This window comes from Anabrus simplex, chromosome 6 (genome assembly GCF_040414725.1).
Source record: "Anabrus simplex isolate iqAnaSimp1 chromosome 6, ASM4041472v1, whole genome shotgun sequence".
NCBI lineage: Eukaryota > Metazoa > Arthropoda > Insecta > Orthoptera > Tettigoniidae > Anabrus > Anabrus simplex.
In genome coordinates this window covers 304,510,380-304,654,558 of record NC_090270.1, presented here as the reverse complement: position 1 = coordinate 304,654,558, position 144,179 = coordinate 304,510,380, and the positions used below count along the sequence as shown (strand labels likewise).

General features: G+C 39.9%; 2 protein-coding genes and 1 long non-coding RNA gene across 5 annotated transcripts; 2 read left to right on the top strand and 1 right to left on the bottom strand.

The window, feature by feature from the left end:
• Positions 1 to 44,215: 44,215 nt before the first annotated feature.
• LOC136876507 (uncharacterized) lies at positions 44,216 to 65,476 on the top strand. Of its 3 annotated transcripts, XR_010860601.2 has the most exons (4): positions 44,216 to 44,343; positions 54,163 to 54,352; positions 56,075 to 56,157; positions 64,186 to 65,476. It is a non-coding gene; the product is annotated as an uncharacterized lncRNA (long non-coding RNA). The 3 variants fall into 3 exon arrangements; XR_010860600.2 differs by lacking the exon at positions 44,216 to 44,343 and having other exon boundaries at positions 53,619 to 54,352; XR_010860602.2 differs by lacking the exons at positions 44,216 to 44,343; positions 64,186 to 65,476 and adding an exon at positions 60,450 to 60,484 and having other exon boundaries at positions 53,619 to 54,352.
• On the top strand, positions 44,631 to 47,754 carry LOC136876504 (uncharacterized). Its single transcript, XM_067150516.2, has 2 exons — positions 44,631 to 45,374; positions 46,690 to 47,754. The coding sequence occupies exons 1-2, from the start codon at positions 44,983 to 44,985 to the stop codon at positions 47,597 to 47,599; spliced, it is 1,302 nt and encodes a 433-aa protein (XP_067006617.2). The 5' UTR covers positions 44,631 to 44,982; the 3' UTR covers positions 47,600 to 47,754.
• A 2,725-nt stretch (positions 65,477 to 68,201) lies between the features above and the next one.
• LOC136876505 (uncharacterized oxidoreductase YrbE) lies at positions 68,202 to 135,750 on the bottom strand. The gene is made up of 8 exons (XM_067150517.2): positions 135,594 to 135,750; positions 111,386 to 111,471; positions 105,167 to 105,329; positions 96,015 to 96,194; positions 90,885 to 91,012; positions 90,578 to 90,801; positions 86,188 to 86,359; positions 68,202 to 69,229 (listed from the first exon to the last, which is right to left on the bottom strand). Exons 1-8 carry the CDS (start codon positions 135,674 to 135,676, stop codon positions 69,093 to 69,095), a joined length of 1,173 nt encoding a protein of 390 aa, XP_067006618.2. The 5' UTR covers positions 135,677 to 135,750; the 3' UTR covers positions 68,202 to 69,092.
• Positions 135,751 to 144,179: the final 8,429 nt, after the last annotated feature.

The following is a 144,179-nucleotide window of genomic DNA, read 5'->3' as shown; positions in this document are numbered from 1 at the left end:
TCATCTCCTCCATCATTTGTCTCTGCTTCTCTTCCTGTTTACCAACGATTTCTTCCATGAGTCTCTTATATCTCTCTTCTTGCTTCCTCTCCTTTTCTTCCTGTTCTTCCTTCTGTTTTCTCTCCTTCTCTTCCTGTTCTTCCTTCTGTTTTCTCTCCTTCTCTTCCTGTTCTTCCTTCTGTTTTCTCTCCTTCTCTTCCTGCCTCTTCTCCTTTTCTTCCTGTTCTTCCTTATCACGCTTTCGGTTTTCTTCCATCATTTGCTGTTGCTTTTCCAAAATTCCTCTTAAGATTTCGAACATTCCCTGTTGTTCTTCTTTCTGTCTCCTCTCCTTCTCTTCCTGTCTCTTCTCCTTTTCTTCCTGTTCCTCCTTTTGTATTCTCTGGTATTCTTCAAATTGTGCTTTTAATTGACTCAATGTTGACATCTTTACTTTTACGTATTATCTCCGAATTCTCTATTATTTCAGAAAATACTCTAATTCTGCCCTACTTTCTCTATAGTTCAATATTCACAAATATTCTTATCCTTACTCACTCAACTGTACTGATACAATGCTTAAATATAGGCTTAACTACTCTGAGTAGGCTTTGCTTACGAGGATGACCCAATTACTCCACAAAATATGAAACATTTACCTTAATGACTAAGATTCCAAATCCCAATTCTGGCCTAAATAATTAAAAAAAGGTTCAAATAACTCAACTTATCATCTACTTCCTATATCTAAGTTATTTCATAATAAATGGTGACCAACATGTTAGTAACATCCCTTACATTCACTTACAATGTTTTATATTTACAAATATAAAGTCCTCATATTCTACTTTAGCTTCCTCTGGACAGAAATTCGATTTTTTTCTAGCCATCCTGAAATATTTTCTTCCTCTCATCCATCCGTTTCTCTCCCCTTTTACTTCTGATTATTATTATTATTGGGCATCTATTCGATTTCACAGTCCACTGTTCTGCTGTGCTTCCTTCGATCCCAATATAATATCTGGTCAAACGACAATTTTTTTTATCAGATATGACTAAATTTTGCATGATACCTCCATTTTCACTCCATTATCTGGTCCATACATTCAAAATCCTCTGTGAATCAACTCCTAAAATATACCTTTCCTTCTTATCAAGGCTCTCTCAGTAAAATTTGAAATTGCCACATGTTTGTGTAATTCTACAATACTCAACAACTCCACTTCTTGACCTTAATATCTTTCTCTTCATTCTGAATATGACGTAGCTTCATATGAATATGGTTTGATAACCAACATCTCTCTCCCACGCTGTTTTTCTCTTGAATTATTCCACTATTGCGGCATCAATTACTACATGTTTTAGCCACATTTTGCCCCACAGTGTCCTCCTATATTTGCTACAGATTACTCCCACGGTGTCTTTCTCTTGAATTGCTACACGTATGGACGACAATTTATCTACAATTGGCGACCATTCGTGTACACCTTTTCCTCATTTCGCATGGCACCAATTTAACTACAAGTTTTGGCGACCCTTTACTGCCACGGTGTCTTTCTCTTGAATTGCCCCGCAGTTGGGCAGCCAATTAACTACATGCACCATCCCGCGTCCAGGTTGACTACACGAGTTTCCAGACTAGCTCTTGATAATACTTTCATCTGCCGAATATTCTTGGGTTGTGAGTTCCGCGTGAGAAAGAAACACCGACGGCCTACGGTAAATACCAACCTACGTAAATGAACGTCTTCAACACGCTATTAGTCGGTTACCGTATATTTTTGATACCAAAATTTATCGCAAAAATCAGATTATCGTGGTTTGCCAAGAACACCCTACATGATATCATCATGATCGCAATGAAAATTAATCATTCCAAGCCTATATCTAGTACTTACTCTAAGCAGACATTGAAAGAATCCAATATTACTCTACTCAACTTTTATTCATAAATTGATTTATGGATGAATTGGAATAAACGTTGATTACCTTGAAAATCATTTATACAGTATAGCAGGTTTCCTATTCAATCAGTTTCTCAATAAATATATTGATGTTGTCTTGAAGAAATAGGTTTGGGAAAACCTCTGATAAATAAATAAATAAATGAACTTAGGCCTTATTCATCTGACTCATAATCTTAGCCTATCGAAAAATTGTATTATAACTAAGTAGCTTCCAAGGAATTCAAATGAAAGGAAAAATAATTAAATTACATAATAAGTAAAATTACTCAACATAATTGAAAAAGTTGGATAATTGCAATAATTATAATTATTATAATGTTTGTAATGAATGAATTATTTGGATGCATCCGAAAGTTCTAAGTAAAATAAACTATATTCCTACTATATACAATTCAAATTAAAGTTCAATTGGAAAATGAGGAAAACGCAAAGAAAATGGCCAATAATTAATGACTCAATTAATTAATTAATTAATTAATTAATTAAGATCTGGAATCTCTGAAAATTAAGTTAAGTTGCTTCTCGAAACCATCAAGATTCAATTGCCTGAATTAAATTCGCATACAATTACAGAAATGTATATCTCTCGGTTGAAAACAGTTCATCTCAATGTCCACGCACAGTAGAAAAATCGTGTGAAAAGATTACTGTCTGATTCTTAGGTATCTACTCTATTCGAAGTTTCAATTTGTTCAATGTTTCATATTTTGTACCAATTAGCCTCCATATAAGCAAAACTAAGTCCACTTTAAGTCGTAAGCATTTTCAAATTATTTCCATCGTAAGGATTACATTGCTAAATTATTCAATTATTCCTTTAATTCATGGTTAAATTTCAGCTAAAGTGCGTATATGACTTACCATAACATTTCCAAGTATATCACGATTAATAATCCAATGAAATACCATGTATGGAAAAACTGACACATAGGAAGACTCCTCATCTAAAATCCACATATAAAAGTCTAAGTTACCAGTGATGACTAGTATTGCTCCAAGAGAAAATAAATAAATCGTAAGCTGACTTGCCGTAAGTGAGAATATATGAAAACAGTCGTAGTTATGTCAGTGAAGGTCTAAATGTTTATGTAAGTGATCTCTCGGCTCTTCGAAGATCCTACTTATTCAATTAATTCTTTAGTGATGGCATTAAGATCGTATTCTAAACTGTATTATATATATATTAGGGAATAAAATAGCAATCAGAAACAGTACGTTTCACCTCCGACACCTTAGCATGTGCAACCCACACATACTACCATTTCTCGAAGAAATACTATGACCGACACCTTAAATAACAGTAACTATCACCATCAAAATACACTAGCAATTCATATTCTAACTATATTCATTATTTAACACTCCCATTATCGCGTAGCATTTATAATTGAAGCACTCATTCCATCAAAACACAACATATGTACTATCACCTGCACATATATATATTCATTACCATTACTGTCATAGTATCAAATAAATAGTACACTGTAACCTTAAAATTGTGCCATCAAATTTCCTTGTAATACTCCCTAAATACGATCTTTACGCTTGCTATTAGTCAAAACCATCATGCATATAAATATTAGGTTCCTCATAATACTCTAATATTTCACTGACAACAAATTATGAAAAAAAAATATCAATCACTTCTCCACTCTCATATTGACAGATTTACGAACGGCATTTCACTGGTACTTTAACGCCTATGTTTGGAATTTACTGTAACTTTGGATGAATACCTATTTCCTTGTGAACACACACACGTATATTAATTATGCACACAAAATGTTACTACATATATTATACATTAACCCAAAGAATAAGGTTTTCTACTTACGATACGACTTAAATGGGGACTTATCTTTGCTTATTGGATCTGGCTTCCATCTCGCTGTTGATCGTCATGGGATGGTAGGTCTTGCTCCCTGGTTCGGCTTAAGTAACAAGGAATCATCTCGTCATCACAGCTGACTACTATCCTCCTGGATCATCCATCTCGTCAAGCGTTACCATAGCCAGAGTAGTCCTCGCCTCAGCTTCTTAGAACATCATGACGGCCTCCATTGCATCAAGGACAGAATAATACAAGGCATTAGTGGATTTATACATGGTAATCTGCTTAGTAATGCTAATGTGGTCAGTATATTTGTTTTCTGTTCCGCTTAATTTGCCTATAAGACTCTAAATATCGTCTTGTTTCAAACTGCCTTGCTCGCCGAAACGTTATGAATTTTATGTGCTTTAAGGATTGCACTCTGTCCCGTCTACTTCAGTTCTCTTGATGTTATGCAGTATCGGGCAAATAAAATGTTCCGAGCCCAACCGTGACGTAGTGAAGCTCCAACTTGACGTTTCTTATCAGCTGGTCTTTTATCTCACGTATATGTCAAATACAGCTGGTGTTCGGCGGGTTATCGTTGACTTGATCTTATCTCTAACAGTAGAATAAACTCTCCAATTATTACTGGGTTTCTTTACGCGATTCCGTCTTTCTTGGTGTAGTGCTCAATTAAGAATCCTTTCTCTAATGGAAGATTTTTTTTTCAATAATGGATTTAAATAATCCGCTCTCGTCATTCTTTCGCACTGCCTTCTAAAAAAAAATTCCTTCTGTGATTGCCGGTTGAATTTATCATCCCTTTAGTTCATACAGCTGTTAATTGTTTTTACTCTGACCCGCTAATAGCCGAAGCGCCATTTTTGTTCCAAATATAGTAACTATAGAACGGTGAAATGGCACATAAGTGCGATATAAAATGATTGTTAGTTGATGTTTAAATCTGAAGCTTAATAAGGTGAGTAGGTTTGATATATGAAATGTGGTGCGGTAGGTGGAGAAGACTGAGTGAACTAATGGACTTCGAATGAAAAAAGTTTGTCTGTGTAAAAAAAAAAGTGTTAATTGTTTTAGGTACGTTGATGAGGGATTTTAAATGGTTGTTAGCTGATGTTTAAGTCTTAAGTTTCATAAGGTGAGATGTAGATAGCGGAAGTAGTGCGTGAGAGGTGAGGGTGACGTATCAAGGGAAGAGGGAAGGGTGGGGGACTTGACCCCACTCCAAAGAAGTTAGATTTGAGCATGTCTGCACGGAAATGAAAAGGATGGGGAAGGTAGTGTGCTGACAATGGACAAGAGTATGTGTGACGTACATAGCGGAAGTGTGTTGCAGGCCACCTGTTGGGTCTGGTTTCAGCCAGGGTGGCTTGTAACACATAAGGAAAGGAACACAGTGTTTGTCAGCGAGGGTCGGTGAGATACGATACCAGTTCTCACGTGGCAAGGCTGGTGGCTGCTGTAGACGGGTTGGTGAGCGTGTGTGCCATGCCAGGGCAGTTGCAGCGACCAGTCTAATTAACTTTCTTTAAATTATTTTTTTAGGTGGTAGTCAGGGGTTGGGCTTTGGGTAGTTAGTAGTGCGGTATCGTCCTGCATGTGTGCTGGCTATCCGCGTACGTGTGGGATGATACTGAGTAGATGTAGAGGTAGTAAATGTAGTTAAGTAGTTTTAAGAGAGATGTAGTTGCTATTATTGCTTGTTTTCCTATGTTTCGCTCTGTCTGTCTTTATTGCCTGTAAGCCGATGGTGTACACTAGGGTGGGCAATAAAGATATTTATGTATGTATGTATGTATGTATGTATGTATGTATGTAACAATTTTACTCCTACCTGTAGCATAATATCTTAACAACCGGGCGAGTTGTCCGTGCGGTTGGAGCGCGCAGTTGTGAGCTTGCATCCGAGAGATAGTGGGTTCGAACCCCACTGTCGGCAGGCCTGAAGATGGTTTTCCGTGGTTTCCCATTTTTATACCAGGCAAATGATCGGACTGTACCTTAATTATGGCCACGGCCGTCTCTTTCCCATTTCTTGGTCTTTCCTATCCCATCGTCGCCATAAGACCTATCTATGTCGATGTGACGTAAAGCAAATAGCAAAAAAAAAGATCTTACCGAAATTAGCAACTGTATTATTGGAGGTATGAGTGATCCTCGATTATTAATATATTTCTGTAATTCGTCTTCAAACATTGTTAGTGCATCCAATACTGCACGTTTGTCGAATCAATGTGTCGTTTTCTGAAATCATTTTCTGTATAAAATGCAATTGGGTTCCGTGCATCTCTTATAATACGCCGAGGATTAGCCATAACGTACTGAATAATTTCCTGGATCTCTTTAATTTGATCTAAAAAATGAAGTACACCAGCAATATCTGCCATTTTATTATTTTTCTGATCTCAGAGTCTACTTAAGTACGGAACATCGGCGACTTGGAAGTAAAGTCGCCATCTAAGTTTACTTACCACCAAGTAGCGATTATGAAATGGAAATGGCGACTTACCGCCTTCTTAAGTCTAAGTCTAAGTCAAAGTCTCCTTCATGAATGCGACCCTTAGTGTGAGCTAATGCGATATATGGTTTTACGATTGCTACGGCAAGAAGTGTAGAGATTTGGTTAAGGTTAAATCAGTAAGTATGAGTTAAATAATACCTTAACATGCTGTAATCGTGTGGTAGATGAAATTTGGTTAGTATGAGTGAAAACATTATAGATTCCTCTTGCCCCAGATTAAATTGTCCCTGGGGTAAGTGCAACCCATAGCTTGCACTTACCCCATCAAGTTAGTAATCAAACCACTTGTTACATTTGTTCCTGAAATAGTTCGTACATACTGTATGTTCGTAAAACTCAACCTCCATCATACTCCAAGGACGAATTGAAGATTGCTGTGAACTTAGTTAAAAGTGGACAATTAACATTATACAGGGCTGCAAAAACATGCAAAATACATAAACCAGCATTATTTAAACATTTCAAAGGACAAAGGTGTGTTAAAAGTGTGACTACGGGTAGACCTACGGCTATCCCTTACGAAAAAGAGAAGATAATTGCTGATGGTATCAAAACAATGGAGAAGTGGTGTTTTGGTCTCTCAAAAAGAGAAGTTTTACACACCATAGTGTACCGTACCCAGGGGAAAATACCCTCTAGGACGATGCCTCCATTCCTGTTTGAACATCCGACTAACTCAGGGTTGGGCAGAGTGTGGGTTGGTTGTCGATTGGGTCAGGATAAAAGTCGAAGTTCTACACTATAATAGCAATCAATGACAGGAAATGGAGGTATAACACGAATGAGAAACAATCATAGGAGGTAAGATGGATTTATTAACAAATATCCCCGATCAAATCACACAAAAATAATTAAATAAAAAAATAATAACTTGTAAAAAAATGAACTCAAAGTAATGACATAAATCGAAATTAAAAACGTTAATGGAATGATTGTACAAATCTGACATTAAAAAGAACAAGTTCAACAAAGAACATGTATATAAATCAAGACTGAGTTTCTTCTTATAGTTCAATGTTTATGTTATATGGCAACAAGTGTACGCAAACACTGCCACGTGGTATTTCGATATGGAGTTTCACACTATCGCATCCCAACGATACGGTTTCAAAATTAAGTTACTCCCGAGAGTCATCAAACTATTTCCTTAAAATCAAAGTTACATCATATGAAAAATTACGACGGAAAGAAAAAAATACTTAAGACGCACCGGACGCTATGTAAGTAATGCAAAATACTAGGGGCAAATCCTACACTATATTTACAATAATTCAAATAATCAAACTAAACATATATATACATCAGATACCGAGTAAAGTCTTAAATGCTACACTGCTTCTAATGTGAATCCCGGTCCACTACAAAAGATCTAGACAGAACTAGATAAACCAACGATACATCAGCACTCGGGCTGTTCCCTTTAAAAACAACGAGACAAGGTATGCAATCACAAAATAATAAGGTAAAAACCATCCTGTAAGAGAAAAACATATAAATAATCCGTGATGTCATGAAGAAAGCAATGGGCAACATTGCCTCCTTCTGCTGCGTTTGAGCGCTCAATAACGCGGTCATCCGTCATGTACTTCCGGGTAGATTACGAGCTGTAAAGAAATATAGAACTCCACTACGCTAAAGATTGAATTTTGCCTCCCGAGGCCGCCACAAGGAAATACTGTCTCTTTCACACATGCCGATAACATAGGCCAGGACTCAACTTGCCATAAGATAACGCCCATCATCAACTACACGGAAACTCCCGTATATTAATCGCTTCTTAGCATGCTTAGGCCATTTAACAACATCAGACTCAATAGTCTGGAATTAACACTGTCCATTCTGATCACAATATACTCAGAAGACGCTAGGCAGGCGCACACATCTGCACAATTTCTCTCTATCTTGTCAGGCATACAATCGGCCTGCACCAATACATTATAATTAAGCATGCAATTATTATCTCATCATTCCTCATGAATCCTACTGGCCTTTCCACATAACGAGACGCTGTTCGAGTCCTTGGCAGACCATCAGGCAAACAGAATCCAACTTAACTTCAAAGATCTTAATTTAACAACGATGTTCTGCAGCTCCTTCTGGCAGCTTCTGTAAAACCATGCATCATGCAAAATAGCTATACCTGTCTCTCTGAATAACAGAAATAAAATGAATTGATACGTGTTTGACGTAATATAAAAATGAACCTGTCGATCTAGCCCTTCTAGCATATATTTAAGGAAAACTCGGAATATCCTACTCTAAGTACTATATTTACAACAATAACTGATCCTATCAATCCCTCATTTTCCCAAACATCTAATCATAAAGCAAAATGAAAATAAAATAAACATGCATTAATCTCGTATCCGAATCTACCATAGTAACCAAATTAAACAAATACATGCCGTCAGGCTTACTTTAAATGAAAATAAAAATTCTATCTACACTGCCCTAGTACCTTAACATAACTTACATATCATGCCATATATAATACGTGCGTCTTACTTTAGATAACTCTCGGGGAACCAGGATAGCAGCTTACATCCCCACTAATTTTGGGATCTACACCATGTTGATCACAGCATTAACATGTGGGAATGCACTTCCTTCCTCTGCAGGCGTATCCATCATCTTGCTGGAAAACAATTCACTGGAACACAGAAGACTATAGTTGATAATCTCTTCGCTGCTTAATGCTGCGAGCCGAAATACCCTTTCTTTTACCAGATCAGCTAACACACTGATTCACATATATATAACACACTTCACTTAAAGGGTAAAATTACAGTTTTTAAAGCAGCCCACGGTTCGGTACGGAAGTTCCACGCGAATACGCGCCCGTCGCGAAATAGTGAAACACTAGCACGTTTCCACAACACTTGTTACTCAGCGGTCACTACACCGTCTTTATCGATTAAAAGTAAACTCTGTCAAAGCACAGTAAATATTACGACTGCACAATTTGAAGTATCAATGAGAACCAGTTACTATTTCTGGAATAACGCCACGTTAATTACAACCACCAGTCACAGAGTTGGTACATCCGCACTGTTCAAACTTTTCCTACAGAGTGCCGAGTTAGTACATCCGTACTGCTCAAATTTCAACTACAGAGTGACGCTCTCCAGAGCTTGGGTTACTGAGGAGGCTTCGGTGACGCTAATAATGTTGGGGTTCCCGGGTATCTGAACCAACCACCAATCAGAGAGTTCGTCATGTATGATGACACAATACTTATTGTGATATATTTATAAAACACAGCTCAAACACTAGCAAATCTCTTCCACCAATTTCTATAATATATTTCCAAATATATCTAACTTCAGAAACTGTGGAAAACCGATTGTCTACAGAAACTGACTTTATCCACAGAGCATGTTGGTCATCCTGGAATTAATATATGACGCGGTGTAGCCTCCAGGTTTGCCAAATCCTTAAGTTCCCATTGGCTGAAATATCTTGCTTGGTCAGCATGTAATACACGTGTCGATCCTTGCCATCGCGTGGGTACGCTTACTTTCTCACGGTCATACGGAAATATGAAGCAATATCCAGCGACTTACAGTCTTACTCAACATCCGGTATTAACTATCTTGGGATACGATACTTTAACATATTGGACTGTAACCTTTTATGAATAAAATTCACATATTTGGTCAAATAATATTCCAATTATTATTATGGGTCGGTCGGATACGGCTCATCCTTCTCTTACCCAGGGAAAAAAATGAATATGGAGTATTTATTTTTTTCAAATGTATTATTTGACTATTTATTATCATCTGAATGTATACAATCTCTTTCCTTTAGTACTATTTGCCATCTCGCAGATTTGTATTCTCTTCCCACAATCTATCATTATCTTGGCGGATGTTGTAGTAGATGTCAAGTAACGCATGAAAACGTCTCTGCACACCACCACACTCTTCACAATCTTCTTCTTCTGAATAATTGTCTCTTTCCATCTGCGCGAAGTTGACATTCTCCGTGTCTTCTTCCGGGTCATCTGCATCCACCATCACAGGTTCATTATTTGGGTTTTCCTCTTCTTCTCCATCATCTTCACTCTCATCTTCTGCCATCTCTCCTTCTTCTTCTTCTCCTTCTGGGATGTCGTCTATTCTAATTTGACCTCTGGGATAATAAAGCTTGAGGTTTGAGGCATTGAAAACCTTCTCCGTAGATCCGTCTAAGCTACAAACTTTGTAGGAATTATTTCCATATACCTGAGTTCCTTTATATGGACCTATATACAATTCAGCAAACTTCTGACAGAAGCGCGCTGACACATCTGAGCTCTGAGGACGTTTTACCAGTACAAGCTCATCAACCCGCAGTTGTCTATGAAATCGTTTATTCCTTCTTCTGCGTAGCCTCTTGTCTGCCTGAGCCTTTAAATTTTCTGCAGTCTCTCGTATGCATAATTCTGCAGACGGCCTTGGGTCATTTGGACATTGAATTTTCTCGTGCCATGGACGCTGTGGGTATTCGTTGAGATGAATAATACTGGGAATCTGTCCGGTACTTTCATGCTTGGTAGAATTAATGCTTTCCATGATAATTGGAACTACATCTGGCCATTTCCAGTGCTCTCTTGGTATGAAGATCCGACAGTACTTCGCTATCTCTCTCATAACACGTTCGCTCGGGTTAGACTCCGGATGTCTCACTGAACTCAACACATGTCTTATCTCCATCCTATCGAGCTCCCTCTTGAAAGCAGGCGAGGTGAACTGTGGACCGTGATCACTTAGTATGCTTTCTGGTTTACCCATTCTCGGAATGATCTTATTTTTAATCTGATGTAGTGCGGATTTCGTGTTGGCCTTTTGTACGGGACACAGAGTTACATACTTAGAAAATACATCCATGCATACTAGAATATATTTCACACCACGACGTCCTGCAGGTAACGCTCCAAAATAGTCAATTGCGAACAGTTTCCTGGGCATTGTGGGCAATACAGCTCTTGGTTGCTGTTTTAATAGGAAAGTGTTAGGTTTGATACGCTGACATGTGTCACAGGTTCGCAAGACTTGTTGAATCATGCGCCTCATTCTTGGCCAAATAAATGTTTCCTGTAACGTAGCTGTAACTTTCTCAATACCCGCGTGTCCAGTGGTATGATGCCCTAACCATATCAAGTCCATCTGGAACACTGGTAGAACAACAATACGAAATTTAGTGTGTTCTTCGTCAATAAATTTATGCAAAAGGTTATTGAAGTAGTGATATTGGGATGCCTTCTTTTGTGCCTCGATGAAACCTGGGGTGCCGGGTTCGAGTCCTTGTTAAAATAATCAATCAGTAATTTGGTTGGTCCATAATTTTTCTGCTCTTGGCCTAAACTTGGTAATTTGTCTAAAATGTTTTGGTCCTCTTCGCCCAACATTGCCAAATTTACAGTAGCCTCAACTTCATCCAGGTTTCGACTGAGTGCGTCTGCCACGGTATTCAATTTGCCTGGGCAGTGTTCTAGTGTCAGATCGAACTGTTGTACAAATAACGACCATCTGTACACCCTGTCGCTACCTACATTGGATTTTAGGATGAAAGTTAATGCCTTAAGGTCCGTTCTAATGATAATCGGAAATCCATAAATATACTTCTTCCACTGACCTAGGGCAACTACTATAGACAGCATTTCTAGTTCCGTTGTAGTCGACTTTAACTCATGGTTACGTAACTTCCTGCTCGTGAATGCCAAATAAGTGATCCTGGGTTCGTTCTCTGGATTTTCCTGATACAGAACCGCTCCTATGCCCACATTTGAAGCGTCTGTTTGAATTATGAAAGGACGGTCATATGCAGGATAGCCTAGCTTCACTGCCTTCGCCAGCATTTCCTTGGTCTTTCTAAAAGCCACATCTTGATCCTCTCCCCATTTCCATCTGTTGTTCATCTTCAAAAGCTCCTGTAATGGTGCTACAGTGTCTGTATATGATTTACAGTGGTCCGAAAAGAATTGACAAAGTCCTAAAAACTGTCTAATATGCTTAATTTTGGCAGGTTTCGGAAAATTTTGTAATGCTGATATCTTCGCCGGATTAGGCTTGATTCCTTTTCCATCGATGACATGGCCCAAAAATAAGGTACTCCTGCTACAAAAATGAGATTTCTCCAGATTTACCTTGAAATTGCAGCGATTAAGATCTGCCAAAAGTCGGTCAATTTTGTCCAAATGTTCCTCGATTGTTTTTGAACAGAAAATTATGTCATCGATGTAGATGATAGTAAATGATTTTATGTCTGGACTTAAATTGTCTTCCAATGCACGGATAAGAACGGAACTTGAGTTCTTCAAGCCAAAGGGCAAACGAAAGAAGTGATAGGTCTGGTTGTTGAACATGAAACCAGTTAGCATACTAGATTCTGGATGTAATTCAATGTGATGAAATGATGAAGTTAAATCAACGGTGCCGAAGTACTCCATGCCTCCGAACCTCTTTAAGATGTCCTTAATTGCTGGTGCCTGCGTATACTCGGGGACTAGGCGCTTGTTAACCTCACGTGCGTCCAAACATACCCTCACAGAACCATTTGCTTTTGGAACAGCCAAGATCGGACTCAAAAATGGTGTGGGGGATTTGGTAATGACTCCATTCTTCTCCATATCATCTACCAATTCCTTCACCTGAGGGAATATCTTCTCGGGAATGGGATATGGTCTCTGTTTAAACGGCTCCCAGTTATTCACGATAATTTTGTACTTGTAGTTAGTTATTTTTCCTGGTTTTGGTCCGAATACATTCTTATGTTGTTCTAAAATTTCTTTCATTTTCCCACGGGCTTCTTCGTTCACTGGTGCTTCTGCTAACTTCTCTGGTAACAATTTTGAAAATTTTTCATCCTCCTCGGCTTCTAAGTTTAACGTCATAGCCTCAAAATATTCTGCGAGCTCATTACAAGTTTCCACAAAATTTACTGGAAACTCAAAAGGTTCTTCTTTTCCCTCGGTTACAGTTGCTGTCCAAATTCTTTCATCTCCAACATTCTCTTCAACCTGGTCTAATCTCAACTCTTCACTAGAATCTTGTGTTCGGAAAATAATGTTATTGTTTCCCATATCTATCAAGGCATTGTATTCTCCAAGAAAATCTGCACCAAGAATTAAATTAAATTCCATCTTTGGTAGAATTACGCAGGGATGTGACATAGTTAAATTTCCAATTTGAATATCCAAAAGAGCCTGCTCCTTACACACAGCTGTCTTGTCCGGTACAATTCCCCTGACTTTCAATTTTGATATAGGAATAGTGAGTACCTTCATGCGTGATCTCAATTCGTTAATCAATGCCTGAGATACCACACTAATCGACGCTCCAGTGTCCACCAAAGTTTTTACTCGTAAATGACCAGCTCTAGTATATATTACGGGTAAGCGCTTTACAGAATTATAATTTTGCGATACTTCCTCTTCCAATAAATCCTCGGGTCTTACAATCCAACTGTCTACAGAGACTACGGTCCAACCATTATTGTTCCCATTGATCAAATTTAGGCTATCTTCTTCATCATCTATTGTGCTTTTTTGTTGTTGTCCGTCCCTCGGCTCTCATAATTAGGAGCATTGGGATTCAACCTATTTTCCTGTTGCCTTACACGGTATTACCTGTACGCAACACTTTCAGCTCCATGACATTCTTCGTTACCATTAGCTTGTATGGCTCCTCTCCACCGGTCTTCCTCCTGCCTTTTTCCTCTCAACTCTTCAACGTATTGTCTTGATTCTTCTCTTCTTTGGTCACGGTTCTCCTGGTAATTGCCTCTTCCTCCTCTAGGGTTTCGCTCCTTCTCGTCCCAACGATAATATGGTCTTCTGGGTCCACCATAATTTCTATACTTGTATCTATAGGTCCTCCCATTATTTCCATTTGGATAGCTATATCCTCGCTGATTTAGGCTGTTACCTTGATAATTATTTCTTCGAAACTGGTCTCTTCTATCTCTCCGCTGCCAGTTACCATCCTGATGTACAGCACTCCTGTTGGCTTGCTCATGTGTCGCTGTTTGAGTCCCTAAGATTTGATAATCATTTCTCTTCCTTACTTTCGGTGGATTACTTCCTTCTTCCACCCCTACCGTATGGATAGCCTCAACATGCCTCAACCTTGGCTGGTTTTGACTAGATGTTAAGTCTAACTGTCTTAAAGTCAATTCCGCCTCTGCTGCAGTTTTGGCATTAGCTGCAATTAATGTTCTCTGCACTTCAAGAGGTAGTTGTCGAGAGATTGCCGCTATAATTTCGCTCTCGCTTGGGGGCATGTCTAAATCACGAAATTTTAGCATCTGAGAAATGAAAAAAGGAGAATACTTCGTTGGCGTAGTAGCCGGATATCTACGTGAATACAATTCCATCCTCAGTGATTGCTGCGTAGATACGTCCCAAAATTTTTTAAGAAATGCCTCCTTAAACTCCTCATATGTAGTAAATGTATAACGGAAAGCATTCGCCCATTCAGCCACGGTATCGCCTAGAAATCTTTCTACTGTCCTCAATTTACGCTCTGGTGGTACCTTGTAATCTGCCAAGAAGTCATCAATTTCCCGCAAGAAAGCTTTAGGTGTTCTCTCATCATTTCCTGTAAACTTCCGTGGTTTTTCTTCATTGCTCCTCATGATATTGTAAATAGGAACATTATGTGTTTCATTCGGAGTTGAACAGTGGACCTCCTGACGCGGTAACTGTAGAAGATCGCTCAGCGCAACGTTATCGCTAACTTGACTTGGTGCCTTCTCTATAACGGTTTGTTGCACTGTACATTTTAATTTACTGAGTTCTTTGTCCGTTCGTAAATCCAACAATTCTAACTTATCCTTCATGTAGGCGATTTCCTTCTCAACAACCTCTATCTTCACTTGATTTTTCTGTGAAACCTCTGTCCACGTCTCCAGACTCGAACCAAGTACCTGTAGATCTTCCTTGTTCCTTTCCCTATCAGCCATTATCATGTCTTTGACTTCCTTGCCTGTCTCCGCGATGTCCTCCTTCATTTCCAATTGAATCTGAGTTTCTATTTCCTTCATTCTTTCCTCAGTCTCCATTTGTTTCATCTTAAGTTTCAAATCAATTTTGTCTTCCGTTTTCTGCTGAGCTTCAGTAATTTGTTTACTGATATCCACGGTGAACTCTTCCAACCTCGTCTCCGTGTCAATTCGTAACTTGTCAATCGCGCCTCGCTGGAGTGTAATCTCTGCTGTAGCTTCTTCTACTGTATGCGATAAGTCTCCCAGCCGCTTATCTGTGCTAGTCATGTGTTCTGTAACCCGATCGGCGATTTCCTCAACAGAATCTCTAATCTTTTCAATTTGCGTCTGTGTTTTAAGTTCTACTGTCTCTAGCTGTTTCTCTAATTTTCCCATGCCTTCTAAACAGCATGTACGAACGAAGTCAATTTTCCCCTGTAACTCATTGGTCGCCACGTTAAGTTGCTCCTCAGTTTTCTCCGCCGCCTGTGTTAATTGTTCCTCAGTCCTATCTGCAGCCTGCTTAAGTAACTGTCTAGTCTCTCTGGACTGTTCTTCGCTTTTTTCCGCAGCCTGTTTTAACTGTTCGTCAGTCCTATCTGCAGCTTGTTTAAATTGTTCCTCCAACTTACTCGAAAGTTCATTCATACGCTCCTGCTCCCTTCTGTCCATCTCCGCCAACAACTCCTCTATCGTCATCGCCATACCAAATACGTATTCGAGAAAACGCAGGGATGCTCGCCACTACCTAGTATCCTATACCGTATCTTGTGTACTCCATACGAAAACCATTTATTTTACTGAAAAGCTTCTATGATTTACATTAATCAAATATAAAAAAAAAACATGGCCTCAAAATTCGCCATATAGAAGCTTCCTATAATTTGGGATATTTATTTTCTACCGCGCATAACAAACAAACGCGTTATCATAACTTTAAAAAGAAATTACTAATATTGTAGCCCCAAATTCTTTAAATCCAAACATTATTAATTTTCCTGTCTTTTGGGCTCTAATCTAAGTACTAGACAACAGTACTGGACCATATTTACGATAAATACCTCCGACTCCAGACTAATATTCCAGCATAGGTTTACCAGTCCTGAATCATCAGCATTCATTGCAAATATCACCACCATTTTCTTAAGACTGAGGCGATCTTAAGTTCCTAGCCTTACTCTAAATCAAATAAAATTATCGTTACTGGCAATTGAAATTTGATCTACACACAAATTCCAGGCTATATCAAGATCAACACATGTCTGAAGGACACGACATCGACCACTTTACCTCATTAGAGAAATCTTTTTATAGTTCTCTGACTCAAATAGAGTTCCTTTATTACTACGACACGCCTTACTTATCGGCCATATGTTTCTCATTCTTCCTAACATAATTTAAATCAAACTTTTTGCCGATGTTCCTAACGTAATGCATTTAGATTTTACTCTGATTTTCTAAACACACGATTTCCGATGAAATCTTGCCCTTTCATGTCCGCCTACTATCATTCGTAGTACTGAACATGGGACTCTAGACTCAAATTGTCTGAACGTTAGGTTGCCAGATTCCTAAGTTGCGCCTATGGTTCGAAATTACCTATCTACTTTTCTTAAATTCAATAATTATCTGGATACCAATTATTGGTCTCTTCCAGCTTTCGAACCATGATCCTAATCCTATCTAGCCTTCGGAATAGTTTGTCAAATCACATTCACTCTCGTAAATCTCAATTTGACCTGCCCAAGTTTGTAAGAACAACCTAGACATCTTTGGGTAACACAAAAATACTCCCAGTGGGATACGAACATACGCCAAAGTGTCTATTTGCCCTTAGTTGCGGCGCCACATATATATGTACCGTACCCAGGGGAAAATACCCTCTAGGACGATGCCTCCATTCCTGTTTGAACATCCGACTAACTCAGGGTTGGGCAGAGTGTGGGTTGGTTGTCGATTGGGTCAGGATAAAAGTCGAAGTTCTACACTATAATAGCAATCAATGACAGGAAATGGAGGTATAACACGAATGAGAAACAATCATAGGAGGTAAGATGGATTTATTAACAAATATCCCCGATCAAATCACACAAAAATAATTAAATAAAAAAATAATAACTTGTAAAAAAAATGAACTCAAAGTAATGAAATAAATCGAAATTAAAAACGTTAATGGAATGATTGTACAAATCTGACATTAAAAAGAACAAGTTCAACAAAGAACATGCATATAAATCAAGACTGAGTTTCTTCTTATAGTTCAATGTTTATGTTATATGGCAACAAGTGTACGCAAACACTGCCACGTGGTATTTCGATATGGAGTTTCACACTATCGCATCCCAACGATACGGTTTCAAAATTAAGTTACTCCCGAGAGTCATCAAACTATTTCCTTAAAATCAAAGTTACATCATATGAAAAATTACGACGGAAAGAAAAAAATACTTAAGACGCACCGGACGCTATGTAAGTAATGCAAAATACTAGGGGCAAATCCTACACTATATTTACAATAATTCAAATAATCAAACTAAACATATATATACATCAGATACCGAGTAAAGTCTTAAATGCTACACTGCTTCTAATGTGAATCCCGGTCCACTACAAAAGATCTAGACAGAACTAGATAAACCAACGATACATCAGCACTCGGGCTGTTCCCTTTAAAAACAACGAGACAAGGTATGCAATCACAAAATAATAAGGTAAAAACCATCCTGTAAGAGAAAAACATATAAATAATCCGTGATATCATGAAGAAAGCAATGGGCAACATTGCCTCCTTCTGCTGCGTTTGAGCGCTCAATAACGCGGTCATCCGTCATGTACTTCCGGGTAGATTACGAGCTGTAAAGAAATATAGAACTCCACTACGCTAAAGATTGAATTTTGCCTCCCGAGGCCGCCACAAGGAAATACTGTCTCTTTCACACATGCCGATAACATAGGCCAGGACTCAACTTGCCATAAGATAACGCCCATCATCAACTACACGGAAACTCCCGTATATTAATCGCTTCTTAGCATGCTTGGGCCATTTAACAACATCAGACTCAATAGTCTGGAATTAACACTGTCCATTCTGATCACAATATACTCAGAAGACGCTAGGCAGGCGCACACATCTGCACAATTTCTCTCTATCTTGTCAGGCATACAATCGGCCTGCACCAATACATTATAATTAAGCATGCAATTATTATCTCATCATTCCTCATGAATCCTACTGGCCTTTCCACATAACGAGACGCTGTTCGAGTCCTTGGCAGACCATCAGGCAAACAGAATCCAACTTAACTTCAAAGATCTTAATTTAACAACGATGTTCTGCAGCTCCTTCTGGCAGCTTCTGTAAAACCATGCATCATGCAAAATAGCTATACCTGTCTCTCTGAATAACAGAAATAAAATGAATTGATACGTGTTTGACGTAATATAAAAATGAACCTGTCGATCTAGCCCTTCTAGCATATATTTAAGGAAAACTCGGAATATCCTACTCTAAGTACTATATTTACAACAATAACTGATCCTATCAATCCCTCATTTTCCCAAACATCTAATCATAAAGCAAAATGAAAATAAAATAAACATGCATTAATCTCGTATCCGAATCTACCATAGTAACCAAATTAAACAAATACATGCCGTCAGGCTTACTTTAAATGAAAATAAAAATTCTATCTACACTGCCCTAGTACCTTAACATAACTTACATATCATGCCATATATAATACGTGCGTCTTACTTTAGATAACTCTCGGGGAACCAGGATAGCAGCTTACATCCCCACTAATTTTGGGATCTACACCATGTTGATCACAGCATTAACATGTGGGAATGCACTTCCTTCCTCTGCAGGCGTATCCATCATCTTGCTGGAAAACAATTCACTGGAACACAGAAGACTATAGTTGATAATCTCTTCGCTGCTTAATGCTGCGAGCCGAAATACCCTTTCTTTTACCAGATCAGCTAACACACTGATTCACATATATATAACACACTTCACTTAAAGGGTAAAATTACAGTTTTTAAAGCAGCCCACGGTTCGGTACGGAAGTTCCACGCGAATACGCGCCCGTCGCGAAATAGTGAAACACTAGCACGTTTCCACAACACTTGTTACTCAGCGGTCACTACACCGTCTTTATCGATTAAAAGTAAACTCTGTCAAAGCACAGTAAATATTACGACTGCACAATTTGAAGTATCAATGAGAACCAGTTACTATTTCTGGAATAACGCCACGTTAATTACAACCACCAGTCACAGAGTTGGTACATCCGCACTGTTCAAACTTTTCCTACAGAGTGCCGAGTTAGTACATCCGTACTGCTCAAATTTCAACTACAGAGTGACGCTCTCCAGAGCTTGGGTTACTGAGGAGGCTTCGGTGACGCTAATAATGTTGGGGTTCCCGGGTATCTGAACCAACCACCAATCAGAGAGTTCGTCATGTATGATGACACAATACTTATTGTGATATATTTATAAAACACAGCTCAAACACTAGCAAATCTCTTCCACCAATTTCTATAATATATTTCCAAATATATCTAACTTCAGAAACTGTGGAAAACCGATTGTCTACAGAAACTGACTTTATCCACAGAGCATGTTGGTCATCCTGGAATTAATATATGACGCGGTGTAGCCTCCAGGTTTGCCAAATCCTTAAGTTCCCATTGGCTGAAATATCTTGCTTGGTCAGCATGTAATACACGTGTCGATCCTTGCCATCGCGTGGGTACGCTTACTTTCTCACGGTCATACGGAAATATGAAGCAATATCCAGCGACTTACAGTCTTACTCAACATCCGGTATTAACTATCTTGGGATACGATACTTTAACATATGAATAAAATTCACATATTTGGTCAAATATATGGGCCGGTCGGATACGGCTCAATAGGACGTTATGTAAATGAAAATAATATTGTGACACCGTTCAAGAATGGAGTACCAGGTGACGATTATTTCAACAGATTCAAGAAGACGTTTAATCTGTGCAGAAGAAACCTCAATGCGTAGAAATAGCTAGAAAAAGAAATATGGACCCTTTTGTCATTTTAACCTATTTTAAACTCCTGAAAGAAGTCACCTGTGGCGTTTATCCGTCGCAGATTTATAATACTGATGAGTCCCGTTTTTGTTTGGACCCAAATAGAATCAAGGTCGTAGGAAAAAAAGGGAGCTGCTGCCCATAGAGTAACAAGTGGTTCCGGGAAAGACACTTTAATATCACAGTGTTAATGGGAGGAAACGCTGTGGAGGGAAACTGCCACCATTAATTGTATTCAAGGGGAAGAATGTATGGGACTCATGGATTGCAAAAGAAGGAGAAGAACATCCTGGCATGACTTTTGCAACTACGAACTAACACATTCAAGAACTTCTTTGAGAACAATTTCTTAACGAATATTCCCTCTGAAAGACCAGTAATTTTGATCTATGATGGGCATATTTCACACCTTAGTATCTCTCTTGTTCAAAGGGATAAATAAGAGAATGTAGTGATATAGAAGTTACCACCACACACAAGCCATGTTCTCCAGCCAATGGACCTAAGTGTATTCAGGCCCTTGAAATTAAAGTGGGACAAAGAACTCATAAAATGGCAACGGAAAATTATGGTTATAAGTTACCAAAATCAACATTTGCATCCATCATATCAAGAATTTGGTAAGAACTAGATCCTACTATTCTACGGAGTGGATTTGAAAAGGCTGGGGTGTTTCCATATTGCTGTGCAGTAATCCCGGTAGAAAGTTACGAACCGCAAATCTATAGGAGATGGTTATATTTGCAACAAGGTCAAAGCATTCTAACTCATCAGCCATCAACAATGACCCTTGCGGGGGCTCTTCCATCTTTGCCACCAGAAGTGGCATGTGGAGAAATTCCCCGAGCTCCGCCATTATCAGTATCTAATGAAGAAACCCTCCCAGCTCGGTCATTATCATCTGATTCAAATGATATTGCTTCCCCAGTATCAACGTCAAGCACACAAAGGGTCTCGGTTGAAGAGTTGCTTCTAGAGCAAGTAAAACAAGCAGCAAGAGTCACTCATGGAAGAAAAAGAATCTGTGGAGGGGAAGAAATTATCACCTCAAAGGAGGCATTTCTAAAGCTGAAAGAAAGTGAAAGGAAAAATCTGAAAAGCAAGTGAAAAAACCCAAAAAGACAACAGTGAATCATGAGGAAGGTAGTGATGAAGATAATGCACAAATTACTTGGACGACTTTGACCAGGAAGATGAAATCAAAGAAAAGGATTAAGAACATAACTTCACAAATATAATGCAGAGAGATTTATTTATCAACAGCGCAGGTGGGTGATTGGATTCTTACAAAGAATGTTCATAAGAAAAAAATCGAAATGTATGTTGGACAGCTGACGGAAAAAGAGCCATGTCTGGAAGTGAAATTTGCTCTAAGAATTCGCTAAACGTCAACATTTCATTGGCCCAACATTGAAGACAAGAGTATAATTCAATGTGAGGAAAGTTTTCAAAATCTACCACCTCCAGCATTTGAGAAGCGAGGCACATTCAAATGTGATATCTCATTTGGTTCTTATAATGTTGGTTAAATATATGAAATGTATGAAAATTAAGGAGAAATTACACTTCTATTAGTATTGTATGACACATTGAATTATTTTCCACTTACCCCAATGATATTTCTGTGATATATGACACATTAACAAGCCTTGGGTTCCACTTTCTCCAATTATCGGGGCAAGTGTAAACGCTGACGAAGATTTATGTTCTGCGTTCCAGAATGGAAACCATTAAAATATACCTGCATTTTTATTCATCTGAACTTGGAGCATCTTTTTCTGAGCTAATATATAGAATGTTAATAAAATTGAATGGCAAATCAATGTACACTTGCAAACAGAATGCCAACTATATAAATATGCGGTTCCATTTACCCCATTGTATCCTTAGATGATTCAAATATACAGTTATAATGTCTTCTTTCTCCTCTGATTGTATGTCACACATTCCTTTCTATTAACTATGTCTGCTATGGTTTTAAAAAATAAAACAATCATACTACAAACTTCGTCTTGCTAATCTTAATTGTTAATGATCCGTCCCCTTGTGAACACAACTGTCTTTTGTCACTCCTACATCTAACGGATCGCGTTCCCTGGATTAGTCGCCTTATTTATTTGTTTTGTTTTGCAGTGGCAGGTCAACTATTACTAGTAGCTATATTTGTTCGACGTCTCTCCGTCATTCTACTTGGTACGTACTTTCTTTGTAGCGCTTTTGGTATCACCTTTCACTTCCCTAAACGTCTATCCCAATAGATTCTATTCATCCTCTCCTTTTCTAACCTTTATATGTTGATCTGGTCATGTTTGTCTAGTAACATGTCGCCGAGGAGACCACTCTGGCGCAAAGATTTGCACCTTGTGTCCTCGTGTTTTTCCAGTGTATATAGAGACTAGGTTAGGTAGGCTTCCCTCACTCAGTTTTCCAATGTAATACTTTATAGTGAACTTCCCCTGTATTAGGGGTAGATATATGATCCCCACATCTCACTGTTTATATCCCATCCAAGTGTTCTTTGTACATAACGAAAAGCTGCGCTCTTATTTCGTGTATAACTTTGTATGTGGATTGAGATCGTTGCCTACGCTATAATACAAGGCCTTGAAATGCACTCATGGAAACGGGTGTCATCCTAGTTCACCATTCAGCCGCTAGGATCGCGTTCTTCCTCCCATGTATTCGCATGGCCGTATATGTCAATAAGTAAATTATATCCTAAATAAAAAGAACTGAATGTTTTTGCGAGTATTGACAGTACTTTATTTATAGAGCGGTGCTGCATTGGCTTGGATATGTCATTGAAGTTTCAAAACTTTCCTTTTGAGGGGCTTCTTATCAAGTTTCAAAAATTTCACTCTTCTACATGAGTGGCTCGAAGCAATGTTGTCTAATAGAGGTCTCAGATATTTTTATAGTAGAGTAAGAGGTAGTTTGTCGTCTTTACAATTTCTACAATTAATTTCACTGTTGAACATGTCTTTCGGAAAAAACGTACACCTTTTAGAAACTCTCTTCGGGGCAAGTATTGCGTAGCGGAAGTGACAAATTCCGTCGTTCACTGCAGAAGTGCCACAGACAATGATTTTCGGTATCTGAGGGATCCTTGATCTTTTTTTGCTAGGGGCTTTACGTCGCACCGACACAGATAGCCCTTATGGCGACGATGAGATAGGAAAGGCCTAGAAGTTGGAAGGAAGTGGCCGTGGCCTTAATTAAGGTACAGCCTCAGAATTTGCCTGGTGTGAAAATGGGAAACCACGGAAAACCATCTTCAGGGCTGCCGATAGTGGGATTCGAACCTACTATCTCCCGGATGCAAGCTCACAGCCGCGCGCCTCTACGCGCACGCCCAACTCGCCCGGTGATCCTTGATCTTGAAAACGAATAAGACACAATGTTGGACTTTGAGTAGCTGGAGAAGAGATATGTTCTAAACAGCCTTTACAGTCTGTTTGTTCTTTTGCCACACGAACCATAATGTCATTGTATTCCGCTTGGCATATTAGGTAGCGGAAGAAGAGCTCAATGTTATCGCTTGTTAGGTTCCTCGTCAATGCATAATGCAAATGTATACTTATGAGGTATTTTACGCAGGCCACAGTGGATTGGGTAGTCAAGATCTATGCCTGATACATTTCCCTCATGAATCTTTTTTTACTTTCTCTGAATGCATTTGAATTTTCTTAATATATGACAGGAAATCATTAGGCCCTAATTAACCAACTGAGGCGTTCATCTTCAGCACTAAAAGATGCTCGTTTGTTCTCATTCTTAGAATATGTCCCATGTGAGGTGTTGCAGATGTTATGCGCATCGAACAATTTCATAAAATGCTCCATAAAACAAATGGCTTATTTTAAACTGTATTTAATGATCTCGGGACAAACCACCTCCATACTTTTCAAACCAGAGATTGTTTCAGGGGAAAATACAATATTTTTAGCTCTTGCTACATTCATTTTCTCCAAAGTTGTTGGGCAAATTATGTTTCTGGTTGGTTTCCTAACTTAAAATTTCTGAGTTTGAAGAGGCCTCTCAAATGATCGCCGGTCACGGTAGCGTTGTTTACAAAAAAATTCCAGTGACAAATTTTGGGATCGCCCGCTTTTTATGACATAACTCGGATCAAAACTTAGGAACAGGGACCTAATTTCGTCAGCATGAAGTCGTATCTCATGCGTAATACTTCCTCTGTATAATGTTTCGAACATTGAACATTCACTGGAAACTTGTGAAACGAAATTCCGCTACCCTTAATTTCTCGTGAATAAACCGTGACTGGAACTGCGAATGCTTAACATCAGACGAATACATAATAAATTCACAACCAACTCAGTTAAAACGCACGTTCAAAGGCGCGAACCTGGTAGACAGGGGGCAAGAAAGCGATCCTAGATGCCCGGCATTGAATTTCAGTGTGACCACTTCGATAGCATTTTACGGGATCTATTTCCAGGCCTTGTATTGTAACGTAGGCAACGATTGAGATAGTGCTCTGCTAATGAACTTTCAGTTATTGTGACTGGATAAAATTACGTGCCCAATAACCTTCCCAGAAGAAGTAGCAGAAAAAGAAGCACTAGGGAGGGAGATCAGGGATCAAGAAAAGTGGCAACGTTCCGCATTATACGAAAGGGCCATTATCTTACGAGCCACAACCATATATTCCACAGAAACCTTGGTACTGATATCTTAAAGGCTCATATACACGGCGGCATATTATTAACACTATACGCTTACGGTTTAATCGTTCTCTCACTCCATTATATGAATATCGTTTCAATATCACTAACCTCCCTTATATATGTGGAAATCCCGAAGGCGATAGTAATCATCTGTTTTTCCAATGTCCTAAGTATAGTATGCGCACTTTTTAGTGATAGATTTTTGTACTCGTTGGAAAAGTAAGAAGGGTTCCGTTAATACTGCCAACTGAATGGAAATGAAATCTGAATTGAATCGATAATATGATCGATCGATATGAATTTTATAAACCTTTATTATTTTAAGCAAACGACTGTATCACACACAGAATATATAATACTATATAACATTTCCCGTTGCGAAACGCTTTCCTATATTCTATATGGCTGCATTAAATATATTATATAGTTTAGCTTTGCTGTGTAAACAACAACAGTACGAGTACTTAAAGTGTACGCCAGATGGCGCACAGTGATGATAAGCGATTCTTAGTTTGTGTTTCAAAGGTTGCCAATACGAATCTCAAAGATAACCGAAGTCGACCGCTTCAACACTAGGGTGTAAATCTATCACTAAAAAGTGCGCAGATAGTATTCTTCCTCGCGACGTGTATTATTCAAACAATATTGGTACAGTTACACATCCCTTTACCAACAAGTATTTCTTGTTTATTATTCGAACCTTTTCCCGACATCCTCAAACTTATAAACAAGTTTGTTCTTGGTAACGCTAAATTAATTTTGAAAACAAATGATTGTCTTTTGTTTTTACAAAGTGTTTTCACTCCTACGTTCCCATATGTTCCATTGTCATGCGAACCTAACAAGCTCTTACTATTTGGTGTATAACGTGTGTGTAACATAGTGTTGTATGTAAATAAGTGCTTCGTTTATTATTTTGTGGAGTATATTTATAAACAACAGTCAAGTTATACTCCTGATTTGCGACTGGGTAACATTAAAAGAACCCAACCCCCCCATCAACATGAAAGAAATAAAGTATCAAGAAAAGGTTCGCGTATAGTTAGTCACGTTTTCTTTTTTTTGGGGGGGTGGGTGTTTATCAGGAAATCATTTATAAATCGCTGATGTGTTGGTACTTTTCCACCAGTGGTTTTGGTTAGCTAATGAGGTGTAGGCGAGTCGCTTGCCACAGTTCCATTTTTATTTTGCTCGGAAATTGTATTTTCATTGATGGTTAGCCTTTTGCTAACCAAATGAACGTTCTGTTTACGTCATCACATTACGCGTTTCATGTTCAAGTTTGTTTATTTCTGGAAGTTTTCAGTGATAAATTTCTTTATGCATCATCCAGTTTCAGTACTATACGCGAACCTTTTCTTGAGCCCTGAGATCGCTAGTACTGAATCGGTAGACCTCGGTCATCTTTGACATCCATATCGGCAACCTTTGAAACACAAACTATGAATCGCTAATTTATCGCTGTACGACATCTGGCGTACACTTTACGAACTAGTACAGTTGTTGTTGTTTACACAGCAAAGCCAAACTATATAATTCATGCTAGTAACAAGATTCGCATTGAGAAATGTTATATAATGTTAAATGATGTACGTGTGACACAGTTGTTGACGTAAGATAATAAATGTTTAGAAAATTCATATCGATCAATCATATTATCTATTCAATTCAGATTTCATTTCCATCCAGTTGGCAGTATAACTGGATCCGGCAGCGCTCCCTCCTTGCTCCTCACCCCGTAAAAATCGAGCTCAAGGAAAAGTTCACGTATAGTATCTCTCGAGTAGAGGTGGGCTAAACTGTTATTTTCCTGTAACATGTTCCAACATTCCAGTTCCACTGAGATAACATGTTCCAGAAACTTGTTATAAAACTAACATATTCCAAAAATGTTGTTGTTGTTTGAGTCATCAGTCCATAGACTGGTTTGATGCAGCCCTCCATGCCACCCTATCCTGTGCTAACCTTTTCATTTCTACGTAACTATTGCATCCTACATCTGCTCTAATCTGTTTGTCATATTCATACCTTGGTCTACCCCTACCATTCTTACCACCTACACTTCCTTCAAAAACCAACTGAACAAGTCCTGGGTGTCTTAAGATGTGTCCTATCATTCTATCTCTTCTTCTCATCAAATTTAGCCAAATCGATCTCCTCTCACCAATTCGATTCAGTATATCTTCATTCGTGATTCGATCTATCCATCTCACCTTCAGCATTCTTCTGTAACACCACATTTCAAAAGCTTCTATTCTCTTTCTTTCTGAGCTAGTTATCATCCATGTTTCACTTCCATACAATGCCACGCTCCACACGAAAGTCTTCAAAAACATCTTTCTAATTCCGATATCAATGTTTGCAGTAAGCAAATTTCTTTTCTTAAGAAAGCTCTTCCTTGCTTGTGCTAGTCTGCATTTTATGTCCTCCTAACTTCTGCCATCGTTAGTTACTTTACTACCCAAGTAACAATATTCATCTACTTCCTTTAAGACTTCGTTTCCTAATCTAATATTTCCTACATCACCTGCCTTCGTTCGACTGCACTCCATTACTTTTGTTTTGGACTTATTTATTTTCATCTTGTATTCCTTACCCAAGACTTCATCCATACCATTCAGCAACTTCTCGAGATCTTCTGCAGTCTCAGATAAAATAACAATATCATCGGCAAATCTCAAGGTTTTGATTTCCTCTCCTTGGACTGTGATTCCCTTTCCAAATTTCTCTTTGATTTCCTTTACTGCCTGTTCTATGTAAACATTGAAAAGGAGAGGGGACAAACTGCAGCCTGGCTCACTCCTTTCGGGATTGCTGCTTCTTTTTCAAAGCCCTCGATTCTTATCACTGCAGACTGATTTTTATACAGGTTGTAGATAATTCTTCGTTCTCGGTATCTGATCCCTATCATCCTCAGAATCATAAATAGCTTGTTCCAATCAACATTATCGAATGCCTTTTCTAGATCTACGAATGCCATGTACGTGGGCTTGTCCTTCTTGATTCGATCCTCTAAGATCAGACGTAAAGTCAGGATTGCTTCACGTGTTCCTACATTTCTTCTGAAGCCAAATTGATCTTCTCCCAACTCAGCTTCAACTTGTTTTTCCATTCTTCTGTAAATAATACGTGTTAAAATTTTGCAGGCATGAGATACTAAACTAATAGTGCGGTAGTTTTCACACCTGTCAGCATTGGCTTTCTTGGGAATACGTATAACAACATTCTGCCGAAAATCGGATGGGACTTCTCCTGTCTCATACATCCTGCACACTAAATGAAATAAACTTACCATGCTGGTTTCTCCTAAGGCAGTCAGTAGTTCAGAGGGAATATCATCAATTCCAGGTGCCTTATTCCTATTTAGGTCATTCACAGCTCTGTCAAACTCTGACCTCAAAATTGGGTCTCCCATTTCATCAGCATCAACAGCCTCTTCATGTTCCAGAACCAAATTATCTACATCGTTACCTTGATACAACTGTTGGATATGCTCCTGCCATCTTTCTGCTTTGTCTTCTTTCCCTAGAAGTGGCTTTCCATCTGAGCTCTTAATATTCATACATCTAGATTTCCTTTCTCCAAAGGTTTCCTTGATTTTCCTGTATGCAGCATCTACCTTTCCCAGGACCATACAGTCTTCGACATCCTTGCACTTCTCCTTCAGCCATTCTTCCTTCGCTACCTTGCACTTTCTATCCACTTGATTTTTTAATCGCCTGTATTCTTTTCTGCCCTCTTCATTTCTAGCATTCTTGTATTTTCGTCGTTCATCAATCAGGTCTAGTATCTCCTGAGTTATCCACTGATTCTTAGTTGATCTTTTCTTCCTTCCTAACACATCTTCAGCATCCCTACTGACTTCATTTTTCATGACTCTCCACTCTTCCTCTATTGTGTTTCCTTCAGCCTTCTCATTTAGTCCTTGTGCAACATGTTCCTTGAAACAATCTCTCACACTCTTTCCAAAGCTAGCAAAGCATAATATTACTTAACGAATTTGTTACTATAAGCAGCACTGGCGTAGCCAAGGAGGGGCCCAGTGGGGCCGCCCGCCCCCAAATAATTCCTGAAACTAGAGCAAGGATCAGACGTTGTTTTACGTACGGTACGAACAACTTAAAAACGTACGCCAAAATGTTAACATAGCGACAAGGATCTACTAGCAGGGCTCAATAGGGCCATACATAATTCTCCATATTTGTACTGCTTAAATGAAAGGAAGACACTTAGGATTGTGATGCGCGGGGATATTTCTCTGTAGCGGCCTCAGTATTGAGAATGTAACCGTGTGTTGACAAATGTCAAGACATGAAGAAAGGGGCAATTAGCAAGGGATTACTCAGTAAGGGGAAGAAACGTGGCCACCGATATAACGCGGGGGGGTGGGGGGGGGGGGCACGTCCAGAAACAGTTGCAAGCTTACAACATCGTGTCAGCTTTTGCATATCGGTTCCAGGAAACAACAATATCCTAGGGATCCTCGGATTGTACCGTGGTTGAGAGATGTGCTGTGTTTTAAGTTGCAGCGTTGGGAAGACTGTGACAGGATTGTGAGCTGCACGTTAGTTCCTCATTTTGTGCCATATAAGTAACTTTTTTTTGAAGAGGGACCGTTTTGTCACTGAGAAGCCAACACTATGTGCATCCTCGGTAGGTTATGAAAAAGTTTATTTTTTTATTTTTACAGTAGCAATGCAATTGCGGAGTCGTGCCTAAGTTCGATAGGTAGACCTATAAATTTTGTCAAATGCCCGGGGACTGATTGGAACCTCAAATGGCACCATCAAAAGTGCGGGTAAATCTTTTGTAATTGGCGGGCGTAATAACTCAGTTCCAATGTTCTATCTTCTCATCAGGACGGCCCAGGCTTGAATCGCAGTCGATACATGAAACCTTTTTTAAAATGGGAAGTCACGTTCTATTGGTACGGATTCTGCTTAAAACACTAGATCCCGTCCCTTACCTTCCCTTACACTTTTGAGCCAGAACCGCATCATTTATGATGTTGTAGTTTGAGTATCCAACCATTCTTCAGACTTACCTTGTACCTTAAATGGTGAGTGGATGCAGTGGCGTACCCACAAAATAATTTCAGTGGATGGGGTGTAAGTCCAGGCCAGTAGTGTGGATACAACTTTTCTTTGGAAGGGGTTGTGAAAAGATTTTTTATTTTTTATTTAGAATTTGCTTTACGTCGCACCGTAGGTCTTATGGCGACGATGGGAAAGAAAAGGGCTGAGAGTGGGAAGAAGCGGCCGTGGCCTTAATTTAGGTACAGCCCCGGCATTTGCCTGGTGTGGAAATGGGAAACCACAGAAAACCATCTTTAGGACTGCCGATAGTGGTGTTTGAACCCACTATCTCCCGGATGCAAGCACACAGCTGTGCGCCCCTGACCGCACGGTCAACTCGCCCGGTGGATATAAAAAGAAAGCCGGTCCTACCGAGTGCGGTGACGGATCTTCAGTAGATATTGTTGGTTTTGATTGTTACCATGTACAATTATAGCTTCTGTACTCTTAACATACACCGGCTGCATTAATGAAACTGTTCGTAAAATTGATAATATCGTTCTTCGTTTGCGAGGAAGTAAAATCTTTATTTAATTTGTCTTCTTAAAAAGGAACCACTTTGGTACTACACTCCGTGTAGGTGACTACCTTCCAGGCCGTAGATATTTCAATTACGGGAGACTCAAGGAAAACTACTGCACCCAAAAACAAAGTTGTATCCTCCCCATCCCATGCCTTTCTTCACTCTGTCAGTGCCGGGAATCGAATGCAGGATGTCTTAAGTCAAATTCGAAAATAAGGAGACCTAATAATAACCAGCCGGCCCCAGAGTGTAGGGGTAGCGTGCCTGCCTCTTACCGGAGACCCCGGGTTCGATTCGCGGCCAGGTCAAGGACTTTTACCTGGATCTGAGGGCTGGTTCGGGGTACACTCAGCCCACGTGTTTATAATTGAGGAGCTATCTGACGGTGAGATGGCGACCCCGGTCTAGAAAGCCAAGAATAACGGTGGAGAGGATTCGTCGAGCTGACCATACGACACCTCGTAATCTGCAGGCCTCGGGGCTGAGCAGCCGTCGCTTGGTAGGCGATGGCGCTTCGGGGCTGTTACGTCATGGAGTTTGGTTTGGAAAAGTGAACAGAGAAGGAAGCGACACCTCTGCATGGCTCCTTAGCTTCCAGCTAGTTCTTCTGTGCGGCCTCGTGCATTTAGGACAGTAAGAAAACGTACGCCTTAATAAATGCTCCTCATAAAACCTTTGTAAAAACACTAACTGCATCTATTCCTAAAAATAATCGCAAACGCCTTCTTTTCATGTGGCTCAGTAGGTTGTGTCTGTCCTTCTGAGTCCGAGTTCACAGATTCAAATCCCGGCTTGGATCGGTAACCCTTAAAACGGTGTTGAAATGGCAACAGCTCAGTGTCGTTGGTTTCTGACACGTTAATAAAAACTATACATACGAATATTAGCGTCACAAAACTCTAACTTTATACTACTATATTCTGTATCCCAGGCTTGCGAGGAAAGTAATTAACAATTTACTTTACGTCGCACCGACATAGATAGGTCTTATGGCGACGGTGGGATAGAAAAGGCTTAGAAGTGGGAAGGAAGCGGCCGTGGCCTTAATTAAGGTACAGCTCCAGCATTTGCTTGGTGTGAAAATTGGAAACTACGGGAAAACATTTTCAGGGCTGCCGACAGTGGGGTTCGAATCCACTATCTCCCGGATGCAAGCTCAGAGCTGCGTGGCCCTAACCGCGTTGGAAACTAATAGGACAAGGTAAACCCTTCATAGCATAATATGTTGTAACGCGTGTTTTTCTTTACCAACTAACATAATATCTATACCCATACGCTTTACATTATTTATTTATTTATTTATTTATTTATTTATTTATTTATTTATTTATTTATTTATTTATTTATTTATTTATTTATTTATTTATTTATTTATTTATTTATTTATTTATTTATTTATTTATTTATTTATTTATTTATTTATTTATTTGTTTATTTGTTTATTTATTTATTAATGCCTTCAGTACAGTGGCGAAGTTAGGGCTTCAGGCCCTCTCGTACACTTAACCACATACAAATCAGAATCTTAAATAAAATACTGAGATACTTAAAATAGTTAAAACTGCATAAATTAATAGAATTGAAAATAAATGTAAATAAATTACTTACTAAATTAATATCAGAACTAATTAATATTAAAAACTCTTAAAAATGGCTAATCCTTAGGAACGCACACATTCATACTTCAACCATTCAGTCAGATGTCCTCAGCAGGTAGTCTCGGCAGATGACCTTAAATCGTGATTTAAAAAAGCTAGTTTCTCTGACCTGAACTGGCAGGGAATTACATAATCTGGCGACAGTCACCACAAATTATCTATTAATTTTATTTGTGCGGTGCAGTGAAATAGAAACAACGAATCTAGAACGAGTATTTAAGTTGTGAAATGATTATAAAAAGATGAATTTAGAAGAAATATACATTGGCTGACTTTCAGCTACCACTCTGATCACCATCGTTAAAGTGTGTAGCTGCCGACGTTTATCAGACATCAGCCACGAGACAGCCTGTTAGTATGGGGTGATATGAACATCGTACCCGATATTGTAAATAAATCGCAGGCAGGAATTCAGTGCTCGTTGAAGTTTAAGTGTTTCTTCTCTCGTCATGCAGGGCTGAGTGGCTCAGACGGTTAAGGCGCTGGCCTTCTGACCCCAACATGGCAGATTCGATCCTGGCTCAGTCCGGTGGTATTTGAAGGTGCTCAAATACGTCAGCCTCGTGTCGGTAGATGTAATGGCACGTAAAAGAACTCCTGCGGGACTAAATTTCGGCACTTCGGCGTCTCCGCAAACCGTAAAAGAGTAGTTAGTGGGACGTAAAACAAATAACATTATTATTATTATTATTATTATTATTATTATTATTATTATTATTATTATTATTATTATTATTATTATTATTATTATTATTATTATTATTATTACGGAGTTATCCGTGGTAGTTAGAGGTGAAGTAAGGTGCGAACATTCAACAATTTCCACTAGGTGAAATAACAATTAAAGTCAGGTACAAAATGATTTTTCCCGTCAGGGTTTTTTTTTTTACCAAGTTTTGGGCTTCAAGCCCCACACTCACAATCTTTGAGCGAATAGCTCAACTTTACCCAGTTACCAAATGAACAAAGGGGCAGAAAACCCCTTCATGCCAAGGAGCACTTGCCCCTAATTACAATGTTAAGCCTCCTAGAGGCACGCAGAGATCAAATTTGGAAAGAGTAGTCCTGCTCTCAATTTACAAGCCTATCAAAGGCCACAACAAACTTCACTCCTACCTGCCCTCAAGGCACACATACAGTGAAACAGGGGTATCTTGTACCCAACCTACAGGGCCTTCACATGAAGAGAGCAAAACATCAGGTTAAGTTACTGGCCCATAATGCAAAATAAAATGGAGGCGATAACTTGCACTCCTACACAACGTTTTTGTCTAAAAACCATGTGGCGCTAGGCCGATGATACAGGGGCTAATCCCAATCTATGGAGGTGACTAGTCGGCAAATAAGTTTAAGACTTTAAGAAGAAGAGAAAAACGGTTACGAAAACATAGTCACCTCAAATTCAAAATGAAGGGGAGTTCGAGAGGGTGAAGCACTCTCTATCCCCGCTTTACAGATTTGTAATTTGTAGATAGACAGAAAAGAATTTACATTTTAAAAGGGTAGGTTACATACTAAAGGTTTCGAACCCTCCCCGAGAGTTAAACTGCTGAGCTAGCAAGAAATGAAGATGTTAACAGGCCATTACCTTGTAGATGAACTGCTGCTTGAAGAAAGAGGCGCTTCCCACCCCTGCTATATATTCACACACTAAGAAAGATGTTACAGAAGTGGCACCGAGACAAGAAAATCAGCAGTTTATATATCCTCGTGGAACATTCGAGACCTTTCATGAATGATAACAACCCGCCCACAAACTTTTATTGGCCAACAGCAAAAACTAATACACAAGATGAGGAAGAAACACCTTATTGGTGGAAAATTAATTACGTAAATTCATGATTGATTACATTCAAAACGGGCGGAAAGAAAGGATTTATATTGCCAACCCACAAACCACAGAACAAAATTTAGTAAAAAATAAAACTTAGGAATACAATATTTCTTCAAAAAAGTTCATTCCATTGCACCAGAGTGTGTTACCATAGTTTTGGGTAGCGACATCTGTTAGAGAATGTTCAAACTTCTTGATACGGAGCAAACTAACACAAATCAAAATAGACACAGTTCAGAACACTTCAAAATTACCAAATTTACAGTAGTGACATTTTCCGAAAAACCGTTGAGTTAATTCAGTTTGTTAAAGTTCAGGCTTTCTCTATTTGAATTAACGGCGTGGAGGTGTACCACCCGGTACAATTATTGTTATTATTATTATCTCTCGTCATGTCAACTAAAATAATGTCACAATAATCAAGAATAGGGAGAATGAATGTCTGTATTCGTTTGGCCTGTAGCTCAAATGGAAATACATCCCTCTGCTGTTTAAGAGGGTGAAGAACTCCAAAAATCTTTTTACGTATTTGTTTCGTGTGATCACACCAATCAACTGCTTCATTCATCATTACGCTGGGATTTTAAACCGTTTTACTGTAGGAATTAATTCAGTAGGATAGGCGGGATTGCGACATTGTTTGAGCAGCTCAGTAATTTTCGTGATCCAATTATAATTGTCTGAGTTTTTTTGCAGTTTGGTATAAGAGAGCTTCGTTGTGCATATACAGTACACTGAGTCGTCGGAGGTCCCTGTTAATATCTTGTCTTGCAGTGTCGATATATTTGAAGAGCGTCAGCACAGAGGTCATATGTGTTATTTCCTGTCACAGATGGTATGTCATTGATAAAAATACAGAAAATTAGGGGCCGTAGAATACTTAACATGCAGTTAGATTCGAAGTCTGTGTCATCTAGGATTTGTTTATAATGTCGAAATAACGAGTCACGGTGGCCCATCATTCTCTTGCCTTCATCATCTAGCCATGGACAAGAAGGGCGAGAAACGTGAATTCGACGTGTGTGTGTATATCTTTGTCGCATTATTGGTATAAAATATCACTTCTATATTGCTTATCACATGACCATTATTATAATAACATTACCGTTTTTATTCTAAACCAGAATATTGCATCCTTACTCAAACACTTTATTCTTGCATTCATTTCACTTGTATGAAATGCTGCAGTTATTTTTGGATGGGAGTAACAGATGTAGCCGGGGGCGTGGGGGGGGGTCGTACAAGAAGTCCAGACACCCCAGGAGTTTTAACGAATGTACTTTTATTGAGCATTTATATATAATGTGCATTAATATTAGCTTACGGAGTCCGACTCATTGGCTGAATGATCAGTATTGAGGCCTTCGGTTAAGACGGTCCCGGGTTCGATTCCCGGCTGGGTCGGGGATTTTAATCGCGTCTAATTAATTCTTCTGGCTGGGGACAAGGTGTTTTGTCCCAACATATTCATATTCAGACAACATACTGCACTACCAACCACCAAAGAAACACACAACACTGATTACATCCCTCTATATAGGGTTGGCGTCGGGAAAGACATCCGGCCGTAAAACAGGGCCAAATCCACATGTTCGACAGAGTTCGCACCCGCGACCCCACAGATGTCGGAAAAGCGGAGGAAGAAGAATAAGAAGAAGAATCGGAAGAAGAAATTACTATTAGCTTCCGGAATCCGCACGAATCCTCCACTCTTACTTGGATCCAAGGACATCCATTTCCTTTTTCGGTATTCTACACCACCTAAACTATGGAAGTTTGGACACATATCAAAATAAAATTCTGGATGAATGCCCCCCCCCCAAACTGAAATCCTGGCTACGCTACTGAGAAGCAGCCAGATATCTTGACGGATGGGTGATACACTGACAGCTGTATGAATTGGGTGTGAAAAATGACCGGAAATGCCTCCGCTGATAGCCGCGACGTGACGGTTTCGATTAATTACTGCCGATAAAAATATATGATACAGAAACGGGACAAAACTGAATCTAGGAAACATTGTATTGTTGGGAGATCAGAAGAATGCACGTGCCCGATGAGGCACGGGGCGAAGGGGTTTTCACCAGCAGAGCCAGTGACGCAATGGTTACCATAGCAACTTCGCTACTACCCAGGATACTTTACATTATCTGCTACTGGCAGCTCTTCGTTCTTGTCAGTTGTAATCCAGCAAAGTGCAAAGTGTGAGTCAATGTTTTCGTGAATCAGATAAGATCAGATAAGAGCCGACCTGTCTGGGCAGAACAGGAAATTCGTGCTTGCAGGCCACATTCCTCATTCTTGCATTCTTCTCACCTCTACACAGTATATATACACTGGGCTCGCCTTTTTACCTACTAAGCAAACGCACCTAAGCCCGAGGTTAAGAAGCCTAATATCCACGAAATTAAGTGGATAATAGACCACCTTAACCCGAAGAAGGCACCTGGTCCAGACGAGATACAGAACATAATATTAAAAAAGCTAACTCCGAAAGCCCTCGTACTACTCACTAAAATATACAACGCAATGTTCCAATTGCAGTACTATCCAGAACAGTGGAAAAAGGCGAGAATTCTTGTATTTGGCAAACCAGGCAAGGAGAAATCTAATCCCAATAACTACAGGCCCATCAGTCTCCTGGACGCCCTCTGCAAAGTATTCGAGAAAATACTGTTGAAAAGGCTAATAGCACATATCAAGGAAAGAGGAATCATTCGAAACGAACAATTCGGTTTCAGGAACGGCCACTCCGCCCCTCAACTGCTTACCCGGGTCCTAGAACAAGCGACCATCGGACTAAACAAGCGGAGGGACACAGGCACGGTATTCCTTGATATCCAGAAGGCATTCGATAAAGTCTGGCACGAAGGCCTATTAGCGAAATTAATAGACCTCTAATTCCACCCAGGGTACATAAGATTAATTAAATCATACCTGGAAGGCCGAGAGTTCCAAGTAGACGTTCATAACACACTGTCAAGCACGCGACCGATCAGGGCGGGCGTAGCCCAAGTGTCACTAATAGGACCAATCCTGTTCATTCTATTTACGAATGACATGCCGACAGCGGAACTCACTACCACGCACCTCTACGCGGATGACACTGCTATCACAGTACAACACTTTCAACTAGCATGCACCCGAAAGAGACTACAAGTAGCACTGCGAACCCTCGAGCCCTGGCTAACCAAATGGCGTATCAATGTCAATGTAGACAAATGCCAAGCTGTAATGTTCACTAGGAAGAACAGACGCACACACAGGCCAGCCAATATAAAACCGCTCAAACTATTCAATCGAGATATAGCATGGCACGACAAGGTCAAATATCTAGGAGTAGTCCTAGATAGAAAACTAACCATGCTATATCACATTAAAGAGATCCAGCGGAAAACACACGCACGACTGTCACAGCTCTATCCCATACTGAACAAAAGATCCAGTATTAACAAGAGAGTAGCAATCAACATGTACAAGGCCCTAATTAGGCCAATAATAACGTACGCAGCCCCTGCCTGGGGCTACACTGCTAAGACAAATCTGGATAAGCTGGAGCTAATACAAAACAAATGCATTCGAGCAGCGGCTAGACTCCCGTACGACACGCCAATACGCCAACTACGCTCTATTGCGAAAGTCAGCTCGATAAGGCAACACATACGAAAGCAAACACTCCGAATGTACAAGAAGTCATGGTGTAGTAAGGTCAACCCACTTGTCAGTGGAATCGGACGCTATGACGTCGACCTATACACAAAATACCCCACGCCGAAACACATTCTGTTCAGCCACAGGGTTAGGAGGCTGGGGGGCCAAAGCCGCCCTCGCTCCTAAGCTGACACCTACCCACTACACCGCTCCACTTAACATTACGCCCACTCACCACACTGCGGAACCTGTATATATGTACATACTTGATCACCTATATCCTAGATTAAGCTATACTACCATTATTATGCTATGTTATGTTTTGTTATGTTATGTTACAGACCTAGCCACCACCGGTAATCAAGCGAGGGAGGATTGAGATAAGAAATACATCAAGACGAAGGCAACTCAGCCTTAATAAGGGACGACCCAATACACCCCCGCCCCCTGCCAGCGACAAGGGAGTGGACAGATAACCCACCCCTGATAATATCATTTAATTATACGATGCACTTGTTCTACAGGACACGAGAGCGGCCCGCACTCTAAAGTTTTAAATTTTAAATGTATATATGTACAAATTGTTGCAGAGACAAGTGTGTTCCAATAACACCGCATAGAGGGACATCGACAGGCGGAAGAAGATAGCCCCTTGCATTACGTAAGGCTTGGCTTTAATTCCCCCCTCTCCAAAAGGAGACTTGGCACCAGGGACTGCTGGCTGCTGGGCAATGGGACGAACCTGTGGCCCAGAGCCCAGACGCTACCAGACCCGAGCCGCACCAGGCAGTGACAAGAAGGACTGATCCCCTCAATAACAGAAAATGGCAAGGAAATGGTTATGTTTGCATGACACATAATCCTAACTAACACAACCTCTGGTCTATCTCCAGCCCACATCCTTGCATGTGCTATCAAAAGAAGTCAGGTTTTACATGTAGGCTCTTTCTTCTTTCTGCCTATGTGGTTTTTCCCTGACCCTTCAATACCATACTTCAACACCATATACCTAACACAATCTCACCTGGTAACGTGTCTGACATGGAAACAGGCAGATACTCCTTGTATCACTTCCCACTCTACCCAGCTATCTCTTTTCTACTTAGAAATTAATAGCATGTCGGAGGCCATGTAGATTGAGTCGATGGTCACGACGGGGGAGCGGGCTACGGGGGCCCCCCGTAAAAAAAAACTTTTTTTCCTACTAGACCACCGGGCGGGTTGGCCGTGCGTTTAGGCGCGCGCGGCTGTGAGCTTACATCCGGGAGCTAGTGGGTTCGAATCCCACTGTCGGCAGCCCTGAAGATGGTTTTCTGTGGTTTCCCATTTTCACACCAGGCAAATGCTGGGGCTGTACCTTAATTAAGGCCATGGCCACTTTCTTCGCATTTCTAAGTTCCTAGCCCCGCCCTGTCCCATCGTTGCCATAAAAGCTGCCTGTGTCAGTGCGACGTAGAGTAAAATAGCAAAAATAAATAAATGAATAGGCTACTGATCCGTATTGAAATTAGGTTGTATTTTACAAGCTATCTAGCTACGTTTCATAGTACAAAAATAAGTAGGGCCCATCATGTTATCACAAACAAAACAACGCATGCTATTAAAACAATACATTAATGAAACATGAAACAAATTAACACAAAATGCATATGACATAAATTAAAAATCATTGTAAATACCTTTTTTCACAAAAGGAAGGTCTTAAAAGTATGCAATAAATACATTCTCAAGATGAAACAAATAAGAAATTTGCCGTAGCCTACAGTATGCCAAAACGATTTCTCCTATTACACAAATAACATAAATTGACCACTTAATTAAAGATGCAAAACAAGAAGTAGGTAAAGATCATACGTTATTACGAAACAATAGAAAATACCACACACCGGAACAAAACGACACTTAGAAACAGATATAGCTTTATGAATGTTAATAAGAGAATATCGGAAATTATACTGGTCAATTAATGAAAGTATTAATTTTGTAAATATACTCCACACTTTTCATAACAGGTCCGTGCGTTTTCAACCCAACCTAGACTGACGGTGGAATTGCTGAGTATCCAAACAAAAGTCGGATTAAATGCTGTGGATGCACTTGTATACTCGATTATAGCCTTAAACAAGATGTAGAGACCCATTTTCACAAGATCAGAAAAGTATCTTAGGGCTATAAACTAGAATTCCTATTTAAAAACAGTATCCTCTGAAGATGCTTTGCACTTAAACGCGTTCGGCGTTCGTTAATTATGTTTCCAGATCTGGAGAAAATCCTTTCACATGGCACTGAGGTGGCTAGCATGTTAAACCGTGATTTAACCAACTTGGCCATCGTGGGGTATAAGTACTGGTTTATCTTCCACCATGAAAGTGGATCATGGCCTCTCTGCAGGTAGTTGTCGTCCAAGAATCTGTTTATTTCTATTGTTGCAGCAGATGTTGGTGTTCCTGTAATAGTACGAAGGTATATTAGTAAAAACATTACTTTCTGAGAAATTTTATAAGGTGTGATATGAGTTAACACCAACCTGTTGGCTTTTTGACGACACTATTCTGTCAAAATCTTCCCTAACAGAGTACCCTCCGTCGCTGGGACTGCTTTCCACAGAAAGCTGGACATCTTCATGTCTTCTCTCCTCTGCTGGAGCCACCCGACCGTCCTTATTTATGATGTGTGTTATTAATTCAGTAGCGTATTTCTTTACTGATTCAGCAGCAGATTGGTCAGAAAACGGTAGGAACTTAAATCGAGGATCTTAAAGTGTTGATAAAGCAAGAGTTTTGCTGTACTGTATATTTTTAAACCTGATAGTTAGTCCCTTATGTAGCTCTTTCACACAATCAAGTATAATCGGGTGCAGATTTTCTTTTTGAAGCTTCTTACAAACAGATGTGAGACCTTTCGTCAAGATGATCACCTGACTGCCGGTTAGGTACTGCTCTGCACTCATCTCTACCGTTACATCATAGAATGGTTTCAGAGCTTTGCAAAGTTCTCCACAAATCGTCCACTCTTCTTCAGACAGGACTGGAATACCCTTGTTGATGAGGGCCACTGCTGTCTTCACCGCGTCCTGGAGTTTCCAAATCCTCTGTAGCATATGGTATGTGGAGTTCCATCTCGTTGGTACTTCCTGAAGTAACTTTTTGGGAGTAGTTGCTCCTAAATTTATTTGGGCTGTCATAAGTTTTTCCGTCGCAGTGGTGCTTCTTTTGAAAAAGGCAACAATGTTCTTCACTTTCTCCTGAAGCAAAACCGTGACCTTCAGGGTATCGCGCACAATTAAAGTCAAGGTGTGAGCGAAGCACGGGTAGTGTTTCTGGCCTAAATCGTCTGTCACGGCATTCTTGATATTGGATGCGTTGTCTGTGAAAACAGCTAAAATTTTCTCTGTGAGATGAAATTTATCAGTGATCTTCTTAATTCCCTCTGCTAGATTCTTACTACAGTAGGGCCCACGAGAGTTGAAGTCTGACGTTTAGCGCCACCGGCGAGAAAAGTTGACTAACGCTGCTCGAAAATGGCCTGTTGCTATGGCAACGATAACAGAGTTGCAACATTTTAGGACGCTATAATCACGTGGATTGGCTTGCTCTCAGTCACTTTTGTCGTTCATATTCTGACTGATTTATTTTCTCGATGAAGTATCGTCTTCCTATTGTGTTTATTATACCGTAGTTTATTCCTGAATTGTACAGGTAGGCCCTACCGTTAACAATCCGAGTTAAATAATAAAAAACTATCAATGTGGGTAGTGTTGTTCTATTCTGTGATTAACATGTGCATTTGTTGAGGTTATTGTCAGAAACTGATGATTTTGTTAGTGATTATGAAATCTTTTATATATATCGATAATGTCGTGTTCTGTCTTAAATGCTGGAATTATTAACACTAGCTTAGGAACCGGTCAAGGGTAAATGAATTGTATTAGGCCTAGGCCTACATGTTTTACTAAACACTCAGCCTGTCTGAAAGGGCGGTAGGCTGCAAATGGAGGTAACTATGACAACGCAGCGTACTACGTAGTTACAGCTTTCGCCGCTCACCTGTCAGACTTCAACTCTCTTGGGCCCTACTATAGTGTGTGAAACCGGCATTGACGAACACTCAAGTAGAACTGATATCAACGTGAAGTCATCATTTGTAAAATGAGCTGTCATGGCTAAATAACTTTCTACATTTTTAGAGGTCCAGCAGTCCGTAGACAGACAAACACTGGAGACGGACATTAGACGATCACGAACAACGTTCATGCACAGCTCATATTCTGCAGGAATCATACTGTTAGAAACAGTCTTTCTATTAGGCAGTTGGTAGCCCGGGTTAAGTCCGGCAACAAAATCTCTAAAACCTTTATCTTCTACTATTGAAAATGGTTGAAGGTCTGTTGTAAACAGTTGAAGAAGTAGCTTGTCAATTTTCTTCCTCCTTTCCGCGTTCATTGCCTTTGGTGGAAGAGTTAAAAATGATTTTACAGATGTCTGTCTCACTGTGGGAAGTTGTGGTGTTTGTGACGGATGGGTTTCGATTGCGGACGGGCCGGGTAAATTGTCAATCTGCGATCCTATATTTTCAATCTGAATTGACGGCATAGTAATGGATACGAGGTTGTCTTCATTGTGATCATGAGTAAAGGTAGAAGTTGAAGAGGCGGAGGTTGAATGGGTTAACAGACTTACAGTAGGATGCTTTCTAGTCAGATGTTTTATTAGGTTAGTGGCAGTAGATTTAAAAAGTTTTTGACCACAAATATCACACGAAGCTAATTTATTTACATCGTCATTTACTGAAAAATATGTCCATATATAACTTGTTTTCTGTTTTTTATTCATTTTAAATCTGAGAGATCACTCGTGAGTTACAACTTGACGGAACAGGATACGCTTCTGGAATTAACACGCTGTGGTTGTTGCCTGGACTCAACACTCGCTTGCTGTGGAACGGTATTCCACAAAGTAACCACGAAACATAAGCCTATTAACATAAAGAGGCTGGTAATTGTATAACAGATACAGTACGATGGAACAGTGTTCCAAGTTCACGAAAAACCGTCACGAAACTTTATAAGATATACAGTACGTACTTACAGTGCAAGATAATAGCTCAGTCACTAGCGGGAATACCAGTGTTGAGCACAACGAGCTAGCTCGTTGGTTGAGCACGTGTTCATGTGATCGTTTATTGGTTGAACGCTACCGCAGGACGCCTGCGCGGAGACATCAAACTATTTCATTAGCAAGGTCACAACATAATGCGATCCTACATGCACAATGTCCAAAATATAATTTATCAAATAATTTCAGTCAGAATAACATTCAAGAACCGATTCATCTTCGTTACATTGTGAATACCGGTAGAGATGGAAGAGGCTGAGTTTGAATGGGCTCCCAGTTTTAGACTGGAAATTTTGAAATTAGTGACTGTATATATTTGCAAGTTGCTTTACGTCGCACCGACACAGATAGGTCTTATGGCGACGATGGGATAGGAAAGGGCTAGGAATGGGAAGGAAGCGGCCGTGGCCTTAATTAGGGTGCAGCCCCAGCATTTGCTTGGTGTGAAAGTGAGGAAACCACGGAAAACCATCTTCAGGGCTGCCGACAGTGGGGTTCGAACCCATTATCTCCCGAATACTGGATACTGGCCGCACTTAAGCGACTGCAGCTATCGAGCACGGTAATTGTAGATTTAAAACGAATACAATAATGTTATTAGCTTTTCGTCTCACTAACTACTTTCACAGTTTTTGGAGACGCCAAAGTGCCAGAATTTAGTCCAGCAGAAGTTATGTTGCTTGCCAGTAAATCTGTCGACACGAGGCGGTCGTATAAGAGCACCTTCAAATACCACCGGACTGCCAGGATCGAACCTACCAAGTTAGGGTCAGAAGGCCGGCGCCTCAATTGTCTAAGCCACTCAGCCCCGCAGACTTAAAACAGCCTTGATCACGAATATCATACGAAGTGAATTTTATTGACATTGTCATTCACTGAGAAATATGCCTTTATGTAGGCTAACCTGTGTTCGAACTTTTATTCATTATAAACCTCAGCGGAGTTCTTTCGAAGTGTTACTACTTTACTGAATAACGATACGTTTCAGAAATTATAATACTGTGGCTGTTACCTGGACGTAACACTCGGTTGTGATGGAACAGTGTTCCACAGAGCTTAGGCTGTTGCCTCGACAGAACATTCATAGCGATGGAACAGTGTTCCACAGAGCTCAGATTGTTACCTCAATAGAACTCCCATTGTGATTGAACAATGTTCCACCAACACCACCTTTTTGGTAACATGTTACCAGGCTGGAACACTGTTTTCTTAACTGTTATGTTAAATACCGCCCATCTCCACTCTCGAGCCGCATGGATGTCGCTTGTTTCCTCATGGGTTGGAAATGGAAAGCAGTGCGATGCGATCACCTGTTGCTTTTCAAGGCCATGCGAACCGGTTTAGGTCAAGTGCATTGTCCGTGTTGCTATTTTGATTTTGACTCACTCGGTATTTGCAAATACAGTATATACGGTAATACTGTATGGTATTTGTGTCCTACCTGCATATCTGTTGAAGGAGTGAGTGTGGCAGTGTGCTGACTTGCTATGAGTTGTGTGCACATTTATACATCTTGAATTATAGCACGTGCCCCATTCTTGTTCTCTTCCATATTGCGTAATTTTATGTCTGTGATAATTATCGTACTTGTGATTATATGTGTGGCGCTAAGTTTAAACATGAAGTTTCACTGCATTTTAGTGGCCATTCTAATTATTCTATATTAAATTGTATGTCAGTCTTGGTAATTCTTACAGTAGTGTTTTCGAGTGTTACGTCTTTATCATCAATCGCGTGTTGGGGTAAATTGTTCCGTAAATTTTTAAATTTTGGTTCTAATCATCCGGCATGTAATGACATTTCGCCCTGTGTTAAATTCAAACCGTCATCTGCGTTGTTTTGGTGGTTATGTTTCAGTTTTATGGTGACATTCTCTTCGAGATATTAATTTGCTTCTGCTGCCTGTTTGTGGTCATTTAAATGTTTTCTGATGTGTCGTATTTTGTTCGGTGATTCCAAATTTCTGTTATTCAACATTGTCACTTTTCATATGCGTGTGCCTGTAAAGGCGGAAACCGGCGGAAACACACTGCTGTCACATCATGTGAACTCCCGCTCAGCTGAGTCGGCTTGGGGAGAAGATTGATGATGTCAGTATTATGTGGCGTGAAGATAGGAAATACACTGTTCTCACGTTCACAGATCACAGTAAATATACAGTACTTCGTCCGATGGCAGCCTACGATAGTACATCCAGTTCATCGGATTCTGATGATCTATTACTTGCCTGTGCTGTTTCTGTTGCCATAAGTACTATCTGTCGCAAACGACAGTGGGTACATGAAACTAATTTGCGGAGGGAAGAAAAGGGTGAATACCACAATTTAGTAAGGGAGCTAAATGCGCATCCAGAAAGATTCCAGATGTATTTCAGGCTGAACAAAGAAGAATTCAACTATTTACATAATCTCATCAAGGATGAAATTGTTGGCCAAAATACGCAATTTCGAGAAGCTATCTCCACCGAACAGAAATTAGCTGTATGCTTAAGGTAAATGTATTATAAATTATTATTATTATTATATTCTTAGATGCTATATACTATCACTTTACGTACAAATTAAATAATTCGCAATAAAATATTCTGTAGTTTATATTAAGTACCGGTAAATAAATTTAAAAAGTGCAATGGGCCGATGACCTAGATGTTAGGCCCCTTTAAACAACAAGAAAGCAGCAAAAAGTACAATAATATAAAACACCGGTACAGTCATAAGTTAAACACACTAAACAACATTGGAAGGGTGAGAATAAGAACCCATTAAAAATGAAATACAACATAGATAAAAATAAGTAATACAATTTTGACAGTGATTCAAATGTTAAAGTAAACAATGCAGGTTATATTAAATAATTCAGTGAGATAGGTGATAAATTCTTATGGATACTGAAATATAATTGCTAAAATACAGGTATAGTGCTTTACTTATACGAGTATTAAGGCCAAGTTAATCACAGTGTAACACAAGAACAGACTGTCGGTCAAATGTTGATGAATTTTCTTAGCACTTAATCTGAGCTTGCAGAACCACGTTACTAATCAGTAGTTTAATTTTTGTTTGTTCAGTTGATGGCAAAGTTTTAGTAATACTGGCCATGTGCAAAAAGAACTTATCAGTATCGTCCAAAGTTTGCCTTTCCTCACGTCTTGCTATCTTCTCCTTCTCCATGTCTTTGATTTCATTCATTATTTGTATCATTTCAGAGGTCATTACCTCATTTTTTGGTCGTTTACTTTGATTTGCACTTTGGACCTTACCAAAGTTACAAATCATATAATTACTTTCTTGCAAGCAACTCGGTTCCCCCCCTTAGTTCCATTTTCACTTGACCCGTTTCCAGCAGTCACATATTCAGCTGTTTCATCATCAGTTGTTATGTCTTCAGTCAAATTGTCTATAGACACTGCGTCTTCAGATATCACCACGTTACTCTTGAGTCTCTCTTTTTTTCCATAAACAGAAGAAGGAAAGCCATTTGGAGTTCATACTTCCAAGGTGTTATTTTCTTGGCCTCATCACCACTTCTCTTCGTGCGATGTTGGTTTAGTGCAGTTTGGTAGCATCTTCGCAGCTTTTCTCATGTTTCTTTGGCGTTTTGAGCTGAAAAAATAGAAGCCAAGAACTAACTTTAGTCTAATGACAGTGGTATGGGAAATATTCAGACTTATTTGGTATCTTATGCTGTTAGGTATTGCAAGCATAGGAATGAAGTATTTTGGGAATAATAATAATAATAATAATAATAATAATAATAATAACCATTTTATGTAGACTGTTTATTAACACATACATATTTATTTCTAGATATTTGGCAACTGGAAGTTCTTTCAGAAGTTTGGGCTTCAGCTACCGATTGGGTTTCAGCACTGTTCGCAAGATTGTAATCGAGGTCTGCAACGCCATCTGGAACAAGCTGGCACCTATTGTAATGCCTGAACCCACAGAAGAGATGTGGAGAAAATCAGCAGAAAAGTTCAAGGATTTGTGGAACTTTCCGAACTGCATTGCAGCCATAGATGGGAAGCATATAAATATAAGGTGTCCAATAAATTCTGGTTCTGCATTTTATAACTATAAAGGCAATCATTCTGTAGCTCTCTTGGCTCTTGTTGATGCTGAGTATAAATTCCTTGCAGTCGACATAGGTTCATATGGGCAAAACAGTGATGGCAGCATCTTTTCTAAATCAATCATTGGACAAAAGCTTGAGTCAAGCACAGCGAATGTTCCGACTTCCACTCCTTTATGTTCAAGTGGAGAACCTCAACCGTTTGTGATAGTAGGCGATGAAGCTTTCCCACTTAAAACATATCTGCTTCGTCCGTATAGTCGCTACCACCTAGGAGGAGATGAAAGCAAAAAAGTTTTCAATTACAGACTGTCAAGAGCTCGAAAGGTGGTAGAAAATTCTTTTGGAATTCTAAGTTCTCGCTGGAGATTATTTCTAAAACCTTTAGAAATACAACCAAAAACTGTTGATAAAGTTGTACGTGCTGCATGTTGTCTTCATAACATGTGCCTAAAAAATCCCTTGTCACATGAACCTGATCAGCTGAGCCCGGAAACTTCCGCTCTGCAGCAGTTGCAACTGATCCGGAGGAATCCTACACAGGAGGCTCTTCAGATAAGGGAAAATTTCAAAAATTACTTCAACTCGCCGGAAGGCTCTGTGCCATGGCAATTACCTATTGTTCATCATGAAAGAATAAATTGAGCGAAAAAAGAAAAGGACTGTGCAGTAGTGAGTGGATCAAACAAAAAACATTTATTCATTGATAACTAAATCAATAGGATAATTTGTATTTGAAATGTCTGTTATTATTGCAGTAATAATCATTAAGTACGAGTGAGGACTGTTTTCAGCAACTGAATGGCTATTAAAATTAGTACATTTTTAGTGCTCACCTGTGATCTTTAATTCCTTTCCTCTTTTGTCCCTTGCCTTGTGCTGCATTTGCTGATTTCTGTAGTTAATCGAACCCATATCGTACAGATTCTCATGCACCCGCACCAATTCAATTAAAATTTCTTCCATATTGCTAAAAGAAACAGTTTCTATTCGCACTTCACGTTGCCAGATATGTGCTAGAGCAGAAAATTTTGCTCCGCGTGAAGAGTGCTGTCACCAGATTCTATGCCACAATGATGTCAGCCGACATCAACAGCCGTGACATGAGTGATTACTATTATACGCGAACCTTTTCTTGAGCCCGATTTTTACAGGGTGAAGAGTAAGGAGGGAGCGCTGCCGGTTCCGGTTATACTGCCAACTGGATGGAAATGAAATCTGAATTGAATCGATAATATGATCGATCGATATTATCTTACGTCAACAACTGTGTCGCACATATATTATTTAACATTATATAACATTTCTCAATGCGAATCTTGTTACTAGCATGAATTATATAGTTTGGCTTTGCTGTGTAAACAAAAACAGTACTAGTTCGTAAAGTGTACGCCAGATGTCGGTATAGATGTCGAAGATAACCGAGGTCTACCAATTCAGGACTAGGGAGCTCAGGGCTCAAGAAAAGGTTCACGTATAGTACATTTCATACAGTGTGGAAAAGGCATAGCACATCTTTCTTGACAGGTCCGAACGTGTCATGATATGCGCAAACTCGTGTGACGTGGCAGTAGTGTGTTTCCGCCTTAAATGAGTCATTGTGACAGGTTGTACTTTGTTGACGCTGTAGGTGTGTGTCATTATGGGTAAGAAGTGGTTTCGTCCCATGTAGCTCTAGTATGTTTCCTTCCCTTTTATGTTTGCTCATGATAGTGTCATTTATGTGAAATGATGGAGCCCTTTTCATTGTCCCTAAGGTTATTTCCATTTTCAAAATTTTATTTGATAGTTACATGAGGTGTGCCGTGTGACATGTGTTGTTCTGTGTGTCTTGGTCATCTACTGTAGTACTTCGGTTAGAGTCTGTGTGAAGATGGGATCACTTGGAACTTTTATGGTCAGTGTCTAAATTCCTCATTAGCTAGGAGATTGTGGGGTCTTGTAGACTAATTGAAAATTTTCCTTGATCAGGTGTTGAGCCTTTTTATCGTGAATTTCTCCATTTTGTATATTTTATTACCAGTATATTCCAGAAATTGCTCTTTCTTTGTAGGAAGGTTGTCTCTGAGGATTGTGAGTTACGGTTTGCTGAAGGTTTATTTCCTTTTTTGAATTGCACATTCTTTTCTCTTGGACAATCTCATAGAGAGAGTCATGTTTATGCCACCATATTATTGATGATGATGCTTGTTGTTTAAAGGGTCCTAACATCTAGGTCATCGGCCCAAACCACTGTATTATTAGTCCAGGTTATCTGAGACTCGCAAGAGTAACTGTTGGGTTATGGATGTGCACTTTATGCTCTGGCGTTTATCTGAAGTCTGACCTTCATCGAGTATGAGATTCCTTGTAGTCTTTTTCCTTTATTGGATGGTCAGATGTGGGATCCAGTCACTCTGTGCAACTATGTGAATTTTATATTGTTCTAGGAAGATTTTCTTCAAACCTTTTTTGGATTTTCTTGTTGCATGCTGAGCTATTTACTCATTAATATAACTCCCGTTAAATTAGAATTTCCTTGGTAATTTTCATGGTGATATTGTCTTTGTTAAAAATGTCTTCATTTTCATGGTTTGTCAGTGCAATTGTATGAGTTTCTGGTTTTCTATGCCTTCAAAATTTACTATAATACTTGCATTCTTCAAAATTTAATTGCTCGGTCTGGAAGATTATGGGGTCTCTTAGGCTGAGTAGTGAAAGCCGTAGAGTGTTACTGAGCCTGGTCATCTTTGTCGATCAATGTTATGTAGCCTGTATGTAGATACAGATAAAGCTATATTTGTGTTCATTTTTGGGGCCTTGCGTGGGCAGATTAGGAGACTTCAAGATTTCAGGTGTTGAGAGTTTATCGCTCTCCTAGGAGCATGATATTGATCCTTGAATGTAGTCTCATGTGGTGATGAGATAAAGTCAAGTTGTATTGAGGGTGTCTTTCCCTTTTTATTATTTTGGTACTTTTTGATCTTGAATTATCTGACAGTGTCGTTTCTTGTGTGTTCAGTTGGTAATTTGGGTAATTAATTGATGGATCATGGATGTAGTTATGCTCGTGGTGTATCATTCTGAGGTCTGATTCTTGTTGGTATGAAGGTTTTTTATTGCATTTTCTTTCTTTTATCAGGGAGTCAGATTTTGGATATGTGCCTTTTTGTACTATTCTAGGAATATTTTCCACTTTTATATTTCATTGGACTGTTAATTTTGTTAATGTAATCTTTTCTGATTTGTATTCTCCTTGTAGAAGTTCATTTCTTGTCTGTGGTTATGATGCTTATCAGTAATTATATTGTAATTGAGTACATGATGCAGTGTTCTCCCCAGAAATTTTCCTCAGCCAGGTGTCAGGAATGAGTAGCCGGGCGGGAAATGGGGCGTAAAAATGGATATGATAAAATTTCAGTTTATTCCCCCCCTCCTCCCAAGGGCATTAGGCATTAATAATATCGGACAGGTAAACATTAATTGGAAAATTGAGCTATTTTAGTGTTATCACAAACAAGACATAACAGAGTATTCTAGTGTTCTACTGTTTGTTCATAATCATGTAATTGGGGACTTACCATTTTGTTGCCATGAAGTGCCATACAGGTTTGTAATGTCGTGCAGAATCGCTTGCGATTCCACACTAATTCTGGCACCGCTTGCGCATGACACTATGTGGCAATCAAGCTAAACATTTAGCCTAAACTCCAATGTAATTGATGCAATTATTTTGACAATAATGAAGATTTATCATTTAAATAAACAGTTTTCAGTAGTTAAATTTATTTTTGGAACACCCAATGACTCAAATATATATTAATATTATTGAACTAGCACATGTATAAGTTATTTTAGCCAGGCGGTCTGTAGAAACGGCTGGGCGGGTCCGCCCATTAAAAAGCTTCTAGGGAGAACAGTGTGATGGTACAGTTTAAATGTGATGTGAAAAGTAACCGCCTAACCTCAGAAGTAATGAGTTCCTTGTTTCAACATTTTATGCAAACAGCATTGTTAGCTAAATTTAATTATTTAATGTAATTTTACCCTCTGTTTGGAATACTTGCACTGTTTAAATTTGTTTTGCGTTATTGATTATAGTTGGGGATCATTGTATCTAGGTGTTAATATAAGGAAAGACCTTCATTGGGGTAATCACATAAATGGGATTGTAAATAAAGGGTACAGATCTCTGCACATGGTTATGAGGATGTTTAGGGGTTGTAGTAAGGATGTAAAGGAGAGGGCATATAAGTCTCTGGTAAGACCCCAACTAGAGTATGGTTCCAGTGTGTGGGACCCTCACCAGGATTACCTGATTCAAGAATTGGAAAAAACCCAAAGAAAAGCAGCTTGATTTGTTCTGGGTGATTTCCGACAAAAGAGTAGCGTTACAAAAATGTTGCAAAGTTTGGGTTGGGAAGAATTGAGAGAAAGAAGAAGAGCTGCTTGACTAAGTGGTATGTTGCAAGTGACTAATCTCATGTTTTATCCGTATTGAAATCTGTTGATATACAATAATAAAGTTTTATTATGAATCCACCTGTTCAATACATTATAATGTTGTTACATTTAAAATAACTTTATTAGTTAAAAAGTTATATATGGGACATGTTTCGCTCCCTTATAGAGCATCATCAGCCAAATCTGAATCTCAAATAATTGTTATTTACGTAAATAAAGACTTAAGAACTATTAGAACATTTTTGACAAACTTAAAACTTATTCTATTAGAAAATCAATAAAATATAAAATCTTTGTATACATGGCTTAATTACATGTGCTTAATAGGAAGATACATTAAAATTATGGAAGAGAGAGTACTAAAATATAAAATAAATAATATATATATCATGTCCAAAATCCTAGAAAGACGTGAAGATCAATCTTAGGAGCTAAATTTGAGGATTTTCTTAGCAATGAGATCTGGTAAAAAAGTTATTTAAGAGTCTATAAAGATTCAAATTTATCGTCAATTTGATGATTGAACTTATAACAGGATAAATGTTGGTCTTCAAGAAATTTAAATGCTTGTTGTCATGTGACCTCGACGAATGCTGTTGAAAAGATATGTTCTTATAGATATCAATGACCGTTCGTTGAACTAATGGATTTGATAAGGATGATTGAAAGGGACGTAAATCAACGTTTGTATTGAAAGCTGCTGCTTGGTTTATCTTGTTGAATGTCTGTAACAAGAAAAGGAATCTTGTAAGTAATCGGAATTTGTGTTGCCAGTTAAGAGTGTGCTTCTAGAACTTCACTTACCCCTTCAATTGCTGTTTGTCGGTTTGGTGTTGTCCGAGGTTATGTGGTGACTGTCTGTTCTATGTGTACTCCTTGTGTTGTAAGAGTGAGGTGGTGGTGGGTGGAGCGAAACATGTCCCATATATAACTTTTTAACTAATAAAGTTATTTTAAATGTAACAACATTATAATGTATTGAACAGGTGGATTCATAATAAAACTTTATTATTGTATATAAGTGGTATGTTCCGAGCTGTCAGCGAAGAGGTGGTGTGGAATGACAGTAGACGAATAAGTTTGAGTGGCGTTTATAAAAGTAGGAAAGATCACAATATGAAGATAAAGTTGGAATTCAAGAGGACAAACTGGGGCAAATATTCATTTATAGGAAGGGGAGTTAGGGATTGGAATAACTTGCCAAGGGAGACGTTCAATAAATTTCCAATTTCTTTGAAATCATTTAGGAAAAGGCTAGGAAAACAACAGATAGGGAATCTGACACCTGGGCGACTCCCCTAATTGCAGATCAGTATTGATTTATTTGATTGAAATTAAGAGAAGTTACATACAAGTAATATAAAACATTCATTCAGGTTAGGCAACTTGAGAGGGATATAAATGTTTTGTGTATCACATTTATTATGTAATGGATGTGTGGCAAGTATGAGTGTATGTTGTTTTATGTATTAATTTCTTGGAAAGGGTGAAGGTCATATTTTGGTAATCATTTACCTAGAGGGTTCTATTCCTCTTTTATACTCACCTGTCATGCCTATGTTGTGATGTGGTAAAAATTGAAATGCTGTATGACTTTTAGTACTGGGAGTTTTCAAGGAGAAGTTTGGCTTGCCAGATGTGGGTCTTTTGATTTGACGTCCATAGGCGACCTGCGGATCATGATGAGGATGAAATTATGATGAAGATGACACATACATCTAGCCTCCGTGCCAGCGGAATTAACCAGTTATGGTTAAAATCCCCGACCCTGCCGGTAATTGAACCCGGGACCCCTGTGGCCAAAGGCCAGCCCGCTATCCATGTTGGTGTTTGTGAAAAGGACTGTACCTGGGAATTCCTGTGCTTTTCTTTTTGGAGCTAAATTTTAAAATATTGCTTCCTTTACCTTATCCCGTGGTATGGCTGGGTTCCCATGATGCAAGGCTAAGTTCTGTTGGAGCAAAGGTAAGCTCAGTTGGAGCAGCAGATTTCTCCAGTCCTCTCGTAGGACATAAGATGCTGTCGTGAACTAATGTCAAGTCTTCTCTAGCGTGAGTAATGTGAATATTACAGACTCTACTTTTCATTTTTCCTTATTGACATTTGAACTCTTACAATAATGCAATTAAGTATTTATTATTCCTCCTATTCAATACATCATTGTAGTGCATTATAAATACACAGTGGCTTAGCCAGGATTTCAGTTTTTTTTTTGGGGGGGGGGGGTGCCCATGGTAGGCTGTCATCCAGAATTTTGTCTCGGTGGTCACGTTCCAGCCCCCTGCAGAGTAATCCCGTACAAATTGCCGTTCTTGTCATTTCTTGACATTTGTCAGCACGTGGTTATATTCCCAATACTGAGGCCTCTACAGGGAAATATCCCTGCGCATCACAAACCTGAGTGCTTTCCTTTCATTCAAACAGTACAGATATAATGAATTAAGTATGGCCCTACTGAGCCTTGCTAGTAGATTCTTTGTCACTACGTTAATTTAACATTTCGGCGTAAGTTCTTAATTTGTTCATACCGTATGTAAAACGGCTGATCCTCGCTCTAGTTTCAGGAAACCTCTTCCCCCCCGCTGGCTATGCCAGTGTAAATACATCATTGTATTGAATTGAATAGGAATAACAAATACTTAATTGCATTATTGTAAGAGTAATGTGAATATACTCCATAGCTTTGAGTAAAGTATTCAAACCCTTTCATTGCTAATGCAGTTGTCTGGATCAAAACGCCACCTCGCCCTTGTGGCCTGTTTCAGGAAAATGTCGCTGTTGCTGGTAAAATGTTTCAGCCCCTGGGAGCAGTTCCATCCTGCCAAACGTGACAGACCTGCTGTGTAGATGAGCAACCTTGGTGTTGGAGTGAGAGTGGAACTTAAAAGTGATGTCGGAGCATTGGTGGCAGTGGCCAAATCAGCAACACTGGATCCAGCACCAACAGGACTCCAAGTAAGAACGTGCCAGCTTATTTTTGCTATATCTCAGGAAGACTGTACCTGGGAATTCCTGTGCTTTTCTTTTTGGAGCTAAATTTTAAAATATTGGTTCCTTTACCTTATCCCGTGGTATGGCTGGGTTCCCATGATGCAAGGCTAAGTTCTGTTGGATGCAGTGTATTATTATTATTATTATTATTATTATTATTATTATTATTATTATTATTATTATTATTATTATTATTATTATTGAGTTATAAAAAACAGATCTTTGTTCAGCAGAGTAAAATAGAGAAGTGGTCAGTTTTGGCCACCCTATGGAAGGACTGCCTCTTTAGGTCTCACATCTCTTTCGTGCCAGGCAGAACCCTTGTTGCTGATGTTCTGTTCTGTATAAGAGGGTGTGAGAATGTTCCTCCCTCATTTAAGAAGATGCAAACGCTGCCCTGGCAAATTTCTGCACGTGATTTGTCGATTGGTTCCCTTGTTTTGGAAGGGTATTGCATGTAAAGTGGGGGGGTTATATTCTGAGATGCAAAGCTAGCATTGCCAATTCTAATCTTCGTTCTCAGTCTGAGGCCATTGCGTGGCAACAGAGAGTGCATCAGGGAAGAAGAAAATAGTAAATTTGTGGAAAATAGTCTGATACTTCTTGGTTTCCGTGGTTTTCCATTTTTGCACCAGGCAAATGCTGGGCCTATACCATAATTAAGGCTACAGCTGCCACCTTCCTAATCCTGCCCCTTTCCCATTCATGCATCACTGACTACCTTCAATATGTTAGTGTGATGTTGAACCACTAAATAGTGTGATGTTGAACCACAAAAAAAAAAAAAAATAAATAAAGTCTATGCTGAAGGCTAATAGTATAATAAGTTGTACTTTCCTAAACCACCTTCCTGAGTCGTGACTTAGCCATCCTCTTTAGGATAGTCTTTGTCAATACAAGTATTATCAGTACACTTTGGAAAATTACCACGACTGAGCTCGATAGCTGCAGTCGCTGAAGTGCAACCAGTATCCAGTATTCGGGAGATAGTGGGTTCGAACGATACTCTCGGCAGCCCTGAAGATGGTTTTTCGTGGTTTCCCATTTTCACACCAGGCAAATGCTGGGGCTGTACCTTAAGGCCACGGCTGCTTCCTTCCAACTCCTAGGCCTTTCCTATCCCATCGTCGACATAAGGCCTATCTGTGTCAGTGCGACGTAAAGCCACTAGCAAAAAATCCACATGTGCAACGCAGTTCGCACCCGCAACCCCACAGGTGAGGGAAAAGCGGTAGGAAAAAAAAGATGATCTGTTTCTTCTGTTGTAATCCATTATTAGTTTGAGACTCGTGATCTGGTCAGGACAGCACCTCCAGGACCTGAAACCTCCCTGCTATTGTCTTATTTCCTTCTCAAGTTGTGACCTGATTCTGTTAAGGCTGATAGTTGAAAGGATTTTGTGTGTTATGTCAAGGAGTAAGATTCCCGTGCAGTTGTTAAGGGTCTTTTGTCAGCATTTTTGTGTAGTCGGTGGATGATGACTGTCATCCAGTGTTCTGTTAGTTTTTCTTAAAGCTATGTTTGATGATGCATATGATAAGTTCCGTATACCCATATTATTTGCTTGCATGCAGTTTCAATGGACATGCTTCTTTTTTACACTTCCCTACCTTTTGTTGTAGCACAGTTTTCAATTATTACTCTATATCTAAATTAAATTATCTCATTTCCTTTTTGTTTGGCTAGCTGATGAAGAAACTGAATGGTTGAAGAATGGACATTAAACCCTCCCTGGAATTAATCAAAAACACAACCACTGGACAGGAAAGGTATTTACAAACCATATTTTTGGGTTAATATAACTTGCGTAGCATCAGAGTGACTAGTCTTCTCCTTGGTTGGCAGGGTACCATCCCAAAAATGTTAGTGGATTGGCGAGGGCATATCTAGATTTTTACAACCTTGAGAGTCTGGTCCACATTTTATATCAGTTGAAAGGAAAGAAACTGTTGTTCTTGCTATTGTTAAAATACATTATTTACCAAGCTCGATAGCTGCAGTTGCTTAAGTGCGGCCAGTATCCAATATTCAGGAGATGTAGGTTCGAACCCCACTGTCGGCAGCGCTGAAGATGGTTTTCCGTGATTTCCCATTTTCACACCAGGCAAATACTGGGGCTGAACCTTAATTAAGGCCACGGCCACTTCATTCCAATTCCTAGGCCTTTCCTATCCCATCGTCGCCATAAGACCTATCTGTGTCGCTGCGACGTAAAGCACCTAGCGCCAAAAAAAAAAAATTATTTGTAGTGGGTGGATGATGACTGTTGTCCATTGTTCTGGTAGTTTTTCTTACTGTAACTCAAGTAATGCAGTGGAAGGTGTTCTTGTCTGCAGTCTACTGAAATTGAAAAGTTTCGAACTCATCCTCTTAAGTTTTATGTATTCCTGGAAGAAGATCGTCTTTCATGAACTGCACAACAGTGCAACATACATACAGGGTAAACTAAATTGGGAGCAGTCGTGCAACCTTACATTTCACTCACTCGACTCACGATTTATCGTGATCGGATCAACCATGTAGCGGCCTAACCGGGATATCAAAAACACTAAAAATGCTTGAGTGTTAGGAGTTACAGTAATACAGAATCTCAAATGTTCGGGATAATATTGCCGAGTCGTAATAGAAGCATGGTTGGCGCGACCTTGAAGTTATTTGTAGGTAATGTCACTGGCCGCGAGCACCTGCTCTACTCTAGCCTACATCACCCCACTCTGTCATTGTCTTGTTATTGTTCAGTGCAGTTCAGTTCGCAATCAATGGCAACTGAACGGAAGCATTTCGTTTTGACGATTCGTCAGAAATTGGATATTGTACAAAATATAGAACGAGGTTCTACCATTAAACAAGTGTGTGTCCAATATAACGTTGGTGATTCTACCGTGTGGAATATTTTACGTAACAAAGACAAACTTCTCTTATTTGCATGTTCATCCGATGCAAACATTGGTATGGCAAACCGAAAAACTATGAAAAAATCTGCGTTTGAGGAGCTTGACCACTGCATGTTGGACTTGTTTTCACAGCAGCAAGCTCAAGGGACTACAGTATCGGGACCGATCTGTATGACTAAAGCAAAGTTTTTCTTCGAAGCTCTTGGGATGGAGGTTGATTTTGATGCGTCATCTGGATGGCTTACACACTTTAAACAGTGAGTGTAAAACGCGAGTTGTTAAGTGGAAATACAGAAGCTGCTCGACAGTTCAGTGCGGATTTTGGAAAAAATTGTTCCAGATAAGGGTTTGCTCCTAGAACAATTTTACAATGCGGATGAGTGTGGCCTGTATTGGAAATGCCTACCAAACATGCTTTCAAACATGAGCGTTGTGCACCAGGCTATAAAGTATCTGAAGAAAGGACGACGATTATGACCTGCACAAACTGTACTTTCAGTACGCCTGTTCTATTTTTAACTTTTTGCGGGTTAACCTTGATTTTACTTATCCAAAAGTCTTACCCCTACATTATCCCGGTTAATCAAGAGTTGAGTGTAGTAGCTTTGATAGTATGAAAGGTGGCATTAGATATGCTTCATTTTAAGAGTGTTTTGTACCATAATGATTTAAGGTTTCTATATATAATTAGATATACCAAGCACGTGACTGTGTAGTTTGCTATTAGCTTGAATTCGTGAAATAGTGGGTCCGAACCCCACTGTCGGCATCTCTGAAGATGGTTTTCTGTGGTTTTCCATTTTCACACCAGGCAAATGCTGGGGCTCTACCTTAATTAAGGCCATGGTCGCTTTCTTCCCACTCCTAGCCCTTTCCTGTACCATCATCACCGTAAGACCTATCTTTGTTGGTGCAACATAAAGCCGATAGTAAAATATATACAGTAGAAGTCCGTTATAGCGAGAATTCACAACAGTGGAAAATTTACTCGCTATAGCGGATTGTCGCTATATCCGATTTTTGTATAAAAGTCGGAAAACCCACCTACACATTAAAATCGGTATGAAACGGCGATCAGTTTGTTCAAAACTTGCATTTCCGCGGGATGATATCCACACTAGACTTACTTGTTTGTTATTTTTCGAAATTCAATACTACGTGAAAGTGTATGTTGAATTTCATTCTGAAAAAAATTACAGTACCCCGTATTTCTCCGAAACCAAAAAGAAAAAAATCATATGAATGCCTTTGTTATACAGTACGTATTTTTAGACGCCAAACATTAGCTTTCGTTATGCCGCATTCTTTTGCGGCTGCACAATTATTCCTTATTTCCGCAGGTTTAATGGCCATTAGCTTAAAATTGTCATCATAATAATACCGAAGAGAACCCGTTGAAAATTTGCCGGCAATACCTATTCCATGCGTCTCTACAATACGGCGATCCGTCAGGAAAATATTCTTGCTGTCTATAAAACTGTTACGCTACTTTTACTCGGCATCGGATATAACTGGCTACTGCTATACGGATGTCTGATTTGCCGGGTTCAGCCAACTTAAGCGGCTAGCGATGTATAGGCCTAATTGCGGACGTTGAAGGTCAACAAACTATTTTATTGTGCCACGGTATGGAGTTTCCGCCCTTGCGTTTTTCGTGCACATAATCACAATTTCATTTTCGACTTCTTTAAAGTGTCCTTGTTGCGGACCACAATACATTTTTTTGTAAAAAATACATTTTTTTAGCTATCTTTGTCTTCACGGTGATGCCAAATATTGGCTTTAGTTAGGCCTATGCCGTATTTTCTTGCGGCTGTACATTTTTTCTACATTTCCAAGTGTTTAATAACCATTAACTTACAATTGGCATCATAATATTGACGAGAACCCGTTGAAAATTTGCCGGCAATACCTGTTCCACTTATCTTTACGACTATTCATCACGAAAATATTCTTGCTGTCTATAAAACTTAATTTTACTGAGAGTCAGGTACAGTAGACGCGTTATAACTCTGCCATTGATTAGCCGTGGCCTTTCTAAGAATTTGAAGGCTCGCATGTTTTGATGTCATTCTGCAGATTTAAGGAACGTTTTTGTAGAGGCTAATAGAATGTCATTCCCTCTTCACTATTTCCTGAGATACAGTGTCGTTAAACGCAGGCACCGTACAACCGGTTGTCAAGGCTAGCAATGTATAATAGAGGCGGCTGTTTATTGTCAACGAATTTTGTGTGTGCGTGCGCATGCAGGGGTGGAAAGAAGCAGCGTGTTTACCGCGAGAGTTGTCAGTGGTATTCATTACTGTTAGGCCATGAATGCAAGATGACCCTTGATTTTTCGCATGAAATTCTGTGGAAAAAAACTATCGCCTTGGATTCGGGGAGATATGGTATCACTCCAGAGTTTTCTTCTTCAAATGGCGTCACCTAACCTAACCATATATGTGTCATGAAAACATATTTGAAACGCATGTAGAGAAATGAGCTATCCTCTGTAAAAATGTACATGTGAATAGCCTTTCCGAAATTTAACTAGATGCGAGAAAATATTAACTATCCTCTGAAATCAGTGATGTACTCTGCCATATCTTGAGGTGCATCACATTCTTACTTAATTTTGGTACCGTATATAATATTAAAATTAAGAGATCGTTTACTTCAGCCGTTCATTTTAACGAGTTAACAAGTGTTATCGGCCACGTTATTCACACATTTGTTACGAAAACTTGTTATTCTCTTTCATTTCAAATTTTCTTTAAGAGAACAGCAGTCTTTGGGTATTACTAATCGACTCCGACATCGCCTTCGAATGTCGACGAGATAACTCGCTAGTGGACATAGCGAGGAAACGATACCGAAGATAATCGATTGCATCCAACATAATCGCTGGGGGTGCATAAATATCGTTAACGGAAAAAATTGCGCGCACTTAATCACTCGTAATAATGGATGCGTCAGCGATATGGCTCTCGGTGTAACCGAAGGATGATACACAGTTTAATATAAGAATTTTGAAGGGACAGCAAAACATTGCCGGTATAACGGGGTTCTCGTTATATGCCGTACTCGCTATAGCGGAGTTCTACTGTATATGTAATTAGATATGTGGGCTTCCCTCTCTAGGAATCACCCTGTATGTTGGAGAGTTAAACATTTCAGTTTTTCAGGGTACCAGTACATCACCACCTCCATTCTTGCAAATGAGGGAGACAGACATATTGAGTCCTCTACCTTAGATTATGCTGCACAGGATTAGTTTGTATTTCTGAGCAGCATAATGTAGGGTGGTGTGTTCATGGAGCAGACCCTGGATAATTGATACATCATGTTCTTCAGTGCTGATATCCACTACGTACTGATGATAAAAATTAAGAAAGAAGGATAGCGACTTAGTTACAGTTTTTGACTGTAAGTAACTTACCTTATTGGAGTCTTCTTAGCCAGTTTTGATTTACCATACTTGGGAATTGACTCTTGGGACAAGAGCAGTAGATGCTATGCATCTGTTGCAAATATTGTGGTTAGATTGTTAATTTTGTATGATGTGGTTGTGTAGGATATGTGATTGGAACAGTATGTATTCATTGAATGTTTGTGGTTTGAGATATATTGTGTGTACAGTAGAACCAGCATTATCTGTGGTTCCATCAACTGTGGGTCCAGTGAACTGGGATGTCTGCTGCAACAATGGGTAAAACACTGTACATTATTTTACCATTTTACCATGGTAAGAATCACCTTGATATTTGTGTCAACAAACAATGGAAGAACAAAGCATAAATGAGCAGTCATGTTGTTACCTTGTCTATGTAAATTGGCCATTATCAAATCTTGTCTGTTGTGCATACTTGTTTTTCTAGAATGGCCACAAAACAGGAGTGCTTAGTAATAAATTTCAACAAAAATAATGAAATTATAAACTGCGTGATGGAGAAGGGTACCAGTGTGAAAAACTGTCTGCAAAATTCAGTGTTGGTGAACAAACACTTTGGGATTCGGTGGAATGGAAAGCTGAAATTTTGAAGTTTGGTGCATCGGTTGATGGAGCATCTGGATCGCCAAAAAGGGAAATTATGAAGAAGTTGACAATAGCACACCTCAACGAAGCTCTTTATGTTTGATGTAAACAGAAGCATGCGGAGAGTAAGTATTCCTATATCAGGTGTGGCGAGTGACAAAGCTGTATGGTTTCTTAATGATGTAATGCTGAGCTGTTTTCCTCTTCTAGTTTTTGGCTATCTAAGTTTAAATGTTGGCATGGCAGCAGGGAATTGAACACTGAGGGTGAAAATCTTAGGGGAAATTTGGTGGTAGCAACACTGTTGAGTTTCTTTCCTTCATTGAAAGAAAGCATTGTAACACCAGAACAAATGTACAATGCCAACGAATCTGGTCTTTTCTGGAAAATTATGCCTTTTTAAACTTTGGTCTCTCAGTAAGAGACTTCCACGTCTGGTAAACAGACTATCAATGACATGTTCGAATGTATCAGATTCTCAAGTTGACAGTTATAGGCCAAGCAAAGTATCCACAATCTTTTAAGGGAATGGATAGAATGCTGAATTTAGAATGTTAAACTAGTAGTATTTCTTGTAATATTTTCTTTCCATGGAATTGCCTGTTGTACTCTTGATGTTGTTTTTCATCCTGTTAAAATTTTAAAATAGGCCTACTTAAGGTACGTGTGAATTTGTGTACGACAGCGTTATAATGTTAAGCTAGTAGTAAGTTCAACCTGTGGTATTGTAAGCCATAGTGTTAAGCACTCAAAATCCTTAAGTTGTGTGTCAATTTGTATTATGATAATGCTGGATTTAAAATGTAAAATGGTAGTATTTCTTGTAATATCTTCTTTCCATGGATTGGTTGTTGTTGTTGTTATTTTTGTTTTTTAACTTTACTTTATTACACTACTGTAATAATCATTGCCACCAAGATATTTCTCAATTGCAATGTATTTGTTAATAATAATAATAATAATAATAATACAACCTGTGTCTGAAAATTTCAGTGAATGGTCTCATGAAATAAAGACTACGTAAGTTACGCACAAAACTCCTTTACTGGCCTTCAAAGTAATCTCAGTTAGCTACAGCACACTTTTGACATTGACTGTAAAGCTGCTGGAAGCTGGCAGCAAACGCTTCTTTTGGAATCTCCCGGAGAACCCTTGTCACGTGTTGTTGGGTACCTGCTACACTGTCAAACCGGTGGTCTTTCAGGGCTAACTTAAGACGGGGGGACAAAAAAGTCTGCCGACACTAAATCCGGAAAATACGAAGGGTGTGGAAGAATAGTCACATAGGGTTCTGCAAGAAACTGGGTCATGCGGATCGCGGTGTGTGGTGGGCATTGTCGTGGAGAAGCTTCCACTGTCCACTCCGGTACAGTTCAGGCCGAACCCGTCTGATGCGTTGCAGTAGCCGTTTCAAAACTCCCTCGTAGAATTCCGCGTTTGACAGGTGTACCCTGGGGTACAAATTCATGATGAGTAACACCATTGCTACCGAGCTCGATAGCTGCAGTTGTTTAAGTGCGGCCAGTATCCAGTATTCGGGAGATAGTAGGTTCGAACCCCACTGTCGGCAGCCCTGAAAATGGTTTTCCGTGGTTTCCCATTTTCACACCAGGCAAATGCTGGGGCTGTACCTTAATTAAGGCCATGGCCGCTTCCTTCCCACTCCTATCCCTTTCCTGTCCCATCGTCGCCGTAAGACCTATCTGTGTCGGTGCGACGTAAAACAACTAGCAAAAAAAAAAGACACCATTGCTGTCGAAAAGGGTGATCAGCATTGTCTTAATCTTGGACTTTGTGCGCCGGCTTGTCTTGGGAGGCGGAGAAGACGCTGTTCACCACGCCATTGACTGTCTCTTGCTCTCCGAATCATACTGGTCGCACCACGACTCATCTGCTTTAATGATGATATTCAACACCTCTGGATTTCGGTCACAAACGTCCATGAAATCTCCCCACGTTTCCATCCAAGTTTGCTTCTGCTCTGTCAGGTTGTACGGTACAAACCGGGCACAAATCTTCTACTTTTTTAAATGTACGTGAACAGTGGTCCTTACACTGTCCTTTCCTACACCCACTTCATCTGCTATCATTCGTAAGGACAGTTGCCGATCATTCGCAAGCATCTGTTGCACTCGTTCGTTGTTGTCTGGAGATGTACTTGTGGTTGGTCGACCTGACCATGCCTCATCCTCAACACCTTCCTTTCCATCTCAAAAGCATTTAAACCAGTCAGAAACGCACTTTCTACTCACTGCTTGAGCTTAGTAAACTTGCACTAACATTTGGGTGTGTTTCCGTTGCCGTTTTGCCTAGGTGGAAGCAAAACTTCATGTTAACACGTTGCTCCGTTTTGCAGTCCGGCTCCATGGCTAAATGGTTAGCGTGCTGATCTTTGGTCACAGGGGTCCCGGGTTCGATTCCCGGCAGGGTTGGGAATTTTAACCATAATTGTTTAATTTCGCTGGCACAGGGGCTGGGTGTATGTGTCGTCTTCATCATCATTTCATCCTCATCACGACGCGCAGGTCGCCTACGGGAGTCAGATGAAAAGACCTGCATCTGGCGAGCCAAACTTGTCCTCGGACACTCCCGGCACTAAAAGCCATACGCCATTTCATTTCCGTTTTGCACTCCATTGTGCAATGGCACGAGTCCTCACACTGACTCCTTGCGATGTGTTGCAGCGTTCAACTCAGTTCATCTGTGTTGAGTTAACCGATAGGGGGCACTTGGTGTCATGTCTCGCAATGCATATGCACAAGCGCACCGTCCGAACAAGCACCACGTACAAACTAGGCAACCATTCACCAAACCTTTCAGACACAGGTTGTAGTAAGTGAAGTGAAGTGTCTCAATCTCATTAAATCCAGATTCCAATTTTGTAGATATGAAGGACTTGGAGGAGTGACTCCATCGTGATTCTAATGAGGGGTATGAGTGATTGGAAGACCATGACATCATCGAACATGTACCCAGTGTGTACACTCAGAAGAATTATGGGGAATCCGATGATACCGATGAACTTCTGGTGGTCACAGCAGGAGAAAAAAAATCTGCTGTGATGGAAGTGATTTGGCAATGGGAGAGCATATGGTTGAAAAGAATCATAAATTTACAGATATTTCTAATGACATGGAGTTAATACATTCTGCCAAAAGGGAAAATTCATTAATGTTTTGGGAAGTTTAGAAATTTATCTTGCAGAAAAAAATGAGCTTGAAACAAGCTTAAATGAAGGAAGTACAGAAGAGAACCCATTGTACAAATTAGCGTTTCATCATATAAGGAAGAAAAACTTGAAGATCTTAAAAATTTAGTTAGGTATTCTCATTCAATTCAACAAAATATTAAATTTTATGTAATGATTATTTTCTTAATATTTCATTAATTTCTTTATTCATTGATATGGTGAAATTATGATACAATACTTATTTAAATTGTAAGAAAAGACAAAATATAGTGGTATATGTTTATACCTTGAACTGACAACGCTGATGAAGGGAATGGATGATTTTCCCGAAACATGTTAAATTAATCATTTTCTATCATTATAAGGTGTATGGACAACGTGGACTGAAAATAAAACTATAATAGTTTCTTTAATAGATTAACCACATTAGGGTTACAGATAATGTAATTCAGAAACCTTACCTCAGTTGGTTTTGCAGTATATCACAAGAGTCATCTCAGATTCTTAATGTAAAGGATCGTCGGTTTTCATACAGCACGTTACAAAACGTCGAGAAACTTCTCTCCACCTCAATGGATGATAAGGGTTCATACTTGAATCAAGTGAGATTCTTCTTTTTCTTCTTCGAAAATGCCTCAAAATTTTCTCCTTTCAATATTTCGCCTATTTTGCGCATAACGCGATATCCCTGGTTTTTTCAAGCACTAGTTTCATTTCATTTTCACTTCATCTTCTCTCTTGTCAGATATGTTTCAAATTTACCAGAGAGAAGATGTTTTAGAGGTAATGGAGATGCAAGAAAAGCCGATAAGACCTTAAAAAAACCTAAGAAAGGATCAATAAAACCTACCATTTTCTGGCCTTCAATGACCCAGAATGAACATGTGTTGGGCCTTGTCTTCAGACACTGGAGAAAAAAGGATTTTTCCTCAACTTCTGAGCCCTAGACATAATACATGTGCAACATCTATTTTAAAATTTATTGCCTTCAGATCTTTGTTAATTTAACATAACTGCTTATTTACAAAGAGAAATGAAACAGAACAACCTAGTTTAAGGACTCATCACCAGCAAATGATATATTATTTGCAATTTAATAAAAAATGATTGTTATTATTTTGACTTAAGCTTTCAACTACTGATTCTCAAGAAAGAAATGAACTGGATGTAATTCAAGCCTCAAATGCAGCCTAGAAAGTAGAAGAGCTATTAACTAATGCTTGACTGCCTTGAAAAATCGCATGACTTTTCATATAGGAATTCGTGCCAGTGAATTCTTGCTTTTGAAAGTAATTCAAGGACAAATATTACCTTCTGGGGCATATGTGAATATTCCTAGGCCGATGACTTTCTTTTGGCAGCTTTGAGCAAGTGCTAAAAATACTACATTTAGGAGATTATAAGTAGAAGTTCTCAGGTTCAAGTGAAATAATGAATTTTACTATCCAAATCTTGTGTTGACTGCGATAAATCTTTTTTGCAGTTTGCTTTAAATCGCACTGAGACAGATAGGTCTTATGGCAATAATTGGGAAGGAAAGGGCTAGGAGTGGGAAGGAAGCGTCCGTGGCCTTAGTGAAGATACAGCCCCAGCATTTGCTTGGTGTGAAAATGGGAAACCATGGAAAACCATCTTCAGGGCTGCCGACAGTGGGGTTTGAATCCACTGTCTCCTAAATACTGGTTACTGCCCTCACTTAAGCGACTGCAGCTATCAAGCTCAGTGCAATAAATCAGACCTCCTACCAACTTTCTTCCCACTTGCATATACATCTATACTAATTTGCTATGAATGGAAACCAGATTGCCTCCTGCCTTCTCCAGCGTGTTTTCATTTTCAGTGTACAAGTGACGTAAGAAACATGCTTACTCTTCTCGAGAAGTTTATGAGATGTGGCTCCTCTGCAAGGCGTGCACTCCTGTTTCTCATCCCTACCATTAGGGATGATACAAAAAATTTCCATGCTCATGTTAATCTCTGCATATTTGTGTCCTGTGTTAGTAAATATTTGACAAATGCAGATTCTGTGTTTTATTTTACTATTCTGATATGGTTTGTCAAGTGTAGAATTTTTTGTATTTACAAGTTTTAAATACCAGTTATGTTATACTTTAGTCTTCAATGAACATCAGGTACTTGAAAAATTGAAAACTAACTTAGATCAGATTACCAGGACTCACTTACTCCAACCGCATCAAAAATTGACTGTAATAAATCAGTTTAAATTGGCCCTACACTGATATACCCCTTCCAGACTGTTTCGGTTGAGAACATTCCCAAATCAAGTCTGTTAAAAGCCGACAACATGATCAGAAGCGCACTTAAAGAAATTCTAAAACTTCCGAGTGACACACCGACAAGTATGATCTATTCAAGCCACAAATATAAAGGGTTAGCACTAATGCGTGCTACTTGGGAAGTGTACCTTCAACAGCTGAACATCAATCGTAAGCTAGAAGCTGTGAACGATTCGCACGTAAATGCTGTTCGAAATTTCACAGCAATAAAAACTCTCTGCCTATCTGAACTTCAACTCAATGAAGAGACATCAACGAAATCTGTTAGACAACTGCGCGATATACTTAGAACATGCGAATTTGAAGCTTGGTGTGCATATCCACAAAAAGGAAGAGGTGTTGAGTTATTTGCTCAAGTTCCTGCTGCTAATTCTTGGGTTACCAGAAGAGATGGTTTAACTTGTTCGGAATGGAGGGAGATGTTGAAGATGACCGCGATGGTTGCACCACTACATACTCTGCCGGGACGTTCTACCAGCACAGGCCACTGCAGACACTGCAGTGAGTATGAAACCTTACCACATGTGCTGGGGAGTTGCCCTCAAGGAGAACTGCTTAGGATCAAACGCCGTAACATCATCAGAAAGCTGATTGCTAATGCTCTTCGTCTCAAAAATCTAGAAGTGTACGAAGAAGTCCACTGCCTCGCCGAAGGAGGCAGCACTCGCAGGATTGATATTATAGCGATTGACAGACGGAGGAACGAAGCAGAAATTATTGATCCTACGGTACGCTTTGAATCTTCAGCCTCTCAGCCGACTGACGTAGACAATGAGAAAAAGGATATCTATAATCCAACCATCCCTTTCTTTCTTGAGTCGTATAACCTTAAAAAAATTACAGTGACTGGACTTTTCTTTGGCGCGAGGGGAACAATTCCCAAATCTTTCGTCGCATGGCGACAAAAATATAAACTAGAGAGAAGCCTACAGGATGAGATAGTCGTCTCACTCATCAAATGCTCCGTTTTGATTCTTCGTCACCATTTATATGGAGTTCATGCCATTTAACATGGTTAATTGTAACCTATCATTTTTTAAACATTAATCTTTTTATCTTCCCTCAAAATTGTTATTGTGTATTATTCTGTGTCTTATGGCAAATCTAGGGTGTCCTGGATCAGACTAAATAAATAAATAATTTTAAGAGGTCTTGTGTTTGTTATGAATTAAGTGATATGTACGCAAGAGGCAAAAGATCCACATGGGTCGACGCCCCGAACAAATAGCATTTAAGAAAGATGTGCACATGTGCTTGTAGGACCATGTTGTGTGTATTCTCAGTGTTTTGGATAAGAATTTTGATATTAAAAGCATATTTTCTGGCTTTATTGTTATTATTTCTTATAAAATTTTCTTCTAAACTATGTTTGAGAGGTATAATTATAGGATTGTATACAAACTTTCATCAGAGCTTTAATAAATTTAGTTTTATTTTCCAGTACACATAGACAACATCTGAATGCACTCCATATAACTGTTGGTTATTTTCAGTCATGTATTCTGACCCATAAGTCAAATTCAAAATATTTAGAACATAAACAAATTTAAGAATTTTTAAATAATGTCTATATTTATCAGAGTGTGGGAATATTTGACTGATAATAACCAAGAAGTAGCTAATACGATTAGTATTGATTTCATATTTTAAGCACAGAGAAATACATCACAGCTTACTCAAAACCAGATGACAAAAAGCCTTTTGTGAGTCATATAGAATAAACAACATGGCATATTTTTCTCTGAAAGTAGATTCTATTACAATGTAAACACTCATTGATTTAATTGGATACATAAGAATGCAGTTCTGGTGAAAGTCAACAGATTAAAAGTTTGTTCTTCCCATAATCCTATAAAGATGCAGTGTGCAAAATACAGAAATAACTGAACCAGATTCTAACCTCTGCAGTCATATATAGAATAAACTAAACAACTGGAAATATACATAATTATAGTTGTCCAATGTGGTATCTTTCTGATATATTTCTGTGACAAACACTTCAATCATGAAATGTTTGCTTGTGCCAGATGAAAGCCATGGTAATTTTATGAACAACAGCAAATACTGTTGAGATACCATATTAGACCTATATAATTTTATAAATTCTAGAAGAGATTGGGCGTACATTCTGTACACATTAATTACCTAATTAATTATCCTATATTAGACCATATCTGTTACTGTCATCAGAATGCAAGTTAATGCCCACACTCTGATAAATATAGACATTATTTGAAAATTCTTAAATTTATTTATGCTCTAAATATTTTGAATTTGACTTATGAGTCAGCATAATAGTTGTTTTCTATGCATTTGCTGGTAATTCATTAGGCTCCCACTGGAGTTCAACATATTTTCCTGTTCTTGCTGATTCTTCCATCGCTGATGCAATCTTACTGGCAGCAAGTGTCTCGCGACCAAGGATTGATATTTTCTCTTTTCCTGTTTAAACAAGCAAGAATTAATTCAAAACAGTCTATAAAATTATTATTGAAAATACAGGCTCTTTGGTATAAGTCTATTAGTTCTAATAATGGGACGTTTGTGATCCACATTTATTTGTGCACACTATTTTTGGTAAAGGAGTTAGTCACTCCTTGCCTCACAGGCAAACGAGTTAGTCACTCCTTGCCTCATAGGCAAAGATCATTACATGATTGTATAAATTTCTATGTCCAGTGTAGTGATAATGAGGTAGGGAGAGGGTGAAACCCAGTGTTGATATAGAGCAACACCTCTTGAATGACACCTTGGGTTGCCATCCAGTGGATGAGTCGCAATCATCATCAGCATAGAGGTTTAGAATAAAACCCAGGTCTACTGATTAGGTATTGTATATAGTACAAGCATTTTGATTTTCTCTGGCAAGAATATCTTAAAGTAGAACATGCACAAAAAGCAGTTACCCTATTCAATGCCAGAAATGTATTAATTAAGATTATTTATTCTGATAATCGTAGTGTAACTTCATCAAAACAATTTGGCACTCGAAAGAGAAAGCAAAGCCTGCTGGCGGACCTATCTCATATTGATCAACAGCTATTATACTAGTGGAATGCAGAAGAGGGGTCGGAAGTGAAGGGAAGGTGCTGCTCCGTGCAACAAACTTGACTGGGAAGTAAGCTCAGTAGCTTAAAACAAATCTGTTCCTTGTCAGTACATATTCTTACCGTTTGTGCGCCAAGTGAATTATGCCGCTGAAAATCCTAAACTGACGTTTACAACAAGAGGACAAACACGAGACATTGTCTTAATGTTCACAGTTTTATGAGTGAGGAAGCTGAGGAGAGTAAGAATAAAAAGCAAGAACAGTATAGAAGATACTTGTCAAAAGTACAAGAAAGAAAAGCAGATGGAAAATAAGTATTGTAGAGGTTGATCAAGAGAATTTTAACCGAGCAAGTTGGCTGTGCGGTTAGCGTTGCGCAGCTGTGAGCTTGCATTCAGCAGATACTGAGTTCGAATCCCACAAATGACAGTCCTGAAAATGGTTTTCTATGGTTTCCCGGATGAAAGTGATAGTGAAATGTCTGGAATTGAACCCTTAGATGATTAGTGACTTCACAGTGATTGCTTTTTAAGTGAAGATTTAAAATGCTTTACTATTTGTTTAGCTAATTAATTGATTAATGACTTATTAATACAGTAATACTAAAATATATCGTTAGATACGTAGGTCGAGTCATAAGTCATGGTAACTATTTTTTCTCGCGACAGGAGACAACACGGAAAATCTAAAATATGCATTTGGAAACGTACGGTATGTACTTGCGTATGATATCACTAGATGGTGTATGTAAACAACAGTGTGGGTCTAAGCGTGCCCCCAAGTTCAGTGTGTGAGTGAGAGCGTCACAAAATGGGAGTCAACAAGCAACGATCGTATATTAAAATAGCAGTTCTCCATGGCAGAAATGGATGCCAATGCCATGCAGAGCTGCGGGAAGTATTAGGTGCGCATGCCATGCCCTATAGAACAGTGATGAGATGGATGGAGACATTCAAACGGGGTAGAGTATCAACTGCCAATTTGCCTCGCCCAGGCCGTCCAGTGTCCGTGGACAAAGATGTTTATTACAGTTCCTTTCTGTTGTACCAACTGTGCTGTGCAGTGTGAACCAAACGTCCATATCTTTTGGGCAACGCCATAATCCTACACGATAACGCGACAGCTCACACAGCAGCCATCGTTCAGCATTGCTTACAATAAAGACAATAAGTTGGGATATAGTACCATGTCTGAAGTACTTGTTTGATTATTGTTTGCATGAAGGAACTTTACCAAATGAATGAAGAGTTGCTATAATATCCCCGTGTGTAAAGGAAAAGGTGATAGACATAAAGCTGAAAATTACAGGCCAGTCAGTTTAACATGCATTGTATGTAAGCTTTGGGAAAGCATTCTTTCTGATTATATAAGACATGTTTGCAAAATTAATAACTGGTTTGATAGAAGGCAGTTTGGGTTTAGGAAAGGTTATTCCACAGAAGCCCAACTTGCAGGATTCCAGCAAGATATAGCAGATATCCTGGATTCAGGAGGTCAATTGGACTGTATTGTGATTGACTTGTCTAAGGCATTTGATAGGGTAGATCATGGGAGACTACTGGCAAAAATGAGTGCAATTGGACTTGACAAAAGAGTGACTGAATGGGTGGCTCTGTTTCTAGAAAATAAAACTCGGAGAATTAGAGTAGGTGAAGCTTTATCTATCCCTGTAAAAATTAAGAGGGGAATTCCTCAAGGCAGCATTATCGGACCTTTATGTTTTCTTATATATATCAATGATATGTGTAAAGAAGTGGAATCAGAGATAAGACTGTTCGCAGATGATGTTATTCTGTACAGAGTAATAAGTTACAAGATTGTGAGCAACTGCAAAATGACCTCGATAATGTTGTGAGATGGACAGTAAGCAATGGTATGATGATAAATGGGGATAAAAGTCAGGTTGTGTGTTTCACAAATAGGAAAAGTCCTCTCAGTTTTAATTACTGTGTTGATGGAGTGAAAGTTCCTTTTGGGGATCATTGTAAATACCTAGGTATTAATATAAGGAAAGATCTTCATTGGGGTAATCACATAAATATGATTGTAAATAAAGGGTACAGATCTCTGCACATGGTTATGAGAGTATTTATGGGTTGTAGTAAGGATGTAAAGGAAAGAGCATATTTGTCTTTGGTGAGACCCCAACTAGAGTATGGTTCCAGTGTATGGGACCCTCACCAGGATTACTTGATTCAGGAACTGGAAAAAATCCAAAGAAAAGCAGCTCGATTTGTTCTGGGCAATTTCTGACAAAAGATTAGCATTAAAAAAATGTTGCAAAGTTTGGGCTGGGAAGACTTGGGAGAAAGGAGACGAGCTGCTCGACTTTGTGGTATGTTACACGTAACTAATCTCATGATTAGGCCCGTATTGAAATTTGCTATAAATGCTTACAATATTGTAAGCATTTATAAGTGGTATGTTCCGAGCTGTCAGTGGAGAGATGGCATGGGACATCAGTAGACGAATAAGTTTGGATGGTGTCTTTAAAAGTAGGGAAGATCACAATCTATATATATATAAAATAAAGAGTTTTGTCTGTACATTGCTCAGAATTTGAAAAGAATGGTATTTCTGTATTGGCCATGTCCACAGTAACAAGGAAATGCAATTTTTACTTTTCCGTAATTTCTGTATGTATGTATGTATGTATGTATGTATGTATGTACACGCATCACTAGAAAACGGCCGAAGAGAATTTAATAAAAATCGGTATGCAAAGTCGTGGAATAAGTCGCTACAATCTAGGCCATAAATAATTTTATTCAGGCTGATGGAAATGGTAGTTTAGGGGAAGGCCTAAAATTTAATTTTCAAATATTTATGTTATTAGTGGTTCTATCTTAATGAAAATAAGTATGCAAAGTTGGGAAATAAGTCGCTACAATATATGCTATAAATAATTTTGTTCACGCTGAGTGAAATGGTAGTTTAGGGGAAGGCCAAACATTTAATTCTTAATTCTTCTTAATTGTTTGTGGCAGTGTTCTTCGTCTCTTATAATGCCTCTCAACTCCGATAGATGGGATTACTGCTGCGTATCGAGTATAATAGCCTGACTGATTACTGGCGGAAAATAGCCGGGGAGTTAGACAACTTTCTTCTTTAGCATGCCATTCCTCTGGTTCATACATTTTCTGATACAGCTGGTACGTAACACACCGGTTCATCATAGTATTCCAGCTGTTCGATCCCCACTCTGACGCGCTATTTTGAATGAGCAGTGTGCATACTTACGGCAGAGGCTCACTTTAGTAGTAGTAGTAGTAGTAGTAGTAGTAGTAGTAGTATGGCCTGGTCTAGAATAACAATTTAGGCCTATTTCAAATTATAGCACCACAATTCACTAAATGACTCAAAATTCAACCCTGAAAAGGGCCGTTTCTTAAGCTTCTTCCTCTTGACGTTTTTAAAATTCTACATTCATTTTATTCCAAATTAGCAGTGAAGAGTGTGTTTCTCCTCTGGCTTGGAGGAGAAATTTTCCTGCAAGTCAGATAGATTTTTCCACGGCCTGTGTATTAAATTGATATTTACCGACTCATCGTGTAGTCCTAGGAAACAGATTAGTAAAAGGGCATGGTTTTTGCCCTGGGAGTCTCCATTATTCGACCTCTTCTCCGCCGAAAAGAAGACTAAGGCCGGTATTCATAGTCGCAATAAGTAAGACTTACGTTCAAGTCGAACTTAAATCTCGACTTTATTCCAGATTCCGGCACAAATAAGTCCTACTTAATAGTGATATACTTCATAAAGTCTAACTTCATGAAGCTGGACTTATTGGAATTCATAGTCATTTAAGTGTTACTTATGTGATGAAATAAGTTGAACTTCGTCAAGTCAAGCAGACCCTTGACTTATTTCACATCTTAACCTATAAAATGGATGAAGATTTTGAGGAAGTGTTAGACGAAATCCGTGCTCCAAAGCGATACTTGCAAAATGTTATGGACCCATTTGAATTTTACAGTGAAGTGGAACTCAAAAGGAGGTTTCTGTGATGGCATTTCATATTTGCCCATACTTCCCGCAATTTTTAGCATCTCGCTATAATAAATTATAACGAAATTAGTGCTAGTTATAATAATACTTATACAATCTTCGCTTCTGAAATAGTATTTTTACCATTATAAGAACATTACTTACATTTTCTACAGTGTGTATTGAGGAATTGAATTCTTCAGCAATACTTAACCAAGCATCTTCCTTTTGCTTAGAAGATACCGCGCTCGTTTTCTTATTCTCTACTAGCAAATGAACCCGTGCTTCGCTACAGTATTCTACATTGTATACAGATTTCTACGTGAATTGCTGTACACGCGCTGAGTGAGATTTTATCGAAGAAACGCCACGGGAGGACCCCATACTTTCTTTCCCGTGTAACGTACGAGTTGTGGAGTTGTGATAACGGCAGGCCCCCTTGTCTACTGCCGGTCACAATCGATTTGGGGAGTTTTCGTTACAATGACAGGCCCCCTTTCGTACTTCCGGACACATTACAGATGAGGAGCTTTCATTACAATGGCAGGCACCTTCCCTACTGTCAATCAGTATTGAGTTATACTGTTATCATTATAATGACAGGCCCCACTTTCTAATGCCAGTCAGCTTACTGTCAGTCACACTCGAGTTGGTGAGTTTCAGTTACAATACCTGGCCACTTTGCCTAAAGCCAGTCACATTTTAATGGGTAAAACTGTTTATAATGGCGGGCATCCTTGTCTACTGCCAGACACAATCGGGTAGGGGAGATTTAACAAAATTGCATGTTCCCTTGCCTTCTGCTAGTCAAACTGAGAAGGGAATTATTCATTAAAATGGTAGGCCCTCCTTACTAATGCAGTTACACAAGAGTTGGAGAAGGACCCCATTCATTTTTTTACAAGTTGCTTTACGTCGCACCGACACACATAGGCCTTACGGCGACTATGGGATAGGAAAGGGCTAGGAGTGGAAAGGAAGCGGCCGTGGCCTTAATTGAGGTACAGCCCCAGCATTTGCCTGGTGTGGAAATGGGAAACCACGGAAAACCATCTACAGGGCTGCCGACAGTGGAGTTCGAGCCCACTATCTCCCGAATACTGAATACTGGCCGCACTTAATAATAATAATAATAATAATAATAATAATAATAATAATGTTATTTGCTTTACGTCCCACTAACTACTTTTACGGTCTTCGGAGACGCCGAGGTGCCACAATTTAGTCCCGCAGGGGTTCTTTTACGTGCCAGTAAATCTACCAACACGAGGCTGTCGTATTTGAACACCTTCAAATACCACCGGACTGAGCCAGGATTGAACCTCCCAAATTGGGGTTAGAAGGCCAGCGCCTTAACAGTCTGAGCCACTCAGCCCGGCAGGCCGCACTTAAGCGACTGAAGCTGTCGAGCTCGGTGGATTCCATTCTTGCTGCCAGTCAAAGTAGATGGGGGGAGAATTTATAACAACAGGAGACGCCTTCCTGCTGACAGTCACTATCAATTTGTAAAGTATTAATAATAATGACACACATTTTCTAGATCGCTCCAAACCGACTTTTCTAGATTTACTGCTCCTAAACAGTTCATCATATCGACAAACGGTTTAAGCCGTCAGACGCCAGTTTTGTAGTTCTACATGTTTGGCCTTCAAACATTTTCTCGTATCTCCCATATTTATGGGTTCAATTGAGTTAGAAAATTTGAATGGGGTGAAATTTGGGTGTATTTTTAAAACTTTATATTATTTTTCGCATACTGACGTGGAAGCTAGAATCATGAAATTTGGCTCGCAATATGGCCAGCATTGGTCGTGTCAGTGTGCGTGCCAAATTCGGTGACACTCTCTTTCCTATAAGTGTGTCAAACTATGACATATACGTGTAAAAATCACAAAATGTACGTACAGTCTAGAAATACAGCCACGTCTAACGTATAAGGTAAAGAAATACGACAAAAAATCGGGAGTAAAAAGTGAAAAATTTAAAATTCTTGGAATTTTTCCGCTGCTTACAGGCTAAAAGCTATAACTTCGCCAAATTTCAATCTTCTAGTTCGTCTGGCAGATTGTGTCGCCAGCTTGATTTGGGGGGAAGGGGGATAAAAATGAGGAATTTCCTGAATGTTTTTAAGCCCGCTAAACCTATAGGTTATCGCTTTGGGTAAATATATATGAGTGCATTCTTATGCTGAGCCCAAAATTTCAAGCCTCCCCAACCCCCAGCGTGTCCTCGGAGGGAATTTTGAGAATTTTCGATTTTTCTAGTTAGTTGTAAGTTTCTGAGATGCATGGAACTACATCATTAATTCACGTCTATTCACATTTGTGTACCTTTATATATATTTATAGACCGACTTGCTTATATTAGATGGATAGATAGATGATTTGAGAATGGTTCAATAAAATATCCTTGAAAGCCTAGTTTTCAACGGAAGTAAAATGCTTGCGACTGCATTTCATATCCATTTAAGAAAAAGTAACTACAATTTTAGTCGCAGAGGAACAGGTAAAAGAACAAATAAATAAACAAATAAACTTGGAATAAGGAGCGCAGCGTAGATCTAGTTGGCCGTGTCTGAAGGATGACTCGCATATTCAACTGTTGTGATGATGGCTGTACTATTTCTCGAACTATAAAGTTCAACTCAATTGTGCAGAGCGTCTGCATAATAAGTGACGCTTTATCAAGTCCAGCTTAATAAAGTAGAACTTGACCAACGACTATGAATACGAGAAACGTTTAAGTCGACTTCACGAATAAGTACAGCTTTGTTAAGTCGTTCTTATTAGAGAAATAAGTCGCTGACTATGAATACCGGCCTAAGTGTGTTCATGGATCACGGCTGTCTGCGGCTTGGTCATTCCAGCTCTGGAACTTTGGACTGTAATATCAGGAGCTTAGACCTGTTCGTTAAAAGTGAGAAAATGTGTGGTTTGTTATTTGATCGCGTATTTCATATGAAAGCATTGCTTTTAACTGCGCCATTCCTACTGACGTCATTGTAATGTTTGTTCATTTCAGTTGGGAAAACCAGTAAGACACTCTTTCTGAGGATGTAGAAAGGCAGGTGGAGAGTGAATGTCTACCATTAAAATGAAAGCTTCGCAACCTGATTGTGACTGATGGTATGCAAGCGGTGTGCATTACAGTGAAAATTCCCTAACTCAGTCTTCATATGAGAAAATGTGTTTGGTGATAACGCTGTCGCGTTTCTAGGGTAACCTTAGGAACTTTGCAATTTAATACATTCTGGCTCACAACGTGTACACTACCTAACCTAGAATTATGTTTAAAGCAGTCTTCTCGGTACAGGCCATGAAGGCCCTGGGAGGGGTGGAAGGTAAAGGTTTCCACTATCAGTAACCTCGACACTTGATGAGGTAGAGTGGTTAGCTCTACGTCCGGCTGCCTTTTCCCCCAGGAATTAACCTGGTACTCATTTTTGGTTTAGGCTGAGTGAATCTCAGGGCCATATGCACCTCCGGAAGTGGAAATCTCATTTCTTAAGTTTTACGACTTCCTGGCGGGGATTCGAACCCATGTCCCTCCGGGCGAACCGAGCACGACTTTACCGTCTTGGCCAGGCAGCCCCTAGAATTCTGTATACAATGTAGAATTCCGTAGCGAAGCACAGGTACATCAGCTACTATGAAGATAAAGTTGGAATTCAAGAGAACAAATTGGGGCAATTATTCGTTTATAGGAAGGGGAGTTAGGGATTGGAATAACTTACCAAGGGAGATGTTCAATAAATTTCCAATTTCTTTGCAATCATTTAAGAAAAGGCTAGGAAAACAACGGATAGGGGATCTGCCACCTGGGCGACTGCCCTAAATGCAGATCAGTAGTGATTGATTGATTGATTGATTGACTTATAGGATGTTCTTCCAACCCGCCTTCTGAGCCCATGTGACTATGATCTAATCCCCAAAGTCAAGAAGCCATTACATGGACAACAGTTTGCTAACAAAGAGTACATTGTAACGACGTTTCGGAGAGAGGTGTCACACGTTAGAGATACACATGCAGCGAGTGGTATTCAGCGCCTGCCCCATTGCTGGCAACGCACAGTGGAAACCTTGGGTGATTATTTCGAAGGTCTGTAACCAGTGGAGACCTGTTCTCTGTACGTAGTCTTGTGTATTTGCTGTCTGTACCATATTAAAACAATGTTTACCAGTGTCCTGTGTTCTGTCACTTTCCTACGAGAATCTCCTGAAGTCAGAATTCGTCTTGAGGCACTATGCATAAGTACATGCCCTATATTTCCAAATGCTCATCTTAGATTTTCAGTGTTGTCTCCTGTTCGCTAGAAAAAAAATAGTTGCCATGACTTATGACTCGACCCTCGTATTTACGGTATTGTTCTTTTATAATATGTTTAATCAGTGTCCATTTATATTCTACTAGCAAGATACCTGTGCTTCGCTACGGTATTATACTGAAATTTATACTTGAATGCTTAACATTTTATATATAATCTGCCAAAATTCGCGATCTGGCTCGTTTTCTGAGAGATTACAACAATAGCTCCAAGTATTCCGCCCGGTCAGTTGGGTCCCTAAATCTTTGTCATCTTTTCTTATAAGCATTTTTATTATGGATCAAATCCTTGAGGAGATCTGGCTGGTGTCATCTTGGGTGCTTTGGCTGTATTGAACCCGCGGCTGGACTGCATTCATAGTCATTACCCGTCCGGGATTAGTTTCCAGCGCGGTTCGCACATTTTGACCATGGTCCAGAACATTATTATTATTATTATTATTAGGGTGAGTGATATCAGTTGTATTTAGATTATTATTAGGCCTATTATTATTATTATTATTATTATTATTATTATTATTATTATTATTATTATTATTATTATTATTATTATTATGTTCTTGATCCCGCAGCAAGATCCAAGACCGCTACTTCGCAGTAAATTACATATGCTGCCATTGTCATTGCTGACAATGTGACCAACACCATTGTCACACGTAGGCAAGTGCACGGGATCGATACGAATGATATATTTCCGTGCATTATTGACCTTACTATAGAGGTGAACAATTGCACGGTCAATGTCAGTCCTATAGTTTATTTCAAATGTGTATACATTTTTATTTATATGCCAGGAGAATCTACTGTAATTTAACTTTAAGTTCTCCAAAGGGAAAGATGGCTCTTGGAAACGAACCCAGGAAAGATAAAAAATGATCAGTTTATGAGCAGAATCAAGTAGTACATTATGAACAGTAAAATCATTTGGTCTCAACTCATTTTTCACCCCTCCCCCCCACCCCCAAAAGATGACTCTTTTCTTTATGTTTAAAGCAGATTCCATATACCAATGTTCATGTCTGTTACCTTCAGTTTTGAGATATAAGTATCCCCATAAAAGAATTCACTTATCACGACTCTTAACATCTTCAGTTTTTGAGATATGTGACTTCATAAAAGGAATTCAACTCCTTTTCACCCCTGCCCCCCAAGGTGATTTCCCCCAAAAAAACACATTTTTTAAGGAGATCCAAATACCAATTTTCACGTCTGTAACAACTTCAGTTTTTATTAGATGTAAGTATCCTCATACAATTAATTCAATTAATTTTTCAATTCTTTAACCCCCCCCCCCCCCCCGTTTTGATTGGATTTTCCGAAATCAAAGAAATTTGTGTTTCTTTACTTTTAAAGCAGATTCCAAATACCAATTTTCACCTCTATAAAGTCTTTCGTTTTTGAGATAATAGTATCTTCATACAAATAATCCAACTAATTTTTCAATTCTCCCCCCTTAACACGTTCAGTACCTGCTTCTGAGCGGGACACTTGAATGCCTGGACCAGCCATTTTCATGCCCGGCCCTCTTGACGTGCATCACTTAATAAAATTTACAATTACTCCTAAACTATGAATGTTAGAAAAATGATACTTCGTGCTTACCTCTAGTAAATATTTAGGGTGTGATATCTGGTGTCACGGGTTTCAAAATACATCTAATTTTATACAGCCTATCTGTATTTTCGGCATAATGATTACTGTCACTGAAGTGAAGAAATGAAAGAATATGAAGGAAGCGTATTCGGAACATTGTTTTAGAAAATATCGGAGTATAAAAAACAGGGTCTTCGGTCCAGTATATTTTTATATCAGGATTTTGGACTAATCGGTTTCCACGATTGCATGATCGAATTCTTTGTGAAAGGCCGGGGCGCCGCACTTATCACTTGACTCGCGTATAGATTGGTCTGCTCACACACATACTGATAAAATTCGTCATTCATGAAAATACTCACGTAACTCAAAATATCCTGCTTATTTTCTGTTTGAACATTTATAACTGAATTCTCTGTAAATAGTGGAACAGGTGGACAATAACTAGGATGATATGTATCAGGCACTTCACCTTCCTCTACAGGCCTATCGGATTCGGGAATCAGAATTTCCTCGTCACTCTCACTTTCACTATCTGAGTCTATTTGAAGAATAAGTTCATCACCAGAATAATCATTGTGAACAATATCTAATAATTTATCTTCCGTAAGAAACTTTGTTTTATAAGCCATTATACTACACTCGGTAAGAACGACACGCACTGCATTGAAATCTCAAGTACCGACTTGACGCGCGAGGAAGTGCTGAGATATTCCCGCTAAAACAGCTAAGATAACATGAGCCCACTCAATGCTAGGGTTATCTCAAAAAGGTAAACCAACTTCCTGCCACAACCAGTAACGCTGACTAAGGTGTAAGACTGCATAGATGACGAATATAAACAGCATTGCTTCGCGCAGAACATGAAACGTCTTACGCCGTCCGCGGCCCGCAGCATAGGAGCAAGCTTAAACGTCTTACGCCGTCCACGGTCCGCAATGAGTTAAGTGGATTTTTGAAAACAAAAAATACGTATTTCTTTATTTTTAAAGGAAATTCCAAATTTCACGTCTGTTACATCTTCAGTTTTTGCGATATCGGTATAAAAGAATTCAACCCCATTTTCATTCACTTATACCTCCACCCCAGTTGTTTTCTCCAAAAACAAAAAATACATGTTTCTTTATTTTTAATAGAGATAAAAAAATACCATTTTTCATTTCTGTAATGTGTTAAGTTTTTGAGATATACTGTAGACATGCTCATTTTAAAATTTTACCCCCTTTTTAGTTCCCCTTAAGTGGAGTTTCCCAAAACAAATCACCTTTGTTTCTTTACTTTTACAGGAGATTCCAAATACCAATTTTTGTGTCTGTAACATTTTACGTTTCTTAGATATTTTCTTTGATATACTGTCACTCCTGTTTAACCCCCATTAATTGGATTTTCTAAAAAAAAAAAAAATTACAGTAGAGGTCATCTATAGCAAGTACTGCATAACGAGAACCCCGTTATAACGATAATTTTGTCCGTCCCTGCAAAATTCCTATATTAAACTGTGTATTATCCTTCGGTTACAGCGAGAACCCTATCACTGACGCATTCGTTATTACAAGCGATTATGCACGCTCAATTTTTTCCGTTGCCGATATTTATGCACCCAGTCATTATACTGCAAGCGATCGATCATCTTCGGTACCGCATCGTTTTCTTGCTATGCCCACCAGCGAGCTCTCTCGTCGACATTCGAAGGCAATGTCGGAGTCGATTAGTAATACCCGTCGACTGCTCTTCTGCAAGGAAAATGAAAGAGGAGAACACGTTTTCGTAATAAATGCGTAAATAACATGTCCGATAGCCGTTGTTAACTCGTTAAAGATAAACACTGAATAAACGATCGCTTAATTTTAATGCTAAATACCTCAATTAAGCAAGAATGAGATAGGCCTACACCTCAAGATATGGCAGGGCAGAGTGCGCCATTGATTACGAGGTTCGTTTATATTTTCTCGTGCCCGTTAAATTACGGAAAGGCTATTATCATGTAAGTTTATAATTTCTCTACTTCCGCTTGAAGTATGTTTTCATCATACATATAGTATAGATAAGTTAGGAGATGTGACGCTATTTGAATAACAAAACTGAAACGTTTACAACAAAATGTGATCGATCATCTTCGGTACAGTATAGTTTTCGCGTTATGTGCATTTGCGAGCTCTCTAGTCAACATTCGAAGGCGATATTGGAGTCGATTAGTAATACAGGTATGGCAGGGTACTATCACTGATTTCAGAGGAAAGTTTATATTTTCTCGCGTCTAGTTAAAATTCGGAAAGCTATTTCCATGTCAATTTTTAGCAAGGAGGTTATCATTTCTCTATTCAAATAGGTTTCCATGATACATATAGCCTACGGTTAGGCAGACACTCACTCTCCACCTGCCTGTTTACATCCTCGGAAAGACTGTCTTAGTGGTTTTTCCAACTGAAATGAACGTAGATCATTACAATGACGTCAGTAGGAATGGCGCGAGTAAAAGCAATGCTTTCATATGAAATACTTAATCAAATGATAAACCACACATTTTCTCACTTTTAACGAACAGTACTACGCTGCCGATCTAACAGTCCAAAATTCCAGAGCTGGAATGACCAAACCGCAGATAGCTGTGATCCGTGAACACTCTTAGTCTTTTTTCGGGAGGGGTCGAACAGTGACTTGGAGGGCTCTTTTCAGGGTTGAATTTTGAGTTATTTAGTGAATTGTGGTGCTATAATTTGGAATAGGCCTATCAGGGTTGAATTTTGAGTTATTTAGTGAGTTGTGGTGCTATAATTTGGAATAGGCCTAAATTGTTATTCTAGACCAGGTCATACTACTACTACTACTATTGAGTAGGCCTTCACATTTAGTTTTTTTCCGACTCTGAAATACCACTGTTAACATAGTCGGTACGGTAAAAGTGAATAAAAGATAAATGATCGGAAATTGTATCCTCTATAACTTTTGTTATGTAGTACTTTTCGATAGGACCAATAACATAGGTCTTTAAAAATTAAATTTTAGGCGCCTTCCTTTAAACTACAATTTCATCATACATATAGTGTAGATAAGTTAGGATATGTGACGCTATTTGAATAACAAAACTGGAGTATGAATAAAATTGTTTATAACTTAGAGTTCTTATTCCTCGACTCTATATACCGATTTTCATTAAATTCTGTTAACCCTTTTTCTCGTGGCTCGGCGTTGATATGGATTTAGCAACAAAAATACAAATTCATGAATATCTGCGTTATCATAGCCGGCATGGTACCGTAACAATGTATGACATAAATGATCGGAAATTTAATTCTATATAACTTTAGTTATGTAGTATTTATCGATAGGACCACTAATAATATAAATATTTGAGAATTAAATTTTAGGCCTTCCGCTAAACTAACCATTTCACTCAGCGTGAATAAAATGATTTATAGCCTAGATTGTAGTGGCTCATCCCCCGACTTCAATACCGATTTTCATTAAATTCTCTTCAGCCGTTTTCTCATGATGCGTGTACATTCATACATACAGACAGAAATTACGGAAAAGTAAAGAGTGCATTTCTTTGTGACTGTGGACATGACCGATACAGAAATACCATTCTTTTCAAAGTCTGAGTAATGTACAGACAAGACTCTTATTTTATGATATGGTAGCCTGTATCTGGATTAGGAACATCATTGTGTGAAATTGACTAGCATGATGCATATTTTTCTTGTGATAGCTAGAGCCTTGCGGGGATATACAAAATGACATCCGCACTTCCTTCATCTGCATCCGCGAATGGTCATCAGCAGATATTATAAATATTTACCTACAGTATATTTATTACACCCAAGATATTGAAATGGATAGATCTGTGAACATGATACAATAGGCCTGACACCTGGCACCAGAACCCCTACAGGCACAGGTTTATGAGGAATTTTCTCTTGCAACAACTACTGACATATTGACCTTTGTTCCTTTCTTCCACTAATTGCAGGCAGGAGCCAGTTAGGCTAGGTCAGATTTAGAGCTTTATGGTCCCAAGGCTCGATATATAACAATTCTCCCATACCAGTGTCAAGGGTCGCCTAATCACAAGCAAAAGTAAGAGTATACCTGAGTGAAATTCAGTAAACATCATTATTTAGAAATTATCAGCTAAATTATCCACACTGCCATACAGTTTGTATCTGTCAATACACTAACTTCACGGATATCTGCATCCGTGCAGGGCTCTAGTGATAGCCTAGTCATGGATATGGAAAAGGTTGTGGAATCCCTTGTTAATGAAGACAAAATTAAAATCTGTCAGAAAGTGGACAGGCGTGGCTCCAGAGTTTATGTATCTAAAAATTAGTCTGGAGTTAGTATGGAAGGTTCTAAATGCTATTTTAATCTTATGTTTTTTAAAAACTTTTTGGAAATATTATTGTTATTGATAGTGAATGTGGAGTTTAAAACTTAGAATGCTAATCTTGCAGATCGATTTATGTTGGACAAACAGGCTGCAGTTTTGCAATAAGGTATGCTAAACATTGCAATGCTCTTAAACATAATTCCTATTCACCTATGAATTAGCATCATAAAGAATCTAGTCGTGAATACATGACAATTGATCAGATCTGAAGATCTTATGTTACGAACAAAGAAGCTCCTTGCTTAATATTCTCGAGAGCATCCACATCAATATAGGCCAATTTAGGAACCCTTCTCATAATTTAAATGGGATTAACAAATAAAAGAATACATTACTCGACACGTTCATTCTATTTATTTGCCAACAATTTTATAATAAGAGCGAACTCCGCTTCCAGCTCTTCAACTCACCACTGCACTCCCCCCTTTCCCCACCCGCTTAGCACTTCCCTTCCTTACTCACTCCACTCCTTCCTCCAACCATACAAACACAACTGAGCCAGCCACATACACGACTAGTGGAAACAAGACCTCCAAACCCACAAGGTCAGGCCGTACAAGAGGGCAAATATTTAAGTCACATGTTTCATTTCACTTTTGTTTCTTGTCTCAGCTCAAGCTTTTTACATGCATTCATTCACGTTCTTTCCATTACAAATCACATCTGGTCTTTATATGATATTGACTGTTTCTACTATTTGAGTTACACAACGCTGTACCTGGCCTTTGTTTCACTTATCCGATGTTCACTAGCTCCTGTTGCCCTCCAGACTATATGAACATGTGACATGTTCCAGCATTTTAATTTGTGATTTTGTCCTCGCCAGGCTTCCAACCTTGTCACAACCTTGTTTGTTTTAGCTTTATGTTTGTCTCACTGGGATTTTATATACTCCTTCTCATGGGTTTTAATGATACTCTTTCAACATCAATTCATGTAGCTTTTAATATATTTTTTCACTGAAGATGGCTCAAAATGAGCCGAAACATGTTTGATTAAAAGTCACGCCGTCAAAAGACAAATACATGTTTTGAACAGGAGGACGTAACAAAACTTTTCTACTGTAAAGTTGGTCAAATTTTATTCAAAATGGCAGCCAGAACCAATCCTGCCAGTCGCACATGGTCGAGTGAACCTCCAATTCATTGTCAAAGAGTGTGACGAGAAATTAATGTTTAATAACCCACTACTCCGAAATATAAGGCTTCTACTAACATTTGTCTTAGAAGGAGTGTGATCTGCTATAATACTTTGAAACTTTTATTGGCCTCCGTGCACATGTTTTCATGTTTGGTGTTTTTCAAAACTTTCAATGCATTTGTTATTTTATAAGCCTCAGCGGAAAAGGTTTTCATATTTGTTCTCTCGTGTTTTTCACGCCTTTTAATATTTTCCTCTCATCTTTAGAAATGGTAGATAAATTTTACGCTGTACCCGTGGATACACAATGTAAAATGCCCTCATGTCGGAAAAAATCGTATTTAGTGTTTCCATATCCCTGTTGGACAGTTTTTATTCATATATTCAGTAGTACATTTTCTCGCTTAACATGTCCTTTTTTGTTGTCCTCTGCATAAACGACTTAAAGAGGTTTTACTGTAGAATAAATTTCAGTCAGGGGCAGTGGCTAATGATGCCAATGATACGGAAAATGTTCTACTATTTAGGTTATAAAAGTAAATATATATTTTGGGAAAGGGCTGGTGGTGCCCTGGCCTTGGTAAGGAACACATCACTATCTTGGAAGTCTTACAGGTTCGCATTTATATCGTTTACCTTTGCAGATGTGTTTTATGGTGGAGAGGTTATAGTTATGTTTTGCAAATAGCAAAACAAGCTATTGCTAATTGATACTATTCCTTAAAATGATTAATGCTTCAAAATGCTATTTTTAATATTTTTTCTATAAATAGAAAAATTGAAGGTAATTTCACACTTCCAGTTATAAATAACCTCAGGTAGGTTTGTTTTTCTTTTTTTCATTTTAGAGGTGCAAATCCTTGAATAGGGTGGTTTATTATTATCAATTTATTGCTATGTCAGTGAAGTTGTTGTTTTTACCTTCAACAATGTTGAAGAAATGTGCCATTTCACGACTGTATGCAATTTTGTATCGAGATGGAAAACTGTAGTATATTGGAGTCTTTGTCTGACCTCCAGATCCTAGGTAGGAGTCATACCCGCACATGGGATTTTCACCATTACACTGCAACATCCCTCGTGGTCCAAACACCTGTAATTACAATGTTCAAATCAGTAAGATATTTCTATTAATTGCATTTACAACACTTGTATTATTTTAGTTTACACTTTAACAGCCAAGGATGCTAAACCTCATAGTTAGTTTGTCCAACCCTTTTCCCGTTTTTCTACAGGTTCGGGTATGAGTTGTGATAAATCTGTCATGGTGGGGTTTTTAAGACCGGATGCCCTTTCTGATGTTAACCTGATGGGAGGAGTTAATGAGATGAAATGAATGATGTGATATATGGTAGTAGGAAGGGAGGGGGTGAAACCTGATGCTGGCACATAGCCTACTCTTCTTGAATAGTACCAAGGGGTCTGCTCAAGGCTTAACATCTCCATCCGACGGACGAATCGCCATCAACCGCGTCATATGCCTTCACTCCATATGAACACTGCGGAGAGGTTGGGACTGGGCGAGTTGGCCATGCGGTTAGGGGCACGCAGCTGTGAGCTGCATCCGGGAAGTGTGAGTTCAAGCCCCACTGTCGGCAGCCCTGAAGATGCTTTTCTGTGGTTTCCCTTTTTCACACCAGGCAAATGGTGGGGCTGTACCTTAATTTGGGCCACATCCACTTCCTTCCCACTCCTCAGCCGTTCTTGTCCCATTGTGGCTATAACACCTGCCTGTGTCAGTGTGTTGTAAAACCCATAGAGAAAAAAAAATTAGCAAGAAAAGAAAAAATCTGAGGAAGCATAAGATCTTCATATACCATCTAGTTTTCCAACCATTTATCACTTTTTTGCAAAGCGTAAACTGAAACGACTGTCCTGTCTAATATTAATGTCAGGAAATATGTATGTACACTTCCCAACATAAAAAGTTGAAAGGTTGAAAATTGTAAGTTCCCAGGTAGAAGCACAACCATAATGAAGGAATACATTATCTTAAGAAATGTATAGGCTTTTGTAATACACAGAGGCTAATAAATTAATCTACACTTTGTCAGCCTGTGTGCTTTTAGAATGAGTTTACGTGATTTGCTACAAATTGTCCTAAACACAGCTAGTCCTTTTCTTAACTTAATAGATCTAGTATGCTAGTTTATTAACAAAGTGTGTGTTGGAAAAGACCCCGTTCAGAGTATGGTTCCTATGGAACTCGCATTAGGATTACTTAGTACAAGAAATGGAAGAGATCCAAAGGAAAGCAGCACGATCTGTTCTGGGTAATTTTCGTCAAACTAGTAGTGTTACTAAACTGTTGCTGGGAAGACTTCGGAGTTAGGAGATGGGGTGCTCGCATAAGTAGGATGTGATATAAAATTATTATAATTTTATTATATACCACCTATTCATTACATCATAAGCTAATGTGGAATTACATCCTACCGAGCTCGATAGCTGCAGTCGCTTAAGTGCGGTCAGTATCCAGTATTCGAGAGATAGTAGGTTGGAACCCCACTGTCGGCAGCCCTGAAGATGGTTTTCCGTGGTTTCCCATTTTCACACCAGGCAAATGCTGGGGCTGTACCTTAATTAAGGCCACGGACGCTTCCTTCCCACTCTTAGCCCTTTCCTGTCCCATCATAGCCGTAAGACCTATCTGTGTCGGTGCGACGTAAAGCAAGTAGCAAAAAAAAAAAAAATTACATCCTTATTAAATTGTTAACATGGTACATGTTTCGCTCCTTTTAGTGAACATCATCAGCCAATTAACATTTACTCAAGGTTTAAAAAGATCATGAACATATTCTATTGAACTAAAATATGCTTTACAAGCATGAGTAGGGTTGCCATAAGGTTCAGGGTGAAATTCAGGACACCAACATCGACGAGTTCCAAATATAGGCGCTGACTCCACGGGAGCACTTGCCTCCATGTATATAGTGGTACAGGGACGCAATCATGTTTTTGCTCTCATAAAAATATTTGATGTAATCATCCTTGCCCCTGTGCTTGAGACCAAACGTTGGCACCTACGGTTCCAACGAGTGTATTTGGGTAATTCCATGTGAACTGTCCCATCGATTACCCAAAGACACAATTGTTATATGTTTTTAATGTTAAAAATCAAATAGAGAAATAAGAAATCATACTTTAAGTAAAATACCTACTTTACAGACCACTACAAAATTATATAATATTCAATGTTATTTGCATAGATTATTAAGTAACAGATTGGACATTCCCTTTCAAAAGCATTTGAGCAAAATTTTAAATATTTTGCTCTTATTTTTAAAATTCAGGACATTTAGGGATTTTAAAAATTCAGTCACGACGTCGGGACACATGCTCAAATTCAGGACAGTCCCGCTCTTTCAGGCCATATGGCAACCCTAAGCATGAGTGACAAATCTTACAATATTTTACTGATCATGTGACAATAAAAAGTTATGTCTTAAGCACAAACAATGTTGTCTAAAATCTTGGCATTAACATTGTCTTTTAAAAACTTATAGACAAAACTCATCTATTAATCATCTATTTGAAACCTTTGTATGAGATCTGGCTAATTGTATTGATTCAATAATCTTGAATTGTGTAATTGTCCTTGAACATTCATTGTATATTTAACAATTTGTTGAAGCTAATAATAGCCTAGATTATAAACCATTATCGTATTCCCAATATCACTGGAGTAACACAAGTACAATATGTATTGGCTAAAAATCCAAATGTTTGTTATTACATCAGTCTTATTATAGCTAAATGTACTTTTTAGTAAAATGAATACGTTCATTGTGAAGTAGATTTGAATGAACACCTCAGATTTGGAATTGAGCTTGTTGATATTTATTGCTGCTGCATAATTGTCTAGTGTTACTCACAACTTCGTGATAACTGCTTGTTGTTCCATTAGTGCTCCTTGTATTATGTTCCAAATCGTCACTGGATAAATGGCATGGGATGCCATTAGTAGATGAGTTAGCTTCAGTGGAGCTTTCAAATACAGGAAAGATAAAAGAATTGAAGAGGAAAAATTGGGACAAGTATTAACTTATATGAAGAGTAATTAGCAAATGGAATAATTTTTTTAAGGAAAATGTTTGATAAATTTCCAAGTTCTTTAAAATCATTTAAGAAGAGACTAGGTAAACAAGTGATTGGGATTCTGCCATCTGGGGACAGTCCTAAATGCAGATCAATGGTGGTTGATACATTGTTATGACCCCCTCGTACATTTGATGACAGCAGCCTGTAGCCCATGAAGTACATCATAATATGTTGTGAGCTGGTGTGATTATTGTCATGGGTAAAGGGGGTGATTACTGGCTTTTTGGGCCAAGGATGGCAGTGTTTCTGAAAAAGCGCTGTTTGTGTTTGCATACTGATGTGGTGAAAGTGTAGCCATCCCACCTCTTGCCCTGAGGTCCCAGGTTGGATTCCCAGCCTTGTTAGGGACTTTTAACTGGATCTGGGGGCTGGTTGGAGGTCGATTCAGCTTATGTGAGAACAGTTGAGAGGATTTGTTGCACCGACCGTGCATCGCCTCGTAATTTGCAGACCTTCAGTTGCTTGGTAGTCCAGTGTCAGTCGGGGCCGTAATGGCATGGAATTTGTTTCTGTAAATGCTACAGTGAAGCAGCTCAATGTCAAAATTAAGCAAGGGATTATCGGATTGTGTCTGAAACATTTCAGCGAACCCTACTGCATACGGGGCTCCAAAGCAAACAGACAATAGCTGCACACATGCTAATGAAGGTGCATTGTGGAAAAGGTCTTCAGTTTGCACTCAAGCTGGTGGTGGCTACATTATGGTCTGAGGAATGTTTTCATTGCCTCGCTGGTGCCTCTCGTCCATTTGGTTACGAGTTCATCCCTACAAGTTATAGTACATCCATGAATGTTGATTGTCTTCCTTGAGATGATTGATATCTTCCAACAAGACAGTGTGACATGTCACATGGCTAGAAATGTCTCAAGTGGTTTGAAGAGCATGACCAAGACCTTCAAGTAGAGTACTTTCCTGTTCCCTTAATTCCCCAAAATTGAACTCAGTTGGACATCTGTGGGACCACCTAAACATTCACTCCATGGATGCTCTGTCAGGGACCCATCTAGTAACTGCAGATTCAGTGCAGGCAACATGGATCCATATACTTGTGACCAGATATATAAAAAATTATAATACTCAGAAACTTGGTGGGAAGTATTTTGCCAGCTCACAAAAAGAACAAAAGCAAAACAAACAAAAACCTAGTGTAATGATATAATTGCGAAATGCTAGCTAGGCCTCTTTAGTATGTTATTTTGTTTCACTCACCTCTATTCTTTGATCATAACCATAACAAGCATTTCTGCTGATATCAATCATGCCAATCGTTCCACTTGGAAAATTTAGAACCATGGCTATAGTATCAAAATCGTTGATCTCAGCCATCTCAGGGATATTTGCATTTGCCATTGCAAACACTTTGTTTGGCAGTTCTCCCAGAATCCAGCACATCATGTCGATGTCATGAATAGCACAGTCGTGGAAAATGCCACCTGTAAACAAAATACTCATTGAATCAGGAGACCAAGGAGGTGCTGGAAATAAATGGTTATACAGAGCATAAAATAGTCATTACCTGATGTCCGAATGTAACTAACGGTTGGCAAGGGTGAATCTCTTGCACAGATCTTAATGGTGTGTACATGACCCACTTTTCCTTTGTGAACGTCTTTTCGTAGATTGCTGTAGGCGGGGTCAAATCTCCTGCAAAATATGTTAATGTCTGTTACTTCAATGAACCAATAATGTTACTTAGTAAGAAATATTTACTTTAATTTATTCAGTACATTCTTTTTATCTCTTATACAACTTGGATGAGGTAAGAGGTAGAAGTATTTAAACTGTAACATAATTATAAAACCAGACCCCATGGAGCAACAGCCCCGAAGGGCCATGGCCTACCAAACAACCGTTGCTCGGTCCGAAAGCCTCCAGATTACGAGGTGTTGTGTTGTCAGCATGACGTATCGTCTCAGCCGTTATTCTTGGCTTTCTAAACCAGTTAACATAACTGTCCTAAAATAAAAATGGGAGGACATATCGGCAGATACTTCAGCGACATCTGCAGTACATGGCCAGTACAATCAATCCAAAATGATAAGGCAAGCAAGTAATCTTTTAGGTTTATGAGACCATAGATATTGTAACCATTAACCTTGAGACTTCCATTTTTACATGAAATCCAAGCCACAAGAACGTGACATTACATGTCATAACTCCCACTTGAGATTGTGCATTGCAAGGCTGAAATAGTTTGGCTGTGTTCAAAGGGTGCCAGAGACATGTATTCCCAGACAGTACTTGGAAAGAAAGATACCTGGAAAGAGATCGGTTGGACGTCGCAGAAGAAAGTGGCTTGACCAAATTAAGGATCTTCTAACAAGAGGAACAAAGCTACAAGATATTAAAGGAGAGGAAGTCTATAATGATAAGAGTTCAATGGAGTTATCTCATCCACTCAAATCTTACCCAGCCCGCTGGAAGGATCTTTCGATGATGGTGATGATGTACTCCTACTTCCATTGACTGTGATTTGAATTGTATCCGCATTGTTGAGAAGCAAGCTATGACGTCTCACGGCTATCATGGCCTCATATCTACAATGACAGACCAGAGGAGACTTTGACATAGTTCTTAAACTGATTATACAGTATTTGTGCTTAAAGTGGACCCTGAAAAAGTAGCCGGCCTCCAGTACCTGTGCATCGCTCTTTGGAGGTGGTCATAGCCCCTTGCTTTCAGTCTGGTGATGTGGTGTTGCCTTCCATCCAGTATTCCAGCTTTATTTTGCCTTTCTTCTTATTCCTTTTGTGCACATCACAAATGGATTAAGGAAACGCAAGAGTCCTTTGTTGACAAATACACAGCATGATGTATTGAATTAGGAGGATACTCTCATTTTTCACCTTTGTAAAGTAAATTCCCAGGAATAAAACCGCCAGCTAAATGTTGTATTCAGAGTCTTGTTCAGAAATGGCATCAATCTGGTTCTGTCGCAAATGTTAAGAAAGCAAGGCCTCGATCAGTATGGACGTGTGAAGTTGTCCGCAACATTCTGCAGCAGATGGAGAGTGGCCCCCGAAAATCAACTCTGTCTCAGCAAATTTGTTTATCACGAATGACGTGTCGGCAAGTACGAAAATCTCGAACCTCAAACTGTACCAAATAGCATGTTATACGAAATTTGATTTTTTGGTCCATCTTTTCAGCACTTTATTGACTAACACTTAAACAGTTTAAAAAGTAAGTAGTAAAACATTGGAAAACATCTTAAAACCTAATTTGGTTTCCCATTACATCAAGACACTGTGTATCAACATATCAACAAACAATTTTTTCATATGATTGGTTTGCCACGTAAAAAGTATATGATGAGTTTATGACTCGATAGATGTACTTTCTATTATATGTATTTTAATTTAGTGCTTCATTCCACAGTTTTAATGGGTCAAGCATTAGTTACCCTATGGTTGTTTTAATTCCCATTGTTCTCTTTTTAATAATCTGAATGTAATAATGGTTTAGTACTTACATAGCTGAAAATGTCCACTAGGTGGATGAAACCTGTACTAATAGTTCTATCAGGTGATATATTTTATCTGATTAAATAGGGTATTGAATTGGTGGATCCTTAACAATTGTATATGTTTAATGACATCAATACGGAACCAATATGAAACTTTTAGTACGCAACATTGTGCAGGGTAATCCCAACAGGAGCTCTCATTTCTTACACTATTCTTCAATCTTTGTGGAGGCTCCTTCATCTGAAGGGAGATCATTTTGGATCAGCAGATGAGGTAAGAGCAGCATCACATTATGGGAGGTTGTAAAAGATAGCATCCCACAGTGCTTCTGGAAGCTTTGGCAGTTCTAGCAGAGGTACCCAATGGGACTACTTTGATGGTGATTGTGCATCAGTTTTATGATTGTAAGGAAATATGCAGCAAGTGCCCTAACTTTTGGATTTTATTTCACTAATTCATTTCTCACCAGCGCCAAAGTGCAAATAAAGGAATTTGGTTTTAAATACATAAGGACCTCCATATGGTATTTCATCGATTTGGAGAAAGCCTTCGATCACGTTCCTAGAGATAATGTCTGGGCAGCACTACAACCATCAAAAAGTTCCTGAGGTGTATGTGAAGATTATCCAAGATATGTACCTACGTCCACCTACTATGGTGAATAGTACTGCAGGTGTTTCAGTTAGTTTCTGTGTTTATGTTAGTGTACATTTGGGTTCGGCACTGAGCCGGTACTGTTCAACATTGTCATGAACTACCTGACATAGCCATGAACCTACTACGTTGGCGTAGCAAGGGGAGAGGTGATACTCCCATGTGGCGCGTCCCAGGTGGCGGATAGGGGGGTCCTAACCGGCTTGCCGGCGGACTTGAGGGAAATAAAATACCTCTCGCGGACCAAACACACAACCCCCCTGTGTGTGGGGGACGCAGACGAAGAATACACCAACGGTATCCCCTGCCTGTCATAAGAGGCGATTAAAAGGGGTGACCAAGGGATGATTTTATTAGAACCATGAAACTACTTGTGATATTTACCACCACGCGGGGAACACTATGGGTCGCTATTACTTGCGCGTAGTACCACTATGTTAGGTACCACATAGGTTTGCGATTAGTAGCAAACGAGAGCGTGATGGCTTTTACAGTACCTGTGATTAGTAACACTATATGAGTGACACCATGGGATGACGGAACCCATGGTTCTGGCTTGCGTATGATTAGTACCCACTATATGAGGAACACCACAGGATAGTATGAGTCCCTGTGGTTAGTACATTTGGTGATGAACACCATAGGTTCGCGTTGCCTGTCAATGGCGTCGCAATGTGCGAAACACAGTAGGTCTGTAATACATGTGCAAATTTCATTACCTGTGAGTAGTACCGTAATGTGTGGAATACCGCGAGTCTACGCTACTCTTGATTTAGTACCGCAACATGACAAATACCATGGTTCTACTTATCTAGCGATAAGTACCATTATGAGGGGCTGATGACTTGGATTTTGGATTCCTTTCAATGACAAGCATCATCAATTCAATATCATGCTATAGAAGCAGTCCCTTGGTCAGTAATACTATTGTTTTACGCCAGCTTCTGTGCATGTGAGGCACTGTGGGTCGGTTCCACTGAACGTTTTAACTTCATATCCATCCATCCATCCATCCATCCATCCATCCATCCATCCATTCTTTGTCCTCACATTTTGAATTATGGTCAGTGGAGTATTTTGGTTTTTTAATTTGCCATTTCATTTCATCTCATTTCGTACCATTAGGGGCCAATGACCTAGATGTTAGGCCCCTTTAAACATCAAGCATCAATCAATCAGCATCATCTGACGTAGCAGCTGATGACAGACCTGCCATGGACCATACTCTATGCGGACGATATTGTTTTGGTTGGTGAGTCATGTCAGGAGGTTGGAGGCAGTCTTGGACGATGGCGAGTAATACTAGAGGCAAATGGATTAAGAATAAGTCACAAGAAGACAGAGTACATGTTCTTTAACTTTGCGCAGCCTGGGCAAGCGAGCCCACACAACACTGTCTTCCTTCCTGGGGAACCACTGATGATGACAAACAAGTTCAAATATTTTGGATCAGTCATCACAACTAATGGTAATTTTAATGCAGACGTCAAGCGTCGCAGCAGTGTTGGTTGGATGAAATGGCGGTTTCTTAACTGGTATTCTGTGTAATAAGCGGATGCCAGTCAAATTAAAGGGCAAAGTGTGCAAAACCACTGTCCGGCCTGCCCTCATGTACGGCTCCGAATGTTGGGCAAGGCAGAAAAAGCCTGACCAGGGAACGCATGTCACAGAGATGCAGATGTTGCAATGGTTGGCGGAAGTCACTTTGCATGACTAAGTGCGCAATGAACATGTGCGAGGATCCTTTAAAGTTGTGCCCATCAGAGACAAGATGGAGGAGAAACAGCTCCACTGGTATGGTCATATCAGAAAAAGAAATGAACACCATTTAGTATGGAAAGCTCCTGCCATCGAAGAGAGGAAGAGCTCGTCCTAAGGCGACATGGAAACAAACTGCTAAGGCTGCTTTAAGGAAAAATGAAGTGCTGTTTGGTCTGGTACAAGAATGTCGGATATACTCTCTCCGAGTCAGACGAGCCGACCCTGAGAGAACTTGGGAGTACCAGTTTTATGGGAACATATATGGCCAGGAAAGAAGAAGGTTTTAAATACTGTACATCAAAAGTGAATTACCAATTTGTTGTATACCAGCTCTGTTCAGGTTCATAAATCCATTATAATCATCAAGGCCCAACACTTGCAGTGGGGCCATTAAGTGGCTGTTCCTTTCGAAAGAAAAAATTAGTTATACCTTTTTTGTTGCTGTGCACAAAGAGGCCAACGGTGTAGCTATGTCAAAACAATGGGTGCTGCGAAATCTCTAAAATTAAGCAACATTGGGGTGTGGTGCCTGCTTGGTTGGATAGCACATGATGCTTAAACTAGAGGAAAGGTGCTGGCCACCTTACTGCAAGTAAACTCTAGCTCAGGATGCCTGGTTAGTGGCCCTGGCCTAGCTGGGAACTCTGAGTCAGTCGTCAAGTTTAGATAAGGCACTTGGATATTATTATGCACAAAATGAGGGAGAGAGAAATCTTTATGAGTTGATTGTAAAGACATATTTTAAGAAGTACTATCCTCCTTACCTGTTGAAGGCACAGAAGAGGGGCTTTCCTACTTTATCAGCCAGTTCATACAGTTTTTTAGTGGTTGCAATGTCTTCTGCAATTGGCTTCTCACAAAAGACTGCCTTGCGACTCTCAAGTGCCTTCCTGACAATCTCTTCGTGAGTATACGTGGGTGAAGCAACAATGACTGCAACTACCCTGTTAAACAGAGGTCAGTAGGAATTAGTTACCATACTACCCTGTTAAACAGAGGTCAGTAGGAATTAGTTACCATAGAAGAGTCACCAGCAGAAGTTCACTTTTACCTGCTTCAAAAATAGTGTTGCATGTGTAAAATGTAGACATGATATCAACAAATCAAATTAAAATATGTGATAAGTGGTATATTTTAACTGTAAAAAAATGTCCAAATAACAGTGGGAATAGATGACAAGTAATGTAATTCATTATACAACAGTGTTTTAATTCAGAAAAAAAAGTGAGTGGGAGCTCATCTGTAATAGTGACTTGAAGACATAAATTTCACATTAGCATAAAGGAGAACTACAATCAAAATATTTTGGCATTGATGCTGATTAATACATGTAAAATCTGTAAACTAAGAAGGGTGGTGGGAACATAAACAAGAGAGAAATTAATATCAGTAATAGTGGGAACGTAAAAACAATAACATTAACTACTTTGGAAGGTTTTCAGAGACGCTGAGGCGCTGGAACTTTGTCCCACATTGGTTCTTTTGTGTGCCAGTAATGTACCGACACAAGGGTGACATATATGACCACCTTCAAATACCACCGGACTGAGCCAGGATCAAATCTGCCATGTTGGGGTCAGAAGGCCAGTGCTTCAACCATCTGAGCCACTCAGCCCGGCAAGAGAGAAATTAAATGACAGGTATTTGTGTGTAAAACATAACAATGTAAAGGAGGGACGAGTACAATGATAATTAGCCAAACTGAGTGGCTCAGACGGTTGAGGCACTGGCCCTCTGACCCTAACTTGGCAGGTTCGATCCTGGCTTAGTCCGGTGGTATTTGGAGGTGCTCAAATATGTCAGCTTCATGTCCAGTAGATGTGCTGGGATGTAAAAGAACTCCTGTGGGGCAAAATTTTGACATCTCAACATCTCCGAAAACCATCAAAAGTATTTAGTGGGATGTAAAAGCAATAACATCATTATTACAAGGATAAATAGTCAACAGATCAAGAATAAGCAGCTCTTGGTTTTTTTACATCATGTAATCTTTTTTTTTTTTTTATTATTTTTTTTTTTAGCCTCCAACAGGTTTGGGTTTGCTTTGTAATCTCATTTGCTGCATTAGCTTGTTCGTGATGACATTGTTGAAGTGGAATTTATGTTCCATTTATGTATTTCTGACTGTTCTTATCCCTCCTATCTATTTTTCCCTCTAGCAGAGTAGCTGCTTGTCTTCAGTGCAGACTGCAGTGGCCTCCTTCCTGCATTTGAAGAAATGGCAAGTGTTAGAGGAAGATCATGGGTCAACTTCAATACGATCCCATTATGAGATTAACTACATGTGGATCATGGAGTTTCAGTAACTGTCTCAAACAGGAGAGTTAATATAATTGCAGTCAGTCATGTTAGACCCGATGTTCTGGTTTGAGACAAGTATACATGTATAGAGCAAGCAAAAACAGTTGACTAGGATAGAGTGACCAGATGCCCCATATTTTACAGGATCGTTCCTTATTTCCCTTAAGTGTCCTGTTGTCCCGACAAAATACATATGGGGCCGATGACCTTCGATGTTAGGCCCCTTTAAACAACAAGCATCAGAAAATACATATGGGTTACATAGTGTCCTGTTTTTTATTAATGGTCCCCTATATTTTAAAATAGCATGTTTTTAAGTCCTGTGTAGCACAACCAAGTGGAAAACAAATGTGGTCATTCTCAAACCAAAATTAACAAGACACAAATTTCAAGTTCTTTAGTTGGTAGTATGTAATGCTCTCATATGACGTGTAGTTTGCCACTTCCGGTTCCTTTGTGCTTGCTGCAAATAGAAGTCTGGTTACAGTTACTTGATCTATATTGCTGTTTTTTGTAAAAATGCCAAAAAAAATCGATGCTCTGGCTCTTATTTTATTCAAAGCCAATTGAAAGTGATTTCTTCAACCATAAAAAATATTGAAGTAGCAAGTATGTCAGCAAATTAAGTTTTGGAGAAGTTAGAAATACTGATAAGGAAAATTAAATCTAGGAAGGATGAAAACTTTCAAACTATGAAAATTCAGTTTATGAAAAGTGGGTTGCAATGGGATGGCTTAAAGAATCTGGATTCTTGGAAATTTCAAGTTTATTTTATAACACATTAATGGATTATGTTAAAAAATGGGCGTAACTGTTTCATGTGCTGAAATCATTTAACTGTGTAATGCAGCTCAAAAATCGGTAAACTCAGTTCAGTAATGTTTTAAAACTTCAGCAGTTTGATGAAAGTATTATTTCAGAAATATGTGAATATGAACGTTTTGAGAGGTTAAATATGTTTATATGTGGAGTAAAAAACCATGAACTAGGAAAGTGCATTGGCGAGCAGTGATCTGTCATTTTCAACTGCCTTGTGTCCCAAGATATATGCTGTAAAAATGTGCGACTCATTACCGTACTGCATTTGTTACGACACTACCTGGCAATAATGATTTCTATCACAAATGCTTTGAGACTGATGAAAAGAATAGGTTTAGTGTGGGAAGTGTTAAGGAAATAATTATAACGAAGATTCATTTTCAGGATACTTCATGTGTTGATTCTTATAAAATTCTGCTGGAAAATGTCAAACTCTTGAATGATGTACATTCTTTTGTAATATATAACAAACAAGAGATTTTGGAACTACCAACAGTGAAACCCCCAGACCAGTTGAGATTCAGAAATAAGTAACCTATGTAAATTGAAAATAATCATTGATTGTGTATTCAAGTTTTAGACTTCATTATATTAAGGCGACACTCCAGAGATAAAAATCAACATTTTGTTCATTTTGGTGAAATTTCTTTTTATGACTGAAATTGGAAGGATTGAGTTTCTTTTTTTCTTGTCTCAAAGTTATTCCGATCAATTCAAACAATTTATTGCTGTAATATTGCTTTGTTTGCCAATTGTAATTGTACATTTAAATCTTATTTTTCTCCCATAATATTCTGCCAAATGTAACAAAATTTGTATGGTATATGTATCAGAGTTATATTAAGAAACCTGCATATGGAATTTTTGATTGCAGAATTTTTTCAAGTAGTAGAGAATTTTAAGTCCAAAATTTTAGAACGTAAAAATTACACCAACTTTAGTACGATATATTCTCTTATATAAATTTAGAATCGATACGTAGTGCTTTTAAAAGAAGTATTATGTACCTAAATTTACATTAACATGTTAATCAAATTTCACGAAAAAATGAAATTAATTTCAAAAACAAAAATTTATTTTGGAAAAACTCTTAATTGTATATGAAAGAAATGTTCATGATATCTCTACTTTTATGTAGGTGACATTCCCACAAAGTTTCATGAAAATCCATGCATTGGGAAAAAATATATTTTTATCTCCGGAGTGTCGCCTTAACAGTGAAATGAAATGGCGTATGGCTTATAGTGCTGGGAGTGTCCGATGACAAGTTCGGCTCGCCAGATGTAGGTCTTTTGATTTGACGCCAGTAGACTACCTGCACGTCGTGATGAGAATGAAATGATGCTAAAGACGACACATATACTCAGCCCACGTGCCAGCGGAATTAACCAATTATGGTTAAAATCCCCGTCCCTTACGGGAATCAAACCCGGGACCTCTGTGACCAAAGGCCAGCACGCTAACACGCCTTAACAGTATTAAACAACAACTGCCATTTATGATCGGTGGCTCTGATGGACTTTACTTCTGTTTATCGTTCTTAAAGCCTACCCCACCTGCAAAAATTTCTAGTTCAATGCAGAAACTGGGATTGTGTATCAAGATAATTCTCATTCTCTTCCGAACCCTATCTCCACAAAATAACAAACACACATTCAGCAACATACGAGGTAAATAAAATATTGCTAACGCCGTCGAAATGATGTTACAGCATAGCACATTCACAAGCAGGCCAGTGAAGGTTATCAGTTGAAGCTTATGTCAATGTGTAGAATGCCTTAAACAGTCAGTGCAAAGAATCTTGTATGAGCAGATAAAGTGGGCAATTTGTTCTGTACTGCCCTTCCACATGTTTACAAAGGTAGAACAGCAATCGTGGATCAAAATACAGGTGATACGTGGCAAAAATGCATGGAAATTTCATCAAGGCTTACATGAAGGCTGTTGCAATGATGCATTACCATACTGCACTGTTGCACAATAGGTAAGTGTGTTTGTAGAGATCAGGATGTGTGTGTGTGCATTTACACCATGCAGGTTGGCAATTCAGGTAGAGTTAGTGCGCAGCCTCATTGCTGTAGACCACTAATGGACGGTCCGAGAATTATCCTTAGATGTTGGAAATTGGTTATTAGACGGTGTGGCATATGCTGAAGAACATTGCATCCCTTTGGGTTCCTCAACACCTTACAGACATACAGAAATGGCACTGGTGAAGTGTTTTTGGTTCCCATCCCGAGAGATACTGCAATGAAGGTGATGCATTTGTGTGGCGTATTGTAGCGTTTAATGAAACATGAGCACAGGCATATCAGCCCCAACTTGAGCAGCAACAGAATGAATGGCACCATCCAGAATGGTTGTCTCCAAAGAAAATTTGACAGGGAGCTAGGGTCATGCTGATAGTGGCATATCATTAACAATGCTGTGTTCCAAGGCAGGACTGTCAATGTAGTGTACTATCGCCATTTCCTCTAGCACGACCTGACTCCAGCTATGCAGCGGAAATGTTTAAATCTCTTGCAGGATAATCCATCTTGCATGACAGTATAGATTGCCACATAGTGGAATCAGCGGCTATCATGTTGCAGAGGTGGTGTTGAGAAGTTTTGGAACATCCTCCATATTACCCTGATGTGAGTCCTTGGAACTTTGATTTGTTCCCTTTTGTGAAAGAACCTCTTCGATGCATCAGGTTTCCCGACATCAGTCCTCTGAGCAGTAGAGCGCTCCATCACTATGATCGACCAAGATAACATTGGTGCCAGCATCCTACGCCTACCACACACTTAGCAGGGGATCCAGAACTTCACTAGTGATAGTGTTGAAGGTATATAGTGGACAATTTTATCTACAACCCATATGATAGAAAAAATCAAATCAATCATGTATAGAGAGGAACATAAAAAAGAAACATAATAAGATGAACATGATGAGTGGTCAGCATGGGAAGAGGGAGCAATAGAAAGTAAACACAGGAAGGCAGGACATCTCCACGTGTTCCTGTAAGTGGGCGCTCTTGAATAATTTTAGTACTAACATTTCTTCTCGGCCCCCAACGACCTTGTTCCTGCTCAGTAGCGACAATTGGGAAATAATGTGTGAGGGCAAGAAAATATACATGCGACAAAGAGTACTGGGGTTTGTGGGGATATAGCGGAGGGAAATGAGGTTATATTCATTAAAACTGAAAAAAAAAAAAAAAAGGGCTACAAATTGTTAAGTTCTTTTTAAGCTCTGTGGGCAAATTTCAACAGAGAGGTAAATGTTGACAGTTTACCAATTTAAATGTGGTAATAGCTTTTTTGAGATTTTGATTCACTACATGTTATACAATAAAGCTTTAACCAAAGGAACAATATCACACATTTATTACAATTGAAAAGAAGTACTGCATGATTATACAATTAAAATCATTTAGTATGTGACTATACACTAACAGACAGCAGTGATGGGCAACGCTCTCGCGAGAATCTCGAGACCGATCCTCCTGTAGTGCAAGCCGTGCGACGTACCAGTAACTACGACTGTAAACTTGATAGTATATCATTGACAGTTATTGCGTGAAAACGTGTGAGCCAATATATTTTGTCAAAAGTCAGGAAAAGTACTGCATGTTCAACAATGAACCCCTTAATACCACTAATGAAAGTGAAAACCGAATATAAGTATCTTAAACTGTTCACCGCTCATTTGAGTTGGACATCTTAGCTGAATAACCCTGCATAATTTGTGAATAACTATAGATAGGATGTACACCTACTTGGAAATTAGAGGCGTGCATTATTCGAACATGACACGGGGAAAGATGTGCTTTGCTACGTATGCAACCCCCATTACACATGCGTGGAACGTGTAATCTAAAATGCCCGACTTTGCTCTATTTTTTTCAATAGGGGTGATGGGCAACGCTCTCGAGACCGATTCTCGTGTGCTGCGAGTGTAAGCTTGATAGTTATCATCAATAGTTCTCATATGGAAACGTGTGTGACGATAAATTTTGTCAAAAGCCTAGGAAAGCACTACATGTTAAACTATGAGCTCCTTAATAGCATTAACGAAAGTGAAGACAGAATTATAGTAGGGCCTATCTTAAACTGTTCACGAGTTATTTCAGGTGGAATTCTTAGTTGAATAACCCGTATAATTTGTTAATAACTGTTATTAGGATGTAAACCTACCTAGATGCCTCACAATAGTTGTCGGCAGTATGTAAGTGCCGGATCATCTCAAAATTATTTCTGCCGACGTATTTTACTTCTTATGAACAAGAAACACAGCGGGCTGTGCTATGTGACATCTTCAAAATAACTGACATCCACGACTTGCGTTGCGTTTCGGACATCGTCTACAAGTTGTTGCGTAAAACTAGTTCAATTTCACATTGCACCGACATTTGCTGGCAGACCTAGTGTTTACAGTGCACTATGTCTTCTGGTATGGGCTAGAGCAATTTTGTTACTTTCATTGATCTGTCTCTGTCTTATCCTTGGCTTTGACAATATGAAAGTGACTCAGGTATGAGCGATGCTAGCAATGCCATTCCTTGTGCAGCCAGTCCCTCCTATGAATGGTGTGAAAACGTTGTTCATAGGGTCGGTTGGTGCATGCATTTCAGTGGGCTTGGCAGACTGATATGTAATAGCAACTTCTGGCTCGGTGAGGAAAGCAACGGGAAACTACCTCACTTCTCATTTCCCTAGTACGCCTCTTCAGTGATGCCTAGGCCATCTATGACAGCTGATGGCAGAGCTGTTGAGGATCCAACCAGCCTTAGGGCTGAAGACTGAACATACATACATATCGAAGTACGTAATTGTGACGGGAATACTCTATAACATTGTAAGAATTATTTCCTTCGTCACCAAAATATCGATAAGCACAAGCAGTGGTCGTATGTTATTGAATGTGGGGTCTGATCCGTCTGATAACGATGTGCACTTACCTGTCGAAAGAATTTGAGCAAACTGGAGCATTTTAAATTACACATTCCACTTATGCGTAATGGTGGTTGCATATGCAGCAAGGCGCATCTTACCTCGTCTCGAGTTCGAATAATGCACGCCTCTAGTATCCAGTTACGTACGTGTACCTACAGTAGCCGTCAGGTTCTGTACTTAAACCACTCATTCGTGTACCTACCAGTGCATACAATGCCAGAATGCGTATCCTTTATAATTATGTTATACTGCGTCAAAGTATCCAGTATTCCGGAGATAGTAGGTTCGAACCCCACTGTCGGCAGCCCTGAAAATGGTTTTCCGTCGTTTCCCATTTTCACACCAGGCAAATGCTAGGGCTGTACCTTAATTAAGGCCACGGCCGCTTCCTTCCCACTCCTAACCCTTTCCTGTCCCATCGTCGCCGTAAGACCTATCTGTGTCGGTGCGACGTAAAACAACTAGCAAAAAAAAAAATACTGCGTCAAAATAGACCTCGGTAGAAATGAACGCCCTAGTCGCTTGTTGACACGTATTTACGAAATGGAGAAGGCCCGTGGTTGGCTATTTGGATACTCGACACAAACAACATTCAGCTCCGACAACCTCTAGGCCTACGACACGGTGCTCACCGCACAATGCGGGGACAACGCTCTCGAGATCTCTCGAAATTTCTCGCGAGAAATAGTGCCTGCGCTAGTCTCGAGAAATCTCAAGACTTAGTCTCAGACTGCCCATCACTAGCTCATCGCACATTGTGGGGGACAACGCTCTCGAGATTTCTCTAAATTTCTCGCGAGAAATAATGCCTGCGTTAGTCTCTAGGAATCTCGAGACCTCGTCTCAGACTGCCCATCACTAACAGACAGACTGACAAATTCACACGGCAAGCGGGTGGATCATACCTTAGTGTCCATGACCTTGGCAAAAATATATACCCCTGCTACCTTTCCTCACAGCACATGCAAACAAAGAGAATATGTGCATGCAAAGTGTCCACGACTTGCTGTGGCGCTATGCAAATCGGTTAGCTGGGACGAACGACATTTTGCGCCTATTCCCGCTAATAATTTTGTTAATTAAGGAACAGGGCTTATACAAATTGGTTTTTTTTTAAATTCCTGGTTTCAACCAACTAAAATGGAAGAGAAATATAATATTTTCTCCATAAATTAGGGGGTGATTGCCGCTACTGTTCTTGCTTATCAGCTTCATCATGATATAGACATCAACACTCAATAACGGGCCATCTGGATACTTGTTTATTCTTTCCTTTTCTGTTTGGAATTTTTTTCTCCTGTGTGTGTCCTGTGTTCCTTGTACTTTATCACCTGTAGTTATCTTTATCTTCTTTTGTCCTGTATTTACTCTCTTTCTTTCTATCCTACACTTCATGCATAGGCTGAGGATCTGCCAAGATGGCCCCTCAATGAGTGTAAGGCCTGCCCTCCTGATGAAGCTGGTAACCAGAAATGAGCTGACTGGAGGGGGGGGGGGAAGAAGAGAAGGATGTAGAACTGGAGTTGATGAAGGTAAAATCAATGTATTTGAAGATGGCAGCATATGAAAATGTGGAGATTGTCCTTATCCGTTGGTATTTTCATGTTTATCCTAGTTTCCTCTTTCTTCCCACATCAACCAGTGCTGTTATATGTTCCTGCCTCTTTTCACAAGTTATGACTTGACATTCAAGAACAGTGCAACAATAACAATCTAACTCGCTCATTGACTTTCTCTGCCCTTCCTTCATACTTTCTTTTTTTCTCCAAGTCCCTGCCCAAAATTCCATTCAGAAAGCAAGGGGAGCATAATTGCCCCAACCCATGAAGGATAAATCTATGTAATAGCTGTATTACCTCTCATCCGAGAATACTTTATCTGACTGCTTGCTGGAGAGAAATGTAGTGTCTGTAAGATTCCAATATGCCTTCAGAGAGCTCCATTTACTCTCCACATCATCCACTATGTAAGCAATCTTCACATGGTGGTGGTTGATAAGATTGTTCAGATGGATCTGGCCTAAAAAAAAGAGAGGTAAGACCTTAATAAATAGCAAGTACAGTACTTATACAATAAAAGCAATAAAACCTTGTACCTTGTCAGTTCATTTCATTTCATTAAAATAAATCAACCTAAAATATGATGAAACAGAGAGCCTTCATATCGGTACTTAATGCATAGGCATTTTATTGGACTTGTCTGAAGGAAATATGCCGTAAATTGTAAGCACTTGGATAGTAAATCTATACTAATATTATAAAGAGGAAAAATGTGTATATTTGTTTTGTAACAGATAGACTCAAAAACTATTCAACCGATTTTAAAAATTAATTCACCTATAGGAAGTTACATTGCCAGTGAGTAACATAGGCTGTATTTTATTTTCAAAACAATTCGAGGGGAGGTGGTGACGGCGGTAGATATAAAAATAATAGGCAAAATTGAATTTGTCATACAAGGACGAGACAAACCTTATTTTAAGCCCCTTGACGCAAAGAACAAAACTCGGAAAACCATGTTTTAAGGCCCAAAAACCAACCATTATGGAGATATTGGCACCACACTACCCCTGCTCTAGGAATTGGATAAGGAAATGAACTGTCATAACCATGGCAACGTCAGCTCCAGGATTCTATAGCAGCGAGATTATGCATGTACATTTGGGCATAGCTGCCAACCAAAACTGGTACACATGACTTAGGTATTTCAACCAAATTTGGTACATATATGACTTTGTATCAGGAGACAAACCGCATGGGGGTAAGACACCCCTAGCACCCCTATGGGCAGGGGGCGAGGGGGGTAAGGTATAAAAATAATCTAGAAAAGTATCGAATCCATATTTTAGGGGGTCATGAGATGAACAGTGACACTCCAAATTTTTTAAGGTCTAAGTTCATCCCCCTTCAGAGAGGTGGGAGTAAGATATTAAAATAATCGAAAATAGTGTCGAATCTACAGTTTTCGGGGTTACTGAGATGAATGGTGACAATCGAGAGTGGGGAACAGTCTCATTGACAGTTGAAATCCATACATCGTATCTATAGTGCAACGGCTAAATGCATAGTTTTCACTTACTAATTTTTGACCGCATCAAATACTTCCCAGTCAATTCGAGGTTCCGTAAGGACAAAGTTTTACTTGAAAATTAAATAATCAAACACGTCTGAATAATTCTAAAACTACAAAATAGATCATAAAATATCAATCAACAAGCCTAAAAGTAGTTCTATAAAAATTCACTTCACACATAGCTAACTGGTAATACAAATCTTAAAGGTAAACATTCAAAAACTATCCGGGCAACACCGGGTACTATGGCTAGTTCAAAGATAAACTGGTAATTATTTTAAAGGGGAAAAGAACACTAGTTTCACTGAAAAAGTCTCATTTAAAATCACTTGGACTCCCTTCATAACAATCAACATTTTTTTTGTATTCTGTAACTATTACCATAAAGCTTTTAAAAAGAAAACCATTCAAAATTAGAATAGTTAACCAGTTAACTACCGGTACCGGTACTGGTACTAGTGATGGGCAGTTTGAGATGGGTCTCGAGACTAGCGCTGGCACTGTTTCTCGTGAGAGATCTCCAGAGCGTTGTCCCCGCATTGTGTGGCGAGCAGTGTGTCGTACGCCTACAGGTAGTCAGAGCTCAATGTTATTGTGCCTAGAATGCGAATAGCCAACCATGGGCCTTCTCAATTCCGTAAGTACGTGTTAACAAGCGACTGGGGCATTCATATCTACCGAGATCTATTTTGACGCAGTATAACATAATAATAAAGGATACACATTCCGGCACTGTATGCAGCGGTAAGTGCATGAACGAGATGGCGAACACCTACCTTGATATTAGAGACATGCATTATTCGAACTCGAGACGGGGCAAGATGCAACTTGCTGCATATCGTCGGTTTACTTCTAAAACCTTGTATGTCCCGATGCACTTCCTACGCATTACTTTCCTTAAGGCTGGCCACGCCTCGCGGCCACATATGGAGTTGCAGCCTATCAGAACAATTTCCTATGCCAATGTATAAAGGAAAATGGACCTTATCATACTGCATAGTAGGGATGTTGTTTTCATCACGTATTTACGCACTCCTACAGTATAATGCATTTAAGGTTCAATTTCCTTTACATATTAGCACAGGAAAATGAACGCAACGAAAATCGTTCTGATGGGCTGCATATCAAAATGTGGCTGGGAGGCGTGACCAGTCTTAAGGAAAATAATGGGTAGAAAAAGCTTTGCGAGATACGAGGTTTTAGAAGTAAGCCCTCGATATGCAACTGTCATTACACATGAATGGAACGTGTAACTTCACACAGGTGAAAAAAATGAGAGTATCCTCCTAATTCAATACATCATAAATATTTCATCATTAGACGGAGTAAACAAATTCAAACATGTTTCGACTTGTTTGAGCCATCTTCAGTGAAAAATGAGGGGGGTTGAAATAATTTAATATAAGTTTAAAATGCCAAAAAACATAATGAAGGAACGAATGAAAAAAGAAACAAAAGAGAGCCTAGAAGGAAACAAAATACACAAATATACAATATTTATATCATTAAGTGGAGAAAAAACAACTCACTGCGACAAAATTCAGTGAAATAGGTGTTAATACAAAAATAATAATTGAAACGAATAACTTTGTTAACCTAAGAAGAAAAGAAATGAAAATAAATGATACAAATGGAAATGAACAATAGGTGCACATGGTGAGGTTGCGGACCTCATAATTTACAAAATATTGGTTTTGTAACAATAACAAAAAACTGGTTCAAATCACTGTCGAAAATTCGGGCAGAAAATCTATCCTTGTAGAAACCCATCACATCAAATTGGTTAGGAGGGGAGCGGGAGTGAAAAATATTGAGAAACCAAGCCTGATATAATGTGCAGGCAGAAAGCCAGTGACAAGGAAAAACACCGATGACATTTAAAGCTTTAGAACAGCAGCATTAGTAATATCTTCTCAATCTAGCTGTCCCTTTCTTGATTATCGTTTAATAATGTTGGCTGGTTGGTTTGCCTTGTTATAAAGGGTCAGAAGGGCGGCGACATAAAGTTGAGCAGCTGTGTTAGGGAGATGACAGATGTATGGTAAACTGTAAGTGACCTAGTGGAAACCGTCAATGAAGTTCCAATCTGTAATGGCAAAAGATGAGGTTGTGTAAGAATCGTGGGCTTATAAGTAAAAAGTGTGGAATGTGTGTGTAGAAAGCTTAAACTTACGGTGTTTAGCATGTGGTTGTCCTCTCGAATGCCCTGGCCTTCTCAAAGTAACGGTCTCGTCCGGGCGATCGAGTCTATTGTTGGTTCAGCTGTGTTTACGAGGATGGAAGGAGCGGAGAGGGAAGGGGGGAGTGGTGGTGTGGGGTTTGTTTGTATTATGGAAGTTCTGACAAATATATGCAATGAATGTTTCAAGTAGAATGTTTTCTTGTTAACTTCATTTAAATTGTGAGAGGGGTTCATAAACTGATCTAAATCGATGTGGATGCTCTCGAGAACGTTGAGCAAGGTGCCTTTTTGTTCATAATGCAAGGTCTTAAGATCTTTATCTATTGAAGTGTATTCGTGGCTGGATGCTTTATGATGTTCACTCATAGCTGAAAAACTATTATATTTGAGAGCGTTGCGATGTTCGGCGTATCTTATGGCAAAATTGCGGCCTGTTTGACCAATATAGCTGGAATTACAGGATTGGCATTCTAATTTATAAACTCCGAAGTTCAAATATTTGTTGTTAATGTTGTTATTGTTGACAGTGTGTGGATTGAAAATGAGTTTGGAGTTGGTGTGGGAGGTTCTATATGCTATTTTGATGGGTTTTTTAATGTTAGAAATTTCGTAAATGCTACTATTATTGAAGGTGAATGTGGAAACATTTTCTTTTAGGAGCGTAATCTTTTTCTAGGGTAGTTTTGGGCCTGCTCTTGTATCTATTGATGATTCTACTGACCGGTTCTACTGAAACCATTGTGTTCTGCAATATTGCAAATAGTATTAATTTCTTTTTTGTAATTTTTGCGAGATAAAAGAACAGTTAATGCTCTGAGGACCATGCTATTGTAAGCTGCTTTTTTATGTATGTCTGGGTGCACAGAGGTCTGATGGATGGTAGTGATGGTGTGGGTGGATTTCCTGTATATATTGAAGGATAAAGTGTTGTTGGTGTTGCGCATAATGGTTAAGTCCAGATAATTAAGGGCATTATTGTTTTCTGACTCTATGGTGGATTTTATATGTGGGTCAATGGAGTTGAGAAATTCAAGTACTGTGTTACTGTTAGTAATATGGGAGTCTAAAATAACAAACGTGTCATCCACAAAGCGTGTCCAGTGTTGAATGCTGTTAATCTTGCCAATGATGTGAGAATGCTCTAAACGATCGATGCAAATATCTGCAAGGATTCCTGAAGCTGGTGACCCCATGGGAAGACCTATCTGTTGGTAAATGACATTATTGAAAGTGAAGAAATTGTTGTTCGCTCCCGCTCTCCTCCTAACCAATTTGATGTGATGGGTTTCTACAAGGATAGATTTTCTACCTGAATTTTCGACAGTAATTTCAACCTGTTTTTTGTTATTGTTACAAAACCAATATGTTGTAAACTATGTGGTCCGCAACCTCACCATGTGCACCTATTGTTCATTTCCATCTGTATCATTTATTTTCATTTCTTTTCTTCTTAGGTTAACACAGTTTTTAGTTTCAATTATTATTATTTTTAACACCTGTTTCACTGAATTTTGCCGTAGTGAGTTGTTTTTTCTTCACTTAATGATGTAAATATTGTATATTTGTGCTAATTTTGTTTCCGTCTAGGCTCTCTTTTGTTTGTTTTTCATTTGTTCCTTCATTATGTTTTTTTGGCATTTTAACTTGTATTACGTAAATGATTTCAACCCCCTCATTTTTCACTGAAGATGGCTCAAACGAGCCGAAACATGTTTGAATTTGTTTACTCCGTCTAATGATACGTCCATACGAGAACGTTATTTCACGAAATGACTGCTGATATACTATGAAGCTTACACTTGTAGTTACTGGAACGTCGCACAGATCGCAACACAGGAGAATCGGTCTCGAGATCTGTGACGTCAGTCTCGAGCGAGAGCGTTGCTCATCACTAACTTGTGCATCCTATTGACTCGAGTTAATTCGGTGAGTAGTTATGAAGCCGTCACCTTCCACTCTTCCAAGGGCTTTCAGGGCCTGTACAAAGAAGGCTAGACTAGGCCTGGCTTTGCTTTACTTCACTTACACACAAAACACATCACACTAACAACCACCAACAAGACCCAATAGGGACATCCCTCCATCTAGGGTTGGTGTCAGAAGGGCACCTGACAATACAACTAGGCCATTATGCACTTGTTATATTGACCCTACATAAATGGGAAAAGGCCAGGAAGAAGTCTTAAGTATATATTAAGTTGTATTAAGTTTTCAAATACCGGTAATTAGTATTTCTTTGTCATAACCTGTATTCACTCATGCTCATTTTTGTATATAATTTCACTGTCTGCTGTAATATTACTGTAAAGTTCCCTTGCAGAGTCTTTAGCTCTCAAGAGTCTTCCTTAACCTAGTTGCTTTACGTCGCACCGACACAGATAGGTCGGTCTTATGGCGACGATGGAATAGGAAAGACCTAAGAGTTGGAAGGAACCAGCCGTGGCCTTAATTAAGGTACAGTCCCAGCATTTGCCTGGTGTGAAAATGGGAAACCACGGAAAACCATCTTCAGGGGTGCCGACAGTGGGATTCGAACTTACTATCTCCCCGATGCAAGCTCACAGACGCGTGTCCCTGACCACACGGCCAACTCGCTCGGTCTTCTTTAAGCAATAGACAAAAACTTACCTCAACTTCCTCTGTCAGTGTTGCCAATGTAATGAGAAATGAAATAGCCGGAAACATTATACCAATGGCAAATGGAGCTCTTAATCAGGAGAGAAGATCTAGTGCATAATATCTTGGTACTTCCCTCCTGGCATATGTAATTTTATCGAGATACTGTAGTTTACCAAATTATGAGTTTAGGAAAATTACTCACCTGCCCTACCAACTCCAAAGAGAGCAACAACAACAGGCTTAACGCTCGGCTTGGTCGATGGGTCAAGATTTACTGCGGCTTCATAACTGAAAGACACACAAAAAAACATTTTACTGATAAATTCTGATCAATTTAAAAATACTATAAGTTATGAGTGTAATTAGTACGGTAGATACCATAAGGTTCTAATAGTCCTACTTCTAGAACCTTCAGCTAGTGGTGGGCAGTCTGAGACGAAGTCTCGAGATTTCTCGACATTTCTTGAGACTAGCACAGACACTGTTTCTCGCGAGAAATTTCGAGAGACCTCGAGAGCGTTGTCTCCGCATTGTGTGCTGTGCAGCGTGTCGTAGACCTACAGGTAGATGGAGCTGAATGTTGTTTGTGCCGAGTATGCGAACAGCAAACCACGCGCCTTGTCCATTCCGTAAATAGGTGTCAACAAGCGACTAGGAAGTTCATTTCTACAGAGGTCTATTTTGACGCAGTATAACATAATTATAAAGGATACGCATTCTGTCATCACATGTAGTGGTAAGTACACGAATGAATAGGTTAAGTACAGAAAATGACGGCTACTGTAGGTACACCTACCTGGATACTAGAGGTGTGCATATTAGAACTCGAGACGAGGCAAGATCCGCCTTGCTGCATATGCAACCGCCATTAGGCACGCGTCTAATCTAAAATGCTTGAATTTGCTCCAATTCTTTTGACAGGTAGGTGTGCATCGTTATCAGACCCCACATTCAATATAATATGACCACTGCTTGTGTTTACCGATATTGTGGTGACGAAGGAAATAATTCCTTACAATGTTATATAGTCTTCGCGTCATAATTAGGCACTTCGGTATATGGCGGTGCATTGTGTAATTGTGTCTAGTTGTACGCGACAACTTGAAGACGATGTCCGAAACGCAACGTAAGTCTTGGATGTCGGTTATTTTGAGGAGATGTCACATAGCACAGCCCGCTGTGTTCTTTGTTTAAAAGAAGTCAAAATACGTCGGCAGAAATACTTCTATGATGATCCGGTACTTAACCCGCAAGTGGTCGCTAGCCGAATTATAACACGAGTGGTTGCATATGAGACTTTCTCTCACATTAAACTTCATTTAAAATAAATATATCTTCCATGATTTTGCGGGACGTAAGAGTGAAATAATGTACTGGAATGAGACGCAAAGTCTGCGATATACATTTTAGATTAAAAACACGAAATGATTAGCTTTATATTACAGAAAAAAATTACTACTTAATGGAAATTAGTCATTAGTTCCGTCGCATTTCAGTATGTAATATTGACAGGAGTGCCGGGCTGAATAGCTCAGACGGTTACGGCGCTGTCTCTCTGAGCGCAAGTTGGCAGGTTTGATCCTGGCTCAGTCCGGTGGTATTTTAAGGCGCTCAGATACGTCAGCCGTATATTTTAGTGGAATATAAAAAAATCATGTGGGACAAAATTTCGGCATATCGGCATCTAACAATAAACGTAAAAAGTAGTTATTGGGACGTAAAACCAATAGCACTGTTATTAATATAGAACTCTCTGACTGTCGCAATACCAATGCAAGAATAAAGTACAATAGGTCTTCTCTCTAACATTTGAGTTAGTGTTAGCGTTTATTCCTCGACTCATAATTTTTGAAGATTCATTTATCAGTAACTGAAAATGGAGAACGTTTCATGCACAAGTTAAGTCAAATACTAACGCCAAAAATTTCTATCTCGACTTCAACATAACACCAACGCCACTGGTCGCGCGATGAGAGAACTTCTCACAGAGGGCGCACGAACTCGTACGAATTTTTGTTCCGACTAGAGGAGGGCATGCTTACCCTTCAAATGTGAATCGCCTTACTTACGACAGTTACAAACTCAGCCAGAAGAGGGAACAGTCATCCCCCCGCCCAGCCACCTTTCATCAATGAGAAGTTAACTCACAATACAAAATAATGTGAGAGAAAATCTCATATAGCGACCACTCATGGGTTAAAAACGCATACCGGTACTATCGCTGAAGAGGAATCGTCACATAACACCTCCGGCCCGGTCTGCATCACAAGAAGCTACTCAGTCGACAACAACTGCGAGGTATCCAGGTAGGTGTACATCCTACATACAGTTATTAACAAATTACACGGGTTATTCAGCTAAGAAGTCCACCTGAAATAAGTCATGAACAGTTTAAGATACTGACATTCTGTTTTCACTTTCGAAGGTGCTCATAGTTAAACACGCAGTGGTTTCCTAGGCTTTTGACAAAATGTATTGGCACACACGTTTCCATATGCGAACTGGTGATATACTATCAAACTTACACTCGTAGTTACTGGGACGTCGCACAGCTTGCAGCATAGGAGAATCGGTCTCGAGAGCGATACGCATCATCCCTCTCGAAAAAATTGGGGCATACTCAGGCATTTTAGATTACACGTTCCACTAATGTGTAATGGTGGTTGCATATGTAGCAAAGCACATCTTTCTCCGTCTCAAGTTTGAATAATGCACGCCTCTAGTATCCAGGTAGGTGTACATCCTATCTACAGTTATTCACAAATTATACAGGGTTATTCAGCTAAGATGTCCACCTCAAATAAGTTGTGAATAATTTAAGATACTGACATTCAATTTTTACTTTCGTTAAAAGTATTAAGGGGCACACAGTACAACACGCAGTACTTTCCCAAGCTTTTAGGCTTTTAATAAAATTTATCGGCACACACGTTCCCATATGAGAACTGCTGATGATATACTATCAAGCTTACGCTCGTAGTTACTGGGACGACGCACATCTCACAATAGAGGAGAATCGGTCTCGAGATTCTCGCGAGAGTCTCGAGGTCTGTGACGTCAGTCTTGAGAGTCTCGAGCGGGAGCGTTGCCTATCACTACCTTCAGCGGTACCCCTTCCAGGTCTGTACACCTCCAAAAATTTATGTTGCCTATTATCTTTAGAGATTAGCCGTACACTAGAATTTCATGTTTCTCATCCTTAACACTTTCATAGCTTACAAATTATTTAATCAATATGAGTACTCCCCCCTCCTATCGAATCTATCCTGTCTCTGTGATAAACACTCCAGTTCCAGGAAAAACTTCCGCATCGAAAATATCATTTCTTAGCCATGACTGAACTCCTGTTGCAATATCTGGTAATATTTATTAAAATCCTTCTCAAATTAACAAACGCCAATACTCCGGAAATAACTGCCAATAAAGGCTTGTGCGATACTAAGAAGATCCATCAAGAGCTACGAGAATGTGAACTTATCTCCTGGTGTTGCAATACCGCAAAATTACTCGGAGTGCAACTTAGCAAAGTGTATACACCAGCAAACTATTGGATACAATATCATACCAGACTGTCTTCTAACGAGTGGAAAGAGGCTATAAAGATCACCGTTAATTTTTCTGCGGTGCGTTCGGTGCCGTGCAGATCCCTGTACAACAATCTCTGTCGGCATTGCCGCGGAGAGAAAGAAACTCTTTGTCATGTCCTAAGATTCTACAGACGATAGGAGCTCTTAAGGAACACGCAGAACCACCAGTCTAAATCTTCCGAAGAACTGAAAAAGAAGGGATTCAATGTACATGAGGAGGTACGCGGACTGGCTATAATGGCAGTGTGCAGAGACATCATAGTCTTTACAGACAACAGTTCTTGGGGATTCATTTCAGATCCGACCGTCAGGTTTGAACACCATAGCGGTTAGCCGGTGGAGGTCAGTCTAGAAAAGATTAAAAAAGTTCGAACCCACTATCCCTTACTACAAATCTAAATACCACCTTCAGGAAATCGAAATAATAGGGATAATGGTCGGAGCTCATGGTACTGTATCTCATCATTTTGCCGCCATGTGAAAGTGCTTTCAGATTCCAATGGAGCTCATCCCCGAAATCGTGACTCTCTTCCTCCGAGGCGCCATCAGTATCCTGAGACATCACTTCTACAGCACGGAAATGCCGCATTAGTTACTGTATACTGTTGTACCATGTCTTCGTTATAATTTAGAGCTTTCCTTGATTAATAGAACTTTATAGATACAATTTGATATGTTTTACCTTGTTCTTATAGCAGCCTATAAATATAGGAGGTGGTTCTTTAATAAACGGAAATATTTTACCCTTTCCTTAAATACTTCTCCATTTTATCTCCAACAACTTTATTTCATCTTTATTAGACTTCGAGCTCCGTGTACTCTCATCACTTCCCCCTATCCCACCCTACTGTCCTGAATGTATAACCCTTCTAAACAAACTCCTTAACTTAAATGTTTCCCTACACCTTAAATGAAGGCCGTCTCATCCCAGATCCTCATCTCCTCTCCACCCATTAAGATCTGCAAGTTTCACACCCAGTTTCCTACATACCCGTTCCATACTCTCATTTACTTCTCCTATCACCATCCAGTCAGTATCCCTCCAGCACAGTGTCACTCTGATCATTTCCACTCCCTTAGAGATCACCTGCACTGCCATAAGTACATCCCATTCATCCCAACTACGTACACCTATTAATTAATTACCTATGTGCATAAATGGGTGCAAAGATGCGTTCGCGCAAAGACATGACAGACTGGGATTATCGTATTTGAACGTGCCCGTGCTACACAGTCAATGAAGTTGTTGGTGTACCAGCATAGACTGTCCAATGTGTACTGGAATGATGTACTACTCATGACCATGAACATGGCTTAATAACTTTAGTTGTAAAAAGATCCTAACCAGCTGGGACCAGAGAAAAATGTCACACCTTGTCAATGAAAATAAGTTTCAAACCCGACAGGAATTACTCATGTCAGTGAATGAAGGTCCATCCCAACCAGTTTCAGAGTGAAATTAACATTTGGAATGGGGTACCTCGTAAGAGTCCATTGTTCATAGTGGCAAATAAAGTTGAATCTCTTTGATGGGTTAAACAAAACCGAACATGGATTGGGGGCTTGTAGTGTGGTTTTGCACGTTTTGAAATGAAACAAGGCACTCAGTACACCAATGGCCATTGAGACATTTAACCTGTAGTATGTGGAGGGTGTAGTTCTAGCCAGAGGTGGTTCTGTAATGTTTTGAAGGGGTTTTCCATACTGTGAATTGGCCCCTCTCATTCAGGACACCATGAACAAGAACCAAGATGGTTAGTTCAACATTCTCGGTGACCAAGTGTTGCTCTTCATGACGAGTGTGCTGTGGACACTCCCCGTTTTCCAAGATGTGACAACTGTGCTTACAGGTCTACATGCATACATGGCTTGTTTGATGAACACTGACACTCTGTCACACCAAGAAGGGCCCACTGAATACTCCAATGTGAATCCCATTGAGAATATGTGTGACTGTTTGAAACGGCGGGTAATACATGCACATCAGCATTTCCCCAATTTGGTGGTGCTACAACATAACATTATCAACGAGTGGCTGCATCTGGATATAGCACACCTTCTGAAACTTGGAGACCCTTCCTCGCTGAATCTAGGCAGTTATCGAAGCTGGAGGTGGTAGAACGATGTCTCCAGTGGAGGACTAATTTCTTGTCCAGTAAGCTTTCGTTGTTACTTTCCTGCTTGCCTTACATTGCTGGTACCACCTTCTCCTTCCCTGCTACTTTCCTAAACATCTACCTTAACGCAATTCCTGGATAACATTCTAACCTGGTTCTTTTTCGTCCATATACTTTCCTCATGTTCCTAACAATGGAGTCCCCCATGTCGATATCCTCAACTCTATCCAACTCTTTCGATCCCCTCCCCTCCTGGTCCCTTGTATCTTCCCTGATGGCTGCAGTAATCACTTCTCCTCCCTTTTCTCCGCCTCATGACCCCGTTCCACCTCCCTTTTCTCATACTCTACTCTGTGGTTCACTTTCTTTCTTGTACCACCCCCTTCTCAGACATGCCTCACCATTCCTAATTTTCTCTCTGCTGTTCTACCTGGAGTGACTCGTATCGATCCATCATCGAAAGCTCTTCTGCCTGCATTCCTCACGAAAATATGAAATATTATGAAATACCAACAAAATAAAATAACATATTCTGTGAATTATAATTTTATACAGTGATTCTAATCATGACTAAATGGTTACGAACCGTTAGTTTTAACAGTGAATGGGAGGAGCAATAATATTCAGTCGATATTAGCCTATATGATGCTGTAATCATCAAAAGGCGGCCAGGTCTCCGTAGCAGAGATTCAGATCCACACCTTTACATAAAAATGTTGGACAGCCCTGCTGTATGTACGAGTGCTATGTACTGTAGGTGCCTACACTACTTGAGTATGTGGATGAAACTACTTAAGGAATGATTGTCTTGTTTTAAATGGTTTTGTCTTACAGAAGCTGAACTCTTTTGATGATGAGTATGCTTGTTGTTTAAAGGGTCTAACATCTAGGTCATCGGCCCAATGAACTCTTTTAGGAAAATGTGGAGTAATATATGTAAATGTGATCGAGTAAAGTGTCCTGTCTGATGACAGTGAATGGTTTGGTCAATTATACAATTTGAAGACATTTGTCACTTCATATAATGGGAAAGCAGAATCAAGCCAAGACGAATGTTTGACTAAAGGCTATCAAACTTCACAAACATCAATCAATCAATCAATCAATCAATCAATCAATCAATCAATCAATCAATCAATCAATCAATCAATCAATCAATCAATCAATCAATCAATCAATCAATCAATCAATCAATCAATACTGATCTGCATATAGGGCAGTCGCCCTGGTGGCGGATTCCCTGTCTGTTGTTTACCTAACCTTTTTTTTAATGATTTCAAAGAAATTGGAAAATTATTGAGCATCTTACTTGGTAAGTTATTCCAATTCCTAACTCCCCTACCTATAAACGAATATTTGCTCCAATTTGTCTTCTTGAATTCCAACTTTATCTTCATATTGTGAACTCTCCTACTTTTAAAGACATCACTCAAATCTATTCATTTACTGATGTCATTCCATGCCATCTTTCTACTGACAGCTCGGAACATACCACTTAGTCGAGCAGCTCGTCTCCTTCATCCCAAGTCTTCCCAGCCCAAACTTCGCAACATTTTTGTAACGCTACTCTTTTGTCGAAAATCACCCAGAACAATCGAGCTGCTTTTTTGTGTGGATTTTTTCCAGTTCTAGAATCAAGTAGTCCTGATGAGGGTCGCATGCACTGGAACCATACTCTAGGTGGGGTCTTCCAGAGATTTATATACCCCTCTCCTTTACATTCTTACTATAACCCCTAAACACCCTCAAAACCTTCATTTACAATCTCATTTATGTGATTACCCCAATGAAGATCATCCCTTATATTAACACCTAGCGGTACTTTCCATGATTCCCATAAGGAACTTTCACCCCATCAACGCAGCAATTAAAACTGAGAGTACTTTTCCTATTTGTGAAACTCACAACCTGATTTTAACCCCGTTTATCATCATATCATTGCCTACAACATTATCGAGGTCATTTTGCAGTTGCTCACAATCTTGTAACTTATTTATTACTCTATACGTAATAATTTCATCCGCAAAAAGGTTTATCTCTGGTTCCACTTCTTTACTTCTTTACTCATATCATTTATATGTAAAATAAAACATAAAGGTCCAATAATACTGCCTTGAGGAATTCCCCTCTTAATTATTACAGGGCCAGATAAAGCTTCACCTACTCTAATTCTTTCAGATCTATTTTCTAGAAATATAACAACCCATTCAGTCACTCGAGCCAGTCGAGAACAGTATGCTGAGATTATGAAGATGGCTCAATTCCTTTTTGCAGTGTGAGTGTTTAAAGGCTTTTTTTTCCTAAAACAAGGAAATGACTACCATCGGTTACGATATGTGAAAGGACTTTCTTTAGAGAATGTTAGTTTCAGATATTTCACATGCAAACGTACGGTTGGATATTTATACAGTAACAAACAATATTGTTAAAAAAATGTAGGTTTAGTGTTAAATTTGCGGGAGCTGCAAGGTGATAGGTGCTATCGATGACGAAGCTGGTACGTGGAGTTCATCGGTGACAGGAATATGGTAACTTTATTTATTTATTTATTTATTTATTTATCTATCTATCGTCGGCGCCAGTTGATAATCGAATAAATGCGTGCTAGCTTATTGTGTTCAAAATTGTGGGCGAGATTTCGACTGGGATCCATGTACTTAGCTCCTATTACACACTATGAGGGCAATAAGGGACCGAGAAGGTAATATTTTGAATAGGGACCCATGTCCAGAAACGTACTGTTTCACTGCTACATGCAAAATCCCACCACGCATTTAAATACTCCGCGTCTGCTTGTACAGTGAGTGAAGCAGGGAACGGTGTGCTTGTGTGTCCACTGACATGAACGGCACAAATTCCCCTCTATATTTCAGATATGCTCAATGTACGGCCTCCGCACCAATAGCACACGTTATTAGACCAGTTTCCTCACATTAATTATGACGAAGTCCGTTATTATTCCGAGCATCTGAACGAAGACGACTGCTTATTCATACGAACAAGTGAAAGAAATTGTTCCCTTATGAATCATCTATCTACAGATAAGGCCTTTTATATAGTTTATCTGCACAGTGAAGAGTATAGTGGGCAACTTAGCGCTTAGACTTAACAGGCGTAAGTTCAAGGCCATAAGCGAAATAATAAAGTAACGATCCCACGAACGACGACTGCTAGACCACTATTCCATGTCGGCATTTCATTCCGCCAGAAGCTGCATGGAGGAGTTCTCCAGCTTTCCAATCTCGTATGTTTTTACCAGCAAACTTGTCTTGAAGAATTAGTTTTAAACTTTCATATTTTTATCTTAAATTGTTTAATTGTCTGGATTAATTCTCCGTTTAAAATGCCATCATTCTGTACTCGATCAGTCCAGGGAACTTTTAATAGGCCACATTATGTCCATCTCTCAAACGCTTCTAATTATTTGATTATTATTTAAACTTTCAGTATCTAGGTCTCCACGCCATGTAGTCACGCAGGCTAAACATGGGATCGCACTAACTCCTTAATTTCATATCGTTCACGGGAATGTAAACCTTATTTTATTTGTAGGAAGAATTTCTAGACATTTCAGTTCTACATGTAATTTCTTTAGTGGAGTCCCAGCGTTCATTAAGCCAATTGCCCAGATATTTTAACTTAATAACACGTCCGATATATAAATTTTACGAGTTTCTTTACGTCGCTCGGGCACAGATAAGTCTTATGGCGACGATGGGATAGGAAAGGCCTAGGAGTTCGAAGGAAGCGGCCGTGGCCTTAATTAAGGTACAGCCCCAACATTTGCCTGGTGTGAAAGTGGGAAACCACGGAATACAATTTTCAGGGCTGCCAATAGTGGGATTCGAACCTACTATCTCCCGTATGCAAGCTCACAGCCGCGCGCCTCTACGCGCACGGCCAACACGCCCGGTGGCGGTGATCTTAATTAAGGTACAGTCCCAGCATTTGTTTGGTATGAAAACCATCTTCAGGGCTGCTGACAGTGGGGTTCGAACCCACTATCTCTCGAATGCAAGCTCAAAGCTGTGCGCCCCATTAGTGCTTACTCGCTCGTTACCGTACGTGCGATATTGGTGTCATTAATATTGCACAAGAGTGAAACTGTCGGACACTTGGTATCTGGAGTGAGTGTGTTCTAGTATTACTTTTAAGAATCCAAAAGTTCGATACAGCAGAACTTCTCGTTCTAACAAGACCGACTGCAAAAATCAGACCATATATTTAAAAAAAACCATGGTGGCCGCAGTTGCCGGATTGCTAGTATTTGATAAGAGGAAGTACAACTAGACAACCATCCTCTATTAATATTAATCAGAAGGAAAAAAATGGAAGGGGTCCGACACTTTGAAAAATGTAGGTATCGGCCAAAGAAAGGGAGGGGCCACGAAGGGCATGAAAATGAAAATCTCTCTAGGCCTCGAATTCTCTAATATCGTCGGGGTCGGAGAAGAACAAGAGTTGACCAAGGGAGGTCGGATAGGATAGATGAAAGTTAGGAGCCTGGTACAAGTAAGTTGAAGCAATGCCAGGACTCAGCTAAGGGCCCCATGGTCACCAACACACGTTCCCAAGTTACGAGCCGCTGTGGCCGGTAGAGAATGTGAGCATGAAGGCACAAATTCACAAAATGGAAGAAGAACTTATCACGCAACGACACATACACTGTATACAACAGAAAGTCACAGAATCCAGAAATGCTAAATTGAGGCAGTACAAAACTATAATCTTTCCAGCCGCTTTATATGCAGTAGTGTTTGAATACCTTTTCAGCAGTGGCGGTTCGTGACATTTTACTCTGACAGGGCTGTGCCGTCATCTCCTTCCCCCTCCTCGCCAACGGCCCAGTTTTCACTGGCCAGCGGCACGATAATTGTAGATTAAATATAATAATGGTATTATTATTATTATTATTATTATTATTATTATTATTATTCCTAGTGAACGACTTAATCCTTTTCAGCGTACAGAAGCACCTTTCATTTTCTGACGTTGTCATCGGAATTGTACAAACATTAGCCGGCTAACAGCTACTGCAATCACGGCTACTCCTGTTTCACTGATCACAAACGACAATGACATTCACGAGAACAATGCACGCCCGAGTTCCTGTCGGCTTCCTCAAATCTCAAAGCAATGTGACCAACGTACAAATAGTGCCATCACCTTATGATTAGAATTTAAATCTTTATTTTAGCTTATTTTTAGAAAGGAATTGTTTAAATTGTCAGTCTAATGGAATCCATTGTTTTGTAAACAGTTTTGGAATTAACCTCTAACAACAGTTAACGTAAGACGTGTGGGAAAAGGCCTAGGTACATTGTAAAGTGGTTGGCGGCGTTGCCACGGGCTCTGCCGGACAGACCAAGTATTAAATGCTCTAAGCATACACGCCCCCTGCACTCTTCCTTCCCCTGACAAGCCCAAATCGTCTTCCAAAGCTCCTCCCGCACCCCTCGCTCTTGTTAAACTGTAGGAACTTACTGGGGGCTCTCCTGCCAGCACCCGACCGCCTAATGTCTAAAGAGAAAACATCGTGTTGGACCAAAAAGAAAACATCGTGCTTGCTGAACGGATGCCACGGGCAGACAGCCTTTGCCATGTCTTTGAAAATAAAAAAAGTGAAACGTTTACAGCCAAAACAATAAAGATAACATTGACTAACTGAATAACTCACTACCATAAGTTAGACTTTGCTACATTGTCCATCTCTTTATATAAAAAGCTACGGAGTGAAATTATGTTACGTGTTTTAGTAAAGGCGGCGGGGCGGCGCCCAAAAGCCCTTCATGCACGAACCGCCACTGCTTTTCAGATAGAAGAATAAACAAAACAGAAAAAAATAAGGAAAATTATGGGACCTATTTGGGAGAATGGCATATACAAACTATGACCAGAACAGGATTTATACAAAACATCAGAAAAATAGATCGTGCTTTGAGAAAAAGAGGGCCGGTTTCATCAAACTCCGTTAAGGATTTAACGTCACGTTAAACCTTCGTTACCATTAACGCGCCCTTATACTCTCCGTTAATTTAACGTAGCACTCTCGTCCCGTTAAGCTGCTTATCGTCGTGCTAAATTGTACCGGGAGGTACACCTCAACTCCGCACCTTAATGAACTCTTTCTATCCAACAAAACGTGCAAATCTACTGAATAATTGAGAAGTTTGTCATTTCTAAGGTTCCTAAACTGATTGGATTTATTTTGTTTTTTTGTGTACATCAAGAAGTTTGAACATTTTTCCATAGATGTCATTACAAAAACTGAGGTCATGCACTCTGGTGCAAGGTAAAAGAACTTGTTGTTGAAAGACTTTTGTGTTTATGGGTTTTCTCAAGTAAATTAACTTTCATTTAATTTTTATATATTTCAAGGTTTGCAACACGTCTTTCTCATTCCGCCAGTTTTGAATCTGGCCAATAGGAATTTTCTGTAATTATTTTTCAGCCTATCACAGGCTTCTTATTGGTTTTTTGGGGGTGTAACGTTTTTTTGCTAGGGGCTTTACGTCGCACCGACACAGATAGGTCTTATGGCGACGATGGGATAGGAAAGGCCTAGGAGTTGGAAGGAAGCGGCCGTGGCCTTAATTAAGGTACAGCCCCAGCATTTGTCTGGTGTGAAAATGGAAAACCACGGAAAACCATCTTCAGGGCTGCCGATAGTGGGATTCGAACTTACTATCTCCCGGATGCAAGCTCACAGCCGCGCGCCTCTACGCGCACGGCCAACTCGCCCGGTAGGTGTAACGTTTGATTCTGCCAATAAAATCGAGAGGGTGTATCCGGATTAGTCCTTAAACCTCTAGAACCGTCCCCTCGTGTATATAAGCTGCGGCCTTTCCGGCTACCCTGTCTCTTGATCGCCGTATTTCTGAGAGTGTGTGTGTAAGACAGGAGGCGGGGCGCCTCATTCTTCGCCAGGGAGATCATCAGCCAAGGAAATGACTACCAGATTTATTTTTCAGTAGCTACCCCCGCAGACTTACACGAGGGGAAGGTCCTAATTTCTAACTATGTAACCTGTTTTCTAAAATGTAAATTTCCTTTCGGCTAATGCAGAATTTCATAAAGTCTTTAACTGCAATTCGGAGATAGAGAGTGCGTTACCCTCTCGAGTTCCCCTTCAATTTGGTTTGAGGTGGCTACGATTTTGTAACTTTTTTCTTTCCTGTAATGCATTAAATTGTTTCATTCGAGTCACCGCAGTACCTTGGGATTAGCCTCTGCATCATCGGGCAGAGAGTCCAATTAGGATTTTATATGTAATGTTCTATGCCTTTGCTGGCGGGACCTAGTGTTTACAGTGCGCTATGTCTTCTGGTGTGGCCTAGAGCAATCTTGTTACTTTCATTGATCTGTCTCAGCTTTATCCTTGGCTTTGACAAAATGAAAGTGACTGAGGTATTAGTGATGCTAGTAAAGCCATTCCTTCTGCAGCCAGTCCCTGCTATGAATGGTGTGAAAATATTGCTCATAGGGTCGGTTGGTGCATGCATTTCAGTGGGCTTGGCAGACTGATATGTAATAGCAACTTCTGGCTCGGTGAGGAAAGCAATGGGAAACTACCTCACTCCTCATTTCCCTAGTACGCCTCTTCAATGATAATAATAATGTTATTCGATTTACGGCCCACTAACTACTCTCTAAGGTTTTCGGAGACGCCGAGGTGCCGGAATTTAGTCCCGCAGGAGTTCTTTTACGTGCCAGTAAATCTACCGACACGAGGCTGTCGTATTTGAGCACCTTCAAATACCACCGGACTGAGCCAGGATCGAACCTGCCACGTTGGGGCCAGAAGGCCAGCGCCTTAACCGTCTGAGCCACTCAGCCCGGCCCTCTTCAATGATGTTAGGCCATCTATGACAGCTGATGGCGGAGCTGTTGAGGATCCAACCAGCTTTCGGGCTGAGGACTAAACATACATACATGTAATGTTCTAGGAGTGCAAGTGTACGCCTCCATTCATTTTGTGTTGGGCCCATTAATTTAACCTGTTCTTCATTCCGCGAAGGCCCAGTAGTTTGGGTAAATTATACCCCTTTGTAAATATTGTAAAAGTGTAAGACGGACCTAGAGAGGTCAGAAATTATAAGATTTTTTATGTAATGTTGCCTTGAATAGGCTGTAAGAAATTGGTTTAAGTGAGAGAGCATCTAAGCTCTTTTCTGTGATTTCTAACTTCTACTGTAATATTGAGGAGTGCCTCTGGAAGGCTGTAACTTTGTTGGAGCAAAGTGCTCTTGAATGTGGGAGATTTCTATCTTTGTCTAAATAATACCAATTTTGAAATTGTAAATGTGTAAACGAGCGGCTTGAAGCCCAAAATTGTTAAATTCACTATTCTGGGGTTCTCTATTTTAATCCCCAAATTTGTCATTGTTATTTCACCAAGTGAAAAGTTGTTAAGTTTGTTCTTGAAAAGAAATATAACCTTTATTTAAAGTTTTAATTTAAATTTTGATATCGTAGTTAGACCCATTCAACATCAGCACCTTCTTTCATCTCTTTCTGCTCCACGGAAACCTCGGAACAAAATTAAAAGTGGTTGGAAGAGATTTTGTGTTTTCAAAATGCTGAGAGACAGGAAATTTCACGGAGAAGTAATGACGTGCTTGAACTCTCAGAAATGCAGTTTTTGGAGGGGTATATGAGTTATCTAAGCCTGTCGTGTGGAAAGTATTCGAAGAGGCAGTAGCGGCTCTGTGAAGCTCGCCCTCCCCCCCCCCCCGGAATAATTGAAAATGGACCCCTTGTTTCCTGATAAGGAAAGTTAGAAGTTTATTTCGTAGTACAAGGTTGTATATTGATACAATGAACAGCAAGGACGACGAAAATAATAATTATAAGAAGAAGTTACACAATTTATTTTTCAAATCCGAATGAATTACACTTATATGGTACGAACACACACACACATTTACGAAATGCATATTCCAATTATAGTAACCAAAACACGCTGATCGTCACAATATTAAGAAATAATCTCGGTCCTAGGACCATATAATTTACAATTCAACCGTATCTCTTAGGCCTATTTAACTACTGCATTGACTGCCGAGAGTTACAAACAGGCTCGAAACTTCAGTGTATTCGGGAGATAGTAGGTTCGAACCCCACTGTCGGCAGCCCTGAAAATGGTTTTCCGTGGTTTCCCATTTTCACACCAGGCAAATGCTGGGGCTGTACCTTAATTAAGGCCACGGCTGCTTCCTTCCCACTCATAGCCCTTTCCTGTCCCATCGTCGCCGTAAGACCTATCTGTGTCGGTGCGACGTAAAAACAACTAGCAAAAAACAAAAAAAAAAACCTTCAATATTTCGAGTTTAGATAAGGAGGGTGTCTTTGTTATCGCATCTTGGCTGATTACTGGGTTCTCAGAACTGGCTAATTACTTCAAAGGCCTTGTTGATTGTTGTGGGTGGCAACAAGGGATGGTAATTATTGAAACAGGCTGGGAAATCCACATAAGTACCGTACTCCTATTGACAAAAGAAGCTCTGCACTACGACGGGCTTTGTAATAACCCTCTGTAATACAAGAAAGAAATGGCGTATGGCTTTTAGTGCCGGGAGTGTCCGAGAACATGTTCGGCTCACCAGGTGCAGATCTTTTGATTTGACACCCGTAGGTGACCTGCGCGTCTTTATAAGGATGAAATGATGATGAAGACGACACATACACCAAGCCCCCGTGCCAGCGAAATTAAGCAATGATGGTTAGAATTCCCGACCCTACCGGGAAGCTAACCCGGTATTCCTGTGCCCAAAGGCAAGCACCCTAACCATTTAGCCATGGAGCCGGACAGCTACTGAAGTAAGAAACAGTCATGCCCCCGTCCCGCGGGGTCTGCTGGGTCCTTATCGCCGCCACTGCGAAGAGATAGAGTTTACCTCTCTCTCTCCAGTGCAGCAATTGCTGATTGCACTGGAGATACTATGCAAGGGTGTCATTCATATATTTACGGGATATACCCATATTGCGAACTGTACAAGAGAGATATGAACATATTTTAATGTAAGTTATTCATATGTAAGAAATATTTGTGTTGAAATATAAATTATAAGGAAGGCAGATCATAATCGCATACATAACATGGTAGGCCTAATTTTAATTTGTGTTAAAAATGTAGTTATTAATGTGTACAGTTAATAAAATTCAGATTAAAATCCCTTGAATGGAACTAATACGAAAGAGATATCTCACACAATAACAAGAATGCTTTAAAACCATAATTTCATATAATTGCATTAATATCTCATGCTAAAGTGATATTCTCTAACAGAGTCGTCGTCATAGCGAAGAGCCTCAACTTGGTAGCTGAGTAATGCAATAACCTTCGAGGTCATCTAGCCTATGTAGAGGATGGAATAAATTTACTACCACTGGTCTTGGACCGCTCCAGCTTGTCCTTCGAATAATCTATTTTTTCGTCTTGTTTTCATGTTGTCATACAGGTATTTTATTTGTTTTGATCACCGTGTGGTCACATACAAGTGGCTATTGAATTCATTTGTTAACTCATTCCACGCCTTTTCTGTTCCCTTTATAGATGTGCCATCTGTCTTTATACCGTACATCTACTGTATAACCCTCCCACATCTCAAAAGTAAAGACAGTCTTTTTCTCCAGTGAAGTAAAATTCTGCCTCGAAGATTGTTTCCCCGTCACCTTCCATCATAATTTTCTTCTTTGCATAGTCCTTATTTACTAATCTCGTCCTAACGCCAAGTAAGTTCACTTTCAATTGTGACTTCTTATTCCGCTCAAAAAGAGTACAGTTTAAAGGTAACAAATGTATAACATTATGCCCAGCGCCGTTCAGAAGAGCGAAATAATCTTTATGCTACACACTGCTTTATTGTTAACGTTAACGCCACGGTAGTTAACGTGCTTATTATAGTGTTCTATGAAACGCGATTTCCAAAACGCCACGTTAACTTCTTAATGCTCCATTAGCTAATTTTTAACAGTGGTTTATAAAACTAGATTTTTGGGTCACCTGTACAGAATGGACGAGACAGATTAACAAAACTAACTTTTGAACACTATGCAAATTAAGCTAAACCAGCATTTTTCAAAGAAGCCGAAGAAGATTTGGATCTACTCAACATTATAAGGACAAATTGCAAATAAAAACGAATTTAGGAAAGCAATATTTGATGGTGAATTTCCAGAGAAAGCCAAGAAAATTTACCAAAATGGCGTATGGGTTTTAGTGTCGGGAGTGTCCGAGGACATGTTCGGCTCGCCAGGTGCAGGTCTTTTGACTTGACTCCCGGAGGCGACTTCCGCATCGTGATGAGGATGAAATGATGATGACGACACATACATCCAGCCCCCGTACCAGCGAAATTAACCAATGATGATTAAAATTCCCAACCCCGCCGGGAATCGAACCCGGGACTCCTGTGTCCAAAGGCCAGCACGCTGACCACTTAGACGGACGATTGACTTCGTAAAGCACTCTGATGAAATCTCTTGGTCTGTAGATTTCTGTTGTCTGGTGTCTGTAAAAGTCTGTGGCCGTATATCTTTAAATTATTAAAGAAAATTTTACATTCTCATTCATTCATTCCCTGGGGTTCACTCAGCCTACACCAAAAATGAGTACCAGGTTAATTCCTGGGGGCAAAGGCGGCCGGGCGTAGAGCTAACCACTCTACCCCATCACGTGCCGCGCAGGGGCGGCCGTACCTTATGTGCTGAAGTGCTGCAGCACACTGCCTGTTGGAAAAATAAATTAGTTTAAAAATATTATCTACAATCAAATACAGTGCATTGAAAAAAAGACGTCAGCCAAAGAATAGGAAATTATTCAACTCCCCTCACAACCAGGTAACTACTGGTGCGCTCCACGCCGGGTGCTGTGCGACCACAGCTCAGCGAGAATTTCTAAGCTTTTAGCCAGAAACCAGGAGCTCTGCCTTTTGCGCATGCGTGCCCAACTTTTCCGATACAAAGAGAATGTGTTCCGACAGGCTGTGGAAACAACAGTCAAGACATCACTTCACAGCGATTCTTCGTTCGACCACAGAGAGGCAGCACTAGCACTAGTCACACTCGCATTACGACCGATATGAGAACGTGGCAGCTGGCACCCTCTTGACTCAGCGGTAGTATTTAAGAGGGGATTGCTCAAAGCAAACGGGAAAACAAAATACTGTAGAGCTGTTTCACCAGGTCTTTTAATACCAAAGAGGATATAATACTACCAACTTGCCTATTCCATAGCCACATTTGTAAATCGATGAGCTATAAAAATTGTAATTTTTATGTTGTCAAAATAAGGACATGATATTGTGATTTTTTTAATTAAAAATGTCTAGTTTATAAATGTCACTATAAAAACATAACATATAATTTTGCATTACGCCGTTGCTGGTTTTATTTCAATGATGCTGGTGGCATTGGGAAGTTCTGTTTTTGCGTGCTCACACCAAGTGTTTAAGTTCGTGAATATTTTGCCATTGCAGGTGTTATTGTGTGTTTAATTGTATAGTTTTATAGTTTTTTATGAGGAATGTGTATATGTGTTGGGGTTGTTGGCGTTTTGTTCAATGTGGAAAACTAAGTGGAGAGCCTCTTGAAAACCACATACCGGTATGTTTCTAAGTATTTTTAACTTTTGGAATGGGGATGGGTTACAGCACACAACTGCTTTTCTGCACGAGCCGCCACTGGTGCCGCGGTTAACAATGGTGGAAGCCTTTACCTTCCACTCCTCCAAGGGCCTTAATGGCCTGTACGGAGGTGTCTTTGTCATTCTTTCATTACACTAAGGCCACTTGGACTGTGAGAGCGCTGAGGCATACGATGCGATAGGGGAGGTGGAAGGGGGCCAAGCACGCATGCGCATTGGGACGTCTTCCTGGTCAGCTGTTCCAGTGTGTGTTGTGTTGCAGCTAGATCTTGAAGTGATATCGGAGAAATGTGGAAGTCCTTTTCTCCATGTCGTAATTTTAACACTAAAGCTGTGAACTTCTTCCACTTCTCTAGTTAGGACAGTGATCGATCCTCCGTGTCATAATTTACTGTCATGGAAACCCGAAGGATTGTACCTTTACCATTTCCATATATAAGATATCCTTTGTGGAGGATATCTTATATATGGAAATCCTTTACTAAATATTTACCCCCATTGACGTCATGTTTTGACGGGTTTCGGATAATAATAATAATAATAATAATAATAATAATAATAATAATAATAATAATAATAATAATAATAATAATAATAATAATAACCCTACGTGTTTAACACACCTGTCACTCGCGACAGACAGTATCTCAAGAGGCACTGGATAGTAGAGTATTGCCTTAAAAGATTTTCTTTGACGTGTACGTTAATATTCTGATAAGTGATTCACACGTGTAAGTACTCTGCGATTATGCTGTGGATTGTATGCTACTGGCTGCATCCTTGACCGTGGAGACGACCCGGTAACGCAGCCAACTGTGAATTAATATACATCTCACACACAAAACCAGGCACTGTCTGGCCGAGGCGGTGAGGCGAGCTTGGTTCACTCGGAAGGACGTGGGTTCAATTCCCCGCCAAGAAGTCGACAAATTTAAGAAACGCGATTTCTACTTCCAGTAGTCCACATGGTCCTGAGGTTCACTCAGCTTACACCGAAAAAATGAGTACCAGGTTAATTCGTGGGGGCGGGGAGGCAAAGTTGGCCAGGCGTAGAGCTAACCACTCTACCTCATTAAAGTGCCGAGGTTACGGATACCCATCCAATGGCCTTCAAGTCCTGTACGAAGATGACTTCTATGCTCTTCAAACTATGACTCTATTATTACTCTTCCTTTCGCTTAATGTCCGACTACATGGCTAAATGGTTAGCGTGCTGGCCTTTGGTCACAGGGGTCTCGGTTCGGTTCCCGGCAGGGTCGGGAATTTTAACCATCATTCGTTAACTTCGCTGGCACGGGTGCTGGGTGTATGTTTCGTCTTCATCATCATTTCATCCTCAAATCAAAAGACCTGCACCTGGCGAGCCGAACTTGTCCTCGGACACTCCCGGCACTAAAAGCCAAACGCTATTTCATTTATTTCGCTTAACCAGGGCAACATTCTACGTACTTGTTGTTTGTTAATACAGTAATTCAATACTTGAATTAAAATGAGGTCAGAAATATGTCTTAAGTTCTGAAACTTCGTTTTTTTTTCAAGTTGCTTTACGTCGCACCGACACAGATAGGTCTTATGGCGGCGATGGGATAGAAAAGGGATAGGAGTGGAAAGGAAGCGGCCGTGGCCTTAATTAACGTACAGCCCCAGCATTTGCCTGGTGTGAATATGGAAACCACAGAAAACCATCTTCATGGCTGTCGACATTGGGGTTCAAACTCACTATCTTTCGAATACTGGATACTGGCCGCACTTAAGCGACTGCAGCTATCGAGCTCGGTAACTTCGTTTCTATAAAAATTCAAGTATACATAACCATGCCCTTCAATTGTAAACAGAACCTATTATCATGGAATCACTGTCCGAAAATTCTAACTGTAGCCGAGAACGTTTGAGTTAGGCTTCATTGTAGAGGAGGGTTACATCGATCGGAAATTTGAGGTTAACTTTTCACGGTTCCTCCGGTCCGTTATTGTAAGTCCTGTGGCCCCTATTGTAATAATAGTTCCAATAACTTACAATTTGGAACACTAGTACAAAGCAGACACGTAACAGTTTGTATACAATGCTGGTAGGCTACTACTACTACTACTACTACTACTACTACTACTACTACCTGCTTAGCAGCAAAATGCTGGAATTTGTCCTGAAGAGGGAGGGTATAACGTGCCGTAAATCTACTGGCATAGTCTCTCGTAAATTGCATACCAATCGACTGAAGCTGGATTTGACTGTTTTTTCTTGTTTTTTACATCGCACCGACACAGACAGGTCTTATGGCGACGATTGGATGAGACAGAACTAGGATTAGGAAGGAAAAAATGAAATGGCGTATGGCTTTTAGTGCCGGGAGTGTCCGAGGACAAGTTCGGCTCGCCAGGTGCAGGTCTTTTGATTCGACTCCTGTGGGCGACCTGCGCGTCGTGGTGGTGGTGGTGGTGGTGGTGGTTGTGATGATGATGATGATAATGATGAAATGATGATGAAGACGACACATACACCTAGCCCCAGTGTCAGCGGAATTAACCAGTTATGGTTAAAATTCCCGAGCCTGCCGGGAATCGAACCCAGGCCCCTTGTGACCAAAGGCCAGCACGCTAACCGTTTAGCCATGGAGCCGGACAATAGGAAGGAAGTGACCGCGGTCCTAGTTAAGATACAACCCAAGCATTTACCTGGTGTGAGAATGGGAAACCGCGGAAAACCATATTTAGGGTTGCCGATAGTTGGGTTCGAACCCACTATGTTCATAATGCAATTTTACAGCTACATAACTCGAACCCCACAGCTAACTCACTCAGTACGGAATTAGATTACACAATCTTTACCATAGGAGGCAACCATGCTGTCCTTATAAAGAGAGATCGCTTCGCAAATTCATCATAGCCACGGATGCCATATGTCTTCCTTTTCCCGCATATGTCCTCTTTTTAACCAAAAAAAGCGTCCGGCCGGATTTTCTTGAGAAATGTCCTCTTTTTGAAGGTTTAAAAAATGATTTAAACTTCACGCGGTGTTTGGTTATCAACTTCACCGCCACATTTAAATAGGCAGCACTGTTGTTTGCTTCCGTTTTCTTTCTAGCTCACCGTTGTTTAGAGGTTGTGTCTGTGCATAAATTGTATATAAATTCTGTAAATTCTGTAAGTTTTATTAAGTATTATTTTGTCGTAAATTCGAACTTTTATTTTTTATTCCAAGTCATATGCAAACTCCGAGCGAATTGCTTAATTCACAGTGGGCAAAGGACAAACACAGGTTAACAATTGAGACTGTGAAAGGTGTTTGCAGTATAACTTCAAATATTTTAGTTGCATCCAGTTTCACCACTATTTGTTGGAGAACAAAAAAAACCGTTCATAGTTTATATGGATCACCTGCTGAAAGGTATAAAGGGGCAGGAAGGGATTCAGATAGGCGGAAATGTAGTAAGCAGTTTGGCCTATGCTGACGACTTGGTCTTAATGGCAGATTGTGCCGAAAGCCTGCAGTCTAATATCTTGCAACTTGAAAATAGGTGCAATGAGTACGGTATGAAAATTAGCCTTTCGAAGACTAAATTGATCTTAGTAGGTAAGAAATTCAACAGAATTGAATGTCAGATTGGTGATACAAAGCTAGAACAGGTCGATAATTTCAAGTATTTAGGTTGTGTGTTCTCCCAGGAGGGTGATATAGTAAGTGAGATTGAGTCAAGGTGTAGTAAAGGTAACGCAGTGAGCTCGCAGGTGCGATCAACAGTATTCTGTAAGAAGGAAGTCATCTCTCGGAAGAAAATATCTTTACATCGGTCTGTTTTCAGACCAACTTTGCTCTACGGGAGCGAAAGTTGGGTGGACTCAGGATAACTTATGCATAAGTTAGAAGTAACAGACATGAAAGTAGCGAGTATGATTGCTGGTACAAACAGGTGAGAACAATAGCAGGAGGGTACTCGGAATGAGGAGATAAAGGCTAATTTAGGAATGAACTCGATGGATGAAGCTGTACGCATAAACCGGCTTCGGTGGTGGGGACATCTGAGGCGAATGGAGGAGGATAGGTTACCAAGGAGAATAATGGACTCTATTATGGAGGGTAAGAGAAGTAGAGGGAGACCAAGACGACGATGGTTAGACTCAGTTTCTAACGATTTAAAGATAAGAGGTATAGAACTAACTGAGCCCACAGCACTAGCTGCAAATAGAGGATTGTGGCGACGTTAGTTAATTCACAGAGGCTTGCAGACTGAACGCTGAAAGACATGCGGTCTATAATGATAATGTATGTATGTATGTATGACAAAGGTGACAGGGCAATGGTCTGCGATGAAAGTGAAGCCGATAAAAGTGATTAAGGTGCAGTGGTTCCATCAGTAGACTCTATCCTCTCTTCTTAGGTTGGTGATATGGCATTCCTAATTCATGGCCTCGTCCTGATAACTCGTAAGATTGGTAGCTTGGTAGCTTTGTTAATTAAATGCCCTAATGGAAGTCTACTACGGTGTTTCTTTCTTACGGTTGATTTCAGAAAGATAGTTTGGACTTAATTTTGAAAGTCTGTTGTAGCCCATTTTACTCATCTCACAACACTCTTATGTTGTGTGTTGAGTATTCAGCCCGAAGGCTGGTTTGATCCTCAACAGCTCCGCCAATGACTATCATTAATGGCCTAGGCGTCACTGAAGGGGTATACTAGGGAAACGAGGGGCAGGGTAGTTTTCCGTTGCTTTCCTCACCGAGCCAGAAGTTGCTATTACACATCAGCATGCCAAGCCCACTGAAATGCACGCAACAACCAACCCTATGAACGACATTTTCACTTCAATCATAACAGAGACTGTGTGCATATGGAATGGTATTACTGGCATCGCTCATACCTCAGTCACTTTCATATCGTCAAAGCCAAGGATGAGACTGAGACAGGTCAATGAAAGTAACAAATTTGTTATAGTCCACAGCAGAAGACATAGCGCACTGTAAATACGTCTCGCCAGCAAAGGTTTTCACTATTACTAATGTAATAATGAAGGTCGTCCTTTGAGACAATGTTTGAAAAACACATTAATTATTTATGTATTACATTCAGATCGTTGAATCGGTAAACACTGCGGAACAGAGACGATTAAGTTGGTTGTGTCTTGATGGCGGACACCTCATTAATAGTCTCGATTGCAGACACAAAATATTCGGGAAGGGTGCCAGTTCGTTTCGGGTTTTTTTCTTTCCACCCTTCTTCCACCCATCTTACCAGTCCAGTTCTGCTCTAATTGTCCTATAGAAGTTAGGATATATTATATGAGAAATAATTATAAGCCTAAATTAATACGTAAATAATTAGTAGTAGAAACGACAAACTTCTTAAAATGTGCACGTAGTTATTCTGACAAAACAAAAAAAAAAAACCGAATAAAGAAAAAAAACCAAAGCTAATTATGGGACTAGGTCTTCATTGTTTTAAAGGTCGAGTACAGCTAATCGTGTGGGTTCATGGCGTCCGTGAGTCCTCCGACCCCTGCCGTTAACGTCATGTGCGGAGCCACACAGCAGGCCAACCTCAAAAATAAATGATGTGCTGTAAAAAACCGGGCGGGGGGTGGGGGTGGGGGGGGGGGGGCGGCACGCAGTCCCGGTTGGGTGCTAACAATGAACCTTTACCTTTACGGACTTGCACTAATAATAAAAGTACACTATAGATGCTTTATTTCACATAGGCTTATACGTAGGAAATAGTGTCTGCAATCGAGGCACATTCAGACTATTAATGGGGTGTCCGCAATAAAGATGCAACTAAAAGGGGAAATCCTTGGAACGAGCTGGCATTCGTCGCCAATATTCTGTGTCTGCAATCGAGACTGTTCGCAATCACAAGGACACCATTAAGGCGCGGTAGGTTTATTGGGATATAAGACATAATTCACTTGCGGGTTTCTTCATCACCTATAGTGTTTCTTGTTACGTGCCGTATCACGTTCTATAACACATTCTGTGTGTTTGAATCGCAAATGCTTCATCGTCCGCTGATTTAAAATGAAAAAGAAATTGAAAACCTATTTCAATATTATTCCATGTCAATTGTATTCACCTGGTGTGTAGGAAGTCGTCTTCAGGGGGCGATCGTCGAGGCTTGGTGTACGGAGAAGGCTCCTTGTACTTCACTGTAGCCATTGTAGCGCGTCTCGTAATACAAACACACACACTCTCTGCAGAAAGGCTCCGCTAAAGAGAATGAGGGCTCTGCTGTTGCGGTGACCTTCTCTTATACTCCAACTTAGATATGCGTCAGCAGAAGTCAGTACATGCCATGCCCTCTTGTGCTGTACCAATGAGTGACACTGTGTACGGCTGACCCCGTATCATGCGGGAAATTTAAAACCAACGCATTATTTCTTGTTATGTTCAGACTAGACGCGCTCTCGCAGATCGGTTTTAACTTCTGAGAATTGAACTGCAAGGCTTCTTTGTGTTTATTCTTGTATTTTATTTAGTTATTTAGGGAACCAACAAACCTACCAGAAAATGGTTGCTGGGTAGTTAGGATTTAACTCTACTTTATTATCACTTGTAATGTTAAGCACTGGATATACTTAAGAATGTTAAACTATATAGTAATATTCCTTGTAAGATTTTCTTTCCATGGAATTGCTTGTTGTACTTTTGTTTTGTTGTTGTTGTTGTTGGGTAATTATATTTTAACTTTACTTTATTATCACACTGCTGTAAGTGACCATTACCACCGGGATATTTCCCAATTGCGATGTATTTGTTAATGTGTTTGAGTCATCAGTCCATAGACTGGTTTGAGGCAGCTCTCCATGCCACCCTATCTTGTGCTAACCTTTTCATTTCTACGTAACTATTGCATCCTACATCTGCTCTAATCTGCTTGTCATATTCATACCTTGGTCTACCCCTACCGTTTTTACCACCTACACTTCCTTCCAAAACCAACTGAACAAGTCCTGGGTGTCTCAAGATGTGTCCTATCATTCTATCTCTTCTTCTCGTCAAATTTAGCCAAATCGATCTCCTCTCACCAATTCGATTCAGTATCTCTTCATTCGTGATTCGATCTATCCATCTCACCTTCTTCTGTAACACCACATTTCAAAAGCTTTTATTCTCTTTCTTTCTGAGCTAGTTATCGTCCATGTTTCACTTCCATACGCTCCACACGAAAGTCTTCAGAAACATCTTTCTAATTCCGATATCAATGTTTGAAGTGAGCAAATTTCTTTTCTTAAGAAAGCTCTTCCTTGCTTGTGCTAGTCTGCATTTTATGTCCTCCTTACTTCTGCCATCGTTAGTTATTTTACTACCCAAGTAACAATATTCATCTACTTCCTTTAAGACTTCATTTCCTAATCTAATATTCCTACATCACCTGCCTTCGTTCGACTGCACTCCATTACTTTTGTTTTGGACTTATTTATTTTCATCTTGTACTCCTTACCCAAGACTTCATCCATACCATTCAGCAACTTCTCGAGATCTTCTGCAGTCTCAGATAAAATAACAATATCATCGATAATCTCAAGGTTTTGATTTCCTCTCCTTGGACTGTGATTCCCTTTCCAAATTTCTCTTTGATTTCGTTTACTGCCTGTTCTATGCAAACATTGAAAAGGAGAGGGGACAAACTGCAGCCTTGCCTCACTCCTTTCTGGATTGCTGCTTCTTTTTCAAAGCCCTGTATTTGTTAATAATAATAAAAAATAATTCTTATCTGGGATGTGGGTTGACGTCCATCCAGCATTTATTGGACATATCCTGTTTCTTGTCAACTGTCTGGATATCCAGCACGAAGTTAATTTAATTTTCAATTACCCGGCTTTAAATGGGGATATTCATGTTCACTGTGCCAGCCCCGTGGTGTAGGGGTAGCGTCCCTGCCTCTTATCCGGAGGCCCCGGGTTCGATTCCCGGCCAGGCCAGGGATTTTTACCTGGATCTGAGGGATGGTTCGAGGTCCACTCAGCCTACGTGATTACAATCGAGGAGCTATCTGACGGTGAGATAGCGGCCCCGGTCTCGGAAGCCAAGAATAATGGCCGAGATGATTCGTCGTGCAGCGGTCGCTTGGTAGGCCAAGGCCCTTCAATGGCTGTAGTGCCATGGGGTTTGATTTTGTACGTTCACTGTACAATTTGAAGTTAAAAAGTTGAAAATATTAAAAACAATAAATATGATTAACATTTGGCACTGTATGGGAATGAAGCACGGATAATAATTGCTGCAGACGGAAAGAGAATAAAGGCCCACGAAATGCAGTTGTAGAAGAATGTTTAAGGTGAGATGAGTCTATTGAATCACAAGCAAAGATGTATTGAACCGAGCAGGCGTGAAGAGAGTGATTTGGCGATACTTAATCCGGTAGGCAACCTCCTATAGAACTCGGTCATAGAAGAAATGCAGTGCCTTTACCTAGTACGTGCTTTGCTTGGTGTATTTAAAGGGGCATCTTATGACGATACACATGTACTTGGTTGCTGGTGTAGTGCAGTATACAAGCTCGTACGACGTATGCTTGAAATCCATTCGCTGTGGTAAAGCACTTGAAAAAAAAAACACGTAGAACTTATCTTTTTGCAATTGTGCTTTTGTCGCACCGACACAGATAGGTCTTATGGCGACCATGGGATAGGAAAGGGCTAGGAGTGGGAAGGAAGCGGCCGTGGCCTTAATTAAGGTACCCGAGTTTGTGGGATATAGCGGGGGGGGGGTGTATATACGTTATACATTAAAACTGGAAAAGAAAGCTACTAAATGGAATGTCGAAGGGAGGTAAAGATTCTCAGCCTAACAACTTAACTGTGTTGATAATATTTATTTGAGATTTTGATTCAATACTATACAATAAAACTTTCACGAGAGGAACAATATTACACATGTACTACAATTAAATAGACGTACGGCGTGATTATATAATTAAAAATCATTTAGAATTTGACTAAACACTAAAAAAACTAACAGACACTAAAGAGACTGCCAGACTAACGAATGCGCGCGTACCCTTCCTCACAGCACATAAAAGTCTCCACTGGCGCTATACAAATCGGTTAACCGCGTGAACGACTTTGTTGCATATTTCCGCTAATAATTTCGTTATTAATTAATTAAAGCAAATAATTAGCTGATGAAACAACAGGGCTTGTACAAATTGTACAAATGGAATACAAATGCAAAGTTTTCTCCACAAAGTATGGGGGGAGGGGGGCAGTAGCCCCTAATCGCCGCTACTGCTGCCGACAGTGGGGTTTGACCCCACTATCTCCCGCATGCAAGCTCACAGCTGCGCGCCCCTAACCGTACGGCCAGCTCGCCCGGTACAGTGGTGATGGTCGTGTTGCACAGGAATTATTCGTAATATGAAAATCTTTTACTAGTGAACAGCAGTGGCGGCTCGTGATTTTAAAACATTTCTACTACAACAACCATGACACTAATAATAATCATAAGAAGAAGACTCGCCGTAATTACGAAAACTGAAGTCTATTCTCCTTTCTTTCCTGCTGGCGAACTTCCGTTTTCCGAGGGAATTTCCCACAAAAAAAGTTACAAACATCAAAAGCTTTCCTATTGAATTGCCTCGTGTATTCCCGACCGCCGCCTCCTTTCGCTTTTTGTGTTAGGTTTAAGTCCGGGACTGGCCTGCCTAACTGTTTCATTTATATTTTATATTCTAAACATTTAGAAGAGAATAATGCTTTTTTTTTTGCTAGGGGCTTTACGTCGCGCCGACACAGGTAGGTCTTATGGCGACGTGGGATAGGAAAGGTCTAGGGTGGGGAGGAAGCGGCCGTGGCCTTAATTAAGGTACAGCCCCAGCATTTGCCTGGTGTGAAAATGAGAAACCACGGAAAACCATCTTCAGGGCTGCCGATAGTGGGATTCGAACCTACTATCTCCCGGATGCAAGCTCACAGCCGCGCGCCTCTACGCGCACGGTCAACTCGCCCGGTAATAAAGCTTTTTAAACAAATTGTCAACCAAATTCATCTTAGTGATGTCCGGCTCCATGGCTAAATGGTTAGTGTGCTGGCCTTTGGTCACAGGGTTCCCGGGTTCAATTCCCGGCAGGGTCGCGAATTTTAACCATAATTGGTTAATTCCGCTGGCTCGGGGGCTGGATGTATGTATCGTCTTCGTCATCATTTCATCCTCATCACGACGCACAGGTCGCCTACGGGCGTCAAATCGAAAGACCTGCATCTGGCGAGCCGAACTTGTCCTCTGACACTCCCGGCACTAAAAGCCATACGCCATTTCATTTCATCTTAGTGATCTAATACTAGCGCTCGCGTCGGAGGGAAAACACAACACTTGAGAATAAAATATGCAGTAATACAGCACGCGAACAACGGAACACACAACCAGAGACAGATTTCAAAACTCACATCAAATGTGGTTTCGCCAACTACATTGAAAACTATAGACCGTTCCCTCCCGTATACGGCTCCAATTCATATATTAAGGAGTGAAAACGTATACATCTAATTTTATTAACTACAAATGCTGAAAACAACAGTTAAATGCCACATTTCAATCGAAAAGAAATGTTTCGTAATGAAATAAAAAGTTAGTATCTCGAATTTGGCAAATCATTGATTAATCGTAATGTATTCTAGAGTGATTAAGGGTATAGAAAAGCATGAAAGAAAAATCTCAAGAACAAGTTTTGGACCAGTTTTTACACGAGGAGTTTGGTTGAGCCGCCTCTGTGGTGTAGTGGTTAGCGTGATTAGCTGCCACCCCCAGAGGTCCGGGTTCTATTCCCGGCTCTGCCACGAAATTTGAAAAGTGGTACTAGGACTGGAACGGGGTCCACTCAGCCTCGGGAGGTCAACTGAGTAGAGGTGGGTTCGATTCCCACCTCAGCCATCCTGGAAGTGGTTTTCCGTGGTTTCCCACTTCTCCTCCAGGCAAATGCCGGGATGGTACCTAACTGAAGGCCACGGCCGCTTCCTTCCCTCTTCCTTGCCTGTCCCATCCAATCTTCCCATCCCTCCACTAGGCCCCTGTTCAGCATAGCAGGTGAGGCCGCCTGGGCGAGGTACTGGTCATTCTCCCCAGTTGTATCGCCGACCAAGAGTCTGAAGCTCCAGGACACTGCCCTTGAGGCGGTAGAGGTGGGATCCCTCGCTGAGTCCGAGGGAAAAACCGACCCTGGAGGATAAACAGATTACGAACGAACGAACGAACGAACGAACGAACGAACGAACGAACGAGTTTGGTTGATAAGAAAATCGCATACCCTGTACCAATACTCAGAGAAAATCTCAAACACGTTTAGGAAAAGACGTTTGAAATTTTACGGACATCTTCTCAGAATGAGTAATCAGAGATTGACCAAAATAATTCTGAACGTTGCCCTATCAATGAAAGTAAAAACAACTGCCTGCTCGAAGTTGGAAAAGATTTTCAGGAAATAGGCATCACAGATGTCACTGTATTAGACAGATCTAAGCTCAGCAAATTAGACGACAATCACCGCCTTACACACCGTCCAAGCACTACCACCAACAAAACCTCGTCAGAAGATCACAATAAAATCCGCAACGAGAAGATAAAGAGATTTTGAGAGAAGGAAAAGTTAATGACATCAGCTAACTCAGTTCAATAACGTTCCTTACTCGAGCATAACGAAGAAATAATAATAATAATAATAATAATAATAATAATAATAATAATAATAATAATAATAATAATAATAATAATAATAATAATAATAATAATAATAATCCTTTCATGTATTAGTCCTATTGAAGAACTGTTATGGCCTATACAAAATATTTGCATTTTCACGCCATCTCTTCCTGGGGCGTCCCAGAGATCTTCCCACAGGGACAGTAGTTTACGACTGCTTTGGGGATCCTGCTTCTGTCCAACCTGTTTAGGTGTTCTAGCCAATTTCTCTGGTATTCATAGACATGTTCAAATATATGTCTGTTTTTACGGTCATTCAGCACTTCTGTATTTCTTTTGTGTTCCCACTTAGTGACACCTGCTGTTCGCCCGCATGTATTTCATTTCAGCTGTAGTTGTTCTTCTCTCATCGCATTTCCTCAGGGTCCACGCTTCACTTCCACAACAAAGTACAGGTCTTGCCAAGGTTTTGTAGATTCTTGTACGGGTGTGTTTTTGAACTAATGATGATCTAAAAACTTTATTGATGATTCCCAAACATCCGTTGAATTTGGAGATTTTCTCAGGTATGTCCAGTTCTTCATAGAAAGACAGTTTGTAGCTGAGGTACACTGACTGACAGAGCAAATGCAACACCAAGAAGGAGTGGTTCGAAAGCGATGAGTTGGGGAAAAAACAGAGACGGCACGGAAGAATAATTGATGTTTATTTCAAACCGATATGCAGGTTACACAATGCGCACGGCATCGACTCAGTAGGATGTAGGACCACCGCGAGCGGCGATGCACGCAGAAACACGTCGAGGTACAGAGTCAATAAGAGTGCGGATGGTGTCCTGAGGAATGGTTCACCATTCTCTGTCAACCATTTGCCACAGTTGGTCGTCCGTACGAGGCTGGGGCAGAGTTTGCAAACGGCGTCCAATGAGATCCCACACGTGTTCGATTGGTGAGAGATCCGGAGAGTACGCTGGCCACGGAAGCATCTGTACACCTCGTAGAGCCTGTTGGGAGATGCGAGCAGTGTGTGGGCGGGCATTATCCTGCTGAAACAGAGCATTGGGTAGCCCCTGAAGGTACGGGAGTGCCACCGGCCGCAGCACATGCTGCACGTAGCGGTGGGCATTTAACGTGCCTTGAATACGCACTAGAGGTGACGTGGAATCATACGCAATAGCGCCCCAAACCATGATGCCGCGTTGTCTAGCGGTAGGGCGCTCCACAGTTACTGCCGGATTTGACCTTTCTCCACGCCGACGCCACACTCGTCTGCGGTGACTATCACTGACAGAACAGAAGCGTGACTCATCGGAGAACACGACGTTCCGCCATTCCCTCATCCAAGTCGCTCTAGCCCGGCACCATGCCAGGCGTGCACGTCTATGCTGTGGAGTCAATGGTAGTCTTCTGAGCGGACGCCGGGAGTGCAGGCCTCCTTCAACCAATCGACGGGAAATTGTTCTGGTCGATATTGGAACAGCCAGGGTGTCTTGCACATGCTGAAGAATGGCGGCTGACGTAGCGTGCGGGGCTGCCACCGCTTGGCGGCGGATGCGCCGATCCTCGCGTGCTGACGTCACTCGGGCTGCGCCTGGACCCCTCGCACGTGCCACATGTCCCTGCGCCAACCATCTTCGCCACAGGCGCTGCACCGTGGACACATCCCTATGGGTATCGGCTGCGATTTGACGAAGCGACCAACCTGCCCTTCTCAGCCCGATCACCATACCCCTCGTAAAGTCGTCTGTCTGCTGGAAATGCCTCCGTTGACGGCGGCCTGTCATTCTTAGCTATACACGTGTCCTGTGGCACACGACAACACGTTCTACAATGACTGTCGGCTGAGAAATCACGGTACGAAGTGGGCCATTCGCCAACGCCGTGTCCCATTTATCGTTCGCTACGTGCGCAGCACAGCGGCGCATTTCACATCATGAGCATACCTCAGTGACGTGAGTCTACCCTGCAATTGGCATAAAGTTCTGACCACTCCTTCTTGGTGTTGCATTTGCTCTGTCAGTCAGTGCATTTAAAATCATTTACTCTTTCTAAAATGTTGTTATTTAAGCAGATCTTGCTTCTTACTGGTTCCTTGCCACAGAAAGCCATTATCTTAGTTTTCTCAAGAGATATATCCATTGAGTACTTTTCTGAGACTAGGGTGGCAACCAGCACTAAGTCATCAGCAAATAATATTGTATCCAGCTGTAGATTTCTGGAGCCATGTCTTGTTTCTCTAAACTCTCGTATGAGAACATTCATATAGGTTATAAACAGGAGAGGGGAAAGACCGCAACCCTGTCTTACTCCTGTATTTATTGTTTTCCACTCTGATAATTTATCATTGACCTTTACGGAAATCAGGCTATGTTTGTAAAGGTTACTTATGTTCTGTATCATCTGTTGTGGGTCTGTAAGGGGCACTGATGTGCATTCCATAACCTCTCCTACCCAAATCTCATTCCCACCTGCCCAAGGTGCAGTAACCTGCTTTTACAGATGAGGTTCTGGGGACCGAGTCATGGCGGTATAACCATACCACCTCAGTACTGAGGAAATGCAGTACCATGCAGCTGGTTCAGAAGCTGAAAGGTGACAGACCCACCACTGAACTTACCTCCTTCTTGCTAGCAACTAGTTGGGGGGACATTTCCTTGCTTCCAAGTCTATCAAAGATTCAATTGCAGAATGGAAACATCGCTTAATAATAATAATAATAATAATAATAATAATAATAATAATAATAATAATAATAATAATAATAATAATAATAATAATAATATGGCCTCAGGTGGCGTGTGCAAGCATTTCTAATTTGACGCCGTCTGGCTGCTCACTCGTTTTACTCTAGGCCAACTAGATGGCAGAAAAAATCGAATCTCTCTTGGGCATCTACAGTATCGCTGAGTTTTTAATACATTTTGTCAAGTAAACACCGAATGGTCCGCCTCTGTCGTGTAATGGTTAGTGTGATTAGCTGCAACCCCCGGAGGCCCGGGTTCGATTCCCGGCTCTGCCACGAAATT

Excerpts from the sequence above, each read along its gene's own strand:
- LOC136876505 (XM_067150517.2), bottom strand. The coding sequence starts at position 135,676 with ATGGCTACAGTGAAGTACAAGGAGCCTTCTCCGTACACCAAGCCTCGA. Across the intron at positions 105,330-111,385 it reads CTTTGGAGTTGGTAGGGCAG|GCCAGATCCATCTGAACAAT; the intron begins GTGAGTAATTTT and ends TCTTTTTTTTAG. Across the intron at positions 96,195-105,166 it reads AAAGTATTCTCGGATGAGAG|GGTAGTTGCAGTCATTGTTG; the intron begins GTAATACAGCTA and ends TCTGTTTAACAG.
- LOC136876504 (XM_067150516.2), top strand. The coding sequence starts at position 44,983 with ATGTGGCGTGAAGATAGGAAATACACTGTTCTCACGTTCACAGATCAC. Across the intron at positions 45,375-46,689 it reads AAATTAGCTGTATGCTTAAG|ATATTTGGCAACTGGAAGTT; the intron begins GTAAATGTATTA and ends ATTTATTTCTAG.